The sequence below is a fragment of the Cynocephalus volans genome, chromosome 2 (genome assembly GCF_027409185.1).
Source record: "Cynocephalus volans isolate mCynVol1 chromosome 2, mCynVol1.pri, whole genome shotgun sequence".
Classification (NCBI taxonomy): Eukaryota; Metazoa; Chordata; class Mammalia; order Dermoptera; family Cynocephalidae; genus Cynocephalus; species Cynocephalus volans.
In genome coordinates this window covers 172,926,494-173,035,290 of record NC_084461.1, presented here as the reverse complement: position 1 = coordinate 173,035,290, position 108,797 = coordinate 172,926,494, and the positions used below count along the sequence as shown (strand labels likewise).

Sequence of the window (108,797 nt, the reverse complement as noted above, 5' to 3'; positions counted from 1 at the left end):
GACATTGTTTTATCCTGTCCACAAACCTGTGAGGTCAACAGATTATTTTAGTCCTTTTAGCAAATGAGAAAATTGTGGAAAAGAGACGTCATCTGAAGCCCAAGTGGAGGATGTAGACAAACACCTGAGCTTCCTGACTTCTAACCCAGACTTTCCCAACATCTACGGTTGTCTCTTTAGGGGAAGCAGAGGAGGGCGGACTAGGAAGTGCAGAGAGAGAGGAGTGATCCCACTGTTGGACATTCAGTGAGTGTTTGGAGGCGGTCCCTGTTCTGGGCATGGGGATACAGTAGTAACAAGGCTGTCACGCCCGTCTAGTTCTGGGCATGGGGATACAGTAGTAACAAGGCTGTCACGCCCGTCTATACTGAACTCCCAGGCCATTGGGACCAATGTCAAGGACTGAGCTCGAGGGGTGCTGAAGGCAGCATCTGATCACTGTTAATTGGGAAATGTTTGTGGTACGGGCAGATTTGCTGCTAAATCCTAAAGGATTTTAAGTTCTTGAGAATTTAGGATGGCTCAAAATTTAGGGAGCTTTGTGTCTCTAAAGCAAAGTCTTAGGGAGACGCTCTCAGTACCTCCTATGCCCAACACACACACATGCAAAACCTGGGAGATTACCTAGTGTAGTGGTTTCTAACCTTTTTAGTAGCAAAACATTTTTTTTAAATGTTTTAAAAATAGATCTTACTATTAGTAATTAGAATACACTTATAAGTTGAATTTTATAGTTACGAAATCAATAAGAACGAAAGCTTTTTAATGAATAAAGAATGTCTTAAGAGTTATATATACATATTTGACAGTTGCACTTCTATCAAGCGCTGTATTTATTTATTACTGTATTTGGTTGCACAGTATTGAGGAAATCTGATTCACACGGATGAGTAGTTATAAAATCGTGGTGGTTTAAAAACCTGTGAATAAATTCATTCACATTCTTCCTACTGAGTTGCAGGAGTATGGCCCTCTCCCCTGAATCTGGGCTTAGCGCCTTGCTCATTAAACAGCTAACGCCGAGACAGCCTGACTCTTCACTTAAGCTGATAGGAGAGGCTTTATTCAAAGGTCTTCCCCAAATGAGTTAACCTGCCAGTGGAATTTAATACATCAGTGGGTCTCTAACACTTTTGGCATATAACACATATAGCATGTACATTGACTTTCATTAGAGTTTTTAAAATAACACTTAAAAATCTAGTCAAACAAAAGGTTATGAACTCCTGAGGCCTTCCATTATTCCCTAGCATTCCTTGGAACGTGTTTAGGGGAGAAATGCTGATTCGATCCATCCAGCCTACTTTACCTGTGAGCAAAATCACGGTGACTGGACTCAGGTTTCCTAACTTATTAAGGTGCTTCCTGACAACACAGAACAGGCTTGTTTCTTCTCTTTGTTCTTATACACTTGAGGCCAACCTAACAGCCTCCTCACGTTTCCCACAGTGCTCCTGGAGCCCATTTGCAGCTAACTCTTTGAAAACATCTCCTTCCCAAGCAGCTGTCAGAAAACTGAGATCCAAATCCTCATTCAGCTTGGGCTTGGCCTCCTGGCTCTGACTCAGTCTGGACTGCAGGCTCCGCTCCATAGCACACAGTCAGGTCCAGACAGGTCACTGTCTCCTGGGTCTCAGCCCTCCTGGGGAATGGCCCCAAATGGCAGGTGGCTCCCCAAAGCTCTACATTCTACAACTCAGGGACAGGGGCTACTCCCTGATGCCTTATCTTATCATGTGATGTAGTGATTAGCAGAAATGCATTTGAAACAGGCATCAGCCCTGTGCTCAGGAACTCTTTCTATTCCTGGTGTTGGAGGTGGTAGTGGCAGCTAGAAGGCGTCCCTAAGGTCCTCTCTGCACATCCCAGGAAGCCTGTTCTAGTGGAGGGCTGTGCCTGCGTAATTCTTAGGCATAATTTCTCAGGTGTGCCCCCTACATGGGAGACCCACCTTCTGTTCCTCGGCGGGACCTCTAGAGCAGCGCTGCACGATAGAAACATAATGCAGCCGCACACATCGTTCACGTTTTCTAGTAGCCACTTAAGTAAAAAGCAACAAGCGAAATTAATTTTAACAATATACTTAACTCAATAAACCCAATACTCGTATATTACTGTTGCGACATGTCATCAATATGAAACACGATTAGTGCGCTATTTTAACATTCTTTCCCTGTCTTCCAAATCCGGGGTGTAACTGACACAGCACATTTCAAGTGCGCCACAGCCACACGTGGCCCGAGGGGCTACCGTGTTGGGGGCGGGGGCGCTGAGCCTTGCAGAGCCACCAACCTTCAATTCAGGGGGGACCCTAAGGCCTCATCCAAACGCCTCCGCTCCCGCGCGAAGGGGCCATCCTCGCTCGCCGGCACCAGGCTCCGCGTGCGCCCTCCTTGCAGGAGCCCGGGACTCCCCAGCCCCGCCGGGCCGGGACGGGGCGGAGCGGGCCGGGCCGGGCCGGGCCGGGCCCCGCCTCCTGATCGCGTCGGGCACCTCCTCCTCCGCCCTCGCCGCCGCCGCCGCCGCCGCCGCCGCCGCCGCCCGGAGCCGGGCCGGGCCGCCATCATGCTGAGCCGGCTCGGGGCGCTGCTGCAGGAGGCCATAGGCGCGGTGAGGCCGGGACGGAGGGGCGGAGGGGCGGGCGCGGGGCTGGGGCGAGCGGGGCCGGACCCCTCGCGCAGGGGACCCATCCCGCAGGGGACCCCCGGGCCGCAGCGCCCCTCCGCGCAGCGCGCCTGGTTCCCGGATCCTCCCCAGACCCGCCACGTCCCTGATCCTGCTCCCCAGGTTGCTGCCTGCGGACGTTCCTGCGCCCCAGGGTCCCTCCTACTTCCCGGCTCTTCTCTTCCAGAGCGCGCCCGTGTCGCCCGAGCGCCCCCCCCCCCCCCCCCACGCCTCTGTTCGTCTTCCTCCTTCCCGTCGCTCCTCCCTTCCCGGTCACCTGGCCTTAAAAAACAGCTGCCCCCTCCCCTCGTTCTGAGCTCCCAGACAACTCCAGGGCCGTGCTGGGGCGCAGGGTGCCCTGGCTCCCCCTCCACGTGGGAAGTGCGGGCCCGGGAACGGTGACGAGGCAGGGCACGGGCGGGTGGGCGCCCGGCCGGGAACCAGCCTTCGAGGGGGAGGTGGGGACGGACGCACTTTCCGGCCTGTATCTCACCGCACAGAAGCCCCACTGACCTTGCGCTAGGGACAGGCCAGCCCGCGGTGAGGCCTGGGGCGGCCGTGTGTGTGGAACAGTCTTTTGATTGTTCACATTCCATCAGAGTTCACGTTTTTGCCATTTTTTGTTGGGGCTGAGGATTGGTCCGAGACAGCCCACCAGGGTTCACTTCATTCAGCAAGATAAAGTGCAGGTTAGGTAGGGTGGGGGCTTGCCTTCCGTTCCTGCCAAGAAGCAGTCCATAAAGTTAATTCTTTTGTCTTGTGGTATAAATCCTCCTCCTAATCGATGAGTTTAATGTATCAAATTTTCTCAGGAGCAACCACTTTGGGGTCAGCACTCCCCCGCCCCTGCAAACCAGAGTTCATCGTGAATGAGGACAGACAGTCTTATGCAAACTTGTGAAGAAAGCGGAAACTTCTGCTGCGCCCTCCACCCCTCCCCCACCTGCCCCAGCCCTGCTCTCCCCCAGGTCCAGGGCCATGGAACATCCCAATAGGGAGAGGTTCCAGAGTGATCTCTCCTTTGCCTCTTCTCTGTCCCCAGTCAAAACAGCTGTCATCTTAGAAAGTAATCAGATAAAAGAATTCATACCTCTGGGGAAAGCTCTATTTGCAAGGAGGGTGGAGGGATAGGCCAGACAATTCCTTTATCCCAAGGAGTGAAATTCTGATGCTGGCAATGCAGGAGGTCCGGGCTTCTTGGCTGGAGCTGTTGGTAGTAGAGGGAGGTATTTTTAGGCAGGTGATCTTCTAGGTCTTTCCCCAGGCTGGGTCGCCAAATCATGTGTGATCCCAGCAAGTAGGTGCTCCTTCCTGCCCTCTTCTGACCCAACAGAATAGGCATCGTTATGGCTCTTTTTAAAAATAGTATTATCTTTAAAAAGAAATCATTTGGTACAATTTCTTTGGTCTGGAGTTATAGTAGCTACTAAAAGATACAGATCAAGATCCCGCCCCTGCTTTCCTCTCCCTAAGGGCCAGTGCTGGCTAGCCTGCCTTCTGTTCTTTTTTTCAGGTTTTGGCTGGTAAGGGGGCCCAAACCCTTGACCTTAGTGTTATTAACACCACACTCTAACCAAGTGAGCTAGCCGACCAGCCCTATTCTTAATGGAGCATTCTTTTTGGTTAAAGCCCAGCGCAAGGTTTTTGGAGACTATAAATAATCTTGAGGCTAGATGGGACCCCATCACAGACATTGTGAGAAGATTGTAGTGTTGGTCAGGAATTATGCAATGATGTCTTAAGGAGTTTGCCAAGATATTTGGTAAATGCTAATAAGGATTCACTCTATGCAGAGCACTTTGAAGCAGGCAGAGATATAAAACACAGACCCCTGGCCTGCAGGGAGCTCACAGTGTAGCAGGAGGGATGACTGCTTAGCCCATCAGTAACAGCATTACATGGAATGTGGTAAGATGCAGTCACTCCATACAGGTGGAATATTTGGAATGACTCCAGGAGCACTTGGGGAAGTGTCTTGGCCCTTACAACTAACTCTGAAAGAAGACAGGATGGCCTGGGCAGCTGCGAGAGGGGAGTGTTTCAGGTTCTGGGTTCGTTATCGCTTCCTCCCCACGATGCCATGCCTTCTGAGCGTTCTTCCTGCCTGTGCCTGCTGTCCTACATAGCTGCCAGGTGACTCTTCCTAAAACACTGCTCAGAAGGTGTCATTGACCTGCTGTCTTCAAAAAAAATCTGGACTTTGTGGCTTGGCATTGGAGGCCCCCCAAACTGGTCACCCCGTCCTTTCCCCAGATATGCTTTGCAGAGTTCCTTCTGCAGGGAATGTCTTTCCGTCTCATTGTTGACATCTGACCCAGTTCTTCAAGTTTTAGTTCTCGCATGACCTCAGTAAAGCCTTACCTGTTCCAGCCTGGTAGAAGTGACCCTTCTTTTCTGAGACTTCACTTCCCACCCCTCCTGTGATCTCACACTATTTCCTTGTAGTTTAGGTACTCAGGCGGTTTTCCAGTCTCTTCTACAAGGCACGTTTCTTGAGGACTGGGTCTTATTAATCCTTCTGTTGCTCATAGCATCTGGCATTGTGTCATGCACATAGTAGGCGCTCACGAGGTATTTGCTGAAAGAATGATTTAACCCAAAGATACTGAGCTCTGCTGCGCACAGTAAGGCGTGAGGTTAGAGGAGATGCATGTGGGAGGAACCCTAGGGAGGGCTTGATGGAGTCACCGGCCCTTAGCTGGGGCTCACAAAGGACTCGCAGGATTCAGACAGGTGTAGGGGGATACAGGGTCTCCTGGGCAGAGGAGTGGTCTGAGCAGAAACAAGCACCTGTGAGTGGGGACCATCTGATTTTGCGTTTTTCTTCTGCAAAATTTACTCTGTAAGGAAAGAGAAAGAATGGGCTTGAAGTTTTCAGGGAAACTGATTGTTAACAGCTTGAGGCCAGTTCCAGCCAGTTTGGAGAGGGAAGGAGACAGTACTTATGGAAAAGGAGGAGATTAGGGGCTTGCTCAGAGCAGATTCTGAATTCTCGGGGGGGGGGGGGGGGGCAGAAGCAGAGCTGCCTGAGGAGGAGTTAGGGGTGAGCAGCCTGAGGCCTTGGACAGCAGAGGAAAGTGCATTATAAATAAAGCATGTTCTTGGTATGCTAATGTTACCCATCTGGCTGAACTGAGCCTGTCATGGCCTTGAACACAGATTTTCATAGATTCTCAGACTGAGAGGGACCTGAAAGCTTTATCTTTGCCACATTTTCCGTCTGTATCATTTTGATTTTGTTTTTCTTTTTGGGGATGATCTCCTGTGTTCCTATGTGTCCCTCTGTTGTAGCATAACCATCTTGAAATGATCTGTTTCTGTGTCTGTTTCCCCCACCAATGTTCTTAGCTGCTCCAGGACAGGGACTGTGGGATCTTGACATGTAGCAAGAGAACAGCATTTCCAGGAGGACTGTCTGGGGAGATCCTTGGCAAGATACAGAGACAATGCCCATGTGTCCTGGAGAAAATATGTTACTCTTCCCTTTGAAAACCCGGGAGCAGAGTGCCTCCTGTAGGGTCCAGCACTGACCTGACACGTGGCAGATGTGGGATGTCTGTTCTGATGTGGTGGCAGTGGGGCTCTGTGGTCATTGTAGCCCCCACTGAGGTTGTATCTCTGCTCTTTCCGCAGCGGGAACCCAGCATTGACCTGCTGCAGGCCTTCGTGGAGCACTGGAAGGGCATCACACACTACTACATCGAAAGCACAGGTGGAGCTTGGTCCTCCCCAGTCTGGGACCCCTGCAGGGAGTGGGGAGGAAGGTGTAGGCCGAAGTGACTATGCAGGTGTCCTGGGAAAGGGACGCCCACTGCCCAGGAGTTCAGAGTGGGGGCTGAGCTACTGGAGACAGGGAAACAGACAGACAGGAGGAAGACCTAGAGCCTTGGCCACCTCTGTTCCTAATCGCTTAGTTGCTGGCCCCACCCTGACCTTTTGGGAGGGGAGCCGTGTGAGGCAGGAGTGGGGACAAGGAGGTTGGGGGTCTCACTGGCCTGACTCTGCAAGGCAGAGGTGGCTGCAGCTTCCAACTGGGTAGAGCCTCCAGGCCTTCGGTTCCAATTGCTTGTGCCTAGGATTTACTGATTAAAAGTAACTTAAATTCCTCTTTTCTCTAAGCCAACTTAAGGGCATTTCCCTTGTAGAGATCTGGGGTAGGGGGAGTACAAAAACCAAGGTATGTAACATGCCTGGGTTCTTCTCCCCAAGCCGACATCCCAGAGGGCCATAGCCCTGGGTTGTACGGGCCCATCAGTAGCACTCATTGAGGGGGTAGACTCTGATTGGCTGTTTTGTAGTCAATGTGCCAGTATTGGTGGATACAGACTGGTTGCCAGGTAACCGCATCCTGCATCAATAGCCTTTTCACCTCTTGGAGTTCAGACTAGGGTTTGATTCCAGTCTGTGCTGTTCCTAAAGGCTTTATTTCCAGCCTGAGCCAGCTCCAGAAATTAAAAAGTGGCCTTTGGACACTCTGAGGGACCCTCTGAGAGTTCTGTTAGACCAGGTTTCTCAACTTGCCATGGTTGACACTTGGACTGGGTCATTCTTTGTTGTTGGGGCTGTCCTGGGCATTGTAGAATGTTTAGTAGTGATTCTGTCCTCTACCCACTAGATGCCAGTAGCACCACCCCACCCCATCCCCCATTGTGACAGCCATAAATGTCTCCAGACATTGCCAAATGTTTCCTCGGGGACAGAACTGCCGTCTAGTTGAGAACCACTCCTTTAAAGATCTCTTGACAGAGAGCTCAGTCCACCAAAAAAGGAAGACGAGATCCAGAACTGACTCACACCCACCTGGGGCTTCATCTGGGTCCAGTTCTTTAATTTCCAGAATGGTCCCTAGACCAGAGGCATCGGGAGTGGGTGAGGCTGGCTGCCCTGCCCAGGATCCTGTGCCTGAAAGAAAAGCTAGGGGGTGCTCCAAGGCCAGTCCCAACGTACCAAAACTCTAAACAAAACACGGTACTCTGAGACTCTGAGTAAAAAAGCCTGAAGCTGGCTCCTCTGTCAGGGCATCTGCATGGCAGAGCGGGTAGGGTCAGAGCCAACGGTGGTGCACAGATTTTTTTTTCTGCTTGGTTAAAAAACAGAATATTGCCTTCTATGAGTGTAAAAGGAACATAAACAAGCTCCAGGAGGTTATCACTCAGGAAACTTCTAGAATACAGATTCTAAATTATATGAACAGACCCCCGAGCCCACCGCTTCTCACTCATGCCCAGAGCCAACTGGTTGCAACTTGTCTTTCTGTGGGTGTAGACAACTGATAGAGTGCTGGGGGGCGGGCACGTGTTCTCAGCCAGAGGGCTGTGTCCTGGGCCTAATCCGAAAGGACTTTTGTCTTTTTATGTACAGAGCGTCAGCTGTAAAGTTCAATTTCCTGGTTACCCTCTGCCTCCTCCCCCCACATCCTAGACACAACTCCCTTCTGGGCTTTGGCAGGAGAGAGCCAGGCTTTTAAGCCACAGGGTCCCTTTTCACCCCATTCACCCTTGTTTCCTGAATCTTGGTTAGATGAAAACACCCCGGCCAAGAAAACAGACATTCCCTGGCGGCTGAAACAGATGCTGGACATCCTGGTGTATGAGGAGAGGCAGCAGACAGCAGCTGGTGAGGCGGGGCCCTGTCTGGAGTACCTGCTGCAGCACAAGATCCTGGAGACCCTGTGCACGCTGGGCAAGGCCGAGGTGGGCAGAGTCCTGGGGGTGCTTCTGGAATCTTCCACACGAGCCAGGGCCCCTGGATGCCAGGCTTTTCCACATGTGCTGCTCCCGGTCCCAACACCGAGGGTGGGGGGACCAAACGGGGCCCCGCCACCTCCCAGGGGCTTCTGTGCCCTTTCGCCCAGTCGACATTTGCTTCACAGAGGTGTGCCGAGCACCTGCCACCTGCCAGGCTGTGCTCTGGGTGCTGGGAAAAACAGACAGAAATCCTGGCAGGTGGGAAGGGCAGGGGAAGGGGCAGGGTAATTGTGTCGTATGTTCAGTACTGACCCAGTTATGGAGAAAAATAAGGCAGGAAAGGGGCGTGGGAGCACACGGGAGGCCAGTGTCAAACAGCGTGGTCAGGGAGGGCAGCCTGGTGGTAAGGTGCCCTCTGCGCCATGACTGAGGGAGGAATTGAGCCATGTCGAGCTCCAGGAGGAGAGCGTCCAGGCAGGTGGACGTGGCTTCCGTTCTGATAGGCGCTCTGTCCCTGGCCCTCAGTACCCACCGGGCATGCGGCAGCAGGTGTTCCAGTTCTTCAGCAAAGTTCTGGCCCAGGTGCAGCACCCGCTGCTGCATTACCTCAGCGTCCACAGGCCTGTGCAGGTGAGGGGCCGAGAAGCCAAGGGGCGGCTGGGCGTGAGGCCCCCTCTCTCCCTAGCCATCTTATTCCCCTCTGTTTCTATCCTGCTCCCTTTCCAGAAACTTCTCCGACTTGGTGGGACAGTTACTGGGTCCCTTACTGAAAAGGAGGAGGTGCAGTTCACCACTGTCCTCTGCTCCAAGATCCAGCAGGATCCGGCATTGCTCGCCTACATCCTGGAAGTGAGCATCCAGTGGGGAACATGGGGGGCTGCAGCCCCAGGGGAAGGCCCCCTTGGCCTTTCTGAGAAGCAGAAGGAGAGAGTGGGGACCCAAGGTGTGCTCAGGCAATCTCGCCTCAGCTCCAGGCCAGGGCCCTGTCAGCCGGCTCACCTTGCGTTCTCAAGGGGGGGTCATCACAGGGAATGGTCTCCACCGTGACCTGGCCTCACCCCTCCCAGGGTAAAAAGATTGTAGGTAGGAAGAAGGCCTCCAGAGAACCCACTGCCCTGCCTAAAGACACAGCCAACCACAGGGACAAGGACAACTCCCACAGCAGTGCTCCTGACAGGGGCCCCCCACTGGAGAGGGAGCCCTGCGGAGCCCAGGCCTTGAGCAGCCGCCTGCCTGCAGGGACCGAGGAGCCAGATGGTGGGACCGGGGAGAACAACCTGATCACCTCCCTGCTCGGGCTGTGCAAGAGCAAGGTGCTGGCTGCAGAGACAGAGAGGGTGGGGGCCAGGAGAGGAAGGGGCGGATAGCTGGGAGGTGATTTTGGGGTTCAGATGAATGTCCCTGAAGTCGTATCCCCATCTCCTAGAAGAGTCGGGTGGCCCTGAAGGCCCAGGAGAACCTGCTGCTCCTGGTGCACGTGGCCTCCCCGGCAGCTGCCACCTACCTGGTGCAGAGCAGCTCCTGCCTCGCCATCGCCGAGCACCTCTGCCAGCTGTACCACTCCCTGCCCACCTTCCTTGACCCCACAGATGTTGCCACATTAGAAGGCATCAGTTGGAGGTAGGTCTTGACCCCAGAAAGCTGGGTGACATCTTCGGTGGCTCGATGCCCTGCCTGTCTTGCTGGTGGCTGGCTCCTCTGGTATTCCAAGGGGGCTGGAGGCCCCTGCTGGCCACCCATTTCCCGAGGTGACAGCTGATCCCCAAGGGCTTTCTCATCCTCCAGGGAAGCATCTCTTTTCTTGTCTCTGACCCCAAAGATCTCAATAGAACTGTGCCCCAGTGATGGAGGTTACCGAGGAGCGGGAGAAAGGACCCAGCTTCCGGGTGCACGTGCTTGAGGAAGATGTCAAAGTTCCTCTCACTCTCCAGACTTCCCTCCTCCCTTTCCCTTCAGGTTACCCAGCGCCCCGTCTGATGAGGCCTCCTTCCCTGGCAAGGAGGCCCTGGCTGCCTTCTTGGGCTGGTTTGATTACTGCGACCACCTTATCACAGAGGCACACGCGGTGAGCAGCGGTGGGTGTAGACGGGCTCTCCCACACTGCTCCCTTTGCTGTCTCATCTCGAGGACCGAGTGGAGCACATGCTTGGAAACATGGGGTCTAGGAGCCGAGCAGGGTCCTGGGTTAGTTGGGCCCCTCTGCCTGTGGTGTTAGGCTCTGTGCAAAGTCACGGTTAGTCCTCCGTGGAAAACTGTAGTGGGTGTAAAACGTGTTGAAGACATGCTCTTTGGCACGCAGGTGGTGGCAGATGCTTTGGCAAAGGCTGTGGCTGAGAAGTTATTTGTGGAGACTCTGCAGCCCCAGCTCCTGCACGTGTAAGTGTGTGTCTAGGTCCCTTGGGTGTGGCTGTGGTCTGGATCAAACCACCACTTCACCAAGCCCCTTCCTGTCCCTATGGCTGGGGACCTTGTCAGCCAGACTCACATCTGTGGACTCCATTGCTTAATGTCGGCCAGGCCTTGCCCTACTGACAGGCATGTGGCTCTGAGCCACACTTGAGGACCTCAGGGGATGGGGAAGTGACCAGAGATATATTAGTTAGAGCTGTGAGGACACCTGGAGAGGGTTTGCCTCCCCTGCATGCCCTCACTCCCCGCACCTCTCTCTCCCTGCACCTCTCTCTCCCTGCACCTCTCTCTCCCTGCACCTCTCTCCTCGCCTGGCTTTGAGAGCCCGGGCCAGGCCTGGCTGAGGTATCTTGTCCCCGCAGGTCCGAGCGGAGTATGCTGACCTCTACTGCCCTGCTGACGGCCCTGCTGCGCCGGCTTCGCTCACCCGCACTGCTGCGAGAGACTGTGACTTTCCTCCTGGGCACGGACCAGCAGCCTGAAGCCCCCGAAGACAACCCCCGCACCCTGTGCGCTCACCTCATCGGGCACTGCGACCACCTCTCTGATGAGGTAAGTGGGAGGGACTCTCATCTCCGCTGGCACCACCCCTTCCCACTGAAGGAATTTCCCGCACTGCTTCTTATTTTCACTAGCTTGTTCAGGTGATTCTCCCTTTGAGACACTGAACCCCCCAAAACAGTGACACAGTCAAGCTGTCACACAGTAATTTTCTGTGACTGCATACTTTTCATGGCACTTCATATTCTGCAAACTGCTTTTCTGTTCACTTGGCTTGTTTGAGGCTTACGACCACTCTGTGAGATAGGTGAGGCTGACATTCCCATTTTTCTGGAATGGAAACTGAGGTACAGAGAAGCCAATTGGCTTTCCTGGATCACACATCAAATTAGTAACAGAACAGGAACCACCCAGACTTCCTGGTTCCTAGGCCAACACCCACCCACTCCCCACAAAACCTGCAACCTTAGCACCCAGCCAGGGAAGGTGACCCCACCTTAGAGGACTTCTTATTTGGGTCAGCAGTTCCAAGGCACCCATTCTAGAGGCTGGGGTGGGCAGGGGCGTCCCTGCTGACCCCCTTCCTGCTCCAGATCAGCATCGCCACGCTGCAGCTGTTCGAGGAGCTGCTCCAGAAGCCCCACGAGGGCATCATCAGCAGCCTGATCCTGCGCAACCTTGATAGCCGCCTCTATGTGGCCCGGGGCTCACCAGAGCCCGAGAGCTACGAGGACACACTGTAAGTGAAGCCCGGGTCCCCCAGGACTCAGCCCAGCCCACCCATGCTCACTCACTCATTCATTCATTCATTCACTGGTGCTACGCTGGTCTGCCCTGGCCACAGAGATCTGGAGGAAGACCCCTACTTCACAGACGGCTTCCTTGATTCTGGCTTTCAGCCTTCCCCCAAGCCTCACCCAGCACCTGCCACCAACTCGGATGGCAAAACAGCAGTGACCGAGATCGTCAACAGGTGGGGAGCAGGTTAGGCAATCGGAGCCACTTGAGCTTTGTGCTGTCTTTGGCCACAGCCCCGATAGGGTCCACCCGGGGAGGAGCCCAGGTCTGGTAAGCAGGGGAGAGCAGGGTGAGTCCAGGGGGTGCCTCCACAGCTGGGCTCCTGTTTCTCAGTTTCCTCTGCCTGGTCCCTGAGGAAGCCAAGACCTCGGCTTTTCTGGAGGAGACTGGATATGACACGTACGTCCACGATGCTTATGGACTGGTGAGTGTCGGCTCTGCCAGCTCCCGATTCTCGTCCTCCAGAGCCAGTGTGTCGATCAACTCCATGCCTCCCTCTTTGATCTTCGGCCCAAGGAGCCCCGAGCCCATCTGTCCTGTGCGGGGTCACTCTGTCTGCTGGCTCCTCCTGACCACCCCATTACCTCCTCGGTCTCCCCCATTTCAGTTCCAGGAGTGCAGCTCCCGCGTCGCCCCCTGGGGCTGGCCCCTGGGTCCCACTCCCCTGGACCTCCATGAGCCTGAACGGCCTTTCTTCGAGGGTCACTTTCTCCGAGTGCTGTTTGACCGCATGTCCCGAATTTTGGACCAGGTAGCTGACAGGACAGGGCCCACAGGAGATCTCCAGGCTGGCACCTCTGGAGTCCTTCGGGAGGACAGGGCTGGCCGCAAGGGGCTCAACTCCCCTTCCCTTCTCTGGCTCCACAGCAGCCCCCCGCCCCTCTACCTATCCCCCCCGGTGGGAAGCCCCATCTCGCCTCTGCTCCACACGCCCTAACATGTCCTGGCCCTCAGCCCCAGGGAATCCATGACACACACACGTCACGTGAGTCTCCCACCCCCGCACACGTTCACACTGGCCAGGCGCCTCGCTGGGGGAGTGCAAAAATGCTCACCACCCCCTGCCAACCACCAGCTTTGTCCACCATGTTTCCTACAGCCATATAGCCTGAACCTGCAAGTGACCTCAGTCCTGTCCCGGCTCGCCCTCTTCCCCCACCCCCACATCCACGAGTACCTCCTGGATCCCTACATCAGCCTGGCCCCCGGCAGCAGGAGCCTGTTCTCGGTGCTTGTCAGGGTGAGGATGCCTGGCCTGAGCGAGTGAACACAGTGGGAGTGGAGGACAGGGAGGAGGGGGAGCAGGGCAGGGCGGTTGGAGAGTGGTAGAGTAGGCCCCCTCGCCAGTGCCAGGGAAAGCCCAGGTCCCCCATCCCCTTCCCCATGGCATGGCAAAGCCAGGGCACCCTGCTGGAGCATCACTGGGCCTGAGTTCACTGTGGTTCCCTGTCTAGGTGATCGGGGACTTGATGCAGAGAATTCAGAGGGTACCCCAGTTCCCAGGCAAGCTGCTCCTGGTGCGCAAGCAGCTGATGGGCCAGGCCCTGGGGGAGCAGTGAGTACCCGAGGGGTGTGGCTGCCCAGGGAAGAGCCTTGGGTGGGCAGGCAGAAAGTGCCTCTGGTCAGGGAGGTGCCAGCCACCGGGTTGAGCATCATGGACGTGTGGCTGTCATGCTGGGCATGCTCCAGCTGCCTCACAGCCAGGCCCCTGTGCCGTCTCCCCTTAGGCTGGACCACCAGACCCTCCTGGAAGGCGTGGTGGTGCTGGAGGAGTTCTGCAAGGAGCTGGCTGCCATCGCCTTTGTGAAGTTTCCCCCACACTCTCCATACCTGTCCCTCTCCCCAGCCCCGGAAGGGCAAGTTTGAGCCAGGAGCATGATGGATGGAGAGACTCCTGTACCCACCTCTGTCCAGGAGCCACCACCGCCTGCCACTGCTCTCCTCCCAGGGGCGGGGGCTCCAGCTCCCATGTTAACTCAAAGAGACCATGGCTTGTTGACCACACTGGACTGGGTTTCAGGGAGTGGGCCTCCAAGGTACCGGATGCCAAGGAGCAAAAGAGATGGCTTCCCAGGCAGCCTGGTGTCCTCAGGCAGTGGGTGATGGCCAGGTGAGCACCCAGACCCCAAGACCCTCATGTGTTGTATGCCTGTCATCCTCTGTACTGGCTGTTTGTGGCCAGCACCAACACCTGTGACTCAATTCCAGGAGCAAGAGGGGAGTGAGCTGGTGGCTGCAAGGCTGGTTAGGAACCCAGGTCAGAGAGATGGGGGCCGGGAGCCCGATCTGGGTCACATTAGGTACCATGGAAGCCGCTGAGACTTGACATTTTTTCCTACCTTCTCGGCTCAACCTGTGGAGACGGGGACCACAGGGAAGCCCCCTCTTCCTGCTCTGCCCTCCTGGAGACTGTTGCAAAATTCTCAACTGCCTCATGGCAAATGCCCAAAGCCTGCTCCGCACCCAGGCGGGGGCAGCTGTTAATGAGGACCTTGATGCAGCTGCAGCCAGGGCAGGAGAGGGCCCGGCTCCAGCTGGTTTCTCTCTGGCGCCTCCTGAACCCGTCTCAGCAGGTCCACAACACCTGGGCAGAGAGGTCAGAGAGCAAGGGAGGCCAGGTTCTGCTCTGTGCATTGCCCAGCACCTAGGTTCTTGATGGAAAGCCCTTCTGGGCAGCAAGGGAGCTCAGGGAACAGAGGAGAGCAGGAGGCCCCAGCTGCAGGCCCTTGAGGCCTGGCGGGGAGGGGCCGAGGCACAGGAGCCAGCTCCCGTGTTGTTCTCCCTGCGTGCCCTCTGTGGCTGGGGCTGCCACCCCACCCGGTCTGAATCTGTCTCGACCTGCAGGAGCACACGGGCGGCGCCAGGCATTACCTCACAGTGGGGCTGCAGTGGCTGGCTTCGCTCCTGGGCAAGGAGGAGCAGGCCAGAGCCCCTTTCGCTTCCTTTTCCTGCCCATGCGGCTTCTAGAAGCCGGCCGCAGGTTGCCAGGAGGTGACATGAAAGAGGAGGAAACTCGGTGACCTCTACCTTTCCTGCATTCCTCCTGGCGGGGGAGGACCCAGCTGCTGCTCTGAAGAATGTGCGTGTGTGTGGGCACGGGGGCTTGGTGTGGGCTGATGGCGCAGATCTCACCAGATGGACTGGGTCTGGACTCGTAGATTCATAAAATGTTTGAGGGTCTGGGAGCCCCTCACCTCTCCTTGGTGCACTTTGGCGTTTGAATGGTGTCTTCTGCAGACAGCACAGCAATAAATGGAGTGATTGCGTGGACACAGTGGCTCTCTTTTTCTCCGTGCTTCCCATCCTTCGGCCCAGGGCTTCACTGCTAATTCAGGCCCATCTTCCTCCCCAGGGAAGACCAATTAAATTCCTTTTCCAGCACTGGAGCAGGAGGGGGCAGGTGGTAAACAGAGACAGGCTCTGGCAGTGCAAATCTGATGTTCCTCGGTGCCTGCCAGGAGCCAGGCTCTTTACTTGGCCCAGCAACAGTTTCTACTCCGCTTACCTACAACTGAGAGCCTGCTAGCCTCCGAGACACCACGAGGGAAGGGACCACGTGGTAGCATCTGTATGCAGGTCTCCTTCTTAAGTGTTTGTGTTGCATGACTGTTTTAGTCGTGAACAGTGAACCTGATATTTAACAGTCCTTAGATGGGGTGAGGGATCTTCTGAGGGGGTCACCAGGAGTACATCAGGGTAGGGCAAGCATCACTTGGGTTGCTTTTGAAAATACCCATGCCCAGCTGCACCCCCTCACCACTAGTTACATCAGTATCCCTGGGGATGGGCCCAGAGGCGTTTGGAAAGCTCTCCAAGTGATTCTAATGTGCACCCTGGGTTGAAAACTACAAGGCTGGGTAACAGGAGCAAGCGTCAGCACCCTTCCAAGTGCATACGGAGCAGTGGGCCCTCAGACTCTGGGACAGGTGAGTTGAGTAAAAGGCTTTGGATCCAGCATTCAGAAGATGTTTGTTCTCAGAGGGGACGAGGATTCCTACCACCCTCCAGAGACCAGAAAGACAAGATGGCAGCCAGGAGAGGCAGGGAGAGGGGCTGGGAAGGGCCGTAGAGGTTGTCCTGGCCCTCGGGGCTGGAGTGGAGGAGAGGGGAAGCCCATGCACGAGCTCTCTGCTCAGAACCAGCAGTCTGTGCCTTAGATGCTGGGACTAGCACATGAGACGTTTCCTTTGTTCATTTCCTTTGGTTTTCCCTTAAATTTTACTAAAGTGCTTTTATTAAAGAAAAATCCGACGATTTCATCTGGGCTGAGGGGAAATGAAGAAAAGGTTTGACCTGTCTCGGGCTGAAGTTGTAAAAAGGCAGAGGCAGGAGATGAGGGGGAGGATCAGAGCTGGGGAATCGTGAGAAGAAAGCAGCTCGGCAAAGGCAGGGGCGGCACTCACGGTCCCAGCCCCACCTGCAGCTTCCCCTGGAGTCCCCGCTGCTCAAACCTCGTGTTTTCATTAATGATGTGGTCCCCTCGGTCACATCCTGCCCCAGCAGGTGCAATCAAGAGAGCCCCAATGGGCCCAAGGGCTGCAGTGGATGGCAGGAGCCCCTGCAATGCCCACATGCTATCTGGGAAAGGCCTGGGTGGCCATCAGTGGGACAGGGGAGCAGCAGCTCTCTTGTCCATCAGCCCCCCTCACTTTCTGCCCACAGAGACACTTAGGCAGGAAAGGCAAGGTGAGCAACACCTACTCACTCAGCAAGGGGCCCTCCCTCCAGGGGCCTCCCCCAACCCCCTCCAGGATTAAGTGCCTGAAAGGATCAGGATGAGAGGCCCTTGCCAAGGTGGGCACAGAAAATGACAAGTGGACGCCATCTGGGGCTGAGTGCTCCCATACATACAGGAGAAACTTCAGTGTGCCCACGGGACAGTCGCCTCCTGGAGCCCTGGACTCCTCACGTGCTAAAGGCACTGGCGCTTTTGGCATAATGGAGGGGCCTGTTCCACAAAATCCCCAAGGACAAGGAGAACTGCTCTAGCTCTTAATGCAACAAGATCCCTGGTTGCCAGCCTCCTCCCTCCCTCCAAGGGAGCACAGATGCCCAGTTCCTGGCTTCTTCTGGTGCCTTCCTATCTGTTCACTGGGATGACAGAGGATTCCTGAAGCCTCTGTAGGAGCTGGCTTTGTAGGTCTTCCTCTACCACCTTCCACCAAAAGAAGTTCTCACCCCGAACCTTCGGGGGCTCATCTTGAATACCTGGGTTTCGAAAAGCCACTGTCACCAGCACATTCAGGCAGATGCCATCTGTGTGATCTCTGCCCAGGTGCTGCAGTCCAAGCAAGCCCTTGGTCTCCACTGCCAGATGGTGCAGGGTCAGGCATTCCTGAAGCAGCCGCAGAACAGCCATCTTGAGGCCACCCCTCTGTTCTGTGGGGGTGAAGCCACAGGTGGTGATGGGCAAGTGGGGCATACCCACCGTGCCTACTAACACCCACACCGTCTGGACGCTGGTAAAGGTGGCCACGAGTCGCTGGCAGACCAGACTGCAGGGAAGCTCTTGGGGCAGAACAGGAGGGTGCCTGGCCCGCTGGCGATATTGGGCGGCTAGCTCCACCAGGTGCAGAATGTCATGGGCCCGCAGTGGAGTGGGCAGGGAGGTCCGTGGGAACCAGCCAGCCTGCAGGGACTCCACATCTGCCTCCTTGGAAGTCTTGAGAATTCCTCCTAGGGGAGATTGGGGGATGGGGCTACATTGAGAGATTTGTGGATCTGGCAGAGTAAATGGACACCCAGGCACTCTAGCCCTGACCCAGGGGGAGGCCCCGAGCCCTCAGGCTGGAATCCGCCAATGCCAGGTTTGTACCAGACCAAATAGGGCTGGCTGCGGAGGGGCTCATCTCACTAGAGGACAGGCAGGGGGAAAGGTGTCAATCGGCCCCTGCTTGTGCTGCCACCAGGTGGGCCATACCTGTGGGGCGAGCAAGGAATGTGAAACGGATCCAGGAAGGGCCCCGCTCTTCCACGGACAGTAGCGTCAGGGGCTCACAGTGCAGCCCAGCCTCCTCCTTCACCTCCCGCTGCAGCGCCTCCACGATGGTCTCCCCGCACTCCATTCTCCCCGCAGGCAGGTACCACGACCCACGGCACTCTCTCTTGGCCTCCTGGATCAGCAGCACCTCGTCCTGAGGGGAGAGAGAGGATCCTCACCCCTACCACGTCTGGCTGGTCTGGGAGCTCTGCAGAAGCAGCACAACCACCTGCCACCCCCTCCCCGGGGCCTGGTGGGACCTCACAGTTGCCCAATACACTCCTGCTGGTTGGTAGATACCCTCCAAATGCTCAGCTCTTCAGGAGGCTGGTCCTTGCATGGCTGGGGACTGCAGCCCTCTCTTCTCTGCAATCCTGTCCCTCTTTGAACTCAGAAAGATTTGCATTTCACAAAGGGGCTGGAAATTAGGCCCCAGACTGAGGGTTATCATGTGTCCTGCACTGATCTGTGTCTGTATATGTCATTATCTATCTCTCGCCTTCCCACTTGGTTTACAGACTACTTGTAGCAGCTCCTTACACTGGGATCTGGACTTTGAAACATGATCCCACCCCCACCCCACCCTATACAACCCCTACCTATAGCCTTGGCCCTTCCTAGTCGTTATTACGTGGGCTAGCGCGGGGGTCAGCACGAAAAAGAGCATAAGCCGAAGCTGTGCCACTACCACCCGTGGGGCCCAGGGGAGGTGACTGAGGCCCTGGAGAGCCCACTTCGTGTTGGGCCCATGTGCTACACTCTGGGGACAGGAAGAGGAATACCACAGCCCTCTCCTCAAGGAACTGAGGCCTTGTGGGACGAGACAAACGGGCCCCCGGGCCTCAGTTTCCTCCTCTGAATATGGGGACCGTCGCGGGGCTCAGGTGCAAATGTGAGAGTGCTTTGCAAAACCGGGAGGCGCCAGGCACAGGGCAGCGGTGGCCGTGGCCGTTGGCTCTTCCGTCCGTCCCCACCTGGGCCGGCGCGCGCTCCGAGGCCGGGCGGCGGGCCGGACGGGCGGACCCTCACCTGCTCATTGAGGAACACGGCCAGCACCACGTAGCAGACGTTCCTCCGCAGCCGCGCCGGCGCCGGCGGCTCCCCGGCCGGCCCCGAGTCCCAGCTCTGCACGCACAGCCCCCGGCCCCCCAGCACGGCCGCCAGCATCCCCGCCAGGCCCTCCGAGGCCATCGGGTCCCCCGGGAGGCGGCGGGCCGGGCCCTCGCAGACCGCCGGGCCCCGGGCGGGATGGGACGCAGGCGAGTACGGGCTCCGGGGCCTCTCCCCTCCCCCTGCGCCCCGGGCCCGGCGAGCCGGCGAACGCGGAAGCGCCGGCGAGCCCCGGCCGCTGATAGGCTGCGCGTCACCGCGGCCCGCCCGAATTGGCCGGCCCGCGTCGGTCACCGGGAGGCGGGGCCAGCAGTCGGGGGCGGGGCCAGCAGTCTGAGGCACCTCCCACCCCCAAGTCCCCGTCGCCCCATCTCCCCGTCGTCCGCCAACCTCGCTGATTCCCCCAGCGCGCACTTGTCCGCACCGGTTCCGACGGTGACGTCATCCTGCCCGCAGGGCGCTTTGTGCCACTGTGGCCAACGACGGTGACGTCAGAAGCCCGATGACGTCACGGAAGCCTGGGGCTGCCGCTTGAACCCACTGTCCAGCTTTTGTTATAAACATACTACTCCATTGCCGGAGATGTACACTTTTCAAATAACTTTCCAGCTATTTCACTAAAATGTTCTAAATGTCACGTAGCCGAGAGGACATTAAACCCCTGCCTTGGAGGAGATGCTGATATAGTTGGAGAAATGGACATAGACATATAATGCAAAGTCAACTGAGGGTTATGGGCCGAGTGCTGAGTGATTGGTTTGGGCGGGAAGAGGAGAGCAGGGCAGGGCTGGGATGGTCACGGTGGAGCAGGGCTGGGGGTGGGAGGGGGGGGTTGGAGACAAGAGAGCCTGGGATGGGCCAGCTCAGGCCTCATCAGCGTCCACCTGGCCACTGCATTTCCCACGCACTTTCAAGGCCCTTTTCCTGCAGACGGTGAGCCGGTGCAGGGCAGGGGCGAGCCGCTCCTTCGTCTTCCATCAGCCCTCCAACCCAGCTGCAGGGCCTGGGCTTGGAGATTGGGGTGCGCTGTTTTGGTGAGCTCTTGCTTTTCTTCCAGCTGACCTTTCCTCCTCGGAGCTTCCTTTACCTCTCAGGACAGAAAGGCAGGGCCAGGTGGAGGAATCTGCCAAGCAAGCAAGGAATCTCACCCCCGGGAGGTCCCCTCTCCTGTACCCTCCTGTGGGTTTTGTGTCTCCCTGTTGGGGGCGCAGTGGCTTGATAGTGTGGACAAAACACTGGACTCTGGCCACTGCTGGCTGGCTTGCTCTGTGTGCCTGGGTAAGCGTGGGCCTCAGTTTCCTCATCTGTGGAGTAGGGTCATAACAACTCTCCTTTTACAAGGTTGTTGGGAATCTGGGAGGAGCTGTGTGGACTGCCCAGCGCTGGGTATCGTCACCAGGCAGCCCACCAACCCCATGAATGTACCTATAGGGCTGCCTTAGAACGAGACTAATTCCAGCCACGCCAGATCGGCCTCCCTGGCCCCTCTCACATACTAATACTGACTGCACATTCCCTCGAAGTGGGGCCCTGTGTTAGACCTGTGGGCCCATGATTTTTTGAGGCCCTTTCCAAGATTTCCCACCTCCCAAACAGCTGAACTCATGGCGCTGAAAATCAGGACCCCAGGACTGTAGAGCAACTTGTCAACTGTATTTGCGCTGTGTGTGTGTGTGTGTGTGTGTGTGTGTGTGTGTGTGTGTGTGTGTGTGTGTGTGTGTGTTTATCCCTCAGTTTTCCCATCTGTGAAGTGGGGGCAGCGTCAGGGTCTGCTCCCTGACGCCTCTCTGCCTCCCGGGGATGATTTGAGACAGAGTGAGGTCATGTCTGGGCAGGGCTCTGAGAGCTTCAGAGGCAGCCTAAGGTAAACAGCAGAAGCCTAACTGCCTGGAAGAACGCAGACGGTGACCCCCCGCAGCTCCCCGCGTCTGTCCTGGTGGGAGAGTGCTCCTCTGCAGCTGAGTGGGCCCCATCACCCCTGAGTGTTACTTCATGGTGTAACTGAGGCGACCGAACACCAAAAAGCCCCTTGTAAACCGAAGGAGACTCATTGCAAGAGCCCTCAAGGGGGTGTGCCTAGCCCTTTCCAGAGTGAGTGCCGGGAGATGACAGAGGTCAACTTTCTTTGTCAAGGCCATGGAGGAAGAGCACAGCAGAGGGACCCTAAGACAGAGGTGGAAACCGAGGGAGGGAGGGAGGCTGAAGCAGACACCACCAAGGCCTCCCTGAAGTCTGCCCTGTGTCATCCACTCCCAGAGATGGAAGGACACAGCTGGTGGGGGGACGGGAGGGGCCTGAGTGTGCACCCCCAGAGAGAAGCCTGGGCCAACCATGTCAGGGCATGTGCGTGTGAGCATGTGGGTGGGAAGGCCTGGGGTGGGCAGCCTCGGGGACCAGGACGGGCAAGCTGTGATGCCAGAGTTGTTTACACAGCACCAAGACCCTGTCTCTTGACAAAGCAGAAAGGGTGAGGAGGACAACGTAGGCCCAGCTGCAGAGGGAAGAGGAGGTCGGGCTGCAGGCGGGGCTCTGCCACTAGCACCCAGAGTAGCCCTGGGAAGGCTGCATTTACCCCCTAGGCTATCTGTCAAATATGGGCACTGTCGGATCCTGAACAGAAAAAGAAAAAACTGGTGAAATCCCAATGAAGCCTGTTGCTTCCTTAATAGGGCTACATCTGTGTGAATTTCTTAGTTTTGATAAAGGTACCGTGGTTACGTGAGATGCTCACATTCGGGGAAGCTGGGTGGATAGCTGAGTGGATAATTGGGAACTTTCTGTGCAGTCTTTGTGACTCAGCTGGACATCTAAAATGATTTCAAAACAAAAAGTCTGGGAATTTAATCAGAAAACAGGGAAAGAAATCATCCGACTCACACACCCCGGGCTCATGTCCAGCTCTGTGGGTTGTGCATCTGCGATATCTGGGCCAGACAGAGGGGCTGGAGGCAGAAGAAGACCCTGGGAGAAGCAGAGACCCAGGGGCCCCCATGAGGAACGGCACCACCGAGCTCCCCAAGCTGAGACTCAGAATCAGTTGCTACCTGGACTGTCTTCATTCCCAAATCCAGTCCTGAAACAAATAACATGGACCCACCTGCTGTTTACAAAGAATCAGACCAAATATGTCCTCAAGGGTGCCGTGACCCACCATGGGAAGGGGTGGTGGGCACAGAGAGGAGATGAGGTCTTATGAGGATGAGAGAGGTCCAGTGACTGGGCCATCCCCACCTCTAATGGGCAAAGTTCAGAGCACCCTCTTCCCACAGGAAGGACCCTGTATTTGGGTTCTAAGGTGACATCAGGACACAGCTATAGAAGGCAAAATATAGTAGAAATAGGTCATTCAGTGCTACTTGGAACATTATCAGCTATAAAGTGCATACGTTGGAAGGAGGAGGACAAGCCATCTTTAAACTCCATTAAGAGCTGAGACTAGGACGTGAATGAGGTGGCTTGAATCAGAACACTTGGTTCAAATCCCAGTCCTGCCACTAATTTGCTGTGTGACCTTGGGTAATTAACCCCCACCTGCCTGATGCTGCTTCTGTAAAGGGGAAGTAAATCTATCTACATCAAAATAGCAAATAAGGGATTATGTGAGATCATTTAAGTGGAAAGGATTAAATGAGGTAAATTAAATGAAAACGGTAACACAGTAAAATATAGGAGTTCTCTAATTATTTTTCTTTCTTTTTTTTTTAAATCTCATGCAAAAGTGAAAAAAAAAACTGAGCTCTCCAAACAATGAAGAAACCTAAAAAAAAATCTTTTAAAATGAAGGATGGTTATGTAAATCATGGCAAAGCCTCTTAATGGAATATAAGCAGCCATTTAAAATGAAGGTTAGGTAGCAACATAGAAAGTGATTACGATACAGTGTTAAAAGAAAGAAACCAAGTACAAAACACACCAATCCGACCACGAGCACAACAAATCCACCAAAATACTAATAGTGGTTGGGTTGGGGCTGAGTAGAGATGGGCTTGTAAGTGACTCTTATTTTCTGAATGTTCTGAAAGTATATTACCTTTATAATAAAAAAACTTTATTTAATTAAAAAAAAAATTCTCCAAACCACAGCAGAACAATTAGGTATGACAACAGTTGGTGCAGTTGAGGGCTGAGATACACAAAGGAAGGGGTCCGGGGCAGAGCCACACCAGAAGTGCCATGGGGACGGGGCGGGGAGGACAAGGGGTCAGCTGTCTGAGGCAGTGAAGCTCAATCCCCAGCAAGTGGCTGGGCCTGGGGCCGGCCCTGGCCACCAAGGGCAGACGGACTGGGCAAGGGCTCTCCTGGGCCACACTCCTGGATTTCCAGGTCAGGGCAGGCAAGACGGAGCAGGCAGCCTGGAGTTTGCTGGGAGGGGTGGGGTTCCAGAATCTCTAGGTGGGTGCCACATGGGGAGGCCACCTCCCTGCCATGCCCAGGATGCTGCCTTCCTGCTGTCGTAGATGCTGAGCATCTTTGGGGGCTGCAGGCTCCCTCTGTTCCCCGGTGGGAGGCAGGGACCCAGGCCCCCAGCAGAAGAACAGGCAGTGGTGTTTGAGCTCCCTGTCGTCTGGTCCGAGCCTGCCTGCCTGCCCTGCTTCATTTGCCTCTGCTACAGAGCAGATTTCTGTGTCTCCCCTCCCTCCCCAGACCATGTGGCCTGCAGGAGCAAGGCCAACCACATTGGCAGCAGTCACAAAACAACAGACTTTAATGGAAATCACAAAGGAGGGAGTTGGGAGGAGGGAGCAGGGGCAGGGTGGCATCGCCCGTGCCTTCCCTCCAGCCAAGCCTGGCAGTCCCTGATGCCATCCCCTCCCCACACTTCACAGCTCTTCCTGCAGGAGAGCAGAATTTCCATGGCCCCTTGTCCAGCGTGCCTGCAGTGTGAAGGGCTGCCCAGGGGCCCGGTGAGGATGCAGGTGGTATAAGCAGAGCTTGGGGCACAGGTGGGACAGTAGAGGAAGATGTGTTGCTTAAGCCAGAATCATTCCCAGGGTCCCCCAAGGAAGGGCTATTTGTCTCCTGGGTTGGGGGGTGGGGGCTGGAGGGAGTCAGTCACCCCCAATGTGGGCTTGGTACCATGCAGAGGGGCACAGGGTGGAGCAGGTGCCAGCCTGCAAAAGGCAGGTGTGAGCTTTGGTAGCACTGTGGTTATTGGCTTTAGGGCCCAGGGCAGGGGCAAGTAATGGGGTCCCCTACTTGTGCCCAGAGTGGTGCTTGTGGGATTAATCAAAAGTCCCCAAGTTCCCCAGCGTCATTCCCTGCTGAAGCTCTGCCTGGGCTGAGCACCTGCCCTCCACCCCTATCCCAGACACCTGGATTTCCCCTATTTAGCCTCCTGTAATGTCCCCACTGCTGCCTTCACTGCTTGGAACACAGCCCAGTCCATCTAGGAAAAAGAGAAAAGACAAAGAATTTTCAGTCCCATTCCTGGACCTGCCAGACCCCCACCCCACTCAAGACAAGAACAGCCTTCCTCTGTGCAGACTGGCTGCCTGCTCAGCACTGGCTGTATCTGCTGTGTCCACCAAGCTGTGCCAGAAAGGGACTTGGGCAGCACGCCCAACCTGCTGGCCAGTGTCATACTCACCTGGGCATAAAGCAGGTGGTGGTCAGGGGGCAGGCTGGGCCCCTGGTGGCAGAGCTGAGCAGAGAGGGCAGAGGTCTCAGGGGATAGGAAGTGCTGAGTGACGCTGACTGTGCTTACCAGGCCCTGCACCTGCATCAGGGAGGACATGGTCAGGAGGGTCGAAAGAGGCTCAAGATCACACCTCCTCCCCTGTCCCTCTGGTCCCTGAGGTCTACTTCCTCTAATGGCTGCCTAGCCCAGCTCTCGGAGAGCAGAGGCCCTGAATATGGCACCAGATACCCCAAAGGGCGTGGCCAAGACTGACCAGAGGAATTCCAGAGAGGACACCAAGCCCCTCCATGTCCACATGCAGAGGAGGCCAGGACTAGACCCGGATCTCTGGGGCAAGTCTCAGCTGGGCCTGATGACTTCAAGACCACTCAGTCTCCTCTTCCCTCTAACGGGGCCTGGCTTCCTGCCGTGCCTAGCTCTCAAGGTATTGAGAGAATGTCTGTGACTGACATCCTGATCTCCACACAGCCCCCCCCACTGGGGAAGCACCTGGTGGGGCGCCCCTGCCGGCACCAGTACGGCCTCTCCGGGGGCCTGCAGCAGGGTCCAGCAGCTCACGCCCCACTCCTCCCGCAGACGCCGCCGCAGCCCTGAGTCCAGATAGCAGCTGCCCGGGGTGCCAGGCTCCAGGGTGCCTGCACCGGCCGGGCACACCTCAAAGAAGATAAGGGGAAATGAGGCAGGTGGGGAGAGGACAGGGCATGGACGTCCCAGAGGCCAGGGGTGCAGACAAGAGCTGAAGTGGTCGATTCTTAAGGGGTGAACAGGGGAGGACACAGGGCTGGTGAGGGGCTGGGTCAACTGAGGTTGGCAGAACATTTGGCTGGAAAGCCCATAGAGGAAAGGATTAAGGGCTCTAAATCTGGGGGTCTGGAACCCTGCTTTTCCAAGGACTGGAAGACTTTAGTAGCCTCTGAGGCCCTGGCCCCAGCCCCTCTGCCCCCTCTCTCAATGGTACCCCTTTCTCTAAACCCCAAGATGTTCTGCATAACCCCAAGTCATAAACCACCTACACCAGAAGTTCTTAATCTGGAGTCTTGTAAATGGCCTGAACTGTATGCTAAATTGTGGGTGAGCAGGTAATTGTATGTCCCTGGGGAGACAATCCAAAGCATTCCTCGATTCTTCTAAGATCCTGGATCCAGAAAAGGCAAGGCCACAGAGAAGTTCTGCTTCCCAAGGCAGGGACAGGATTGCCTGTCCAGGCTGAGGCCTCTGAGCAGGCACAGCCATGGGGGCCTTCATCAGCCCAACCAGAGCAGGAGCTCCTTGGGCAGGCAGGGACTCGTGGAGGCCAGAGGAGGAGGTGCCCAGGGAACACCTGCAGAGGTGAACGCCAGCATCATGCTCCAACTGGCCACCAGCTACATCAACCCCCTTCAGCTAGGACCTCAGCCATTGGCCTGAGCTTAGGGCTACAAGACTGAGCCATGGCGGGAGGGGAAGGCTGGTGAACCAGGTTGGACCCTCGGGGAGTCCCAGCCAAGTGCCGAGATTCCTTTGCCCATGGAAGTTCAAGCCCATCCTGGAGCTAGAGCAGAGTTTCCCAGGCCACCCAGTGAGACTATGCCCCTCAGGCCTTCCCCATGAATCATCGGGTTGGGCCATACGGGACTGCCCACAGCCTGCCACACCCAGACAAGGCCATCTGTTTATGAAGGCGTGTTTCTGTCCTGCCCTCTGCTGTCCCCGCATACACATGTGCATCTACAGATGTGTGTGCATGTTGGCAGGCGGATGGGGTTGGACACCACAATGGCCTCTGCATGTCTGTGTGTGTGTCTGCCTTCGCAGCGGGTGGCACTTGGTGGAGCCTTCTCCCCAAGACAATCAGGGCTCAGCTGCACTTTGCAACCACTGGGCCTGCCCTAACCTTAACCTTGGCTGCTGTCTCCCCTGCTCCTCTGGAGCTTCCTGCCTCAGCCCCCCAACCTGGCCCAGTCTCTCCTTCCACCTGCCACCTCCCTCGGCTCCCTGACTTGCCAGCACGACCAAGAGCACGTCCTCCAGGAAGCCTGTCCTCATCAGATGTGGATATGGAAAGGGAGCAGCAGGGCGACTCCAAAGGGCTCCCGTTGGCCCTCCGCTGGCCCCCACCCAGAGCCCAGGGAGGGGAGGCTGCCTGCTCCCAGAAGAAGTGACTTGGGATCAGGACAGATACAAGCTCAGAGCCCAGCTCTACCAATGAACTGTTTCCTCATCTGCAATATGGGGAAGTAGCAGCCCCAGCCCCACGGGGAACCTAAGGCCGGGGCACCTTAGGCCCTTAGCACGATGGGCAGCCGGGGCAGCTGTGGCTGTCATTGATCATCAGGTTCAGACTCTCCTGCCACAAGCTCCTGCTCTTCCCAGGGGCCCCAGCATAGAACTCCAGGGCCCAGCCTGCCTTCTCTGGATCTGTGTGCATGAGTGAGGGAGCGGGTGAGGAGTAGCTCGCATAGAGCCCACACTCAGACGGGCCCTGGGCAGACAGGACAAGCTGCCGGGCTGGGCGGGGGGAGGGTTCCCGGCTCCCAACTCACCATCTGGAGAAATCGGCGAATGCGCTGTGCGTCCTGGGCCCGGAACACGTGCCACACGGCGCTGACCTGGCTGCCTGGAGACCAGAGCCCCTCCCCATCCAGGCCTGAAAGGAAGTCTGAGGGAGAAAGGCCACTCAGGCAGGCCCAGGGCGGGCATGGACAGACAGTTAGTTGCCTCTGTAAGCTCTCCCCTCTCCTGTCTCCAGCTGAGGACCCACCTTTCTGTGCCCGGTGCCAGGCAGGCAGCGGTGCCTCCGCATGCACCAGGATGCTGACTGAGTCCATCACCTCCACACACAGGTTCTTGGTCCCCAGGTGTCCACGGTGTGGGCTCACACCTGCATGGAGGTGGAGAAAGGACAGTTGAAAGTGGAATAAGACAAGTGCTTCAGGCCCCAGGACCCTGTCACACAGATGCACGTGTGCCCCAAGGTGACAGGTACAGGGTAGGGAGTAGGCAGGAGTGGAGGGACACTCACCATAGGCTGCCCAGAGGTGGGGCTCCAGTGGACGCAGGACAGGGCCCTGGGGGAGGTAGGAAGCCAGGTTGAGTTTGCCATGGCGGGCGCAGTACTCTGGGAGTGGCAGGCTGGCAGCCAGGTTCTCCACCCTGTGCGGGGAGGGGGCCAAGAAGGTCACATCCACAGGTCCAACCCAGGCACAAGAGACCCCATCAAAGCCCCATCCCCCACTGCTGGAATAACTCCCAGAGGACAGGCATGAGGACACTGAGGGTCACAGGGTGGGACTAGAGGGGAAGGGGGAGGGAAGGGATGGACAAAGAGGTAGGGCTGGCCCCTGGCACCGTCCGCACCTGCTGGTGTCCTCATCCCCCAGAGCTCGGTGCAGCAGGAGGACAGAGCCCTCGTCTGACTTTGGGCGAACTAGAAGACACAGAATGGCTATTGTCCCCAGGAGGAACTTCCTTGGCCCAGAAGCCCTTGCCCTGGGGTCTGCAATGCGAGTCCAGTTTCTGCCTGGGCCCTGCCTCCAGCCACCCGCGAGGCATTCTGGGATTCCGCTGCCACCCAGTCCCGAGGGCTCAGGTTCCCAGAGACCTCTACCCCACATCAGGCTACTTACTCTCAGGGTGGGAGAATCCCTCCCAGAAGGTGGTGCTGCCCAGGCTTGTGGGTTGGGGAGGCCCCAGAGGGGTCAGCGCATGCACCTGGCCTCCGAGAGCCCCGAGGGCTTCTGTCCCCCACAGGCTGCCTCGTAGTGTCCTCTGAATCCCTGACACCAACACAGGCTGTAGTGGGGAAAGAAACGAGGTCACAGGGTGCCCGCCATGGTCAGGCTGGGCTGTATTGTAGGAGTGCTGGGACAGAGTGGGGACCAAGCCCTGCTGCCCCTCTGAGCGACCAAGACTGCCTGGGCCTAGGGACCAAGGCCACAAGAGCTGAGAGGAGAGAGGCAGGGAGGCTCACCTGGCCCTGCCTCCAGTGCTCCTGGAAGAGGTGGAAGCCACGCCGAGGCCTGGGCTCCTGCAGCCATAGCAGAGCCCCAGGGAGAGGCAGCCGGGCCCGCACTGGAGAGAGAGGTAGGCCCAGGCCCTTGCGCAGGCCCGGCCCAGTCCGAAGCCCCGGCCCCAGAGCTTTCTCCTGGATCTTCCGTTCCACAACCTGAGCGATGATGCTGTCCAGGATGTTGGTGATGCGGTCATCCTGTGGGGAGGGAAGGATGGAGGGGCAGAGGGCTCAGGACCCGCCCGACTGTGCAGGGAGGGCCAGCCCAGCCTCCGGCCCCCCGGTTCCCAGCCCTCCCTCTGAGTCCTTTCTCACGCTGGGCAGGGCTGGAGTGACGGGGGCAAAGGCCATGTGTATCCGCTCATGCCCCAAGCAGAGTTTGACAGCAGTAGAGGCCAGCAGTTCGCAGAGAGAGGGGCAGGGCAAGGGCCCTCGGCTGGCACGATCCTCTGCTGGGGTCTCGGTGGAGTCCGGAGTCTCTGTCAGGGAGGAAAGTGGGAGGGGCTTCAGGTTTTGCCCCTCACCTTCCTGTCCAGGCATCTTGCCCACAACGTCTGCCCTCACCTCCAGGCCATGGCTACTCTCTGCTCACCCCCTCACACCCTACCACCCCCTTTCCTGAAGGCAGCTCCAGAACCTCTAAAAAGGAGGAGCTCAGAACGGGGGTCTGGCTGGAGACGGGGTTAGGAGACTGGAGAACAATGATGGAGATTACTGGGTGGGGGCAGGGATGGGGGGGTTGCTGAAGCAATTCGTAGCTGTTTCTGGAGACTTCCATTGCCCCCTTCTGCCTCAAACTCTGGCCCAGCCTCCCTCCTGCACAGTCGAGGGGCAAGAGGAGCTACTCACCCTCTTTGATGTCCTTGGTCCTGGTGGTGTCCCCATTACAGGAAGGTTGTGGAGTTGGGGGAGCTTTCTCTGTCGCCTCCTTCTGTTAAACCCATCCACCACCCCCCAATCCAACCAGAAATTTAAAAAATGGCAGACACAACTCAACTCAACCCACAAGGGCTAACAATGGACTCTTGCAAGTCCCAAAAATGTGTTCACAGGAGCCAAATGTTATAGGAGAGAACGTTCAGTGGGAAAAAGTCATCATGGGCTCTGCCTAGGATATGGCCGGAAGTACGCTACAGCAGTCGTGGATAAACAGACAAATGACTAGAAAGAAATATGTCAAAATGTTGATGGTGGCATTGAAGGCCATTGTTGTTTTCTTCCTTATACTTGTCTATATTTTCCAAATTTTCTACCACAGGTATGTAGCACAGTGTCTGGTACACAAAGTGCATTCAATGAACTATTTCTTGAATGTATGACTTTTCCAATAAAAACACAAACTTCCCCAAAACTGCGCAAAATGCATATGGAGCATCTGCTATGTGTTGGGTGCTGGGAATACTGAGAAGGGGGGCCAATGCTCCACTGGAAGGAGCTCAGGTCTGGGGACACAGCCACCAGACCAACAATGAGCTCCAGCATGACATGGCAAGTGCTGAGCTAGAGGATGCCCGGTGGGCTGGCTGGTGAGCTCAGCTGGTTAGAGCACGGTGTTCTAACACCAAAGTCAATGATTCAGATCCCAGTACAGGCCAGCTGACCCTTCCCCCACAAAAAAAGAAGATGCATAGTGGTCTAGGACTCTGGGCAGCAGGGATCAAGGACTTTCAAAGGATGGGGGGAGGGGTCCTGATCCCCCCCAGGGGAACATGGCACGTTGCCTGATTTCACCAGCTCCTATGTCCCTCTTCATCCCCATCAAAAGAAGAGGGCCAAACCTCACAAAGGTCAGGCATTTGCTGGCACACTGTCCAATCCTGGTCCCCACCATCTAGTTCTCTGTCACCGGTGCCATGCCCTGGTGCTTACCTGCTGGCTCTCATCCCCGGGAGCCCACACCCGGGCATCAGCTTGGCAGGGGCAGTGCCCCCGGATGTCAAACTTGACCCAGACCTGGTGCATTGCTGTGCTCAGTTCTGCCAAAGCTGGGGACGTGGAGAGGAGAGATGGAGTTTGGTGGTGATGCAGATCAGCAGGCAGCCCGTGAGCATCCTGGCCTTGCCAGCAAGGAGGGCATGGCGTCAGGGTGAGTGACAACCAGACAGGAAGCTGGTCTCCCTCAGGACCCACCCTCGCATGCCCCACCCCTCCGAGATGGCTCACCCTGGCTGGAGATACACTGGATCAGTATCAGGGAGAAGGCAGTGTGCCCAGCCTCCTGGGTACACTCCTCTGTGGACTGCTCCTGAGAGCCTGTGGGGTGGGAAGGGAGAAGCTGCAGGTCCAGAAATCAGTAAAATGTGTGCTTTCTGGGGAACCTGGGTTACATGGTGACATAGCACTCTTGGCTTGCAGAATGCACAGGCTTTACTATTCTGAGATGTTTTGCAAGACCCCAAGGTGGTCAAGTAAGAAGAGAATGTTCCAAAACTAATCTAACCCTGGAACTCTTTTTGGCCATGTCTATTGGAACATCAGGAAATTTCAAGCCCTCGGGTGGCTGAGTTGATCTAAGGGAGAGAAAGCTGAGAACCATGAAAAGAATAGGATGGAATCAGAAGACCTGAGTCTAAATACTGGCCGCAACACTTACTAGCTGTGTGACCTTGGGCAAGTCACTTAACCTCTCTGAGTTTTTCCTATCTGGGAAACAGAGGCAGTAATACCCACTTCACAGTGGAACAACAAGTTTAAAAAGATGCAGGCTGAGCAAAGTGGGAGGCATAGAGTAGGCACTCGACTTCTTAAGGATGGGCAGGGACACAGGTGTGGCTCTCTGGTCTGGGGAGAGGGAACAGTCTGCTCTAAGGGGCATTGAGCAGGGCCGAGGCCAGGGCTGGACAGGGAGTGGGAAGGTTTCTAGGGAGAGGCAGCCAAGGACTGGCCTCAGAGCCATCCTACCGAGGCCCCCACCCCTGCCCTCCTACCCCTCGCCACCCCCCTCCTCTCCTACCTGCCTTTTCCCTGGTCCTCCCAGCGCCAACCATGCGACCACAGGCCACACACAGCCGGTGGCTGCAGTGAGGGCATCTCCAGTGGGTGTTGAAGAGTCCGTGGTGACAACGGCTACAGCTGCGTGGAATGCCTGGGTTGTCCTCTGTCACAGCTGGCCCCTGGCCCGCTGACCACAGGAGAGAACAGGGTCATAGGGCTGAAGGCCATGAGCCCCTTTGGGGGACCTGATGTGGGAAGTCTCCAGGCAGGGGTGGGGAGAAGCAAGGAGCAGTTTCTATAGAAGGGCCACCAAGGGAGGGAGTCACCGCTACTTATTCAACACCCATGTCAAAAACCTGCGCACAGAAACCCTTCTCTCCAGCAAACGCTTCTCAGGAACAGTGGAGACTCAGCTTCCCCAGCCCTGTCCCAGGGATTTCCCCGCCACCCTGAAGGCTAATCCAAGCCACTTCCAACACCTTCCTTCATCCACCTGCCTTCCTCCGGAGCCCTCCGTGTTACCAGAAACGGAAACATATTGTAACTATGCTCGGGTGGCCTTTCCTGGTGGACATTGTGTATTACAAGAGGAAACCTTTAAGGGCCACCCCTTCCCCTACTCAAAGGAGTGGAGTTTCTAAGAGCAAAGTGTCAGACTAAGCCATGACTGGTGGGTGGAAAAGGAGCCACTGAGCACACACTCAACAAACACCTTGTCACGTCCCATGTGGGGTGCACAAGACTCAGAGCTGGTCAGAACGTGGCCCTCGCCCTGCCAGCGCTGACACTGCTAATGGGGAGATGGACCCATGAACACAGCAATGACTATGGCACCCCAAGGCAGATGCCAGAGGATGACAGTGCATGGAAAGGTGAGGGTGGGGACAGACAGTGGGGAGCTTCCCAATAGGCCCCAAAGGATGAGTAAGTTTTCATTCACCAGGTGGAAGGGAGGAGCAGAGCATTCCAAACTCCAAACAGGGAACAGCCAGTGCCAAGACCCCAGGGGATGGACAAGTGCTGGAGACCGGGAAGGAAGGTTGGGGGCGTGTGTGCCGGGAATCTGGGCTGGGAGTGGCAGGAGCCCACACTGGGAGCCAAGGGGGCTGGCCTTTCTGGAGCACCAGGGAACCACCAGTGAGCTCCACTCAGGGAGGGACGGACAGACCCAGGGGGTTGTATTTACAAAGACCACCCTCGTGGTGCTGTGAAGGGCTGCTGGTGGCGGGGGAAGGGGGTGCCTGGAGCCAGAGGAACTAGCTGGATGCCCACCAGTCTCTGCCGTCAGCCCACACCCCGCTAGTGTCATAGGCACGTGAGCCTCACCACCCCAGGAAGGCTTTCCCGACCCTCAACCCCTCAAGAGCCCCCTCCCACCTCCCAGAGCTCTAGCAGACGCTTGGCACTCAGTCCTGTTTTCCCAACAAGCCGTCCAGCTCCCAGAACTGGGCTGGACCAGATTTGACACCTTCCCAACATCCCCCACCCAGGCCAGAAGCTTCAGCATTGACTAAGCCTAAGTCAGGAATAAGGGCAAAGTAGGGCAGGCACTCTTCTGAGGTTGTGGCAGGCCTAGGACTGGAACTGGCAGTGTCGATGGGGGTTGGGGAAGGGACAGCTGGGGGGCCCCACACTCTGCAGGCCCCACACAGGCCCACAAACTTTGCTCACCTTCCCGCTGTGCCCAGGCCAGGGCCTCCCGCTCCCTGCGCAGCAGGCGGCATAGTCGGTCTCCCAAACCATTTAGCAGATGTTTGGCGAGGCCCACGCTGAGCCGGGCCTCCGGGCCAGATCCTCCCCTCTCCTCAGAGCCAGTGGCCAAGTCTTCCTCCTGCTGCTGCTCCCCTCCCAGAGGCAATCTGGAGATAGGGCAGAGGAAGGTAAGGACAGAGCCGGGAGGGAGAGGAGGCTAGGGACATCCAGGGGCATCCAGGGGCAACAACTCACCTCCGCACTTGCTGGGAGTGGCAGGCCAGCCCTCCCACCTCTCCAGCTGCATGGGCACAGCTTTGGCACTGAGCAGTGGCTGCCGGGACAGCCGGGCGAGACCTGTCCTGAAGCCCTGGGTCCTGGAGGCTGGCCCTGCCATCTCCGGGTCCTGAGGGGACAGTGCAGCTGGTCAGAAGCCGGGATTTCCTGGGCTCATGCAAACTCCAGCCCCTGCCTTAATGCCTACCCCGTCCACACATGGAGCCGGACCAGCCCTCGCCCCAGGCTATGAGGCCTAATTCAGAACTAGCAAGAGTAGATCAGGCAGCTAGAAGGTTCACACACGAGGCTGAGCAAGGAGCCTGAGAATGCACTGACATGAACTGACAGGCCGAAGGAAGGGGCTGTCTGGTGTGCTGGGCCCAAGGCTGCAGGCAGCTAGGGCAATCATCCTGACACAGTGCAGGATCCATCCAGTGTAGACTTTGGATAGCTCCACTGAGGGCTTAGTAATATTGCTGGCTGCGTGACAACATGAGGAGACAATCCCAACGTGGACGGAGGGCACCGGAAGGTGAGAAGGCCGGAGAGTTTCAACACAGGCCACAGGTGCAGTAACCCAAGAAGGCGAGGGGGCTGACAACTTTCCAGCCCAGGCAGACTCCTGGGAGGGTGCAGACAGACCCGTGCCAGGTGCAGGAGTGTTTTGGCAAGGCTGCGGAGAGACTTCTGATCCAGGAGGCTGAGAAACTGAGGTGATCCTGAAGAACTGAGGCTGGGGCCAGTAGTGCTGGAACCCTCCGTGAAGGGCACAGTGTGGCAGAGGCATACAGGATGTGCCCAAAGGCCTAACATTGGCAGAGTCCAAACTGAGTCTCCACGATCCAGCTGGCCAAGAGAGCAGCCGTTCCTGAGGCAGGACAAGGGGTCCTTCAGGAAAGGGGATCCCCAAGTGGGGATTTGTGGCATAAATAATCATAGCAGTAAATATTTACTGAGTGTTTACTAAGTGCCAGCAATTCTTCAGAGCCCTGCTGTGAATTATTATAGGATTTAATTGCTGCAGCAGTCTTCATGAGGTAGGTGCCATCTTTATCCCCATTTTATAGATGAAGAAACTGAGGCCCAGAGAGATGAAGTGACTCACCCAAGGTCACACAGCTACCAATCACCAAGTCAGGAACCAGGCACTCTGACTCCAGAGCCCATGCTCTGAAACATGTCATTATACTGCCACCAACACACCATGGCTTGGGAGGAGACAGAGAAGCCACTTGCTGGAAGGCTCTGGCCTGTAGATGCTGAGGAACTCTCAGAGTTCAATCAGCCATAACGATCAGCCATAACGATCCAGGTGGGAAACCTGACAACTGGGCATGATCTACTCATAAAGGGCCTATGGATCCCAGCCCCTTGCAAAGCCCCAGACCTGGCCACCCCTCCCCAGCAGGGCCCTACAGCCCACCTTGCCCCTTACCTCTCTGGTCACCATGTTGTTCTGCCTCTGCCTTGCTCCCTATCGATGTGTCCAGCACCTCCTGCCAAGCCCTGGCCCCATGCCCTGCAGTGCCTGGAAAAGGGTCGGGTGGGCGCTTTGGGGCTGGACTGCCCACTGCTCCCTGGACCTCAGGGCTGCCTGCCCTCTTGAGGGCCTGGAGCCGGGCAGCCGGGTTCTCCTCGTCCCCAGGGCAGTCGTCTGGACAGCCAAACTGCTCAGAGTGTCGCGTGAGCCACGTCTTCTTCAGCTTAGTATGGTAACTGGGGGCGCAGATCCTGGGACCAGAGGGCCTGTTCGCTTCCTCGCTGGATTCACCAGATCCACTGGGACCCCTCTCTAGGCCTTCCTGGCACTTCCCACAAGGGCCAAGACCCCCACCTCTAGCAGGTGGGTGAGATGTGCAACAGCCCCCCTGGGTGGTAGGAGGTGCTGGAGAGGGGCACGTTGGCATGGCTGGTGGCCCCAGCTGGTACCCAAGGCTCCCACTGCCCGGTACAGCCCAGACGTTGCCAAGAGTATGAACCAGGCCTGGGGGACAAGCAGGCCAGGGGGTCCGGGAAACAGTATCTGGATGCCCCATGAGAAGTGGGCAAATATTCTGCTGCCTGCCAGCTCCTATCTCTCCATCCCTCTGGTGGAGTGAAGGGCGTTCCGCCTCCCCGGCTCTTTGCAGATGCCCACCAGGGGCGAAACCCAACAATCCAGGTTCCGCAACTGCCAAGGGCTCCTTTCCCAGCCTGAGAATGCTCGGATCCTTGTGGTAAAAGCCCTAAAGAGAGGAGAAAGGATTAAGCTAGTGCTGACTTTGGTTTCTGGTTGCTTAAAAGGATGGGCAGAACTGACTGCCATCGAGGGCTGGGAAAATACTAAAGAACTCACATAGCAGTTAACAAATGGCACTGCTCTGGGTCCCCAGAGTGCCTCCCCCACTGTCCTGGCTACCCCCAGATGCTCCCCCAGGATTTCTCGGACTTCCCACAACCCAGCAAATAAAGGGTTAATGCCTGGCAGGGCCAAAGGGTATCCAGGATCTGTTTGGATTGTTGTGGTGCCCTGTACCATGCTGGTTTTTAAATGTTTTAAAATCTCATCCCTGGCCTGGGGGAAACCCGTTGGGGAGGTGCCCTAGACACAGGCCATGGGGTGGCCTGCACATCCCACTCCCTGATACAGGGGCCTTGCCTGCCCACCCATACCCTCCCATAATAAGGTGACACATCCCAAGGCCAGAGTTCCCAGGGCCTTGTCCTAGGTGGGCAGACAATGGGTGAGTCAGTCACTGCAGCAGCCTCAGGGCAGGGGGGTCTAGGGAGATGGAGTTGCTCAGAGGAGGGGTTGCTCTGGGCTGACTTTGGGGCCTGGGACAGATCTGAGCTGACAGGGTTCTCGATCTGGGTGCTGTCTTATCTTTCCATCAGAATGGGATGGCAGAGTTGTGCTGTCCCAGCAGGGCTGCTCGGGGACCACTGAGCTACCTGGCATGGCCTGAGCCCCAAGTACCCTCTCTGCTCCAGCACTCACCTTGCTGCCTAAGCTAAAGGCAGAGGGCACCTTGGGCTGGCCCCCGGAGTACACCCAGGGGTGCGGGGTCAGGGGCCAGTCACATGGACGCTCTGGGGGCAAGCTGGACACCAGGTAGGGTGGCAAGCAGGTGGGCACCCAGAAAGGAGCTCGCTCCAGGATCTTGGTCTCCAGAAGGAAAGGGCAATGCAAAGGTCGGAAGGCCACAGGATCACTCTTGGGATGGCCACCACTATGCTCAGGAATCAGGGGGCCATAGCGAGGTGGGCACGCCGGCCCGCAGAATGCCAGAGGGTGGGTAAGCATCGCCTCCTTCCAGCGGAGTCCCTCTTTGCTGCCCAGCCAGTTGGCCCTCCTCTCCCCATTAAGGGGGACTTCACCCTCCACAAGTGGAAGTGTGTCCTTGGGGCCCTGGGGAAAGCCAGGGGGAATCCAGGAGTCCGGGGTGCTCAGGACACCCCTCCAGAAGGGAGCAGGCTCTCCCAGGCACAGTGCCCCATGATGCAGCCCATCCCGAGGCGGAGTATCCGGCTCCTGTCCCACAATGCCATTCTGAGGGGCTGTCTTCTTCCAGGCTGGGGTCTCCTTCAGGAAGCTGGGCGTACTCTCCATCACTCTCCTGCCCTCATGGGGCTCTCCCAGAGGGGGTCCCTGGAGCATAACCACCAAAGCATGAGCTCCTTGGGCACATGCCCCAAGTGCTGGCACAGAGTGGGCACCGCCCTGGCAGCACCAAGGTGGCTCAAACCAGTAAGGCAAGTGCCAACCCACAGCTGGGCACCATGCTGCCTTCCCACATGGGGCCAGGACAATCCTGCCTGGGTGGGATGCTCCAGTGTGGGGAGCTTACCCCTTCCCCCAAATTCATGGGACTTGACAGCCCACCTGGGCCACACAGCCCCTCACCAGAGACTGCCATTTCTAGGATGACATGTTCTGGCCTCACCAAGCCAGGAACCTGGTCATGAGCCATGGGGATGGGCAGGGAGCTCACCTCCAAAAGGTGAGCTCGGTGGAAGGCCCTGAACTGAGAAGACAAGAAGGCTGGATCCTGGCCCTGACTCAGTCATCTGCTGTATGACCTTGGACAAGTCATGTCACTTGTCTGGGCCTCAGTGTGCCCTTATGTAAAATGGGGCTTGGGTCTCAGAGGATTCTTCCTATGCTGCAGTCTGTGGTTTTGGGGGTGCGGCTTGCCCACCCCTCCCCCGCCCCCAGCCCCAGCCAGGCTCCTAGGGGTAAGCAAGGCAGGCCAGGCAGGCTGGAGTCACTGGGGAGGGTTGCCAGCCAGGGCAGCCGGCTGTCGTCTCTCCCTACACCTGGGCAGCCCCGAGTCTGCCTCTTCTCAGTACTCTACAGTTTCTTGGCTTCTCAAGCAGAGTCCCAGGACAACTGCTGGGGCTTCTCAAGCAGAGTCCCAGGACAACCGCCCTGGCCCCCAAGTGAAGGAGTGAGCCAGCACAGGAGGGGGGGATTAGGAAGCTTCAGCTGGGGTGGGTCAAACTGCCTCAGCCCAGCCGGCAGTGCCAGGGCGGCCGGCCACAGCCACCGCCGGTAACTGCAGCCCTGCGGGGGGAGGGAAGGAGGCGGGGATAGCGGGCTGGGCCCCAGAGAGAGGCAAGGGAGGGAAAATTGAACGTGCGTGCAAGGGACCGGGATGACAGGTGGCACCAGAGCGGCAGCGCTCTCTTGGCGCGGTCCCCTCGGCCTGCCCCACGAAGCCCCGGGAGTGAGCCATGGTAGAAGGCGCCCGGGTTTTCGGAGACTCCGCTCCGCGCCTCGGCGGCATCCGAACTTCCCGACGCTCGGACGTGCGGCCCAGGGCGGAAGGGTACGGGGAACTCGCTCCCCGCGCGCACCGCGGACGGGCTCAGAAATCCCCCGCTCCCTCCCAGTGCGCCCAGAAGGCGCGCCCCTGGCGCCCGCGCCGGCGCTTACCTGGGCTCACGGGCCGGGCGCGGCGCGGGCGGCGGCGGCTGTCGTCCTGGCCGGCACCGGGCGCCCGCTCCCCATGGGCCGGCTCCGGGGCCTCCCGGCCAGCGGACGAGGACGCGTTCTCCCTCTCTCCCTGCTCAGCGCGCTCACGCTCTCCTTCCCCCCGGGCGGCGGGGGCGCTCTAGGGCCGCAGGTTGGAGGGGTCGGACTCCGGGATCTGCAGGATGCGGCACACGGCGCGGATCGGCCGCACCAGCTTCTGGGCCGAGGCCGTGGGTTGCGCCATGGGACGCCGAGACTCCGTGCTGCGCCGCTGCGAGGGCCGGGCCGGGGCTAGGGAGCGGGTGCCCCCGGAGGGAGGAAGGGAGCCGGGCCGGGGGGAACGTGCGCCCCGGGTCGGAGATGGCCGAGTGGGGGGAAGGCCGAGGGGCCGGGGGAGGGGGTCGTGCCTGGAAGGGGGGCCGATGCCGGGACCCAGGAGAGAGGCACCAGCGAGGGCGCAGCACCGCGCAGCGCGGCTAGTGGAGGGAGAGCGCGGCGGAGAGCGCAGCAGGACCTCCGATCGCCATCGCCAGACGCGCAACTGAGAGTGGGGAAGCTGCTCCGCCGGTTTCCTCCTCCAGCACCCTGCGGGAAACAGGAGCCCGTGATTCGGCGGCCCCGCCTGGGCCTGCCCCCTCCCGGGCCCCGGGGGCTTCCGCCAACGCCCCGGCGATGCCACCGGCTGCGCACGGGGAGAATGAGCCCTTTGTTCCCCCCTCCCCCCCGCGGCACCCGGGCGCCTGCCGAGAGAGGCTCCCCCGGGGCAGCGTGCCAGCTTCCCAGCCGCCCCACCCTCCCGTGGGCCCGGCCCCGGAGCCTGGCAGGCGGGCAGCACCCCCTCTATAGGTGCCAAGCCCGGGAACTGGAGCAAAGGGCGGGAGGGGCCGGACCAGGCCACGGTGGGGCGGGGTGCCCCCCGGGGTGCTAGGGCGGGGCTGCTGGGAGGGGGCAGTGCCAGAGCTGGCAGGGGCAGTCGGGTTCTCACGGGTCAGTGATGGGCGCCCTGACCCACGCCAGCCCTGCCTGTGCCTGCTGGGCCACTTGCTCCTGGTCCTCGCCAGCTCTGGCACTTGGGCACACACCAAAGGCGGCGTCTGCCCGGCCTGATCTTCACCTGGCCAAGCTGCTCTTCACCGGCTCCCACCCTACCCCGCTCCTAAACCCCGTCCCGGGACCCGATGGCACAAAGGGCCGTGCCTTAGGAGTTCTGGGGGGACCTGGCCTGTAGTCTGTCCCTGGTCTGAGGGCCGTGGTTTCACCCATTGTCCAGAGGGGTGATGGGACAGAGGAACTCTTCCACCCACTCTAGCCCTCCTGCCCCGAGGGTCTGCCTGGTCCCCAGTGTTCCTAGTGCTTCCAGGCCCCGCGCTGGAGAGGAGCCCATAGGAGTGGCTCCTGGGAGGGACAGAGAGTAGGGGAGGAAATGGGAAAGCAGGGCACCCTCCACCCGAGGAAGCATCCCAGCTCCTCTGCGGGGGTGGTTCCAGAGCACAGACACAAACAGACAGATTCAAACACACACAGACAGATTCAGACTCACACAGAAACCCACACGCCCAGTGGGAGCTTCCCTTCCCCTCAGGCACCCACCTCTCACCCTGCGGAAGCCGTCCTCGGCCTGCCTTTACCTTCACCCAGCCTGGGACAGAAGCCGCATCCCCGTGCCTCCACCCCAGGGATGGGATGAGCTCTGGATACCTCCAGCCTGGTCCCAAGCCACACCACCATCCCTGGAGAGCGGAGCCAGGAAGAGCCCCGAGTCTCTCTCCCAAGAGCCTGGAGCCTTTCCCCAGCTGAGCAGAAGAGGAGGGATCCTGGGGAGAGGGGGGTCTAAAGGGGCTGGCACCAGGCAGGACCTGGGCATGTTGGCATAGAGTCATTCACCCCTTGCCTCCCCCCAGAGGCCAGTTCTGTGGCAAGACAGGCTGGTAGGGGTTGTTTACATGACTTAGTTATTAACACTCCCTTCCTCCCCCATCTCCCCTGGGGGGTGGCCCGGACCTAAGTGTGCCAGGGGAGATGACAGTAGAGGGTCTAACATGGACTGGAATCCCAAGGCCCTGAGGCCCGGCCTCCGCTCCCAGACTGGCTCCAGGGGCTAAGATGGCGGGCTGGGGTGTGCCTGTGGTCCCCCATCCATGTCCTCCGGCCTCCCTCCTCAGCAGCCAAAAGTCATGGGAGCATCCAGGGGGAGATTCCAGCTGCTTGAGGCCTGAAAGAGGCCAGGGTGGGAGTCTGGGCTGTCTAGAGCCCTGAGGGCCTGTCACTGTCATCCCTAAAGGGGATAGGGACTGTCTCAGGGGAGCCAGACGGATAACCCCCAACCCCCCATTACCATGTCTGCTTTATCAGGTCACAGTCCCTGGACTACACCCGGGTTCTCGGGACAGGCTCCTGAGATGCCCAGGGCCTTGTAGGGGCTGGGGTTGGGGACAGGACCCCTTCTCCACCACCAGCTAGCTCCCCATCCTGCCTGCCAGCCCATGCCACAGGCCCACAGAGTCCTTGTAAGCCGGCTGTTCTGTGCCTGAGGACAGAGCAGAGCTGAGGAGACATACAAAAGACACAAACACGGAGGGAAAGCCACACGGCGCGTGGACACAGTGCCAGACTCCGGGACAAAGCCAAGCAGCCAAGCACCCCCAGACCTGCGTGGGCCCAGCCCCAGCCCCACGCCGACCCCTCACGCACGGACACACACATGCTGACACACGTTCTGCTGACAGGCACAGCAGCACTCACAGCCAGCTGCTCTCACGCGGTCCCCACAGCCCCTTACCTGGGCAATCACAGTGCCCCTCGGGGTGGAGCAGCCCCCTCGCCCAGGGGAGGGCAGCAGGCGGGGGCGGGGGAAGGAGCCCTGGAGAGTCAGGCCAAGCTGCCACTAATCCGGGCGGGGAGAGGGGGGGCACCCACGTCAGAGCGGGGACTGCCGGGTGGAGGGCATCTGAGGACATCCCCTCCCACACACGCGGCCGTCTGGGCACCTAGCCCTGCTTCCCCGGCCCCTCCATCCTTCAGGCAGCTGAGGCTGGCCTCCCCCCATGCCACCCCCTACCCTGGTGGCCACACCTGGGGCAGGGGGCATGGAGGAGGGGGGATACCAGGGAGAATTCTCCCAGGACCTGGGGGGAGGGGAAGAGGAAGGGAAGCATGGAGATGCTTTTGGAGCCAGGAGGAAGCTCTGCAGCAGATGCCACCCTCCCCTCTTGCCCACCCACCCACATCCCTGACCTAATTCCTCTTCCCCGTCTGCACCTCGCCAATGCCCCTCCCCCTTCCCACAACCTCCCTTCCCCTGCAATCTCGCCACCCTCCATCCTGCCCTGGGCTCAGGGCCTTCTTCGTGCCTGGCCACACAGGCTCTGACCCCCGGGTGTTCTCAAGCAGCACGACCACCCTCCTGCCTGGGGTTCTGGCCCCAGGTCAGCTATTGGGGCCCCTAGTCCCTGACACCAGATGCGACATGGGAGCAAGGACCTGAGTGCTCATGTCCTCAACCCCTTCAAGGGTGGGGCTGAGTCAACCAGGACTCCCCAGCTCAGCCTGGGCCAGGGCGGTGTTGGAACTAAAGGCTACTCACGCTGCCACCAAGAGTGGCAGCTAAAAAGAGCAGGGGGCCCATGAGCGCTGTGCACATGCAGGCGGGAGGCGGGAGGTGGGGAAGGGGGACAGGAAACAAGGGCCACCATGATGGGAGTTGAAGAGGCAGGGAGGTAAAGGAGTCACCTGGAAGGGCCAAGGGATAGCAGGAGGTGGGGAAGAGGGAGGAGTACAGGAATGAAGGGCCATCTGCTCCCAGGAACTGGGAGGAAATGGAGGAGCCCCTCAGATGCAGGGCAGACATGGTGAGGGGGAGGCCACAGAGGAGCCCAGGACACATGCTGAATGGGGTCAGCCCAGGACCAAGTGGAGGTGTGTGGTTCTAAGGGGGCTGGCCTTGGCTGCTTCATGTCCTTACCAAGCTCTGATCCTGCCTGGAGAGGCCGTGGGCAGGCTGGTGGCAAGTAGAGGGTTGAGGGCTGTGGGCAGGTCAGAGGGAACCCCATCCAGAGGGCGACAGTGCTGGGCAGGGGTTGATTCTCAGGCACTCTCAGATAGGTTGCCAGCTCTAAGGGAAGGCGAGCCAACACCCAGCACCCCAGCTTCGGGGTCACGTGGACACTTGGCCAGAAGTGCCCAGAACTTGGACTTTTCACTCCTTCTGCTCTGGTCCCAGCATGCCTGGGGACCCATAAGGCTGCAGTCAGCCATTCACCAAAACCATGTTGGAGAGACCCTGGCATTTGCCAGGCTTTGTGGAGGGCCCCAGGGGACCCAGGACACAAAGCACAAGACTATCGATGAGGAGCCTATGGTCACCCTGCATTTGCTCTTGTGCCAGCAAACGCTCCTCAAGACCTCTTAGGCATCAGGCCCTGTGCTGGGTGCCATGGAGTGACTGTCGGGCATGTTCATGAATAATGACAAGATGCTTCCAGCCCTGCCCTGGGAGGAGTTGCACAGAGGAGGTTCAGAGAACGAGCAGGACCTCACCACCGAGTCACACGCTTACAAAAATATTTCACTTCGGTTAAGCTTCCCTTTGTTGCAGGCCGGGATGCAACAGTAAGATACAAGTCTGTATTTTGTGAAGTCACAGTGCAGTGGGGGCAAAAACGGAAATCCGAGGCTGGCCAGTGAGCTCAGTTGGTTAGAGCGCAGTGTTGGCAACACCAAGGTCAAGGGTTCGGATCCCCATACCCACCAACCGCCAAAAAGCACAAAAAACCCAGAAGTCTGTACAAGAGAGTTCAGATGAGCAAGCGACTCCTGAATGCTTGCAGAGGGCTCCTCAAGGAGGTGACATCTGAGTGGGGTTTGAAAAGCAAATAGCAAATAGAACAGAGGGATGGGGGGAGGAAGAGTATGTTGGGGGACAACACGCATGGGCTGCAGGGAGCCACGAGACAGTCTGATTGACAGGTGGAGAAGACAAAGCATCACCCAGTCAGCACGGGGCTAAGAAGCCCTGTTACCCACCCTAAGCACCCCTCCTAGGAATGAGGGCAGGTGAAGCCCCCCCACCCTCAAGTCTCACCCCCACTCTCCCTTCTTTTGAATTTGTGTTCCATTTTGCCCATTTGTCACATGCTGTCCTGTTTTGTACCTCCAGTTCTGGCCACTGCACCTCTACCAAGGCACCTCCTGGGCAGACTTGCTTCAGGAGACAGGGTCCCAACTCATGGGCAGCACGATCATGGACAAGTTGCTGCAGCTCTCAGAGCCTGTTCTTCGTCTGTACAATGGGTACAGCCCCACCCTGACAGGCGTGTCAGGAGGATTCAAGGAAAGTATTTCTGTAAAATGTCCAGCACAGGGTCCAGCATATAACAAATGTTCCATACATGTTAGTCTCCTTCTCCTTGCCTCCCATGTAAGAAGCATCTCATTTACTTCAGTATGCATGCATAGTGATTACATGCACAGACTCTGGAGCCAGACTTCCTGGTTCAAAGCCCAATTCTGTCACTTACTAGCTGTGTGATCTTGGACAAATTACTTGCCCTCTCTGTGCCCAGTTTCCTGTTTGTAAAATGGAGATTATGATAATAGCACGTACTCCTGAGATAGTTAGGGGCTTAGTGCAGCGTCTGTGGGGTGGCAGCCACGCTCCAGGTGCCAGCCATTACTAGTCTTGGCATCTCTACAGTATGTAGCAACATGTCTGGTACCTGGTAGATGCTCGATAAAGATTTTTCCAATGAATTAATGAGGAGATAGGATGACATGATATAAGGATCACCATGACAGGAAGCCACTGAGCACCAATATGTGAGGAGCTAAATCACCCCTGCAGATTAAGTGCCTCCCCCCAAATAAAACCCAGATAATCCCCACGCCAAGAGTTAATCCACACCTTCAGGCCACTCCAGGTTACCACCCCGCTCCCCTCCTCCTCATCCAACACTCTCACCCCCCTCTTTGCTTAATCAAAAGCCAGAAAGGAGAGCAGAATTGGGGGTGGGAGAGGGGAGTGGCCCCGGGGCACTGTGGTGAGACCAGCATCCAAGGGCAGAAGAGGGCAGAGCCTCACCGGCTTCCCCAGGGATTAGACGGGGGGGTGGAGCGGGGCCAGCCCAGGCAAAGAGCCTGGGTCTCAGGAGAGCAGAGGAGACTCCATGGATGGGACAGGCCAAGGACCAGTGATCACAACAGCAGGGAGTTCTGCCAGGCCCCGGCAGGGCGAGGCTCTGGCCGGTCTCCGAGCTCCGCCCTCCTTGACCTGGAAGCCGGGGGCAGCACAGATCCTCCTGGCAACTGCTGCCCTCTCGTGGCCACTCCTTGGAGGTGCAACACTACCCCTGATATTACCTACGCGTTTACACCTGGAGACCCCCTCCCCAGGCTTGTGGAGGTAACAGGCCTCTCCAGGCCTCCTCTGTGCATAGCTCCGACTTCCCCACAGGACTAAAATGCTGCCCCGAGACCCTCCACGCCTTCTCCCATTGGTTTCTCCATAATTGACCTTCTGTCAAGGCCCAATCCCTGTCTCCGCCTAACTGAAGTCTTCTCAGGCTCTGACCCCTCTGTAGGGCTGGTTCCCCACTCTCCCATCTGACTTCTCAGAGCTCCCCGAGAGCTGCTCCCTGACAGCACATGCTGCATCACAACTATCTGTCCATGGCCCTGTCTCCTCCAGAGGGCTGGGTTCCCCCGCAGTTTGTCTGCCCTTTGGCCCTAGCCTTGGGCCAGGACTGGCCCGTAGTGGGCAGCTGAACTTCAAGTGTGTGACATGAGGAGAGGGACACAAGTCAGGAGAAACAGGACATCTTCACATATATATTTATTTATCAAAACATTCACAAAGCTGACCTCATTCATCAACACAAAACACAACCAGGACACACACAGCAGGCCTTGGAAAAGGCTGTCAAGTACTTTGAAGGAATGAACACAGCTGGGTGGACTTTTGGGTCCATTTGCAGGAGTTCCAGGAGGGCTCTGGTCCCACACCTGGGGCAGGGAGAGGGCTGAGACAAGAATAAATAGAAGGCTGGGCCCAGCCTGCTTTGGTACATTGTGGGCTCATCCCTAACTCGTGGCCCCAGCAGCATCTGCCCCTGGCCCTTAACCCACAGCAGGAGGCAGGAAAGGAGGAACCTCGGCAGCTGGTGCAGGCAGACCAAATGTGCAGCCAAAGGTCCCCCCGCGAAAAGCCCCCCATGCCCTTTACAGTGTGAGGTAAGACTGGGCCACACTCTGTGGCATCTAGCTGTCCAGGTCCAAGGGCATGGTCTTTTTTCTCGTCCGAACCTTCAGGGAGCGTGAGGTGCCCTGGAGAGAGAGCAGACCTGCCATGAGGGGTGGGCTGGAGTGCAGACCCAGCCCACCTCCTGCACCTGTCTCGCCACTGACCTCCCGCACTGGCGGCTTCCTCTTGACCACTCGCAGGCTCTGGCTGCGACTCAGAGGCTTTTCTCGGGGCCGGGCTGGTGGCTGGGGGGTTGCCTCTGTATCTGACCAGCACTCATCCTCTGTGTCACTGTCCTGCAGGCCCCCTGCCCGGTACCCTGTGTGGAAGAGAGGCCGGGGGAGGCAAAGCTGGGCATTTATGGTCTGAAGGCTTAGAGCCAAGCCAGGCCTCCCTCTAGCCCCGGGGGAAGCCATGGCTTGTGTGGAGGAAGCCACCCTTCTGCCCACTCACCGATGGGTGGCCTCCGGTGGGGGACCTGGTCCTCCAGGTAGAGGGGGTCCTGGTAGGTGGGGGCAGGGGTGTCGGGGATGGAGCGCAGGTCCTGCATGGAGAAGCTCCGCAGCCTGCCAGCCAGAGCACCCTGACTCTGTGAGGGAGGGGAGCCACTGTGTCACCCAGGAGGGAGGAGCTTCCATGGGAAAGAGGTTTCAGCAGGGACACTGCCCAGGACTCAGAATTGAAAGCAATTCAGCAACCTTCTAGCACCATGAATTAGTAGCACTAACAGGAAATTAAGGTCAAGAGGGCAGGAGACACTCCGTGGCAGAGCCAGGAAGGTCTGTGCTTCCAGCTCCATGCTCCTGCCAGCCCCCACCCCACTCCCCTGTCACTTTTCACCCCTGCTCCCCAGCACAGACAGCTGCTATCTCTCCGCTCCCTGGCAGAGACCTGGACTGGACCGAAAGACACTGGGGGCGGGAGGGACTGCTGCAGGGCTGGGGGCCCAGAGCACCTTGGTGGCAGCCTGCACAGCGGCCGAGGCGGCAATGTTGAGGCCCCGCTTCCCAAAGCTCAGCACTGTCTCGTAGCTGCGCTCCTTGGCCTGCACAATGTATGTGTCGATCTCCTGTGGACCCAGGGGAGGAGAGCTGAGGCAGACAGCCAGAGTCCCTCTTCCTCTGCAGACCCTGATAAATCACTGGTTGCCACGCTTCCCAGTCCAGTGCCCGGGAGCCACAGAGATGGGCCCAGAAAACACACCAAGAGCAGGGCTGCCCACCCCATATCTCAGTGAACAGCCACACTCCAGCCACCCCTACCATTCCCAAGCCAACTCCCAGCCAGCACCTCATATCCCAAAAGGTCATTTCCATGCACCCCATTTGATGATCCTGGCAAATGAAGAAAGCTAGGCCCTGTCAAGGTCCCACAGCTAAACAGCAGCAGGACTGGGATTAGAACCCAGGTGTCCCCAGCTTCCTGAACCCCAGGTCCAGGGCTCTTTCCCTCACACACACCCCACACCTCCCTCCCTGCTTCCCCCGGGGTACCTTCTCATGGCGGGACAGGGATGGGTGGACAAACTTGCGGTAAAGCAGGCTGGCCCCCCTGGTATAGGGTGAGAGCAGCCACAGTACAAAGGCCATCTTGATCTCGTAGTAGAAAGGAAACCTGTCAGAGCACAGGGGGCAAGGTGAGCTGAGGAACCAGGGTGGGCCACCCTGCCCCCCAGCCCACCAACTGCCACCCCCATACCAGGAGAAGAAGATGTCTGTGAAGATCTCTGCTGCCATGAAGAGTGCAAAGACGATCCAGTACATCATCCACCGGACCTGTGGTGCAGAGAGCACAGAGGTCAGTGAAGGAGCCCACAGCAGCAACTCCCAGCCCTGGCAGCCTGGCGCAGAGATTCCAGAGATCCTGTCCTGCTGCATTGCTGCATTCCTTTGCCTGGCTAGACAGGAGCCTCCGAGACACTGCTGCTTATTCTTGTGCCCACCCCAACAGGCTTCACCCACAAGATCTGCCATAGGCACCCCAGTAGTCTGCCCTCCATCCACACCCACTGCAACAGGACTATCGTCCCCACTGCACTTGGGATATGCCACACCATCATACCCCTGGAGGAGGCGGAGGCCAGCTCAGACCCACTACATCTCACCAGGTCCTACTACACACCCCCCGCCACCTGCACCTCAACCAAGCCCTCCTGCCCATGCCACCCCTGCACTCACATATTCACGAATGTTCTTGGTCTTCACAGCCTTGTAGGAAGCATAAGCTGGGTACAGCATCCCAAACACCAGCCTGGAAGAGCAGCCATGGGGAGTGTGAGGGGCACCATGCCCCACCCCCACCCTGCCAGGTGGCTGCCTCCCCCCTGCCAGGCTGCAAGGTGGCAGTGCCTGCCCTGTTTTTCCCGCTTGGCTTGCACAACCAGCGCCTGAGTCAGTGCCCCGGAGGCCACCTCCCCACCCTGCTGTTTACAAACATCCCAAGCCTGTCCAGGCCTGCACTGGTGGCCCATGAGTGCGTGAAACAGCAAGAGCACAGCCCCTCAACAAGGGGGTGAGAGCACCAGGCTGTCCCCTCCCATGGGCATGCAATCAGGCCCAAGGCCACCAGACCTGGCACCGTCAGGCTGCAGACAGGGATATTCGAGCCTGATGCTGGAGTACTCAGAGGTGACTAGGAGGACTGAGTGCAGAGGCCGAGGCCAGAGTGGTGAGTCATGTGACTGCTCAGATGGGAAGCAGGCATCTGTATTCTCCGCCCACAACGTGCCATATCACCTCGCGTTTGCCAAGCGGCTGTGGGCCGGCTGTGGGCCCCTCCCCCACGCATTTGTCTGCAGTGTATGTGCGTGTGGGAGGGGTCGCCATCAGCAAAGGAGACTTGGGGGTGGGAGTGGGGGCGAGCACACGGTGCACCAGCTGCCGCGTGCAGGCCCACAGGTCCGTTAACCCTTGCGGTGAGTGTTGGGGGTGTGACGGCGCTCAGAAAGTTCTCTTTCCCACCAGACGTTCCCAGCTTTCACCCCAGGGCTGGCACCCAGAGGTACAGAGGATCTGACAGCAGCCATACTCACACCACCAGGCGACAGATCATCCAGGACACCATCCTGCCAGCCTTAGGGACGAGGGGAGAACCCCAAGACGACGCCCAGAGGGGCGTTCACGCGGGGGCTGGGATGGAGGGGATCCCCAGAGGTGCGGGTACCAGAGGTCCGGCTGTCCCCAGGCGGAGGCGGAGCCCGCCGCCCGCTGACTCCGAGGCCGCAGTGCGGGGAGCCAGGAGAATGGGGAGACCGACGGACCGGGCAGGGAGGAAGCCGGCTTGGGAGCAGGTGCCGGCGGACGTGCTCCTCCGCCCCGCCGCCGCTCGGGCAATTACGGCTCCGACCCGCGCTTCCTGCCACGGAGAACCAGGCGTTCGGCCCTCGCAGCGGCGCCGCTGCTGGTCACGGGTGGCCGGTCGTGGCCTTCGCTCGTGCGGATCGCCGCGGGTCCCAGCGCGCGGGCCACCGGCATCGGCCTCGGGGGCGGAGTTTGTAACTCACTTGAAAGTTGCACGGAACTGGGTGCTGCCCAACCCCGGGTCCCCGGCGCACGGCGCAGGCGCAGTGCGGCCCGGGAGGGGGCGGGGCGAGGTCAGGACAGCGAGAGGCCGGCCCCTTAAAGGGGAGATGCGCCGTGGGACTCGTGGGTGGGGCCCATAGGTTGAGTCGCTTGCCTAATGGGAAAGATAGGGGAGGGACAAAGAAAATCTGGCCTCGAATTTTCGCGGCTCTTCACTGACTTTTCCCAATGTCCTTCCCTCTCTCCTCATTCCCCCGCCCTTCTGTGAAATGGGACAGGGTGTGGGCTGAGCGGGGGTTCCCCCTGCCGGCTCCGACACAAGCTGGAAGGAAGCTTGGCTGAGCTCCAGCACGTCCTACACCACTGGGCCACGGAGACCAGCAAGCACCCCAGGATGCCGAGTTGGTCGGGAGGGAAAGGAAGGAGGGAGCGGGGAGAGGGGACAGTGGGTTTGAGAGGTCCACTTCTCTCCGGGATACCTTTCTAGAGCCCACTTACCTGGGCAGGCTGACCGCGACGATTCCAGAGACTGTGGGTAGAGCTCCCAGCTCCCCTACGCCTTCCTTGTCAGGGGTCTGAAATTCCACCTGTTCCTCTGAGTCAAGAACACAAATACCCCTTGGGAGCTTAATAGTTTCAACGAGTGCGTGCCGTTTTGTAATGCACTTTTGAGCTCAGGGTCTCAGTGTCTGCAAAGAGCCTTTTTACCACTTAGGAAAGACATTCCGCGCTGAAAAGTAACTTGTCCAACGTCACCCAGTGGGCCAGCTAAGAGCGGCCCAAGGAGGGGGACCGGGAACTGGAGAAGTTCCTCCGGGAGGGAGGAGCATACCTGGAGGAAGGGACAAGGTTCTAGCAAACTTTTCTGCTTCTACCACTTACCGCGAGGGGTTTCATTCTTTGTGACATCTGCTTTTTGCCTCATTGCTCCCTCTGAAAATGGGGAGGACAGTGTCCCCCCACCTTGCGCTGAGGAGAGGCTGAGAGCAGAGGGGCCCCGGGGCTGTGGGGGCGGAAACAAGGGCAGTTACTACTTTTTATGAGAGCCACAGGCGACACCCACTACCTATCAAAAGGATGGAACAGGTAATGACGGGGCCAGGGAAAGGAGGCTTCTTGGGGATAAATAAACCCACACAGTGATTATATGGTCTTAATTATTATCATCCGTTTTATTGGTATTGCTGGGCGTGAGACTTAGCAGTGAAACTGGCCCACAAGAGAAACTCCCCCGAGGTCCCATGTCTCCCTCTCCCCTCCTAACCACCACCTTGCACTTATCCAGCCTCCCCCCAAAACACACACACACACACACCAGGGAACAAGAACCACCCAGGGCTGGGGAAGGTGCTAGACACCATCCATCTCTAGGCACAGACATGGTTCTCGAGGTGAAAAGTGTCCTTGGTCTCTTTTATTTATTTATTTTTTTTAAGATGACCTGTAAGGGGATCCTAACCCTTGACTTGCTGTTGTCAGCACCACGCTCTCCCAAGTGAGCCACGGGCTGGCCCTGTCCTTGGTCTCTTGATGGAGGAAGGATATGACAGACTGAACAGGAGGTGTAGAAGAGGGAAAAATGTCTATTGCTTGAGGGATAACTGCACGTGGGATCCTCCCTCCTGGTCATGAACTCCAGGACCGCCTCCTCCCTGCTGGCTGCCTTCTGGAGTCACCCTGACTTCAGCACCACTGGCCTCTCTCTACCCCCATTCACTGGGAAGAGCTGTCCTGCGCCCACTCTAAGCCCACACAGCTGGTATGGTCTCTTGCATGGAGACTCCTGTTCCTAATACCTGTGCTTGGGAAATTGTAGGGACAAGATGTCAGGGATCTGTTGCCTAGAGCAGGGCTCAGTGAGGAGGGGTGTGAGGCTGGATGGAAGCTGGGGAGTGTCACCCTCCTTGGCTTTGGCAGTGAGTGGACTCTGCCTCTTGCGGCCTTTGGTCCTGAGCTGTTGACACAGTCACCCAATTACACTGGGTTGCTAAGCAGCTCTCTGAGCACATGGATGAGCTCCGGGCAGGTGACCAGCGGAAAGCTGGGCATTCAGAGGCCGAGGGAGAGAAACGTCTCCCACCCCTCAGAGGATTCTCCCCCTCGGGGGGAGGGGTGGGGGAGGCTGTGTGTCAAAGTAATGTTTATCTTTCCACTGGGCAACAGAGTGCCAACATGTCTGGGAGACTCAACCCACCGTCCCTGGCAACCTCTCCCGGACACAGGCTAAGCGCCCATTTCCCACTTGAAAAAGCAGGACAGGCCTTCCCAGGATGGTGTGGACAGGGACTCAAGGGGTGCCTTCTAAGCCAAGAGACACGAAAGTGGTTTGAGGAGGCGGAAACCCAGACCAGTCATCTACTTTGGCAGGAGTGGACAGTGGTAGGTTGGTTGGGCATCTGAGGCCACATCAGGTTAGACATAGGATATAGGGGCTCTGAGTCTGAGGACAGGTTAAAAAAAAAAAAAAAAAAAAAAAAAACGCTTACAAAGATCAACCTTCTCCTTTCCCACAAAACTCCCTTCTCTGAGATACCCCTGTATATGGACCAATATTAGGTGCCAGACACACTATTGTAAGGCCCTTACACATATTAATACATATTTAAGGCATTTAAATCTCATCATAAATAGCCTTATTGGGTAGGTATCATGATTATACCCATCTTATAGATGAGGATACTGAGACACAAATAGGCTAAGTAACGTGGCTGAGTGTTACCAGCTGGTTTCATGCAGCTAGTAAGTTGATAGATTCGGGATTCCAAAGTAGTTTTTGTTGTCTGCTTTACAGGAGAAGCTGAGGCTCAGGGAAGTCAGCTGACTTGCTTGAAATCTTACACCAAATGAAGGAAGGGACTGAGCCTGAATTCACACCCGTGTTATCTGGACTCCAGAGCCCTGGGTGCGTTCTGCACAGCAGTCTCCAGCTGTCTGTTCCCTGTCTCTCTGCGAGTGCCCTGAGCTCTCAGAATGTATTCAGTCCCTGGGACCCTGATGTTCACAAGTGCTTGCTGGAAGACAGACACATGAAAGAGGTTGTGTGACACCAGAGAACTGAAAGGGGCTCTGGAGAACAAACAGGGACCTGGAGACTCCTATCCATCTTCTATCCCTTACCTGTCACTGACCCACACAAGGTGGCAAAAGCCTTACATTTATGCAAGTCCATGAGTGGAGTGGGTGGTGACAAGGAGAAGAGGGGTGACCACAGCTCAGTGACACCCCCATTTTCCTATCTGGCACTGTGTGCTCTCCCTGAGACCCCATTACTCTTACTGATCCTCACATTGCTCTGGCCTGGGTCCCACCCCTGTCTCCTGCCTGGCCCCACTCACTTCTCCCTCACTGTCCTTCTGTCATGGGCTCTCTCCACTCATTCTGAGATGAGGAGGGACCCTGGCTTCCCACAGGGGCTTGGGTGCATAGGTGAGACCAGCTCACAGAGGACAATGATGACAGGCAGAGGGTCATGAATTTGTTGCCAGAAGAATGGGGAGCTAAGGCAGGTTCCTGAGCAGGGGGTGACAGGGTGGAAATGTGTTTTAGGAAAGTTAGACTGGAAGGGTATGAGAAGTGGGCTGTCAGGGAGCTGTGTAAGGGATCCAAGACAATGAGCGATGGGGGAAAAGGTCACACCTGAAGGGGCCCGTCTAGAAAACCTTTGGGACAGAGGGCAGAGAGGACTTGGTGGCTTGTTAAATTTGGGGAGAAAAGGGGCCAAGATATTACCTAAGGCTCCAAGGTGCCTTACCTGGGGTGCAGAGTTGTGACAATGACAGACATTTGCCCAGCAGAGGAGCTGGGGGGGGGGGGGGCTGCAGGTGGTAAGAGGAGAGAGAGGAGAAGGACTGCTTAGTTTGTCTTTGGCCATGTTGGTCGGAGTTGACCCAACTCAAATGGTCAGACAGTTGAGTTGAGACAGACTCAAGTCTTAGTGGGTCCTCGGACTAATCTCCAGGAAGGAACACTTGGGCTGTGAGTCAGATCCAGGTGGTCACCTCACACGGTACCTAAGTGTCATCACTATGAACTCCTGACCCCAGCACCAGTAGACCTTGGGGATGCCCACTCCTCTGGGGGAAGGGAGCCAGGAGGAAGAGGGTGTGGAAGCCAGGGCTGGACCCCTTCTGTGCAGCAGGGTGAGACCTGGCTCTATTCTTAAGGAAACACCTTGATGATACTTGACAGCAGCAATGGGGTGGGAACTTTTTATTAGAAGCAGGTGAATCACAGCATTACCCCCAGGTGCCCCTGGGCATCCTGCTACAAGGAGCCCTCACACAACTAGGCCCAGGCAAGAGCCACCCCTGCCCACCCCTCCAGCAGCCTGGCATCTCAGAGCTGTCTATTCCCAGCCTCCAGCAGAGGGCAGCAGAGGCTTGGCTCCCGATGCTCCTTCCTCAGCTCACCACTCAGCCTTCAATGAAAGGCTCCTGGAGATGCCTCTGCGGATTGGAGGGGTGCCAGGGCCTCCACATGCTCTCCAGCCAAGCTCCCTCACAGGTGGCTTGAGGGCTTGCAGGTAGGTGCCCTGGCTCAGCTATGTACCCACCCAAGGAGAAAGCACAGCTCAGGGTCCACATCCCAAACATTGGGGGAAACAAGACAGTTGGAGCCCGAGTAAGCGACAGCTACAGAAAGAAAAGCAGAAAGGCTTCTTATCTGGGTGGCCTCCTGACCACGGGCAAGCTGGGATACAGGATCACAGAAGGAAACTCCGGCGAGAACAGAGACAGACAGCACTAGAAAAAACCCAGGGTGTGGCGGTGTGTTATTGCTTCGGGGCAGAGGGGCCTCCACCACAGAGCAAGCTGGCTCTCATCTTTCAGCCGCAGGTGGGCACGCTGCAGGTGAGCAGAGGAGGAACAGGTACCGTGGGCCCCTCCAAGGTAACAGAAGGGAGCCCCTTTAGGCAGTGCTGGATCTGCATGTGCACACACACGCTTTGATGTGTTTAGCTGTGGCCATGGGAGTATAGACAGGTGTGTGTGAGTGTGCAGCTGAGTGTGTCCATCTGTGTCCATGGAAGGAGGGAGCAGGGATGGCCATGGCTGCAATGCGGCGGAGCATGAGCAGGTAAACACACACCTGGAGCACCAACAGGTAGGCCCAGGAGGTCACAAGGAGGAGCAAGTGACCAGGAGGGTGCAGTCCTCCTCCCCCGCAGCACCTCAGCCTGCACCACTAATATGCAAGAGAGAAGGCAGCAGAGCGAGGGGGGCCTGCGGATGGGGTGGGGGGCGAAAGGTGGCCTGTGGACAGGAGGGAACTGGGCCTGGGGTGCCTGGTGCATATACGAGTGTCTATGCCAATTACAGTAATGGTGAACAGCTCCCCTGGGCAAGTCCACGGAGTATACCCATGCTCAGTGGGTGTGTGTGTATGTAAGGGCACAAATGCAGGTTGGCTACATGTGTCTTCACACAGGTGCACAGGCTGCTCACGGAAGCTCCCACCCAGCCTCCAGAGACCGCCCTGAGGAACCCAAAGGCCTCGGCACCCCTTTAGGCACTGAGATCCACCACTACATGTCGGTACACCAGTGTCTGTCCCTTGAAGCTGGGGGCCAGGAGCAGCTGGGCATCCCCAGCAGGCATGTAGCAGAAGGCCCGAGGAGCCTGCACAGCCAGCTCCTGGAACCGCACAAATTTCTGTCGCCCCTCGTCCCACTGGTAGATCTGGGTGAAGGAGAAGTCACTGCCCAGCGCCAGGTAGCGGCGGCCACCCACCAGGAAGGGCTGCAGGGCCAGTGAACCTCGGGAGGGCAGGGCCTGCACCTCAGAGAAGCGGGTGCCCTCCCAGCGTAGGATCTTGGAGTCACCGATGTAGCGGCTGAGGCATAAGTAGCTGTCGCGGCCGGCACGAAAGTGTTTCACAGCCTGGGCATCAGGCACCTGGGTCACCTCACCCTGGGCCACAAACTGCTTCTGGGTGCGACTCCACTGATAGATGACAGGTGCCTGGGAGCTGCTGGACACGATCAGCCGCGGCTTGCCCTCACCATCCACAAACTCCAGATCAGTGTCACGGTGCCAAGCGTGCAGGGCCTGGTGGGAGTAGAAGCCATTCTGGTGCCAGCGGTAGAGGCTGGTGGCACCTGCCTTGGAGCTGTCAGCCACAGCAAAGTACCAGTCACCATCGATGCGGAAGGCTTCTAGATCATTGGGCTTGCGCACACGCTGGGGATCGATGTCCTGCAGCTTGGTGAAGCGCGTGGTGTTGGGATCCCAGTGGTAAATGTAAGAGCCGCCAAAGAGCTGGGCCACGACCACGTACAGCTGGCTGTCCACCACCATCGGCTTGCAGTGCACTGCCGAAGGGGCTGCCAGGACACGGCAGGCAGGGTTAGGCGGGCCACCACTCCCACCCCCTCAGAGAAGGAGATCAGTCCCCTCCAACCTTGGGCCAGGACCAAGAGTCTCTGCTATAGTATTTCACGCCCACTGATGGTCATCAACTCGGGGTGCAATACTTTCTAATTGTTTTAGCAGATTTAATATCACCCTCATCCCCCCTTTGCCTCCAGGGTTCAAATATAAGCTGACACTGAGCACAAAATAGGTGTCCCTAGACATTGACTGATTGTTTAACCATAATGTCAATTATTGAATTTTTATTGCGTATAGTTACTGTGCTAAGGGTAATATGTATTACCTCAATTAATCACACTGGAAAGGACACTATTGCCCACTTTTCACAGAAAGAAACAGGCTCAGATAGAGTAAGTGCCTTGCCTAAAGCTACCCTACTGGCATGTAGCCAGGCACATCCCCAGTCAGGTGAGAAATCAGGTGTACCAAAACCACACCTTGACGTTTGGAGGTGGTACATGGAAACACATAATCCGAAGAGTTCCACCTTTGAAGGGCTTTTGTGCACCTGTCCTCACAACTAGGCTCACTGGAACCCATTTCAGGCACGAACACATGAGACCACACACTGTCCTGGAGCCCCCAGTCACCGCTGTCATCTCCACCTCACCACCACCCACCTTCCCCCCCAAGGGAAGCTCATGAAGAGCCTCAGGCTTCGGCAGTAACTGCCAGAATCCCTTCTTTGAGGCTTGTCTGCCCCACCCAGATGCCAATGTGCCCCTCCTCTGCCCCCCAGCTCCTGATCTGCCCCTGGGACTCCCCTTGCCCACATACCCACACAAGCATCTCAAACCCAGGCTGGCCACAGCCGATGGCCACACCCACCGCCCAGCCCACTCCTCCTTCACTGCTCTCCCTTTCAACCAATCCAGAACCCAGGAGCCAGCCTCAACACTTTTCTCCGCTTCAGTCACCCCTCCCTCCTCAGTCCCCAAGTCCTGAAAATCCTCCCTTCTACTTTTTAATAGAGTTTGTGTGAGATTGGTGTTATTTCTTCCTTAAATTTTGGATAGAATTCACCAGGGAATCTATCTGGGCCTGAGGTTTTCTTTGGGGAAAGGTTTTCAGTACTGATTTCAAGTTCTTTAATAGATACAGGGCAATTTAAACTTTCTGTTTCCTCTTGTGTCAGTTCAGTCCTCCTTTCTAAATCTCTCTCTCCACCCCCACTGCTACTGCCCCTAATCCAGGCTCCAGCATCCCTCCAACAGACAGGCACACATATCCCTGCTGGTCTGCCCTCTCAGCTTGCTCTAAGCCTAACTCTTTTCCATGCAGAAAGCTTTCTAAAATGCAGACTGATTAATTCACACGCTCTGCTCAAAACCCGTCCATGACTTCGTCCTCATCAATCTCTGATCTCATCTGCCATACCCCATTTTGAACTTTACGCTGTAGTCATACGAACTGCTTAGAGTTTAAATACACATACACTCAAATGCTAAGCTGTCGCACACCTTAACTCTGTTCACGTTCCCTCTGCCAGACACCCTTCCCACTTTTCTTCCCCTAGCTAAGTCTCCCCCACCCTTCAAGACTGTTCAAACATTGTAGATCCAAAATGGAGCTTACTAGCCATTCTTATCCCTTCCTTCTTATTTCCCTAGCCCCACCCTGGTACTTAAGCTAGGAACCTGTGCATCACCTCTGACTCCTCCCTCTCCCTCATCCATTAAGACTCAGCTTGGGCATCCCCTGCACCAGGAAGCCTTCCTTGATTGCCCAAGGTAGGCTTCTCCTCTGTGCTGTCAGAGCATTGTGTTCATATCTCCCTCTGAGCACCTACTTATTATATGGATGTTATCTGTGTATGTACTGGCCTCCCCCCAGAGACTGGAAAGTTCTTATGGGCAGAGACCATGTCTCATCTATCTTTTACCTATAGGAACTCAATGAAATTGAATAATAGAGCCCCCTCCCCCATTCCTCCAGCCAGAGCCAGCACAGTCAGGTCTGGCACAGGTACCTGGGATTCTATCATAGTCTCGAAGCTGCCGTTCGACGTAGTCCCACTTAAGGACAGTGCAGGCACTGGCACCTGGCTGGGCCAGTGCCACATAGAGGTCACTGGAGTAAAGGAAGGGCTCAGCCGACACAGCTGGGAAGGACAGGGTCTGGTACAGCACAAAATCTGCAGGGCAAGGGGGGGGGCGTTACTCAAGACCAGAGGGAGAAGGAAAGAGCCCATTGGGTGGTGGCCATTGCCTGACTGATGCCCGAGGCAGGGGCCCTCCTACCCGTGGTGATGCAGTCAAACTCCCGCAGTGGCAGGTCCTGCACCTTGTGTTCCTGGAAGCGGGGTGGGCTGGCACAGTAGATGGGGGCCACAGTGGTGTTGGTGTGCGACAGCCACTCCACCAGCCACTTCACCTTGCAGTCGCAGTTGAGCGCGTTCCCCCGCAGGTCTCTGGATCAGGAGGATGGTGGAGGGGGTACAGGGAGGCACAGGCTCTCAGGGCTCTGCCTACCTGTGCCCTCTAAGTTTTCAGAAGTTGATCTTGTCAAGGCTACTGCTAGTTGCTCACATGCATTTCTGTACTGATTAGAGAAAGGTTCCCCTTGGGGTAGATGCAGCCCCATGGACACAAGCTTGGCCAGCAGAGTATGGGCTGGGTGTCAGCCCCTGCTCACCAACTTGGCCAGGTGCCTTTGGTAGTATGCAACCTGCACAGCTGTATGTCACGTCCCTGTTCCTCCAAACCTCCCACAATCTGGGGCCTTTATCTTCTTGTATAAATAATGATAAATGATTATGGCTACACTATAGGACTTTAATGTGGGTTCAAATCAAGCATACATTTAAAAAGCACATGCTTTAAAAACACATTGTGTCTCATGTGCGTTTTGAGAGAGCCCAGGATGCGTTGAGGAACCCCAATTTGGAAGGCTACCGTCTAACTCGACCTTGCCTTCTCAGAGGCCCCCCAAACCCAAGCCCTCCTAGCCTCTCAGGACCTTATGATTGTCCTGGTTTTGACTCCCCCATCATGAGGGGGCACCCTCTGTGGCATTGTTGGAAGAGGTAGGACTCAGGCCTTACAAGTCACTCAGGATGTCCAGGGGTCGAAAGATGTCTCTGGGCAGTGTCTGCAGGTTATTGTTGGCCAGTGAGCTGCAAAAGAGACCCCCCCCCCAGGTCACCTGAAGATCGTGACCAAGGCCAAAGGCCAGAGGAGACATGGGGCTTTGGTCCAGTGTGTGTGTGATGTACTCACAGGTGTGTCAAGGACTTGAGTCCTCTGAAGGTAAACTTGGATAGTGTCCAGATGTCATTGTTCTCAATGAAGCTGGAGAAAACAAGAATTTGCCTCAGCTGCCACTCAGCTGTCACCCATATTCCCAAGCAGCAATTTCCCTACAGCCCAGCCCAGATTCTAGCTCAGGTCCCGGAACCAGGCTTCCGTACAGAGTCTGGCAACATCAAGCTTGTAGTGATAGGGCATCAGACAGGATGGTGTAGGCAGGGGGATGGATGGAATGACTTTCGGCTTGGTCCTGCAGTCAGAGGGCTCAAGGGCTCTCACCTCCCACCACCTCCCCCTCCCCCACCCTTCCTATTCCACACTATTTTCCCATTGCCCCTTTCCCTCCACACACAGGTACTGCAGGTGCGACAGTCCCATGAAGGCATTGTCTCCAATCAGCGTAAACTTGTTGGAGTTGAGTAACCTGGAGAGACAAAGGAGCCTGTAAGGGTGTGCCCGCTGCCTCACCCCTGGGCTTCCCCAAGCTCTGGCTGTCCTGTCCCCACACCTTGGCATTCCAGCACAGAGCCCTGAGCCACTTGGGCAACAAGACCAGGCAGCAGCCTCTTCTGGTCCCAGAGCTCTCAGGGTCTCTGTTTAATCCTAAAAATGGTTGAGGGCAGAGTTCTCCTGTCAAGCTGGCTCCTGGCCCTCCCCCATGCTGTCTCCTCTCCCCATCTCCCCACTCTCACCCCAGATCAGTCCAGCCCCGCATGAACAGCTGTCCCTCCCCAACAGCACCTTTTAGAATTCCAGACCCTCCTGTCATCCCTCCCTTTCAGCCCCCAGCTCTTTCTTCAAACCCTGATCCCTGGGGTAACCTGTCTCTAAGATGAGCCCCCCCATGTCCACCCGCTGGCACCACTTCCTGAGAGTCTCCAGAGGAGCTAAGTCCATTGCCCAGATACCCCCCTTGGTTTCTGCATGCGATCCCTGTCTCTCCTCCCTCCTGCTGCTGCCCCTGACTGCTCCTGACTCCAGGCTGCTCCATGTTTTGTGGCATACACTCTGAGAGCAAAAGTAAGGGACGCCTGCATCATCATCTTCACGGCTGCCTCCACGCACTCCCCTTCTGCCCTCCCCCCACCCCAGCCCCACCCAGCCCTTCCGCAAAGCCCTGTCCATACAAGAACTGCAGCAGCGGCAGGTGGGAGAAGGCTCCATCCTGGATCTCTGAGAAGGCAGCATTCACCAGGGTCCTGCAGGGGACACCGAGTCAGTGCTGTGGGGAGTCTGCAGGGACTGTGCTGGGGCAGAGAGAGGTGGACAGGGTGGTGGCTTCTGTACTCACTAACCCTGGAAATGCCCCATTCCACCAGCCCTGGCCCCGCACCTGTGACTGTCTTTCCCTTCTCCTTTACCATTATCCTCCCCATCGCCTCCTGGAGCACTGGTGGCCCCAGGCTTAGCTTCCCTCTCAGCCAAGAGAAGCTTCCATTACCCTCACCACCATCTGTCAGCGTCACCCAAATACCCACCATGTGCTGAGTGCTGTTGAGGGATAGGGCACTGGAATAGGGGTGGGGGGCTAGCAGCCTGCTCTCAAGGACCTCGGAGCCTCTCCAGTCCTGCAGGCAAGGGAGACCCCTGAGACCATCTGCTGCAAGTCACAGGCTGGCCCAGCTTGGTGCAGAGTGGCTGGCCCTGGTGGCAGGCATCTGTCCTGTGCCAGGGGACTGTGAGGGCATATCTCAGTTCCCACTCCTCCCCCTGCTGCATCCTTCCTCTTCCCACAAGGAGCCTTTCTGCCCTTGTGTAGCGTCACAGGCAGGGACCCACATGCTCGTGTAAACAACCCCCCCCTCAAGCCCAGAGCCCCCCCCCCCCACAATAGGTCTCATTGATACTGATGGTGGTGATGATTCATTCTTGGCCATAAATTCCGGCTTTTCCCAGCCATGACCCCTGAGCCTGCATGACTGCAGAACTCCCTGCCCAGCTGGACCCTGGAATCTCCAGTCTTGAAGACCCCCTGGAGGCCTCCTGGTCCCCACGCTCTGAAGAGGGGGGCAGGGGTTCTCCCATCCACTCCCAGAACAGATCTTGCCCTCCTCTCCCTCCCCACTCCCCAAGGCCAGGGCTAGACACTCACAAGGAGATGACCTCCGAGGGCAGGTTCCTGGGCACTGCCTTAGAGTCCACGCAGAAGGCGGTGTCCCTGGTGCAGGAGCAGCTGGGCGGGCAGGGGGGCGTCTTGGGGGGCCTCTTGGCACTGACATGCAGCAGTAGGCAGAAGCTGAGCGTGGACAGCGCCAGCAGCCCGGGACTCGGGCCTCGCCGGGCCTGGAGCCCCGCCATGCTCCCTGCTAGCCCTCCCTGGGCCGCCCCACCCCACCGCTCCCCGCCGGCTGTGCCACCCCGCGCAGGCTGGCACCCTCGCGGCCACCGGCGGCTGCCTCCGCAGCTAGCAGCCTGCCTGCCCGCTGCGCAGAGCCGATTCCTGCCTTTGGTGGCCGGCAGCGGTCCCCTCCCCTGCTCGATCCCGCGATCGGCTCCGGAGAGATGCGCGGAGCCCGGAGCCGCACAGGCTGGGTGGACGCAGACTGCGGCTGGGGCGGCGGGGGCGCGCGCGGGGGCGGCGGGGGGAGGCCGGGCCCGGGAGCAGCCAAAGGGAGGGTGGTTGCTCTGTGTGCCCTACTGGGAGGTCTCGGCCATCTGCTTGTGTGTCTGGTGCCCAGGACGTCTGTGCGTGAGCACACGTGTGTGAGCTTACACACAAGCACGCGTGCGTTGGGCATGACTGTGTGTGCACGTATGCACACCTGCCTCTGCATGGGCATATGCATGACATATTCCCGTGTGGAAGCTTTTCAGCATTATGAACCAATGTGTCTCTGTGTACCTGTGTGCAGAGTTCATTAGCTTGTGGTAAGGGACATATGTGTATCTAGGCTGGTGTGCTAGATTAGAAGAGCAAGGATGTACCGGGAGTCTCGAGTGTGCTTGTATCTGTATTCACATGTCTTTCCACCGGCGACTGAACAGAATGTGGCTTTGTGTCTGCATGAGCTGAAAGGGGGTATGTTGCCACTGGAGCTGGAGCGGATTCGGGAGCATTTCTCACTACACAACCACAGCCTGTTGGAACTGGGAAGCACCTTGGATGTTTTCCAGTCCAACCCTTTGTTTAGCAAATGAGTAAACTGAGGCCTCAAAAAAGAGGAAAGCAGCCCAGCTGGATGTCACAATCTACTGTGTGTTGTGTACTTTACTTAGTTAATCCTCTCAACCTCGGAGGTAGGTGATATTAACCTCCTCTTACAGATAAGTAAAGTGAGGCCCACATGACCAGAAGAAGAAAGTGACAGCAGGGATTTAAAACCACTCTACCCAACTTCAACATTCGCGATCATCCTTTTACACCATGGGTCTTGGAAGTGTGGTCCTGGGAGCCTGGGGGCCTTAAGAACTTTCAGGGAGTATTTAAGATTAAAATAATTTTTCTGATAATGTTAAGACATTATTTACCATTTCCACTTTTTTTTTTTTTTTTTTTTTTTGCTTTAACAAAAGTACCTTGGAATTTTCCAGAGGCTACAGGTGGGTCTTCTATTAAACCTGAAATTAAAGAAATTTGCAAAAATGTAAAACAATGACACTCTTCTCTCTAATATTTTTTGCTTTGTAAAACAGCTATTTTCATTTAAAAATGTATGTGATTTATAAAACGTAATAGGTTTATTATTGCTATTTTAAATAAATAAGTAAATATTTAGAATTTTCGAAGTGAATATTATTGTGGGAAACATCCATAGATATAACCCATACAAACAAGAGCTTTTTAGGGTCTTCAATAAAAAGTTTGAGAATTGCTGCTCTAAACCATGTCTCCCACACCCTTCAACCCCAGGGGAGGAGGTGCCTGTCCTAAGAGCTCACTGGTTCAGGACAAGGGGGCCTGGAAGTCAGATGCCTGGGCTCCCAGTCCTGTGCTCTTTTGGCATCAGTCCAGGGAACTGCTGGGTCTGAGACGATCCCTGGCTGTCCTCAGCCTCTGCCAGCAGGGGATTCTCTAGCCTAAGCTTGAGTCCACGTTCTCCCAGCCAGGGATGTCCCTGCCCTTTGATGCCCACTTGCCACTGCTTGGCCAGCTGCCCGTGTGCCCATACCAGCTTGTGGGAAGGGAAGCGATGGGGGTGGAGAGGATGCTGGGGCAGCTGGACACCCATCCCCACCCGTCCCTGGCACAGCTCTGCCCAGCACACAAAGGGCAGAGTGAATCTTGTCCTGTCCCCTGCAGCTGAGGGGCTGGCAGAGGAAAAGAGGAGGCACACATGAAAGGGGTGGCCTCCACGGGGCACTCCTCAGAGGGGGTAACTCAGAGATGGACAGAAAGGGGCAGTCTGATTCCTGTTCTTAGCTAGTGAGAGGTGCCCTGGGAGTGAAGCAGATGACAACCATGATGATGATTGGATTTCACATCCCTGATGTCACTGGATCCTCAAACAGCTTGGTGAGGTGGACAGGACAGGCTGTACTATCCCAGGTCACAGATGGTTGTATGGAAGCCTAGAAAAGCAAACTGATGTACTCAGGGTCCCAGAGCTGGCCAGCTGCAGCACTGAGATCACACACTGAAGGGATGAACTATTGACCACTTGGCGGGAGCCCCCTCACATTGGTGACAGTCTTCCCATTGAATATACCTAAATGTTGACTGTGCGCATGCTCCTTGGCCTGTGGCAGATTCAAAGAAGCATGGGGAAGCATGCTCCTTTCCTTCCGGGGGCTGGTAGCACGGTTGGGAAGACAGGGCTACAAAAAGCACCCGTGTTGCTGACAAGGACATGAACACGTGCTAAATGGGAGGTGCCGCAGGGACGCTGGAGGATATCAGAGAAGAGAGGGCACCGTGGCCTGGGGTGAGGTCACAGAGCAGGTGCCATTGGCTCTTGGCCTTTTAGGGTGGGTGGTATTCACAGAGGTGGAGGGGTGTTGAGGTGGGCTTTCCAGCAGGGAGAAATGGCTTAAGTAAAAGCCAAGAAGTGAGAAGCCTGCAGCAGGAGGACGGTATGGGGGCAAGGTTGAGGGCTGTGTGTGCCCAGCGAAAGGTCCCTCCCTCCTTCCTTCTTCAGGGACCCCAAGACCTCTACCAGGTTGGTGCCAGCATCTAAACTTCTTATGAAACTTGAGGGCACCCTTCTCCAGCCCCCAAACAGGCAACAATGAGTTTTTTTAAAAAAAATCCATAAAGTGTATGAGAACTACAGCCTAAGACAGCCTACAGGGGAGACTGAGGACCCAAAAAGAAAGACACCCCTTTTCCTAGCACCCAGAGATGATGGCAAGCCCTGCTCAGAGTGCCTGCTCAGAACAAGCCCCACAACTGGACCACATGGCCCCCCGAGATGCCCACAGGGACCCCGAGATGCCTGTAGTTCTCCCTGGCTCTCCCACTGGCCCGCTGCCCACCTGGCGGAGGCCCAGTATGTGTGAGTCAGCCAATCAATCCCAGTGTTTCCAGGACAACCAGGGGCAGGAGTGGGGGCCTGGGGGGCGAACAGGAGTGGGCACCACAGGCAGGCTGTTGCCTACATCTGGCACCTGCACACAGCTGAGACCAAGCTGAGAGGAGCAGCTTGCTTCTCCCCACTCCCCCTCCTCCCTGCACCCCTCCTCCCTCCTCCCTGAACCCCTCCCCTTCTTTCACACATCCTAGGACACTCTTTCTGCTGCTCAGGCTTAGGCAAATATTTAAAGGGGCAGCTGTGGGGTGAGGAGGGTGGTGGGACCAAACACATCCTTCCCTTTCTCCTCTCCTGAGCTTCTCAGGGGCTCTCAGCCCAGATGCCATGCTGTTGTGCAACCTCCAGGCTGAAGGCCCTCCAGCTGGAGAGGGGGTCCTTGTGGTAACAGGGGAGCCTGCCAGGGCTGGAAAGTGAGGAACCAGCTCATGATCAAAGGGCAGGACCAACGTGTGAGGAGCCCAGAGCAAGGAACACGAAATGGGGCAGTGTGCTAAAGGAGGACAAGGGAGTCAGGCCTGAGAGGCAGGGGTGGGGCTCTGACTCACACATTCATGAAAGTTTGGAGGTGAAGGGACTTTAGAGACCACCTGGCCCAACAAGTGAAGCGGAGCTGGCACAAAAGGGTACAGCCAACCCAGAGTCATTGGTAGATTTGACTTAGTACAATAAAGCAACAGAGATGGCTTTAGCGAAAGAGGTGGGAAATAGAAAGAGGAGAGGAGAAGGTCCAGAAAATGGATCACATTTGGGTGAGTAGCATTCTCAGGGCAACTTTGGGATCAGAGGATTTAAAAAGAGGAGGCCGCCAGCAACCACACTCAGGTCTGTGCAAGGCTGTCGGGGCACAAAAAAGCAGTGTCGGGCATGGAGTCTGCCATCAAAAGCCGATGGCTTTCCAGCAAGCCCATAGCGAGGAATGAAACACCACATGTAAGTAATCGTTTACCACCAGTGAGGACGGCCTTCCCAGCATTAGGAAAAGAAAGACTGGGGGCGAGTCTGAGGCTGGGTATGAAATATGTGGGAGGAGATAAGGCGAGGTAGAGCATGTGAAGTGGGAATCCAGCCGTCACAGAGAAATGCACATTCATGAACCCCCTGAACAAAAGTCAAAGCACCTCCTGCCTTCAGCAGAGTCCCCTCTGGGTCTGTGGGCTCTGCCTCTTCAACCCCTTGCCCAGAGCTCATCCCTATGCTTGGGGAAACTGTGGGGAAATGTGCTGGTCAAACCCTTGGCTGCCTGAGAGGCTCAGCCAGGCAGAAGAACAAGGAGAGCCACAGGACTGCAGGGGCAGGTGCCAGCAAGAAAGCAGGCATGCCAGGCAGACACCCACAGTGAGAGGTGCAGATGGCCCAAGGGCAAGTGTGCTTGACTCGCCCAGGTTTGCTCTTGCTGGGGCCAGGAGCACTTAGGTGCCAGGACCAAGGGCCCTTGGGAGCTCTTGCAGCTGGCTTATCAGGGCCTTGGTTCTGGAGGGCCAGGAACAAACAGTCTTCAAAGCCAAGGGCTTGGCTGGCAGACAAGGGGCTTGGTCCTCCACCTCGGTCCCCTCTCCCTACTGACATATATAACACTCTGGTCACACCCGGGAGATGTGGAGAGGACAGTGCCTGCAGCATGATGGACTTGGGCAGCAAAGATGTCCTGGTGGAGAGCCCCCCGGTGAGTGCAGCCGTGTGTATGTGCATGTTTGTGTGCATGCCTGTGTGCATGGTGGGCCCTGCCTCCTCCATCCTCCCTGGGCCTGTTTCCTCTTCCAGATTCATTCACTCAACTAACCCAGGACTATGCCTCCCCAAGACCACCAAGATGAGACCCTTGGGGACAGAGACATGGCAGCCAATATTTCCAATATAAAGAGCTAAGAACCACCATAGAGGTCAGTGGGAGGGGCTGTAGAGGGCACTGAGTAAGGAGCCACCAAATATTTGGGAGGTCAAAGGAAGCTCCCCAGAGAAAACAACATGTGGGTTGGATCCAGAAGAGTAAGTAGGAGCTCACCAAGTGGAGGAGGAGGAAGGCATTCCAGAAACAAGGGGTAGCATGTATAAAGGCATGGAGGTGTGAGAGAGCCTGATCATTTGGGGAATGAAGAGGGGCTAGCCATGCAGGATGCCCGGGGTTTGGGGAACAGGAGATGAGACTGGTAAAACAGGCTCTCTTGGGTCCCTCCAAACTAGGCCTTGCTTCTAAGTTTCTAAGCATCTGTCGTTTTGTTGGACTCCAGGCCACCTCCTCCAAGAAGACTTCTCTGATCGCCTCAGCCCTCCTCTGCACATCTGTAGCATTGACTGTCCAGCTCTAGGAGGGTGTGAGAGGGAATTCAGCTTGTGCAGAGAGAGGAGAGACACCCTCATGACTTTACGCCTGTCTCCCTGCCTGCCCCCTTGTCAGGACTACTCAGCAGCCTCCCGGGGCAGGATCAGCATCCCCTGCTGCCCAGTGAACCTCAAACGCCTTCTCATCGTGGTCGTGGTGGTGGTCCTTGTCGTCGTGGTGATTGTAGGGGCCCTCCTCATGGGCCTTCACATGAGCCAGAAACATACTGAGATGGTGAGCAGGTCTGGGAAGGGTGGGCAGCAGGCACAGGACATGCCAGACAGAGGGGCTGGGTGGGATGGGCAGACAGGACACTGTCCGAGCGGGGTGAAGAGGAGGAGACAAGGAGCAGGATCAGGGTGGCAACCTAGCCTGGGCTTTTCCACCGGGCCCCTGCCCCACAGTGTTACAGCCAATTCCCTCCAGCACCTGGTTCCACTCAGCCCCCTAAGCCCTAAAGAAAGAAGGAACTCCATTTGAGCCAAGAGGAATGAGGGTGGGTATGGGTGCTGAGGGCTGAGCAGGAAAAGGGAGTGCCAGGAGGTGCTATGCTGCTCCCCCAGGTCCTAGAGATGAGCATTGGAGCGCCGGAAGCCCAGCAACGCCTGGCCCTGAGTGAGCATGTGGGTACCACTGCCACCTTCTCCATTGGCTCCACTGGCATCGTGCTGTATGACTACCAGCGGGTGGGTATGCTTGGACCTCTCGACCCTGGGGCTGGGGGACCAATGACAAGACTTTACTAGAGACACACAGCCTTTAGCCTGTTTGCCTCCCCAGGGGTGCCCTAACCCCAGATTCTAATATGACCCACATGCCCAGCATAGAGGGAGCTGACTAAGGACCAGGGTTAGGGAGAAAGCAAGGCACGGGTCTCCTGAACGAACTCTACTGCTCCATGTCCAGCTCCTGATTGCCTATAAGCCAGCCCCAGGAACCTGCTGCTACATCATGAAGACGGCTCTGGAAAGCATCCCTAGTCTTGAAGCTCTCACCAGAAAATTCCAGAACTTCCAGGTGGGTGTGTGGGCGAAAGGAGTGGGTTGTCTCCCTCCAAGGGCTGCTGGCTAGCACCATCTGTAAAGCACTGCTCCTCATGGACTGCTGGGGAGCACCCTTCCCTACCCACTCCCCGTCCCGCTGCCAAACGCACACATTACCCATGCTTCTGACTCCAGCACAGGCCCCTCTTTATTGGTGAGGAAACTGAGGCTCAGATTGCCTGCTGTGTCTGAAGTCCCACAGTAAGGGCTGCAGGTGAGACAGAACCTGTTCCCAGACTCCAACTTAATGAGCTGCTTTTTCCAGGCCAAGCCTGCAGCGCCTACCTCTAAGTTGGGCCAGGAGGAGGGGCGTGACACAGGCTTGGCATCCTCTGGAGGAGACCTGGCTTTCCTGGGCATGGCGGTGAGCACCTTGTGTGGCGAGGTGCCCCTCTACTATATCTAGGACGCCTCAGGTGAGCAGGTGTGACCGTTCAGCAGCAAAAGAGGGCTTGAGTCCTGCTATGTTAGCTGACCAGGCCCTTGGGGATGGATCCACTGAAGCCTGGTCACCTAGGGGGCTAAGGGGAGGGAAGGCTAGAGGAATCCCCCCAAGTCCTTCTCTCTCACACAGTAAACGTTTCTTTGCTTCACAGGGTCCACGGAAGCCCCAAGAGGACAGGAAAGATCCACCAGCAAAGGGTCTTTTGCAGACGGCAGGAAGCTGTTCCCATGCACACCACAGAGGCTGGCCCTGGACAAATGGGAGCTGTGGGGACGGGATCCGGCAGAGGAGAGGTGGCTCCTATGGGCCAGGGGACTCCTACCACGAAAGAATAAAGCAGCCTAATTGAAAAACAAAGGGTCCTACTTCTGTCTCCCACAGAAGGCTCAGTCCTGCTCTTGGTGGGGGTCGGCTAGGAGAAGGGGAAGGCCTGAAGGGAGCGAAAGGGGCTTTGCCATTCTCCTTCTGTCCCAGAGCGCTGGGTCATTCGGTCCACCCCCGCAGGCAGTGGCAAGAGGGGACATCGGGGAGGGGACTAGGGAGCCATCCACGGGCTTCAGGCGCCCTCCAGTGGTGTCTCCGGAGGGAGGGAAAGCGACTGAGACAACGAGACAGAAAGAGAGGGACAGACAGCGAGATGGGAGACAGAGAGAGACGCAGGCTAGAGACACGGTCGGAGTCCGCGGGACCGAGAGCCGGGGTCAGCGCCAGTGACCTGACAGCGTGTCCCGCAGCCGGGAGGGGGCCCGGGCCGGGCGCCCGCGGGGTAGGGAAGCCGCCGCTAGAGGGCACCCCCGGCCCAGCGCCCCCTCCCCGGCCCCGCGCCCCGGGCGGCCCGAACCCCCTCCGGCGACGCGGCCGCTCGCCTTCCCCGCCCCCGGCTGGCGCGCGGCCCGGCGCGGCCGAGCACAGTCCCGGCCCCGAGGGGGGCCGAGCTCGGGCGAAAACCCGCCCTCCAGAGAGCTCATTTCCCTGCACGGGGGGGCGAGGCAGCGAGGACGAGAGGGAAGGAGGAGAAGCCGGGCCCGGAGCGAGCCGGCCGGCCGGGCGGGGGACAGGAAGGAGGGGCGAGCGGGCGAGGGGAAGGGGGGCAGCGCCGGGGAGCGGGCCGCGCCGAGCGGGCCGAGGGGAGCGCCTGCCCCGCCCGCCTCCCCGCCTCCCCTCGCGCCCGCTCCCGCGTCCGGGCGCGACCCGCCGCCGCCACCGCGCCGCCGCCGCCCGCCAGCATGCCCGGCGTGGCCCGCCTGCCGCTGCTGCTCTGCCTGCTGCTGCTCCCGCGCCCCGGCCGGCCGCTGGACTTGGCCGACTACACCTACGAGCTGGGCGACGAGGACGACTGGGAGCCCCCCAACTACAAAGATCCCTGCAAGGCGGGTGAGCGCCCCCGGCGGGCGGGGAGGCGCGGGCTGCTCGGGGTTCGCGTGGGGGGAGGACGGTCCAGTGTGGGAAGCCGGGAGCTGCCTGGTTGGCAATGCAGTGGGGAACAAAAGAACGAGGGAGAGAGGGAGGGGGAAGTTTGGGGACTTTGAGGACTGAAGTTTTGCTGCTGTTGGTGGAAGCTGCCGCCGCTGCCTCTGGCTTCCCGGAGGGTTCCTGGGGAAATCTACGTGCGTCCCGAGAGGAACTAGCGGGCAAGGAGGCTTTTCCTTCTGCGGGCAACTTTTCTGGCCAAACTTCCGTGTGTGTGAGTGTGAGTGAGTGTGAGTGTGTGTGTGTGTGTGTGTGTGCTGTCTGTGTGTCTGTGTGTGTTTTCTCTTCCCTTCTGCCCCATCTCTCTCTCTCTCTCTCTCTCTCTCTCTCTCTCTCTCTCTCTCTCTCTCTCTCTCTCTCTCTCTCTCTCGTGTGTGTGTGTGTGTGTGTGTGTGTGTGTGTGTGTGTGTGTGTGTGTGTGTGTGTGTGTGTGTGTGTGTGTGTGTGTGTGTGTGTGTGTGTTTTCCCTTCTGCCCCATCTCTTCTGCTCCAGCACATTGGTGTTTTCTGGGCCGCGCTGGGGCTGCACATCTGTCTAGCCTGGTGTCCAGAGGCCTGCATCTCCAAGGCACAGCCCTCCCAGGCCCCCACCCCAGCCCAAGTGCAAGAAGAAAGTTTTTCAAGGGATCCCCTGAGATCGTGCTCCCTGGGAATCCCATGGTCCTAACCGGCAGCAGCGGCTTTCTGGGAGTTGGGAAACAGCTGTCAAAGTTAGAGAAGCCAGCCCAGGAGGGGGATTTACCATTGCCTTATGTGCCAGCAGGCCCCTGCCAAGGCAAAATCAGGGTGGAAAGATGGGGAAACACAAAGAGAACTGAGATGATACATATGGGCTCTCTTGCCCCACAGACACCAGAGGCTAATTGACGAAGGTCAGGGTCCTGGAATGTGTGTTTGTGTGTACGTGTGTGTATGCTTTGTCCACGAAGACCCTGTGTAACCCCTTCACTCCTGCTGGGCCCAGAACAGTCCTGCCCCTAGAACAGATGGCCAGGCACTCGGGCCGTTTGCAACTGAGCAGGCTGCCTGGGACACACACGGGACAAGATATCAGAACTTTTCCTCGACTTCCTGCCTCTGACTTCAGCCTGTTACCAAATATCTGGAGCCAGGGCAGTGGCACGGTTTCTAGAACCAGGCTGTCTCTGTGTTGGGCAAGGGACTGGGGGGTAGGTCACTCTAGTCTTGGCCCTGGGGACCCCATTCAGGGACTCTCCTTGCCCTCACACCCCTCTTTGGGTGGATGGATCACAGGCAGGAATGGGAGACCCTTCCAGCTGGAGGAGGACAGGGCAAATCCCTCAGCCCTCCTCCACACCTGCTGGGCCGAGGGTACACCATTGCTGTCATTTTTCTTGCTGGGTGCTTGGAGTGAGCACAAGGTAGAGTGCACAGAGCATGGGCTGGAGGAAGCAGACCTAGCTATCCACCTGCACCCGCAACTCATTAGCTATGCCACCTTGACAATGTTAACTATCTCATCTGAACCTCGGCTTTCTCACTTGCAAAGTGGAATTGATAATCCTCTCCGTAGAGTTGGTGGTGATGACTTAATGTGAGAATATATATAAAACACCAGTTAGCACTTAAAACACAGTAAGCATTAAATAAATGTTGGCTGCCTACCCCATTTTCTGTGTCTCAGACTCTCACTTCACTTTTTTTTTCTGAGGGGATATGGGCTTGGTTTTCAGGAAAAAGTAGTGTCCCCCTGACACCATCCTTGAGTCGTGTATCCATTCATCTTATCTGCATTTACTGAATGCCCAGTATGCCAGACCCTGGGCTTGAGGTTGTGGGAAGTATAGAAAAGTGCAGGAAGGGCTCCTGCCCTCAAGGAGCCTACAGTCCAGTATAGGCCCCAGGCGCACAAAAGATGTGCCACTAGAGAGTGAGGTGCTAAGGGCTCATGGAGCTCAGTGCCCATCTGCAGCCCAGGTGGTGGTGTTGGTGGTGGCAGAAGTGATCACAGCAGGCTGGGAAGGTTTGTGGGGACCTCGTGGAGAAGATGGGGCTGGAGCAGGGCCTTACAGAACGGGTAGGAAGACATTCTGTTATCTTTCCTTTCTAGTTGGAAATGGGAGTAATTTTCGGAACAGCGAAAAGCTGAGGGCTTTATCCCCAGTCTCAGATTTCATGCTAGGGTGGGGCTGGCTGGCTGAGTTGGAACTTCAAACAAGGGCTCTGGAGCAAGCTCTCCACCAGGATGATGTGAGGCTGGTAAGGAGCTGGGCCAGGCCTGGGGATGGCTGAGAGGGCCCCAGAGCCTGACAAGGCCACGCGTCAGGGTCACATCAGGCCTTCCCCCTGGGTGTGACTGATGCTCGAGACCCATTGTCCACCCCTGGAGGACGTGCTTTCTCTCTCTTTCACTCACGCACACATGTACACTACCTCTGCTGAGCCTGGCCTGCCTCCACCCTGACTCCCTGAGACCCCACGCCACTGCCCTCAAGTGCGGGTCCCGGACTGTCCTCTCTGTGTTAGTTTCTCCTGCCTGGCTTTGCTTCCTGCCCCTCTGCAGCCCTAACTTCCAGACAATGGAGGTGATGGTGGCGGGCTGGTGTGCCTGCTCTCCTCTGCTTGCTTGTCTCCCCCAGCTCTCTTCTCTTCTTCCTTTCCCACCCATACACAGGACCAAGGAATGAAAACTCCTTTGACTCCTCCAGTGTACCTGTGATCTCTCGGGTTGCCCCAAGGAGAGCCAGGCCCCTTCATTTGAAGTCACCACTGACCGTGATTGTCCAAGTTACGGTTACTGTTGCAGTAAAGGCAAAATGAAGCCCCTTGACACCCTGGAAAGTGCCTGGACCTTCTGGGTGAGACCAGAACAATGGGCAGGAAGCCAAGCTGGTTCCACAGGCTCTTTCTCTCCAGCCCTTGCCCAGGGAGATTTTGACGCAGCCTGATTTCTTGTATGTTGGGATGCCAAGCCATGAAGGGGCTCCTTCCCCCAAATTCCCAGCACCATTTGGCCGCCCCAGGTGACTTGCAGTGACACTCGGGGCACTGGGAGAGACCCTGGAGGCAGGAGTTAGGACACAGTTGATCCCATAAGCAGAGAAGCCCTTGGGGCCTGACCTTGAATGACCCTGAGCCAGCAGGGCCCTTGCAAACGCCTCTGCCTTACCTGGCAGCTCAGAGGTCTCCAGGAGGCAAGCTGGGGCAGTGGCTCACCAGCCCTGTCACCATCCTCACCCCGGGGGCCTCATGGCCCAGGTTTGGACTTTAGGGGGTTGAGAAGCCATCTCTTTTTCTCACCAGACCACATTCCCCCTTCCAGACATGCTGAATGAGTCACCCCATCCACCTCTGCCCCTACTCCCTGAGTCACCTTCTCTTTTACATGCCCCAAGGGAGGAGGAAAAGACTTAGAATCTCCCTGGACTCCAGGGGATGGGAATCCATGGGATTCTTGAGAATTCTAGTTTCACCAGAGATTTTGGGAGGAGGGTGAGGGAGTAGAATGTGCCACTGCTCAGGCTACTGAGGACCTTCTGAGGACATCCAGGGGGCTCAACTAATCCTCTCTCTTTCTCTTCTGTCTCCATTGCACACCCCTGTGCATTTCTAAGGGTTCCCTTCTCCTTTGGGGGTGTGGCCTGGGAAATGTGGTGGGCACATGCAGTTACTTGTGTGTTTGAAAACACTAGAGCTTGCACAGGGAAGTGGTCTAGTGTGCATTTGCGTACATTTGTGGGTGTGTCCCTGCTCTCTGGGCAGGTCCATTCACTTGTGCGTGTGGGTACTACTGAGCACTTATAAGCGCGAGTGCAAATGTGTACCTGCACATAAGTGTACACATGTGATTGTGTCCATTTGTGTGTTTGCAGGGGCTTGAGCGTGTCCTCCCTGGCTGGAAGCTTGCATTTGTGTGACAGGACATATGTCCGCACTGCACACAAGGCCTTGGGGCACCATCGCACCAGCCAGGCTCCTCTCCCTATACCTCCTGAAGGGGATGCCTTGTTGTGACCTGTGGGGGTCAGAATTTGGAGTCAAGGGGCCAAACTGGACGAGAAGGATTTTCCCCCAGTTCCGGTGCATGGATCCAGCTCTCTCTCTTCTTTATTCTGTTCTGGGCCTGGCTATGGAGCAGCCATGAGTATCCTGGCTGGCTTACCACCAGAAAACAACAAAAACTTTCGATCCCCTGTTGAAAAATATTACCACCCTGACCCTGACCGTAGGGCTTCCTTTGGATAAGGAGGGGCGTCCTGGACTCTCTAGCATCCAAATTCCCTAGCTTCCCTCCAGAGATCCCAAATGGGCAGGGCCCTCAGGCCCAGTTCCTGGCCATAAGGCACTCCTGCCCACCCCCTCTCTCCCCAGCCCCACTCTATTCCCACACATTCTTCAGCCATGACATCCCCACCACAGGGCGCCCACTCCCAGATGAACTCTGTGACTTAGGCCCTGCTTTGCTTTCCACCCGCCCTGTGCTGGTCCCACACTGCCCTGGGACCCACAGGCCAGCACAGTCCTGTGGCCTCTGTACTTGGGTTCCACCCAATGGGGGGCACAAGTGTGGGTAAACCAGTATGCCCTGGGAGGGTATAGAGCTGACCTTGAGCTTACAGGGTTGTCACTGGGATTATATTAAAGTGACCATTTAGTGGGTGCTTACTATACGCCGGGTTCTATGCTGGGTGCTACATTTATATGCCTTATTTTATGCAGTAATCCTAGGAGACAGATTCCAGTATTAGCCCCTTTTTATGTAGGAGGAAACAGGTTTGGAAGAGTTCCATGACTGGTCAGCTAGTGGTAGCCAAGCTAATATTCAAGCTAGGATTCTGTCTGACTCCAAAGCCCTTGCTCTTTGCTGTATATCCAAGGATGAGTCCAAACACCCAGCCACACGTGTCTGTAGTGGTACCTCTAGGTGTGAGAGCCTGGAGGTGTGGTGTCCATTTAAAGGTACAAGGTGTGCGAACATGTGGGGGACCCGTGTGGCCCCTGCACACCCATGTGAATGTTGGCACACGTGAGGAGTACACTCCTTGGAATGTACCCCTCAAACCATATCCTCGCTAAGGCCACTTTGGCATGTCAGCTGAGAAGTGTCTTTTGTCACTCTTCCATTAGCAGCTGAGCCGAGGCCCCTGAGAGTGGTCTTTTGAACAAGAAAAGCTTTCTTGTGGGGGTGCAAGAGATTCTGGGCTGCTTATTGGCTGGTGACCTTGGGCACGTCATTTCCCTTCGTAGGCCCAAGTGTTCTAATCTCTCTCTCTCTTTTTTTTTTTTTTTTTTTTTGCCTTTTTTTGTGACCGGTAAGGGGATTGCAACCCATGGCTTGGTGTCTCCCACACCGCGCTCAGCCAGTGAGCTCACCGGCCATCCCTATATAGGATCCAAACCCGCGGCGGGAGCGCCGCTGCGCTCCCAGCGCCATACTCTCCCGAGTGTGCCACGGGGTCGGCCCACCAAGTGTTCTAATCTCTAAAGTCAGGGAGGTGAGCTGGTCTCTAGCCACTAGGTTCTCTCTCCAAGAGTTCATAGTGGGACACTCCTAGGCAAAAGTGGGGGGGTGGAGTGTGGCTGGCTGGGTGTGTCGTGGGTGGGCCAAGATTAAATGAACTCATTAATGTGAAAGCACTTTGTCAACTGGAAAGCACCACATAAATTTCAACAGATATTTCCATAAGGTGTCATGATCGCTACTATTATTGGTTTAATGAGTTCAGAGCTTACAGCTGGTTCATGTGTTGGATCTTGGACATGTGTATTTTTTAGGACTGTCTGTGACTCTGTATTTTTTTTGTGTGCCTGAGTGTCTATTTTTGTGTATATGTGTTTACAGTATGGGTTCTAGAGTGCAGTGAACTTGAGTGCAGTGTTCACTGGACTGGGAATGGGGAGGCCTGGGTTATAAATCCAGCCTTTTCAGTGACTAGAAGTATGGCCTCAGGTAAGTCATTTCCCTTCAGGGCCTCAGTTTCCTCATCTGTAAAATGGAGGTTTGGTCCAGCTGGCTGCTAAAGTCACTCCACCTTCTGTTCTCCATGTCTACATGAGTGTGTGTCTCTGGGCACGTACTTGCAGGCCGGCAGAATATGGTACATCATGGTAGTGGTGCTTCATTCATTCATTAGAACAGACATCACTGAGCACGTTCCCCTGAAGGCGCAGTGCTGGGCCCTGCTTGTGTGTGTGGGGATGGTATCTCTGATTTTGATGGCTTTACATTTGAGGGCATTGGTGTGATGTCACTATCTGTTCGTGGGACACTTAACTGTGTGTCTGATTCTGTCCATGTGTGATGAAGTGTGTATGTGTGTGTCCACCCAACGGGGCCAATTGGAGAGAAGAAACCTGTGTGTAAGGCCTCGAGGTTAAAACAACTTGTGTAATGCCGACCGCCAGGATGAAAAGCAGATGTTGCCGTGGGTGGAACTGCGGCGAAGCTGCTCGAAGTTCCACCTCCAGCTCAGCCTCCCACCTCCCTCAGCCCAGCCCAGCATGAAGCTCGCATCTGAGCTCCTTCCAAAGCAGCCAGTTCTATGGCCATGGCTTCCTCTTGCTCCAGACTTCTCAGAAGGAAGACAGGCTGTTCAGCCCATCTCTCTGGAAACATCTCTCCTCAGCTCCAGAAATTGCAATAGCCTGTTTGGGAGGCTCTCTTCCTTGAGGCATTTCTTTCAGAGAGGGACCCTAAGACTCAGAATAGGAATCACTTGAGAATTGCTCAACCTTTTCTTCCTGGCTCCCAGTATGTTTCTTGGCTTCCCGAATATGCCTATCCTGCTCTAATTCTTGTTGGAATAATTGGATTCCAATATTGGAATAATGCCAATTATTAGTGGGATAATAAGAATTGGAATGGATAGGCATACTAGGCATTTTATTTTGTTTCACAGCCTCTTCTTGATTAAATTCATAAGGCATTTGTTGAGTGCTCAGCACAGTGCCAAGGTTAGGGGCCTGTGAGTAGACTCTATCATCTCGCCCCATTTTATTTTCTTCATGGCACTCGTCACTATCTAGGATTCTCTAGGTCAGTATTTGTTTACTCGTGTATTGCTGAAGGTTAGCTCCAAGGGAGCGGGGGACCTCTTCTGTCTTGCTAATCACTGGAGTAGCGCCTGGCCCACAGCAGGTGCTAACTAAGTATTTGCTGAAGAATGATGGAATCAATTACACAATGTGTCTTCGTGGAGCTAACTGCTGATAAGGGCTGGGCATCAGTTTGGCTGGGATTTTAACTAAAAGGGAGCATGAGTTTCCCAGCAGATTCTCGAAGCTGACCCCCTGCTGCCCTCCTCCTACTTCCTGAGATGGCATCTGAGGGTCACAGTGCTGTCGGGGGTGGGGGGTGTGCCTACAGGGTCGAGCTGTAAGCACACAGCACCCATTGCTGGGTAGGAGGATTAACTCAGTCCCTGGCCTCTTTTCTCTCTAGCCGCCTTTCTTGGGGACATTGCCCTGGACGAGGAGGACTTGAGGGCCTTCCAGGTGCAGCAGGCTGCAGTTCTCAGACAGCGTGCAGTCCGTAGGTCTTCCATCAAAGTTGCAGGTATGCCAGGTATGGGCTGGCCTCTATGTCCCAGAAATGGGTTCCAGACTTGGGGAAACAAGGAACCTACCTGTTCACATCCAGGCCCTCCCAGGACAGAGGTCATGAGCATGAACCCAGCACGTGGGCTTGTCTTCCCTTGGGATATCCTAATCCCTTCCCAGAGGAGCAGTAAGTGTAGACAGGAGCTAAGAACCAACTTCTTTCTGCTTAGGGTTTATAAAGCACTTTCAAAAGTGTCAACTAGCTTGACTGTCCCCCAACCACCTTCAAAGGCAAGTGTCAGGACAACTCCTATTTAATAGGTGCAGAAACTAAGACTCGTGGAGGTAAAGTGACTTGCCTAAGATCACGCAGCTAGTCAGTGGCAGAGCTAGGACTGGACTCCAAGCCTTCTCACTCCAAATCTGAGATGCTTTGTCCAACGCTGTAATTACTTCTGGCTTCTGTTCCCCCTTTGCAACCTCCTATGCATCCTCCAAGGCCTATCTCAAGAACTTCTCTTCCGAATCCTCCCCAATTGTCCCCTGGACATGACTACCCCTTCATTCTGCATGCTCTCTCTCTCAACTCTGTGCTTACTTTGTTAGTGTGTTACTACGAGACCACAGTGAAATGGTTCCTATGTCTATCTCCCCAACTGGACTCAGAGCTCCCCAAGGTCAGGGATGGTTCCTTCTTATGGCTGGCTGTGGTCCAAGCACCCACCAACCCACAGAGCACTTGTGCATGGGTGAGGCAATGGGAGGATTGTGGGCCTGGGCTGGGTCGGTTCTTTCCAGCCTCTTACTGCTCTGTAGAGGGACAAAGACTCATCACCACCCATGCTGATGCTTGGGACATGGTCCTGGGAGCCCATGTGTAGCTCTCCTATTCTCTTCTACTGAGGGCCTGTTCTGGGCACACTCTGGTGGTGCCAGGCAGTCATCCTGTCCATCATAAGGGAGGACCTGGCATGGAAAACCCATGAAGCAAAGGTCAGACTACCCTGGAAGGCTGTGGCATTGGAGGGTGACCTGGCGGCCTGGTAACAGGCAAGGCTTACGTGACCTTAGTGGCAAATAGTAGGTGGGGCACAGGGGAAAGCCACATGGAGGGGTCTGCTGCTCACCTGCCAGGTGACTTTGGGCAAAGCTTTGGCATAGTTTCCTCATCTGTCAAATGCAGATAATGACACTTGGCCGCATCTCACAGAGCTACTGTGTCAAATGAGAATGTATATCTGGGAAACTTAACAGAAGACAGAAAGCTCTGTATGCCCCACAAATAACAAGGTATATTGGATGTGTATGGGTGTAGGAAAACACACAGTGCAGTGATATTCCCTCTATGTACTTACTCAACAACAATCATCACAGAAGGCCAACTTCTGACGTCTATGACCAAATGTGTGGATTTGTCCCTACTCGCAAACAAGCCAGCAGTTCTCCAGCAAACACCAAGCACGTGTCCTCTAATTCAATTCCAACACTATCTTCCTGGAGATAGCATCAGATCCCACAGGTCGAGGACTCAGTCCCCAAGACTCCCGCACATCTTCAGATGCCAGTTGCAAGTCCAGGCCTCTGGAACTTCTGACCGACTGGCTATAAATCAGAGTTCCCACAACCCCTTCCTTGGGTTCAATTAATTTGCTTGAGCAACTCACAGAACTCAGGGAAACACGTACTTATGTTTACCAGTTTATTACAAGGGATATTTTAAAGGATGTAAACAAATAGTTACATAGGGTGAAATATAGGGGAAGGGGTGCAGAGCTTCCAGGCCTTCTCTGGCTGTGCCACCCTCCAGGAACCTCCACGCATGTGCTCAGCTATCTGGAAGCTCTCCAAACCCAGGCCTCTTGAGTTTTTATGGAGGCTTCATTATGTAGGCATGACTGAAGCATGGACAACCATGTAGAAATGTGATTGGATAAAAATGGTATGATCTAATGCTAATAGTGTGGGTGGGGAAACCCAGCAAGGTTTCAGATCCCCCCAGGTCCCCACAGTTCCTAGGAAATGAATACACCAGGGTTCTCTTTTTCAATTACAGTCAATTCTTGCTATTCATGGTAGTTAGGAATAGTTACAGAATAACTTCATAGTTATTACAAAACTTTGTAGTTATTCTGTATAGTCACTGTGAACACTGAATTTAGCAAATTCTGAGCCATTGCTCTTAGGGGAAACACAGTGTCCTGTGAGCCTCTGGTCACAAGACTTTTGTCAACCAATTAATACATAACCTTGTTTTATGCATATTTCTATTTAAAGACCCCTTATTTAACATACCGTTGATCTACTAACAATGAACTCATGGGCAACAGCAGTTACTTATGTAACACAAGTGTTTTCTCCATAAGGGACACCACAGCCTTCTTGCCCTTGGGAACACTAGCAGCACTTCAGCACTACACTTGGGGCCATGTTAAACAGCAAAATCATCAACAAAAAGCACAAAAAATGCAAAAACTACAGCACTTAGATTGACTACAAAAACAACACTTGTTTGTAGCATAAGAGCTGAAATTGGGTGACTCCAATTTTTCACCACTCTGTGCATGTCCTAAATGACTGTGAAAGCCCCGACAGTATTGATTTTGAGGTTACAAATCAATTTCAGCAAGTAGGCAAATTTGCAGATAACGAAGCTCATCTATACTTTGCTTCCCTCCTCCTCCGGTCCGCACACTTGCTACCAAAGCCTTCCTCTTTCAGTGCCAGGAAACTCTTCTGCCCCCTGCTGCAAGAGCACAAGTGGGCAGCCTCGGAGGGAATCCCGTGGGAGATGGAGAGGCAGGTCCCGGAGCCGGAGGGCAGCAACCTCCAGACCAGAGCGTGTGTGGCCCGATGGGGTCATCCCCTTTGTGATTGGGGGAAACTTCACTGGTGAGCGTGCTGTTGTGGGGCCCAGGGTGCAGCCTGCCCCCCACGGCCTGGCCTTGGGGCAGCCCTGCCAGGCACGGAGGTGTGGATGCTACCTTCAGCTTAAGACAGTCCACACGTTCCTCCTTGGGCAGTCTGCTCTCAAAATGGTCGCGACTCTTTAGCAGTGGGTGGAGGGGACCCCACCTGGACACTGTGGCAGCCTGGCGTCCTTCCTCCTGGCAGGCAGCCAGAAGGCAGTCTTCCGGCAGGCCATGAGGCACTGGGAAAAACACACCTGTGTCACCTTCCTGGAGCGCACCGACGAGGACAGCTATATAGTGTTCACCTACCGACCCTGCGGGTGAGCAGGGACCCCTGGGCACTGCACCCTTGGCCACCGCTCCAACCCCTGCTCTGCCCTGGGCACTGCCGCTGCCCGCCCTGGTCGCAGCCCCGGGTCTGCCCATCCCCTTCTGCCATGGGGCATCTCCCCAGGAACTGCCCCTTGACGGGGCTGGTCCCCCGGCCCCCAGCCCTGGCGTTCTGCGCTCGGGGCCCCGCCCTCCGCTCCCTGCCGCCCGGCAGCCGGGCCCCGCCCCTGAGTGGATGCACTCCCCCAGCTCGGGACCGCCCCCCTGAGCTGGCCCCGCCCTCCAGGTGCTGCTCCTACGTGGGTCGCCGCGGCGGGGGCCCCCAGGCCATCTCCATCGGCAAGAACTGTGATAAGTTCGGCATCGTGGTGCATGAGCTGGGCCACGTCATTGGCTTCTGGCACGAGCACACGCGACCCGACCGGGACCGCCACGTCTCCATCGTACGCGAGAACATCCAGCCAGGTACGCGCCCCTGTGCTCCAGCCCCTCTCCAGGGCCCCTGGTGGGGGTGGGAACTGCTCCCTGGAGCCACGCCCGTGGTCAACTCAGTGTTATAGGCCCAGCCCGCAGGTTGGTCTAGATCCCCTCTGAGGCATCCCCCTGCCAGTAGCGGCTCAGGGACTTGCACCAGGTTGGAGCTCCTTGGGGGGCTGGGACAGGTCCCATCCTGGATACAGGGGCCATCCTGAGCAGCCAGAACCCAGGTGGCCTCTAGGGTGGGACTGGACGGAGTCACCCATCCCTGGATACTGCCTCAGGTCTTTGTCATCACCTTTAACCCCTGGTCTCTGCCTTCTGCCTATTCTGTCCTCTGAGGGTTTTTTCTCTCTGGTGTCTCCTGGCCTTCTCTGTCCCCTCCCTTCCCTCATCCTCCAGGCCTCCTCCACTGTTCAGGGCTCCCTAGACCATGATTCTAGAAATTGGTGTTTCGTTCCCAAATTCCTTCAAGCTCTGGCAAGTCCTCCATGCACTGGGCATTCTGCTGGACAGGACTCTTCCAGAGACCCTCCCTCACACTCCTCCAACCCCCATGCCCAGATTTCCTTGGCTGCTCCCAGGACCCTCTGCTAGGGGGGCTGCTCAGGTACAGGGAGGACACTATTCCCCGCCCCGAGAAGGGAGCGCTGCATCCTGCACAGACCCACCCCCGCCCTGTCCCCCACACCCTTCTCCTGGTCTTCGCAGGGCAGGAGTATAATTTCCTGAAGATGGAGGTGCAGGAGGTGGAGTCCCTAGGGGAGAACTATGATTTTGACAGCATCATGCACTATGCCCGGAACACATTCTCCAGGTGAGAGGCAGGCCTGGACCTCTGCTGGGGCGGTCCAACCTTCCCCTCTGTAGGCCATTCTCTTTACACCCCTTACCCACCCCACCCCATTTCTCACTAGCCTGTCCTGCTGGCGCAGTGACGAAGGACAACAGTGGCCCTTCGGGTGGCTGCGGCCCCGAAGCAGAGGGTCCAAGTTGCTTCCTGCCTACTGTCCTCTTCCACCTGGGTCCGTGGCAGGGCCTGGGCTCTCGGGGGCTGAAATCCAGCCACTCTGCAAGCCAGGCAGTGGGGGTCGCCCTAAACTGTAGCAGCCCGCAGGGAGCTGCGCTTTCCTCCCCTCTGCTGGCCAGAGGGGAGCACCCTTTTCCAGTGGACCTGCCCTTTTGTAATTGGCTAATTTGCACAGAGCCTGGTTCTTGCCCTGGACTGGTCCCCATCCTCAGCTCACAAGCACATCCTCCTCGCCCTAGGCCCAGGTTCCCAGAAGTCATGCAGAACCCCCAGAGGTAGTGGCCCAGCCTCCCCTCCCCCTGCTTCTCCTTAGCAGAGCGTGGGAAACGGCCCCTCCCTCTTCCCCATGCTCCTTCCTGGACTGGCCTTTCCCATGCCTGGCTCTGTCCTTACCCACTGACTGTCCCAGACAGTGGCCCTTCCCCCTCTTCTTAGTGTTCCTACCGAACCCACTCTTCCTGCTTCCAGACCTGAGGGAGCAAGACCAAGGAAGGGCGATGAGGTCATTGTGCCCCCCCTTACCCACAGACACCTCCTTCTGCTTCCCGCGCATCCCACCCCATCCTCTGCTGTGCTCCACCCAGCAGCAGGGAGTGAGTCAGGAGCCCTGGGGGGTGGAGGGCTGCCCTGCTTCCCCTTCCTTCTGCTCTCCCACATGGAACACCCAGGATCTAGCAGGGAGGAACTGGGGGCACATGAGACACTGATGGATTAGGAGCTGGTAGGGCTCTCCCCAGGGTATGGTCTGGCCACGGTGGAACCTGCCCTTTGGACTTGTACCAGGTGTTGTCAGATGCAACCCGTGCCAGCAGGGTGAAGAGTCAGCCTTGAGTAGTCCTAGAAGTGTGGTCAGGGCTGAGTCAGCGTGAGAGGTCGCAGGAGCAGGGCAGGGCTGCAGAGATGATCACCTAGGGGCCCATGGTTTTCCTGGGGCTGGGGTCTCCAGGGCTTCCCAGGCCTGTGTCCCCAAGCTCCCAAAGGGTTCCTGGAGCTCCCCCAGCTCCTGTGGCATGGCTGCCACGGAGCAGGGTGGCTGCTCGTCCATGGGCAGCATAATGACAGGGTGAGACATCTCCACCCGTGCCTGACCCTGCTGAGGAATGTCTGCACTCTGGTAGGGTCACGACCTGTGGTGCATACAGGAAGGTCACTCCTCCCTCTGCCAGACTCTCACCCTCACGTATCCCACTTGTCCTCCTCAGGGGCATCTTCCTGGACACCATCGTCCCCAAATATGAGGTGAATGGGGTGAAACCTCCCATCGGCCAAAGGACCCGGCTCAGCAAGGGAGACATTGCCCAGGCCCGCAAGCTCTACAAGTGCCCAGGTCAGGGCAGGGAAGGGACAGGCCAGGAGGGGTGGAAGGCAGGGCCTGAGGAAGGGAGAGTCCAGGGCCTGGGGCCACCAAAGAAGTTAAAGGTGAAAATCTTAGAGAATGGGGTTCGGGGAGGGGATATCAGGGAGGGATAGTGTCAAGTTTAGGAACCAAACTGAGGCTAGGATCAGGGGTGGTGAAAAGCTGAGCCCCCCATCCTCTGAGAGTCTGGGAGAGCATGGGGCAGGAGGAGCAGAAAGTGGGGAGAACAGAGTAATTCTAAGGAAGTGGGATGGAGTTGAGACCCACCAAAACTTGACCTTAACTCTGGAACCCATGTTGCCTTGACAGCGGGGCCTCCCATTACCCCAGCAGCACTAGGCCCAGGGATGTAGGATGGTATGTGCTTGTGTGTGAGGAGGAGGGGGGGGAATCTTAAAGGAACAAGGATCTTAAAGGACTTCCCCTCTCCCCAGCCATTCTCTCCCCCAAAGGATGCCAGGGCTTAGGGGTGGGTGAGCTAGAAGGTAGGGGGGTTCGGCACCTTCAAGTGGCTGCCCAGTCATTCCCTTTTCCTTACAGCCTGCGGAGAGACCCTACAAGACAGCACGGGCAATTTCTCTTCCCCTGAGTACCCCAATGGCTACTCCGCCCACATGCACTGTGTATGGCGCATCTCAGTCACACCTGGGGAGAAGGTAACCGTCGTCTTGGGCCTCTGAGCCTCCCCTCCTCTGCTGGGACCCCAAGAGTAGGAGAGCATATCTCTTCCCGGAGCCCTGGCTCAGGGACTTCTTCTACAGTGGGTCCATGTGGATGCCAGTGACCTACCTGGTTATCATTAATCCACGGAGTCCACAAGTCTGACGGAGCTCTGTAGTGGGGAGGTGCTCCCGACAATCACAGCCTTCCATGGCGTCTCACAATAATTGTGAATTAGTGTGAATTTGTAAACAGCACTTCCTATGTAGGTATATTTGGATTATCTAGTTCTCATTGAGTGCTTTTTTAGTGCTTTTCATATATCACCTCTTAATTCTTATGGCTACCCTGTGTCTTCATTTTACACATGTGGAATCTGAGGCACAGGGAGGTTAAGTAACTTGCCCAAGATCACACAGCTAAGGAGTGAGATGGGATTTGAGCCCTTCCCAGGGCTGGGTTCGATCCCAGACTTGCTCGATTGCCTGGGTGGCCTTGGATGAGCTGCTCAGGCCCAGCCCTCGGCTCTCCCATCTGTCTCATCAGGGCTTGGGCAAAGGGCTCCCAAAAGGCTCTTCCCAGTTCTGACAAGCTCTGGTCCTGGGAACAGTTAAGAGACAATGTAGATGCCTCCAACAGGATGCTTTCTGGATGGTGGGTCTCTCCTTCCCACCTTTCCTTATTCTTGCACACTCTCAGACCCTCCATCTCTGCTACATCGGCTTAATTTTCTGAGCCCGACTCTCTCCTGCCACCTGTCCCCTCCTGCTACCTGTCCCCTGCTGTATCAGTTCTGATTCAGAGAGAAATCTCGACCTCTACCTTCTCTCTTACCTTGTGGGTAAGCTCCGGGTTCTCACACTTGCTGCCACTGTGGGGCACTATGGAAGTGGGTCAAAGCTGTCATCATCTTCCTCGTCTAGCTGAGATATGACCTCCTCCAGGAAGCCTTCCCTGCCTGTCACTTGTTGGCAGTGAGCACAGGGAAGGCCCCCGAGCCTGTCCGGTCTAGTCCCCCACTATGTGATTAATTAGCCTTGTTTAAATACGTAGGGTGATGAGGGGCTCCCTACTGTTCAGAATGTTCCATCTGTTCTCTAGCCAACTCTTGATGTTACAAAGTCTCTTCTTGATACAGAGGAGAAACCACTCTCCCTGAGACCTCCACTTGCCCCAGTACTTCCCTCAAGAGTGATTTAGATTAACTTGGCTCCCTCTTTCCCGTGTCAGCCCTCCTAACATAGGAAGACCCCCTCATGCCTCCTTCAGTCCATTCATGGGCTTTTCACATAGGGTCTGGACCTCTCAGCCAACCCTGAACCTTCCATGTCCTTCGTATTTTTATTGCTCCCAAGAGTAAGCTACCAGACTTTATTTCCCTTGGTTGGAATGTGGTGCTTAGCATAGTAGCGCAATCTCGAGCTGGATTTGATTTTATTATTTGTCACGTTGTTCATTCCGATGTCTCTCTTAAAATCATTTTGAATCAGAATTCCAGCAGATAGCCATCCCTCTGATCTCTGCCAGGAGCCCATTTGATAAGCATATCTTCCGGGTCTTCATCCTGGTCTTTGATCAAAATGTTGAACAGGAGAGGAACCAAAGCAAATCCGAGATCTCCCCCCACACTGACATGGATTTGCAGGTTTGGGGCAGTTATTCCACCAGCTATGACACCACTCAACATCATCCCCATCCCTCCGCAGGTCACCACCTGCAACAGGGATGTGAGCTGCTTCTGAGACCATGCCCTTGTCATCTTCCATTCCTGACACAGGGAGTGGTTAATAAATGCTGGATACTTAAAAAATCGAATCTACTGTTCCACCACTCGACAAAGACCCCTTTTAAAAAGGAAGACAAATTGTAAGATGTGCCTTGTTTCCAGTGAACCCAAACTGGCTTCTCGTAATCAAGTGTTTCTTTTCTAAGTTGCCACAAACCATCTGTTTAATTGGGGATGGACATTCAGCTCAGGGGTTTGCAATGCCCAGAATCCACTCCAAGCCCCCCTCCCAACACAGCACACGCATGGCTCGCGTGCACACACACACACACACACACACACACACACACACACACACACACACACGCCCCTTTGAAGAATGGGAAAGCTTTTGCCATGAGTTCTCCAGATGACACACACTGATCACATCTGCAAGTTATTTGTCTTCTGATGTCATTTGTGAGCCTAGAGACCAGAGCCAGTTTAAAGGGGTGCTCACTGACTGCTCTTTCTATATTACTGAGTTTCCATTTCCTTTCCAAATGATGCTTCTTTTTATTTCTTGTAATTTGAAGATCATTCTCATGTACAACAGATTTTTATTGGGTTGAGTAATTCTTTCATCTTTTGGTTGACGTTCTACCATCTCCCCTCAACAATGAACCCATCTCTTCCTTCTTCTTCTGAATCTCATTTAAAATTGCAGTCCTTTTTGCTGTTTTGTACTGGCCCTGCCCTGGCTTCCTTCATTGCTCTCCTGAGGGTCCCCACTACTCCAGCCTTTGGAAATCTCACCACAGATAATAGTAACAACAATTAATCGTTATTGAGCATATGATCGAGCAGCACATGTTAAATTCTTTATGTGCATTTTAATTAGCACAATGACATTACAATGACAATGTTGGCATTATCCATGTCTTGCATATGAGAAAACAGACTTGGAAAAATTCAGTAACTTACCCAATATCACGTAGAGAACCTGGACTGTGACAACGAAATCTGTGATTGCAATACTATGTGTGTTCCGAGATATACAGATGTGTAAGACGGTCCCTGGCCCCAAGGAGCATACAGCCAGAGTGTTGCTTCCTTTCCTGTTGAGGAGTTGTGCTCAGTTGGCAAGGGTAAGGCAGCTTCCTTCCCTGTTGTTCCTGGCTGGCATGGGCTGGCCTTCATCTCTCTGGTAGACACATGGCCTTCCTTGGGAGCCTTTCTGTGCCTTAATTCCCTCCATAATTCCCAGAAGACGCCTGTCAGAGGCCTGCTAGAGCTCCCAGGAGGGAAGTGCACTAGGGATAAAAATTCCAGATTAATCAATGCATAATTGTAGAAATGCATAAAGTAAAAACTATCCATGGGCCTGGATGAAATCGTAGAGTTGTAAGTGAACCCAGATGGCACCTTGGGGTCATAACGTTGAGAGAGCTGTGGAGGCTGGGGAGCCAGCAGAGGCTGGTGTCGTAGAATAATAATGGTCACTCTTTGTTGTGGTCAGTTAGGTGCTAGGCAGAGTATTAGGCATCTTGCATATATGATCTTATTCATGAGGTCTTATTCACAACCTCGGCACTGTTATCCCTACTTTACAGGTGAGTGTATTGAGGCTTGAAGTGCTTGAGCAAATCTGCCCTAGTTTACATAGGCAGTGGTGGTGGAACCGACTTTCAGTTCTAGGCTGTCTGACTCCAAAGTCTATGGTCTTTCAAAAGTAAACCTTAAATAAAACCACCTGCTTTGGTGGATGGTCTTTGACATCTGTTTTGGCTGCTGAGAGGTTGTTTTTCACTTGCTTCCTGGATCTCAGCTTATTGCCAGATGTGCTAATGGTAGGTAAATCTTATACAATTATGCATGTCATGGAATGTCAAACAAGGGAAAGAGCCACTTTGAAAGCCTCCTTTTAGGATCCCCCACAGCTCTACACTCACATAATTAGCAGCTGACCCAAAGAGGACTTATAGTGGTTCCCAGGCAACGAAGCAGCGCCTTTATGAGGCAGAGGTTATGGCCAACAGGCGAAACATTGCAGAGGAGCCAAGAAGATAAGAACTTTTGGAACTGGCAGGATCCACCCTCATTCCCATCCCTGTCTTCTGATATGCTGCCTGTTCTTCAAGGTCCGGCCCAAATTCCGCCTGCTCCCTGACCCCCACCTCCCGTCCTCCAGCCTGGCAGAAGTTATCCCTCCCTCCTCTGCAAAGCCTGTGCTGGATTTTCCCTGAAGTCCCTGCTTCTCCCATGCTGAAGGGAGTGAGGCTGTGAGGATAAAGGGAAAGTGGATGCTTGTCCTCAGCCCAGCGGCTGAGCAGAATTGATTGGCAGACCCAGGAAGCCACATGGAGCAGTGGGGAAGGGTGTAAGAGCCAGAGTGCCTGGGTTTGACTCCTAGCTGTGCTGTTTGCTGGCAGTATGATCTTGGGGAAGTTGCTTAACCACTCTGTGCCTCTGTTTCCCCATCTCTAAAATGAATCTGGTAATCCTTCTTCCCTCATGGGATTGATATGAGGATTAAATAAAGGAATATAAACAAAGTGCTTAGAGTAGTACCTAGCACATCGTGAGAATTCAATCAGTGTTAGCTGCCATTATCTTTCCTACACTCCTCATCTATTAAATGAGCAAACCCTGGTCAGCTTCCCCAGGCACCGATTGTTCTCTCTCTACTTCCAGGATTCTGAGCTGAAGCATTTCAAATATCAAAATATCTTAAGCAAATGCAATTCTGAGTGAAATTAACATTTACTGAGTGCTTACCGTTTGCCAGACATGTTGTCAACTTGACACATATTAAATTCCCCGAAGTCCTGTGATATCATTACCCTCTTACAAGCAAGGAAATGGAGGCACAGAAGAGTTCAATGACATGCCTGAGGGCATGCAGCATGCCAGATGCAATCCAGGCAGTGAATGCCTGGGGTGTCATGCTGAAACGATGCAGCGTGGCTCCTACCTGGTCTGAGAAGGAAAGGGGCCCACGCAGTTCTCCCCTGAGAGCATCCTACAAGCATGAGGAGCACCTCCCACTTGCAGGGTGCACTAGGAGACATTGAGCATCACATCTTCTCTAATCCCCCCAACTCCCCGGTGGCGCCATGGTGATCACCTCCATTTTTTAGACAGACACTGTCACTTAACGAGGCCGAGCCACAGGCCCAATGTCAACAGCCAGGAGGTGGTGGAGCTGACCAGGCTTTATTTGGCAAAGGGCAGTGCCCCTGCCACCAGAGCACAGCTGTTTCCACATGACAGAAGTCGGTACAGCTCTTAATTAGATACCTTCAGTCTCAATATAGCCATCGCCATGCCTCCCTGCAGGATGCCCTTGACCGCAGTGCAGGTCTCTTCTTCCTGGGAGAGGAGACCTCTGCTTCCTCCAGCCTCTCAGGAGGTCTTGAGCAGGCCCTTTGGGGTTCTGCCAGCTGGGTGTGGTTCCTTCTTAGCAGGTCTGAATTCAGCCTCCCTGCACAGAGCCAAGGTTGCTTCTGAGGAAGCAGGGAAAGTGGACGCTTGTTCTCAGCGCAGCTGCTGAGCTGAATTGATTGGCAGACCCAAGAGGCCACGTGGAGCAGCGGGGAAGTGTGTAAGATTAGGAGCAGAGTGCCCTCACTCGGCCCTCTGCAGTTGCTTCCTTCATCCAGCAACTCTTGTAAAGATGTTTTGGTTAACTATAAAAATAACATGTGCATATCGTAAAATTTTTGAGCAATCTAGAACTGCATAAAGTAAAAAGTGGATAGTCTCCCCTTGATTGTCCTCCAAATCCCACTCCTCCGAGATGACTAAGCTTTGGTAACACTTTGGTGTGTCCTTCCAGATCCTTCTAGGTATGTGTGTGTATGCATGTGTGTGTGTGTGTGTGTGTGTATGCATGCACCATCTCAATTTTCCTTAATTTTTCAGCCACACTCTGTGGGTCTCTGTTGATGGATTCTGAAGTTTTTCCAAGTTTTCATTATTACCAAAAATGTTACAATAAATACCTTTAAACTTACATCTTTATACACTTGGGTCAGTATATCTGTAGAATCCTAAAAGCAAAATTCCATTCAAGAAATGTTTATAATTAAGTACCTACTACATGCTGTGTGCTGAGGAGTCCACAATGAATGAAACAGATAAAATTCTTGCCCACCTAGGTTGACATTTTGGTGTGGAGTTGGGGAGAGACAGACAATAAGCGAATAAACAAGTAAGCAGCAGTAGGTCATGGAGGAAACCAGCAGTCAGGGGACGGGGGTGGAGTTGGAGAGGGAGTTGGGGGGTGGGGAGGGGTGGGGGTTACTGTTTCTTGTGGGATGGTTGTTCATGTTGGAGCAGAAATTGGCAGGAAGTGAGGGAACACACCCAGCAGGTAGCTGGGAAGAGCTTCCAGGCTGTAAGTGCAAAGGCCCTGAGGTCAGAGCAGGCGTGGTGTGTTCGAGGACCAGCAAGGTCAATGTGGCCGGAGCCAAGTAAGCAAAGAGGAGAGTGGTGGAAGGTAGGTCAGAAAGATAACAGAGGCCAGGTGAGGACTGGCCTTAGAGGCCACGGTGAGGACTTTGGATTTTACTCTGAGTTACTTGTGCGGAGGGAAGATGTGATCTGATTTACATCTTAAAAGATCTGCTTTGGTTGCTGTGGCTGGGGGCAGGGTCAGGAGCAGGGACTATTGGACTAATCCCAGGGAAAGATGGTAGTGGGACTAGGACCAAGAGTGAAGAGAAGAGGCGGTTTGAGGGAGGAGGGGATATAGAAGGTGTGCCTGGCAGCCCTGAGGGCCCAGTCCAGGTATGTGCTCTTGGTTCCAGGTGAGACAAGTCCAGCCAGGTCAGCATGGTTGTGTGTTCTGCGCCAGCCACATTTGGCTGTCTGGTGCAGGCACAGTGTAGGTAGAAAGTTGGACTGACCCAGGGTTGTAGATTTCAGATGAGTATGGTGGAGAAAAAGAGGAGCAAGGAGAAGTCAGATGCAGGGAGGTACTGATAAAGACGACCAGGGATGTGCTTTGAAGTGAAGTGACTGCTAGCCCTTTTGCTGCTCCCTCTGTGATCACATTTGGTCATTTTCTAAAAACATGAAAGGCTGGGTAATGAGTCACTGTCTGGCTCCATAGCAAGAGCCAGAACAGATTTGGAACTTCGGTTTTTCAAAATGCCAGCACTTCAAATACTACTAATAATAACCTTCAATGATGATGATTAATAATAATCAAGAGTAATATCTAGTACACTTTTCAAAAACATAATCTCTCTCAATTATTACTCAGTGATGCAATTAATAAAGGAGCCCCCAAATATATTTGAACTCAGAGTACCACGATTAATAAAAGATCCCCCAAACAAGTGTACTTGAACTCATGTATGAATAAAAAAAAGAGAAAAAGAATGGACTACAGAACTAAGCTAGGTAGGGAGAGAACTGATGGAGGTGACAGGCAGTGACTGAAGGTCGTAGGCTTAGTGGATTGAAGGTCACATGGTGAGAACTATGGTAGGGAGTGAGCCTGGAAAGATTGGGGGATGCAGGTGGAGAGTGGGGTCCTTGAAACTGAGATTACACATGGGGCACACGATTCTTTATGATCCAGGGCATGACGTGGTGGCCAAGAAGAGATAGAGAGAGGATGGAAAGAGGGAGGATCAGCTGGAGGGATACTGAAACCACCCACATCCTGATGGAGTGGGTCTTAGAGACGGACCAGAGGCCAGAAGCTGTTTCTTGACTGGTCCCAACCAGTCCCAGCATTGACGCTGGCTACAGACAGCATTTGCCAGCACCTGCCTTGGCTCATCCTGCCTCCACTCTGTCAGCTTCTAACCTCGCACTTAGGTAGCGGGGAGGCAGACCTCCTGTCCCTTTCTCCAACAGGGAACCCCAGTAGCACAGAGCAGGAGACCACCTTAGACTATTGAGTGTCCTCTGCACATGCCTCACAGGTCACGGTGGACATTTCCCTGGAGTCCCCACTTGTTGGAACTCTGAATACACAACAGGTTTTGAGGCTCCCTCTGGAAACTTCCAAGGAAGTGGTTTCCCCCTGGAAAGTGTGCTCTCTACCTTTAAATGCCCACCTGCTGGGGAGAACTGGTATTTAACAAGGTGTCAGAGGCTCCTGCAGAGTTGTGAGCATTTGATGAGCTAAGAGCCTGAAATGAGGTGTGAGGACAGTGCCTGTCCCAGGAAGTGCTGTTTCAGGGTTCCACCCTCGTGTTGCCATTTTACACACAGGTAGCAGAGGCTCAGGGGGCTTGGGGGCTCACCTGAGGACTCACAGCATGAAACGCAGAGCTGAGGTTCACACTCTGAGTTTTCCCCCCACATGATTTTTTCATGCATGTGTTTTATCTGTCTAAGTCCTAGGCTCTTGAGGACAGGGATGTGTCTTAAACCCACTTGGGAAGGGTTCAGGTCTTGTATTGCCATCAGACATTGGCATGCCCCTGTCTGAAGTCAGCACTCAGTAAGTATGGGATGACGGGAGGCTCAGCCTCTCTTCCCCCACCTCCCCTCTTTGGGCCTTTCCTTCCCATTTCAGACCCCCCACAACCTTCTTGCCACCCTGGGCCCTTGCTGTCACTGAGGAGACCTCTTCCTTCTTGAAGATGCTGTGACGTATATTAAGTCGACTAAGAGAAGAGCTGCAGCTGGTGTTTAACCCCAAGCAGTGGCTCCTTACTGAGGGAGCAACGAAACAGGACCCCGGTCTCTTCCATGGATATTGTGCTGGGAACAGATAGGCTGTGCATTTTCAGCAAGGACTGGCCTGGACTGTCTAGGAGGAATGATGACCATAACTGGGGGACAGCTGGGGAGGAGTGGCGCTTCTGTGCCGGAAGCTGCTTCGTGGAACCTTTACTGTAACCCAGGGTGACCCGCCTAGCTAAGGCCAGTGGTGGTCATGCAGCTGACAGCGTGGAGAGCAGCATAACCCTCTTCCTCCTCCCGCTTCTTCTAGATCATTCTGAACTTCACGTCCATGGACCTATACCGCAGCCGCCTGTGCTGGTATGACTATGTGGAGGTCCGAGATGGCTTCTGGAGGAAGGCGCCCCTCCGAGGTAAATGGCACGAGCCCTACCTCCACCGTGGCAGATGCCACCTTAGAACAGCTCCCATCACACGCTCCACATCCTCTCCCAGGGCCGTACACTTAGCCAGGGGCGACATTGTAAGTCCCATCCCCATCTGTACTACAGAGTCCTCAGTGCTGGCTTCTGGGCCTCCTTCAGAAGGTGGCTGTCACTCTGCGGATGCCAGAGAGTCATAAGAGTTGACGGAGAGAGCCAGACAGACTGTTCTGCGCATCCCCGTAGCTCCAGGCTGTCTTGCTTATCTGGGCGATTTCAGAGGCTCTGTTTTCTCCATTGCAAGGTCTGGCTTTTGGGTGTCCACAAGGCAGCCTGGCTCGAAGGAGACCTGTTATAAACCTGCCAGCCTGTCTCTTAATTCACCTTGGAGGGCTATGTACCTCACACAGTGGCCCAACCTTGTTTGCACAGGACACTTTGTCCCTGCTAGTGGGGGGCTGGCAGTAAGTGGGGGATAAGTGGGTCAAAACACAGAACAGACGGTGCTTTAATGAACCTAGAATTAGGGCAGAGGGAGTCAGGTGTTCTTCCTACAGGGCATTTACATCAAACCTGAGGAGCTGTGTGAGTTTCCTTCTCCAGTCTGGACATGATTCTAAGTAACTCAGGGCTGCTCCTCGGTGTCAGAACTTTTGCTCCACAGCCTGTGCCTAAAGCAGCCTGGCAGATTCTTACTGACCCTCTATTGTTTTTCTCCTAGTGTCTGATATTCGAATATTTCTTATTAATCACCCAAAGCAGCTATCATTACAACACTTCCTCCTGCGGACATGTTAGCATTTCCAGGATTACAGTTTCTTTTTCGTAACTCACATTCCCAGGCTGGCACCCTCTGTCCCTTGCTGAAAGTTGGGAAACACCCAAACTTATTAGGAACACACAAAGCATCCCGCATTGATTCTTGACTACAAAGAATTCCACAGATGGCCGGCTTCACCCACTTCATGCTGATTCATTGGTTTTTATTTCAAAGGGGACATTTTCCAACCCAGTCCCCAGATTCTGCAACTTATCTGGGGTCCTGGGGCATCCCCTGCATTTGATGAAATGAAAACATGCCTGTGAGAGCATTTTGTAATGTGCTAAGAAAGCCATGTTAATTTCTTGATTATTACTTGAAGACCAAATAAGAAAAGGTAACTAATAATGATAGTATGCTCTTTAAAAAGGTAAATAAAACATATACAGTTGAATGTCATGAAGATTCAGCTTTCATCCTAGACACAGGCTCATGTCCTATCCTTCAAGTGGTCTCTGGCTCTTCAAAGCCAAGTTGGACCTTGGACCAGACGAAGCTAACTAGAGGGCGGGTGGTCTTGGGAATGTTTGTGGATCAAACCTCCCGGAGCAGTGGGGCTTCTGTAGGGACTGGCTTCGGTGCTCACCACTCTTCTGTCCACACTGTAGGCCGGTTCTGCGGGGGCAAACTCCCCGAGCCCATTGTCTCCACCGACAGCCGCCTCTGGGTCGAATTCCGCAGCAGCAGTAATTGGGTTGGCAAGGGCTTCTTTGCCGTCTACGAAGGTACTGAGGAGGGGAAAGGGGGAAGGAGTCACATATGAGGTCTCTGGGCATCCTAGAGCAACTTCCTACCTGAGGGACAAGGTTGTGGGTCCACAGGGCAGAAGTGGAGAGAATGGCAGGATTGGCCAGGGTGTGGGGGGAGGACACCAGGAAGCTGGTGGGACGTGGGAAGGATGGAGGAGTGGGGGAAAGGGCTCACAAGCAGAGCAGAGCATGGTGACCTACTGCCCTCCCCACCTCACTCTGTGTCCCCACAGCCATCTGCGGGGGTGATGTGAAAAAGGACAATGGCCATATCCAGTCTCCTAATTACCCAGATGATTACCGGCCCAGCAAAGTCTGCATCTGGCGGATCCAAGTGTCCGAGGGCTTCCACGTGGGCCTCACCTTCCAGTCCTTTGAGGTAGGTCGGAGACCCTGTGATGGGACACTTGCATCCCCCACTTGCCCCCTGGGACAGCCCACTCTCTGTGGGCTCCCAGGGCCGGGTCCCTGGCAGCCACACCTCCTCCTGCTCACCGGGCCCTTCCCACCCCCCCCAGATCGAGCGCCATGACAGCTGTGCCTACGACTACCTGGAGGTGCGGGACGGGCACAGTGAGACCAGCACCCTGATCGGGCGCTACTGTGGCTACGAGAAGCCCGATGACATCAAGAGCACATCCAGCCGCCTCTGGCTCAAGTTTGTCTCGGATGGATCCATTAACAAAGCAGGCTTTGCTGTCAACTTTTTCAAAGGTCCCTCCCTCCTCCCCAGTTCCCCTGCCCCGTCCAACCCCGTGGCTAGGCTGGCTCCTTCAGACCTTCTGCATTCACTCATTCAACACAGGGACTCTGTGGGGGATACAAATGCCAGTAAGACCCCTGGGCCTTGCTCCTAAGGAGCTAACTGGGGAGAAGAGGTCAACCCCAAGAGCAGTAGCCAACTGCTAACTGGGGAGAAGAGGTCAACCCCAAGAGCAGTAGCCAGGCAGCATGGATTTTTTTTTAACCTGCGTGACCTTGGGCATATTCTTGTACCTCAGTTTCTTACCTGTAAAATGGGCATAGTGACAGTCACCCCATCACAGCATCATGTAAGGATTGGAGGAGAAATAAGAGTACTCAGGGAACAGCACATGAGAGGCACCAGTAAACAGCAGTTGCCACCAACCCTGCCCATGTGCTCAGAAGGAAGGCTCTGTGGGGTCCACTTGTGGGGTCTACCTGTGGGGTTCTGAGCTGCCATGGATGGCTGGGTGGGGCCTCGGGGCTGAGCAGATGGGTGAGTCTCATATCTGTCTTCCCTCCCAGAACGGGGAGAGGGGTGGTTACAGGAAGCCTGGAAGTGGGACCTGACCCTGGCCTGGCACGTGTGACACCCTTTCCTTCCCACCGCAGAGGTGGACGAATGCTCTCGGCCCAACCGCGGGGGCTGTGAGCAGCGATGCCTCAACACTCTAGGCAGCTACAAGTGCAGCTGTGACCCTGGGTATGAGCTGGCCCCGGACAAGCGTCGCTGTGAGGGTGAGTGCCCCCAGCTGCCTCTGGAGCCCTATTCTCTCCCCAACCCTAAGCCCTCCAGCCAGATTTCTTGTGCTTCTGGACAGACCTCTTTCTGGAAAAGCTGGAAGGATTCCCTAGCACTCTTCACAACTCATGGATCAGAAATAGCTTTGCTCTTGCCACCCCCAGGACACACTGTTACCATGTGTAATGTGCTCTAGCTTTGATGGTATTCTTTCATCCTTTGTCTTTTTTCACAAATGCTGATCTTGACCTGCTAATGGATGTCACCACCCGCGAGAGGTTGAAGCCCCTGTTCTGGGACAGGCACTGAGGCTCGGCCTCTCTGTGCACGCTCCTGAGATGCCGTGACAGCACCCCAGGCTGCTGGCTCCAGCTCTGCCCATCTTGCTGCTGCGCCTCTGAGCAGCTCCCTGCCAACCTCTCCAGGGCTGCCCACCAGCCCCGCTTTCTTTGAGCCCTCACTCTGCTTCCTCCCTCTTGTCAGACCCTGGCCTGTTCTTTCGCAGAGAAGATAGAAATGGCCACTCATATGTCCCCTCAACTCTTCTACTCCCACCTCCAGGCTCCCCCACCCTCCCCTGCATCCTAACCGCCTGTCCCACAGGGAGCAGACATGAGCCCCCGGGAGGGGGAACCGACAGACCCGTCTCCTCCTGACACATCCCAGCCCACATCCCAGGCCTTTCCCTGGAGCAGGGACTCCTGGCATGTGACGCCTCTCCCTTATTCCCCAGCTGCCTGTGGAGGATTCCTCACCAAGCTCAACGGCTCCATCACCAGCCCAGGCTGGCCCAAGGAGTACCCTCCCAACAAAAACTGCATCTGGCAGTTGGTGGCCCCCACCCAGTACCGCATCTCCCTGCAGTTTGACTTCTTTGAGACCGAAGGCAATGATGTAAGTGCCCCCCAGGGGCCAGAGAGGGCAGGAAGCCATGGAGTGTGGGAGCTCTGCTCCGTGCCTCTTCCTCCCCTCTGAGAATGCAGAGGATGAGAGACTGCCCCCAGTTCAGGGAAGCAGGGCAGGCTTGGCGGGAGGGCCTTGCAGGCCGGGGAGCATATAGCAAGTGGGAATGAAGGCCATTGATCGAGGCGGGAAAGTCTTGGAGCCATGGAAAGCATGAGGCTGGCTTGGGGCTTGCGTGGGGAGCCCAGGAGGATCTGAGGTGTGAGAGCAGATAACTAAAGGCTAAAGGATCTGCAGGACAGGGAGCTTCCCCGGGTGGGTGTGGTCAGGGGAGGCTTCCTGGAGGAGGCGGGCTGGAGCTGGTCTCCCCTGCAGGTATGCAAATATGACTTTGTGGAGGTGCGCAGTGGACTCACAGCTGACTCCAAGCTGCATGGCAAGTTCTGTGGCTCCGAGAAGCCCGAGGTCATCACCTCCCAGTACAACAACATGCGTGTGGAATTCAAGTCCGACAACACCGTGTCCAAAAAGGGCTTTAAGGCCCACTTCTTCTCAGGTAACCCCAGACTCCCCAGCTCCTAGCCCTGCTTCCTCTCAGAAGACGGGGCTCCCCTTCTCCCCTGCCCCTGCACCCATGTCCTCCCCAGCCCTCCATGGTGCCCAGCCAGCAGAGTCTGCCCCCTGCTGCTCCACCCCACTCAGCACCACCACCAGGCCAGCCTCTCTGGCATCCGAATCTGTTGTTCCTGAGCCCTCAGGGCTATACTGGGGCCAGACCTGAGGATGGGCAGAACCTGGGCAATGAAGGGAGAGGGCGTTCCAGGTGCCAGGAACATGCAGGCCAAGGCCAAGAGAAGGCAGGGCCTGGGAATGGGGGTTCAGTGTGCCGAGAACATGAGGTGGATAGAGAAGAGGAGGTGTGTGCTTTGCACCATGGGGGGTAGATTATTTGGCAGCAGCCAGACTTCTAATCAGACCCTGCACAGGCCCAATATGTTCATGCCCGGGGCCTTCAGAGATGAGTCGCCTTCCCTCCCTGAATCCCAAAGCCTTCCCACTCCCCGTTGGCCCATGAGTGGGGTCTCAGATCCCACCAGCATATGGGACTTATTGAGGGCTTCCCTACAGGAGGCTTAGGCTCCAGTCACCTGGGCTCATCAGGGCCTTTGATGGCCACGTCAGCAGCCCTCTGCTCGGTCTGTCTGAACTGGACCTCTGGGGTCCCGGGAGATGCCTCCTTGCTTTTCCCACCTGGGGAAGCTCCCTGTCCTGGAGATCCTTTAGACTTTAGTTACCTGCTCCCCTGCATCGGATCCTCCTCTGCTCCCCACACAAGCCCCAAGCCTTCCCTGGCTCCAGGCCACCCTGAGTCCTTCACCCTGGGTCCAGCTATCAGGTGTCTGGTGGTCCCCCAGAGACAATAGGTCCCCTGACCCAGGCAGTGAAGGCAGGAGTTCTGTGGAGGAGCTCTGTAGAATGGAGCATGGGGCAGAGTGGGAGGTTGGAGAGCTGCCCGGAGCAGGCGGCTTTGTGAAGGAATGGCCCAGGGATCCTCGCCCCCAACACTCCTGGTGGGCCAGACGCAGGGTGGGCATGAGGGCAGGAAGCCCACGGCCGAGTCCACGCTGCCTTCCTTCTCCCCTCCTTTGCCCAGGGTCCTGCATCCTCGAGCCCCCTATGTAGTCACCCTGCACCCCTGCCTGCCCCACCTGGATGCCATGCACCTGTCCCCATGCACTGGTTCCCTGCTTGGCACTGCCAGCCACCCTGCTCTGCTCAAAGTGCCCTGTTGCCTCTCTGCCCCACAGCACCCCTCCCACCCCACTGCTTGCTGAGACCCTCCCCCTGCAATGCCAGTCCCTGTCTTCCCTGTGCCCATGTGGAACTCCTCTAAGGAGCTCAGTAGAGGGCTGAGGGGGTGTAACAATTGCTCAGGGTGAGCTCTGCCCCAGGGAAACCATTACCTGCTTACACTTGTCTTTTCCTGCCCTCTGTTGCTCCAGTCTTGGGGAGGGGGTAGATCGACACTCACATTAGGCCTGGAATGACTGCTCTGCCCCCACCCCCAGCATGACATAGTGCCCACCCCACCCCCACTTGGGCACAGACACACACGCGCGCGCACACACGTGCATTGCCAAGAAACCTGCAGAGGACCCTTACTGGTGGGCATCAAGGTTCCACTCTCAGGGCATGGGGCATCTGACTCTGGCCCCCCCAGGAGGGGGGCTATTTGGACTTTTGGGACACCCATCAAGGAGACCCTAAGCCAAGAAGGAGAAGAGCGAGCCTGAAGACCTTCAGTCTGACCCCAGCCACCTTCGGGGCATTTGGGCACTGTAGGGTGAGTGCCATCTCCACGTCCAGGTTCATGTCACCTCCCCTTGCCCCCCTGCCACCTGCTCCCCGGCTCCAAGGCAAGGCTGCCTGCTGCCACCCAGGAGGCTGCAGCAGCCCCCTTAGGACTCATTTTCCCACACTCATTCAGCCGTTCACCTACCCACTCACTCATTCACTATGCGAGGATTTATTTTATCTCTACCATGTGCCAGACACTGTACTAGATATTTGGGGTGCAAGTACGAGGAAGGGGTGGAGGTCAAAACACATCAGGGAAGTCTTTGCTCAGTCCATGAGCTTGGCACCCTGAAGCTCCCTGCACAGACACTGGTGATATCCTCAGGGAACTCCCAGGACGGGTCGTAGGGTATCCTCACCCCCACATTCCCCATGGGGCTAGTACCAAGGCAGCTGCTGGAGGGCCCTCCGTCAGGCTCCCCTCTGATGTGCCAGCTGAGAAGGCGCCCTTGGGAAGGGACTTGGAGATGCCACCTCTTGGCCCTGCATTCCTGTGGGACCAAGGGGTCTGGCCCACCTGAGCATGGGCTGGAGAAGCTGGGCCCTCTGGGAGCTGATACCCCTTGTGGCAGAACCCCCTGGTCAACTGAATGCCAGCAGGTGTCTGTTTCTGGCATCCTGGGCCTCCACTGGGATCCACACCCCTTCCCTGAATGCCTGTTTCTAAGCCAGGCACAGTCCCCAAAATGACCACAGGCAGACCTGAGGGTATGTGGCTGTGACATACACACGCCTGTGACCATCTGTAGCTCTGTGTCAGTGCACACATTGTGTGAGGGTGTGTGCGTGTCTGCTGACACATGCGCAGCCATGCATGTGAGCTGTCTGCTAAAGGGCCTGTGTGTCTCTGCATTTATGCGTTTCTCCGTAACCACGTTTGAGTTTCCAGGCACCTGCATGTGCAGATGTGTCCATCGCCCTGTGTGTGTCTGTGCCTGTCCGTGTGTTATATCTGTGTGTGCTCCCTCACACATATGCAGGAGTAGGTCGTGCATATCTCTTGTGTACACCTGTACACAGGCCAGGGGGGGATGGTATGTGTGTGTGGTTGCCTGTGTTTTTGTATATGCATTGCCTGTTGTATTGTGGATGTATGTCCGTGTGTCTTTGGTGTGTACTATGTGCTCATGTATGTATGTGTCTGTGGATCAGTGTCTGTGTTGTCAGGTTGGACAACAGTCCATCCATGCATGGAGTTGTGTGGGGATCCTGTGTCTGTGGGTGTGTTAGTGTGTGTCCGTCCATCTGTGTCTAACACACTGTATAGATGCAGCCGCCAGAAATGGAGGGAGAGGGAGCTCTCATGGAGCCCTTTCCGCATCCACTCCCATCTCTCTCCTTTCCCAGCGCCTTGGTCCCGCCCTGTGCAGTCCCTCCGGGCCTTCTCCCTGCCACAGGCTCTGTCTCCATCCCCTGTTGCTCTGCCTCCTCCCACCTGCTAACCCAGCCTTCATGACCTGGCTGCGCCCGGACATGGCTGTCCTGCATGAGTGTCCCACCTGCCTTCCTACCCCCGCCCTGTGGACCGGTGGCTCCGCCTCGGAGGCCCTGGGTCTGGTTCTCACCGCCTCCCTCCCTGGTCCCTGCCCTCCACCCCCACCCCTCGGTCCCTTTTCTCCTTCTCTCTCTCGTTTCAGAAAAGAGGCCAGCTCTGCAGCCCCCTCGGGGACGCCCCCACCAGCTCAAATTCCGAGTGCAGAAAAGAAACCGGACCCCCCAGTGAGGCCTGCCAGGCCTCCCGGACCCTTTGTTACTCAGGAACCTCACCTTGGACGGAATGGGATGGGGGCTTTGGTGCCCACCCAAGCCCCTGCCTCCGCTCTGCCATTCCGGCCTGCCTCCTTGTGGCCGGACAGAACTGGTGCTCTCCTCTTCTCCCCTGTCCCCTTCATGCAGGCAGGGGACCCTTCCCTGTCCCCAGCCCCCTCCCATTTTGATGGTGTCTGTGACATTTCCTGTTGCGAAGTAAAAGAGGGACCCCTGCGTCCTGCTCCTTTCTCTTGCAGTCTGCTTGTCCGTGTGTCTGTTTTTCCACTTGTCCGTCTGTCCAGTAAGCAGGTAATGGTAGAGGGTTCCCATGCTGGTCAGCTGCAGGCCCCCGGCCCTCCCCACCTCCCCTTTTCCTTTCTCTCCGGCAGCTGGGCCCACTCAGCTGGTTCGGCTTCATGCAGCACCCCGGACCCCATTGCCGCCTGGGCCTCCTGCGGCCCACCCGGCCTGGCCGGCTCTTGCTGGCCACTGCTCTCTCGGTGGGAGGAAGCCCAGCCAGGCCTCCCACTTCCCCTGGGGTGACCAGGCCTCAGCTCTGCACAGACCCAGCCTCTGTCCTCGTTTGCTCCCCTTGCAGACAAGGACGAATGCTCCAAGGATAACGGCGGCTGCCAGCAGGACTGCGTCAACACGTTCGGCAGCTACGAGTGTCAGTGTCGCAGTGGCTTCGTCCTCCATGACAACAAACACGACTGCAAGGAAGGTAAGGGCCACATGGATACCAGACACGTGGTGCAAGTGGCCAGAGCCTGCTGGACATGGAAAGCCAGGAGTGCTGTTTTCATCGGCCTTGGTTTGCACCTGGAGCTGAGTGACATCCGAGGTCACCTGGTTTCGCCTGTCACCTAGTGCACTGATCCCACCTCCCCCTCCTGCAATATCTGAACTGCACATGCTTCCAGCCTCTCCTGCCCATGCCAGGAGAGGAGGAGCTCGCGGCGGCTCCCAGGCTCTCTTCTCAGGTTCTTCTGGTGGTTAGCACTTCCCAAAACCCGTGTCCAATTCTTTCTCTCTGTAGTGCCCTCCTGCTGGCACAGAGACAAGATGGAAAAAGGTTAGGAGAAAGACTCTGCAGCCAGGTTGTCTGGCCCAGCCCTGCCGCTTAGCTAGCTGTGTGCCCCGGAGTAACTGTACCCTCTCTGTGCCTGGGTTTGCTCCTATGTGAAATGCAGATAATGACAATGCCTACCTCAGAGGGGCGCTGGAGCGCTGCAAAGTGCTCTGCGCAGTGCCTGGCTCTGGCAAGAATAAGCTGCTCATCCCATGGCGCACTGCACAGGCCTGGCAGTGGGCACCACACAGGTGGTTTTAACCTCAAGGCCTTATGCTCAGGTTTCTCCTCTCAAGTTGACCCCATTGGGTGGACACACACACTTCATCACACACACAGTTAGACACACACAGTTAGTGCCCTATGGGTAGATGGTGACATCCACACCCTGCCCATCCCTTCTCCCTCCCCAGCCACAGTGCACCACCGGCTGCCCACTTGCCCTCAGATTGCACAATCGTGAATAATAATCATTGGCTTTTAAATTCGAGTTGGGGAGGCCAAGCTTTTGAGAAGCAGAAGTCAGATTGCTGTGGATTGAGGCCACATTGGAAAGTGAGAACGTGGTGATAGCAAGTTTTCTGTTAGGTTTGCTGAGAAGAAAAGGAAAGAGGATGAAGGTCCAGAGCTTGAAGCCATTCAGAGTGGAGGGCAGGGCCCTGACTTTCTCAGCAGGGACAGGAGAGGTGGTCTGCTGCTGAGACGGAGGGGTTGGGGGTTGAGGAGAGGTCGGAAGGTTTGGGGACTTGCTGTGGAGATAAGAGACAGAGCTGGCCAAGAACAAATCCAAAGAGTATCATGTGGTCTGGGGGGTCCGGGAGGTTGGAGACCATGGTGGGGTTTTCCAAAATGGTGCCGTGGAAGGACAGGGCATGAGGCCACGGAAGTGCTGAGGGGCTGTTCAGGTGATGAGCCAGGTAGTCAGTTAAGTCAACCAAGGAGGAAATGCTGGGAGCCGATGGAAAGATCGAGACGTGGGAGGTCTCTCTAAAGCTGACTAACTGTTGTGGCAGAAGCGAAGGCCTAGGCACCCTGGAGGAACGGGAGGTGGCCACAGAGAGGGTGATGCATTGTGGCATGGAGGAGCAGCAGGTGACACAGCTTAGGGAGAGGTCGCAAGGAAGGGAGATAGAGCTGAGAAGGTCAAGGAAGGGAGGGCCATTCTGGGCGTTTGTTGACATCACCTAGGATGGGCAGGAGTGGGGGTGGGGGAGGAGTGGGTCAGGTGCCAAAATCTCCCACGACCATGGAGGAGGGTGGGGATCAGTGGAGGACAGTTTTGAGGAGGGTCAGAGGTGATGTGGCCGGGCAGAGCCTACAATGGCCATGTCCGCAGGTGCTGCCATGTGGGGCCTCACTTAGGGCTCCTGTAGGAACCAAGCGGATAGATTTTCCTCAGGCACAGGTAGCCGAATGAGAAAGAAATGTTGGATGCCTTCAGTCCAGTTTGCAAGTGGGGGACCAAAGATGGGAGGCAGGAGGGAAGGGCCTTCCCCACAGGAGGTATCGCAGCATGGGCCCCTGCCTGTCCCTTTCCATCCCTCTCCTCCCCACAGCCGGCTGTGACCACAAGGTGACATCCACCAGTGGCACCATCACCAGCCCCAACTGGCCTGACAAATATCCCAGCAAGAAGGAGTGCACATGGGCCATCTCCAGCACCCCTGGGCACCGGGTCAAGCTGGTAAGGCACCCACTCCCCAGCCTGCACATGGCTCCTCCATGCTATGTGGCCATCCCCTGTTTCCTGTCCTCTCCTAAGCCCTGCAGAATCATGCAGGCTGCAGACTAGATGGCTTGGACAGAGGACCCGTCTCCCATATACACTGGGGGGTACCCCTCAGTGGCCACTCCCACGGGTATCTGTGAGCTGGGTTCTGGAGGGCTAGAATTGGGGCCACACTCCTAACTGGACTCTTCCCTGATGCCCTTCAGACCTTCGTGGAGATGGACATCGAGTCTCAGCCTGAGTGTGCCTATGACCACCTGGAGGTGTTTGACGGGCGCGATGCCAAGGCATCTGTCCTCGGCCGCTTCTGTGGCAGCAAGAAACCCGAGCCCGTCCTGGCCACGGGCAGCCGCATGTTCCTGCGCTTCTACTCTGACAATTCGGTCCAGCGGAAGGGCTTCCAGGTGTCCCACTCCACAGGTGAGGCCCACCTTGGGCTGCACTGGGTAGTGGGACCCTCACACTGTCGTTTATTCTGGAGGCATCGCTGATCCTTGTCTTCAGGCCAGGCCGTGGGGCAGGGATGGGGGGTTATAAAGAGCTTATGCAGGTACAAGCAGATGCAGCCTCTGGCCCCTACGGAGCAAGACAGTATGTTCTGAGGACCAGGCCTGGAGAGCAGAGGAAGGGGGGAAGGAGGTTATGGTTAGGGGTTAGGAAAGTTGGAAAATAGAAGGCAGTGAAGATGCCAAGGTGGGGGAGGTTAGGGAACCCAGGGACAGGGAGAGAACCCTCAAAGCACCCAATGGTGGCATACTTGACAGTGCAGCAGACCACCCACCCTGCAGCCACCCAAATGCACTCATTCATTCATTCTGCAGTTGTTTATTAACATACAATGTGCATGAGGCAGCATTCTAAGTGCAAAATGAACTGAAGTCACAAAAATGAACCAAGCACATGAAGATCGCTCCCTCTGAATTCATCTGTCACTTTATTCGGCCACCACAGACCTGGCCCTGGCTGTGCGGGGAGATGCGCCCTTTACCTCTGCCCGCTGGGAACACAGTCCAGGAGGGAGATAAGGCGGGCACAGATAATTACTGCCGGAGACAAAACATGATAAGGGCCTAACTGGGTGTGAGTTGGAAGGCATTCCAGCCAGGGGAGGAGCCCCATAGAGGCCCAGGTCAGGGTGCACACAGGTGACCGCAGGCTGGTCAGTCTGGCCGGAGCTATGGTGCATGAGGACAGCAATGAAGTGGGAACGTGGCTGCAGAGAAAGGCTGGGGTCAGTCTTGGGAGGCCTCAAACGCCAGACCAAGGATGCCAGGCGAAGTCTCCTTGCGGGGCTGGGGCCACCCTTCGGGGAGTCCCGCAGCCTCCCCTCCTCCCCTATAACTCAGTCCCTGACCAGGCCCCACCCAACCCTCTCCCCACCTCCTCTGGGAGTCTGAGCACTGGGGGACACAGAGGCCAGAGGGCATAGGAAGGAGGGGGGCCCTGTGCGCCTGCTCCCGTGTGCCCCACCCGGCACAGTCTCACAAGCCAGAGCCCTGGAACTCCCTCTGACTCTCAGACCTGTTATGTTGGGCCACACTGTTTTTTAGAAACTTGAGCCAACATGTAAAAATCAGGAGTTTCCACATAAAACCCAGATGTACAATTTCTCTGTTGAAAACAGGAGCTCTGGCAGCTGGGCCCACATTCTTCCATTACGGTCCATGGAATGCCCTCTCTAGACAACACATGTGGTCCCCAAGGCTGCCCTGCTGCCTTTCACCCAGCATGCCTTGCCCAGGGTCTCCTGACCTCCATAGGCATCCAGCCAGAGGTGGAGCGGCAGGGCACTTGTTCTGGGCCAAGTCCTGGGCTGGGTCCCATCCTACCCGTGTGGCCTTGGTCCCCAGCCTCCACATCACTGTGAGGGTCCGTGTGACACAGCCTCGAGCCTGGCAGGCAGTGGTGCTCAGGGTCTGGTGGCCCATCTTGTTGTCCCTGCAGAGTGTGGGGGCCAGGTGCAGGCAGAGGTGAAGACCAAGGACCTTTACTCCCATGCCCAGTTTGGGGACAACAACTACCCAGGGGGAGTGGACTGCGAGTGGGTCATTGTGGCTGAGGAAGGCTATGGTGTGGAGCTCGTGTTCCAGACTTTCGAGGTGGAGGAGGAGACCGACTGCGGCTACGACTACATGGAGCTCTTTGACGGCTATGACAGCACAGCCCCCAGACTGGGGCGCTACTGCGGCTCAGGGGTGAGGCCCCCCACTACCCTCCACCCTTCTGGTCCCGATCCCAAGACCCAGTGCTGATGCTGGCTGAGCCCCTGGAAGTGTGGAGAGTTAAGATGACCCTATATTCCCGGCCCTTGCAGGAACTGGGACACCCAGCCTGGCCCCCAGCCAGGAAACCCAATCCTTTCTGGGCTACACAGAGGTTCCTGCAGCCTCTGGCACAGGCCCTGCCCTGACCCAGGCCTGCTCAGAACCAGTTTGGTTGGGCCTGCAGGTAGCTTGTGTCTGGGGAGCAGGATAGAGTTCCCCCTGACCCCTCAGCCCCTGCCCCTGTCCCCAGGCAGTTCACCAGAGCCTGGAGTCAGAGGCAAGGCTGGGGCCAGAGCCAGGGACAGGGGGCCTGAGCTGAGTGGCTCTCTCTAGTCCTTCTGGCTGATCCATAAAAACACCCTGTCTTTTCTGCCAGTTTCTCCTCCTGGTGAGAGGCCAGCTTGTCCCAAAGCCGATGCTGCTGCTGCTGTCCAAGCAGACCCTGAGCATCGCTTCTTGGTCCATAAAACAGCCCTTTGAGAGTCAGCAGGTGAAAGTCTGCTTAATGGGCTTTAACTAAGTCCATGGGCTGACCACATACGTGGATTTATTTTCCTCCAAATAAGAGCTTGTGGCTTTTCTTTTCTTTTCTTTTTTTTTTTTTTTGCCTTTGTCTTTTTGAATCCTCTCCACCTTCAGAGAAAGCTGTCTTCCCCTGCCCATCGCACACACAGGCACTCGCACGCACATGCACTTTCTCCCATGCACACTCAGACACACTGGCCCTTCCATCGCCTCCCCTGCTTCTCTTGTGGCTGTGCTCCAGGGCGGCTTGGGTGCTGCGGCAGCTGCTGGACCCAGCATTGGCCGGACCTCACCTTAGGAACAGAGCTCCAGCCTTTGTGTGGCTGGCAGGGACTGGGCAGGGACTTGGACAAGGTGGACCTTCCTGCAGCTCAGCGGCTCTGGCATCTCGTGGCTACCAAGCTAGTGCCCCCTCTCCACTTTGCCCTCTCATCTGATCACACACCGAATTGGATGGCCCCAGGTGGCTTCTTCCAGAGACCTCCCCCAAGCTGGAGCCAAGCGGAGAGAAGCTAGAGAAAGAACCCAGTTAGGGCTTCCAGGCACGGTTCCTGGAAATGTCCCCCAGGTTCTCAGAAATGACTCCTGTGCTTTGGGGGTCAGGCCATCGGTGGGCTGGCCCCTCTCTACGTAGGTGTGGAGGGGCCACCTGGGAAGAGGCATCTCCCAGAGCAGACTGTGGCCGGCATCGGGGCAGAGGCAGGTGCAGGGGAATGGCAGAGTTCAGGCCTCGGGGAGACCGCGCTTCTCCCTGCAGCCTCCCCCACATGCTGGCAGAGAAGCAGCTGTTCTTCTCTAAGTGTCAGCAAGAGGACAGCCCACTTGCAGAGTCCCTTCCCCTCACAAATCGCCTCCACCTTCATGCTCTCATCTGCCTTCCCCCAGCAGCCCTCCAGGCTTGGAGAGCAGAGAGCATTTGCTCCTGGTTGCAGTTGAGGGAAGGGAGGCCCAGAGAGAGGTGTCTTGCTGAGACTACGCAGCCACCTAATTAGTGGCAGAGCTGCATCTGGAGAGGAAGGGCGACAGATCTTAAGCTCCTCTGCCCTGAGCTTTCTCTTCTCCCCCAGGTGCCCCATGAAACTACCAGCAAGAAATTCTCTGCTTTGGGAGGCAGGGGGAGTGGGGAAATAGTTGGGGAGCCTCCTGCCTGCCTTACAGTGGGGATCTTCAGGAGCGAAGAGAGCAGCCCAGCCCCTCTTCCTCCAAATCACACCCATCCCTTTCTCTGCCAGCCTCCCGAGGAGGTGTACTCGGCCGGAGACTCTGTCATGGTGAAATTCCACTCGGATGACACCATCACCAAAAAAGGTTTCCACCTGCGGTATACCAGCACCAAGTTTCAGGACACACTCCACAGCAGGAAGTGACCATGGCCCTCGCACCAGGGAAGCAGGACCAGGAGGCCTGCTTCCTGTGGTCACTGAGACTGGACAGTGGGGGGCGGGCAGAAGGCGACATACCGTCCCTCTCCTCCAGGAGCCAGGACCTGCAGGGCCACTGGGCCAGGTGAGGCTGTCCTCTGGAGGCAGGGGAACTGGACTCTTCATAAGCCACTTCCCCGTGACCCCCACCAGAGCAAGGGGCCAGGGAGCCAGAGCTTTCACTGAGACACTTGAAGTGACCATTCCTCTCTGGGTGCCCTGCCTAGTGGCAAGAGGGACCATGTGCAGGACCCCACTGCCCTCCCTGCCCATCTCTACGCGCTGTATTGTGTATAGCCACTGGCGTAATCTTCATTGTAATGTACATCCCACCCCTTCTCCAGCCTCGATTTGGTTTGATTTGAGCCCCCGCTCCCCCGCTTCCTGGGGCGTGAGTGACCCAGGAGCCACTGCCAGGAGATGAAGGGGAGGGTGGGAAACAAGACAGGGCCTCTCTCAGGCCCAGTGGCTGGTCAGCCACACCAGGGCACCCCGGCCAATAAACCGAAAGTGTTACAGCCAGTATCCTGTGCCAAATGCTGTCTGGGATGTGGCGTGGGGTGTCTCATTCCAGATGTGCAGGCTTGCTGTGTCTGAGGCCGGCAGGCAGCCAGGACACCTGGCTTCACTGGCTGCCCTTCCTTCCCGTGACTGCGGGACCCCTGAGGGTGTGATTTCACACTGGGGGACACACACACCTGTCACACTGCAGTCCACAGGTGCACCGCACACCCACACACTGCTGTGGCCCTACCACACAAGGGGAGAGCAGAACATTCCATAAAAAGGCTGTTTGGTGGGGAGGGAGGAGGTACACAAAAGGGATCCGGAATGTGTCTGTCCATCTGGGTTTTCTGTCTCTGTGCTGGGAAAGGAGTGGGTGGGCTGCAAAGGTGTTGATTAGGGAAGCCCACCAGGAGCCAGAAGAC

The 108,797-nt window shown here is 56.2% G+C and overlaps 8 protein-coding genes and 1 long non-coding RNA gene across 16 annotated transcripts; 3 read left to right on the top strand and 6 right to left on the bottom strand.

Annotated features, from left to right (window-relative positions):
• Positions 1–809: 809 nt before the first annotated feature.
• Positions 810–3,878, bottom strand: LOC134367598 (uncharacterized). Its single transcript, XR_010022425.1, has 3 exons — positions 3,755–3,878; positions 3,178–3,384; positions 810–2,589 (listed from the first exon to the last, which is right to left on the bottom strand). It is a non-coding gene; the product is annotated as an uncharacterized LOC134367598 (long non-coding RNA).
• On the top strand, positions 2,516–15,329 carry FHIP2B (FHF complex subunit HOOK interacting protein 2B). 4 transcript variants are annotated; one of them, XM_063084275.1, is made up of 17 exons: positions 2,516–2,610; positions 6,298–6,376; positions 8,185–8,357; positions 8,877–8,981; positions 9,078–9,200; positions 9,419–9,664; positions 9,781–9,971; positions 10,308–10,416; positions 10,651–10,727; positions 11,123–11,312; positions 11,855–12,000; positions 12,106–12,234; positions 12,393–12,483; positions 12,667–12,810; positions 13,159–13,299; positions 13,514–13,614; positions 13,787–15,329. In XM_063084275.1, the coding sequence occupies exons 1-17, from the start codon at positions 2,566–2,568 to the stop codon at positions 13,923–13,925; spliced, it is 2,229 nt and encodes a 742-aa protein (XP_062940345.1). In that variant the 5' UTR covers positions 2,516–2,565; the 3' UTR covers positions 13,926–15,329. The 4 variants fall into 4 exon arrangements, with proteins under 4 accessions (XP_062940345.1, XP_062940337.1, XP_062940352.1 ...); XM_063084267.1 differs by having other exon boundaries at positions 9,778–9,971; XM_063084282.1 differs by lacking the exon at positions 12,106–12,234 and having other exon boundaries at positions 9,778–9,971.
• A 961-nt stretch (positions 15,330–16,290) lies between these two features.
• NUDT18 (nudix hydrolase 18) lies at positions 16,291–19,230 on the bottom strand. Its single transcript, XM_063087531.1, has 3 exons — positions 19,069–19,230; positions 17,980–18,193; positions 16,291–17,735 (listed from the first exon to the last, which is right to left on the bottom strand). Exons 1-3 carry the CDS (start codon positions 19,228–19,230, stop codon positions 17,140–17,142), a joined length of 972 nt encoding a protein of 323 aa, XP_062943601.1. The 3' UTR covers positions 16,291–17,139.
• Positions 19,231–23,237: 4,007 nt separating this feature from the next.
• Positions 23,238–38,674, bottom strand: HR (HR lysine demethylase and nuclear receptor corepressor). 2 transcript variants are annotated; one of them, XM_063085810.1, is made up of 19 exons: positions 38,596–38,674; positions 36,658–37,308; positions 35,116–35,905; positions 33,657–33,807; positions 33,381–33,568; positions 31,729–31,896; positions 30,939–31,028; positions 30,645–30,760; positions 29,625–29,706; positions 29,091–29,254; positions 28,737–28,973; positions 28,393–28,558; positions 28,124–28,193; positions 27,789–27,919; positions 27,528–27,647; positions 27,310–27,425; positions 25,277–25,441; positions 24,737–24,865; positions 23,238–24,535 (listed from the first exon to the last, which is right to left on the bottom strand). In XM_063085810.1, exons 2-19 carry the CDS (start codon positions 37,267–37,269, stop codon positions 24,473–24,475), a joined length of 3,558 nt encoding a protein of 1,185 aa, XP_062941880.1. In that variant the 5' UTR covers positions 37,270–37,308; positions 38,596–38,674; the 3' UTR covers positions 23,238–24,472. The 2 variants fall into 2 exon arrangements, with proteins under 2 accessions (XP_062941880.1, XP_062941881.1); XM_063085811.1 differs by lacking the exon at positions 25,277–25,441.
• A 93-nt stretch (positions 38,675–38,767) lies between these two features.
• On the bottom strand, positions 38,768–39,154 carry HRURF (HR upstream open reading frame). The gene has a single exon (XM_063085812.1). It carries the CDS (start codon positions 38,876–38,878, stop codon positions 38,774–38,776), a length of 105 nt encoding a protein of 34 aa, XP_062941882.1. The 5' UTR covers positions 38,879–39,154; the 3' UTR covers positions 38,768–38,773.
• Positions 39,155–45,800: 6,646 nt separating this feature from the next.
• Positions 45,801–49,342, bottom strand: REEP4 (receptor accessory protein 4). Its single transcript, XM_063086548.1, has 8 exons — positions 48,900–49,342; positions 48,046–48,118; positions 47,567–47,643; positions 47,362–47,482; positions 46,824–46,937; positions 46,322–46,457; positions 46,033–46,187; positions 45,801–45,951 (listed from the first exon to the last, which is right to left on the bottom strand). The coding sequence occupies exons 1-8, from the start codon at positions 48,929–48,931 to the stop codon at positions 45,886–45,888; spliced, it is 774 nt and encodes a 257-aa protein (XP_062942618.1). The 5' UTR covers positions 48,932–49,342; the 3' UTR covers positions 45,801–45,885.
• Positions 49,343–54,893: 5,551 nt separating this feature from the next.
• Positions 54,894–61,306, bottom strand: LGI3 (leucine rich repeat LGI family member 3). The gene is made up of 8 exons (XM_063088130.1): positions 61,101–61,306; positions 60,136–60,207; positions 59,361–59,432; positions 58,979–59,050; positions 58,804–58,875; positions 58,001–58,170; positions 57,730–57,894; positions 54,894–55,711 (listed from the first exon to the last, which is right to left on the bottom strand). The coding sequence occupies exons 1-8, from the start codon at positions 61,304–61,306 to the stop codon at positions 54,894–54,896; spliced, it is 1,647 nt and encodes a 548-aa protein (XP_062944200.1).
• Positions 61,307–66,094: 4,788 nt separating this feature from the next.
• SFTPC (surfactant protein C) lies at positions 66,095–68,245 on the top strand. 3 transcript variants are annotated; one of them, XM_063087950.1, is made up of 5 exons: positions 66,095–66,139; positions 66,872–67,030; positions 67,360–67,482; positions 67,703–67,813; positions 68,105–68,245. In XM_063087950.1, the coding sequence occupies exons 1-5, from the start codon at positions 66,095–66,097 to the stop codon at positions 68,243–68,245; spliced, it is 579 nt and encodes a 192-aa protein (XP_062944020.1). The 3 variants fall into 3 exon arrangements, with proteins under 3 accessions (XP_062944020.1, XP_062944018.1, XP_062944019.1); XM_063087948.1 differs by having other exon boundaries at positions 66,098–66,139; positions 67,703–67,817; positions 68,076–68,245; XM_063087949.1 differs by lacking the exon at positions 66,872–67,030 and having other exon boundaries at positions 66,098–66,139; positions 67,703–67,817; positions 68,076–68,245.
• A 1,262-nt stretch (positions 68,246–69,507) lies between these two features.
• BMP1 (bone morphogenetic protein 1) lies at positions 69,508–108,360 on the top strand. Of its 2 annotated transcripts, XM_063085758.1 has the most exons (20): positions 69,511–69,658; positions 77,157–77,270; positions 79,973–80,143; positions 80,366–80,483; positions 80,780–80,958; positions 81,682–81,787; positions 83,203–83,327; positions 83,898–84,013; positions 92,681–92,783; positions 94,221–94,337; positions 94,595–94,740; positions 94,880–95,075; positions 95,718–95,843; positions 96,581–96,741; positions 97,126–97,306; positions 101,456–101,581; positions 103,486–103,613; positions 103,865–104,078; positions 105,603–105,853; positions 107,680–108,360. In XM_063085758.1, the coding sequence occupies exons 1-20, from the start codon at positions 69,511–69,513 to the stop codon at positions 107,812–107,814; spliced, it is 2,961 nt and encodes a 986-aa protein (XP_062941828.1). In that variant the 3' UTR covers positions 107,815–108,360. The 2 variants fall into 2 exon arrangements, with proteins under 2 accessions (XP_062941829.1, XP_062941828.1); XM_063085759.1 differs by lacking the exons at positions 101,456–101,581; positions 103,486–103,613; positions 103,865–104,078; positions 105,603–105,853; positions 107,680–108,360 and adding an exon at positions 100,746–101,290 and having other exon boundaries at positions 69,508–69,658.
• Positions 108,361–108,797: the final 437 nt, after the last annotated feature.

Coding starts and splice junctions, on each gene's coding strand:
- FHIP2B (XM_063084267.1), top strand. CDS start 2,566: ATGCTGAGCCGGCTCGGGGCGCTGCTGCAGGAGGCCATAGGCGCG. Junction 9,972..10,307: donor TTAGAAGGCATCAGTTGGAG/GTAGGTCTTGAC, acceptor CTTTCCCTTCAG/GTTACCCAGCGCCCCGTCTG. Junction 12,235..12,392: donor GTGACCGAGATCGTCAACAG/GTGGGGAGCAGG, acceptor CCTGTTTCTCAG/TTTCCTCTGCCTGGTCCCTG.
- NUDT18 (XM_063087531.1), bottom strand. CDS start 19,230: ATGGCCTCGGAGGGCCTGGCGGGGATGCTGGCGGCCGTGCTGGGGGGC. Junction 18,194..19,068: donor CCGTGTTCCTCAATGAGCAG/GTGAGGGTCCGC, acceptor CTCTCCCCTCAG/GACGAGGTGCTGCTGATCCA. Junction 17,736..17,979: donor ATTCCTTGCTCGCCCCACAG/GTATGGCCCACC, acceptor AATCTCCCCTAG/GAGGAATTCTCAAGACTTCC.
- HR (XM_063085810.1), bottom strand. CDS start 37,269: ATGGAGAGTACGCCCAGCTTCCTGAAGGAGACCCCAGCCTGGAAGAAG. Junction 28,974..29,090: donor TCACTCCAGCCCTGCCCAGC/GTGAGAAAGGAC, acceptor CCCTCCCCACAG/GATGACCGCATCACCAACAT. Junction 24,866..25,276: donor CGGCAGGGGCGCCCCACCAG/GTGCTTCCCCAG, acceptor TCCCTGATGCAG/GTGCAGGGCCTGGTAAGCAC.
- HRURF (XM_063085812.1), bottom strand. CDS start 38,878: ATGGCGCAACCCACGGCCTCGGCCCAGAAGCTGGTGCGGCCGATCCGC.
- REEP4 (XM_063086548.1), bottom strand. CDS start 48,931: ATGGTGTCCTGGATGATCTGTCGCCTGGTGGT. Junction 47,483..47,566: donor ACAGACATCTTCTTCTCCTG/GTATGGGGGTGG, acceptor GTGCTCTGACAG/GTTTCCTTTCTACTACGAGA. Junction 46,458..46,823: donor CTGTGCAGGCTGCCACCAAG/GTGCTCTGGGCC, acceptor CCTCCCTCACAG/AGTCAGGGTGCTCTGGCTGG.
- LGI3 (XM_063088130.1), bottom strand. CDS start 61,306: ATGGCGGGGCTCCAGGCCCGGCGAGGCCCGAGTCCCGGGCTGCTGGCG. Junction 58,876..58,978: donor CTCAAGTCCTTGACACACCT/GTGAGTACATCA, acceptor TCTCTTTTGCAG/CTCACTGGCCAACAATAACC. Junction 55,712..57,729: donor AGACTATGATAGAATCCCAG/GTACCTGTGCCA, acceptor GTGTCCTGGCAG/CCCCTTCGGCAGTGCACTGC.
- SFTPC (XM_063087948.1), top strand. CDS start 66,098: ATGGACTTGGGCAGCAAAGATGTCCTGGTGGAGAGCCCCCCG. Junction 67,031..67,359: donor GCCAGAAACATACTGAGATG/GTGAGCAGGTCT, acceptor CTGCTCCCCCAG/GTCCTAGAGATGAGCATTGG. Junction 67,483..67,702: donor TGCTGTATGACTACCAGCGG/GTGGGTATGCTT, acceptor CTCCATGTCCAG/CTCCTGATTGCCTATAAGCC.
- BMP1 (XM_063085758.1), top strand. CDS start 69,511: ATGCCCGGCGTGGCCCGCCTGCCGCTGCTGCTCTGCCTGCTGCTGCTC. Junction 94,741..94,879: donor TCACCTTCCAGTCCTTTGAG/GTAGGTCGGAGA, acceptor CACCCCCCCCAG/ATCGAGCGCCATGACAGCTG. Junction 95,844..96,580: donor GGACAAGCGTCGCTGTGAGG/GTGAGTGCCCCC, acceptor CTTATTCCCCAG/CTGCCTGTGGAGGATTCCTC.